The following is a 144,179-nucleotide window of genomic DNA, read 5'->3' on the forward strand; positions in this document are numbered from 1 at the left end:
TTTTTTTTTTGGACCGGAGCCAACTGATGCAACTTAATGAGAACTGTTAGATCAGAAGTTGAGTTCAAAAAAGTTAATCTTTCTACTAAGTCGTAGCGTTAAGTATATAATTATGCAGAGGAATTAGGAGGCCCTCTTTGGGGAATACAGGTGGAGTTTACCTTTATTTTATCAGGATAGTGTGATAGTAAGATTCAAAAACGCACGTACATTAGTTATAATGTATTTGATTTGGGGATAGTTAATATTTTATCTCTAATAAAAATGTTGTCAAACTTTAGTATATTGAACTTAAATTTATATAATTTAATTCTGTTTGTATTCTAGCCTCCTATTGGTTAATATCCAAAAAAGAACACCGTTAAATTTGTATAACCTGGTTTGGTATGGGGACTCACACCCCTGACTACCAGCTGAGTCATGTGTATCCATGCAATCCTCTCATTTCCAGTCCCCGTGATTCGTAGAAAATTCCACATTTAATAACTGTACCTTAAAACTTCAAACAATAACTCGATCTTTCCACATGTAAATAACAACATGGCTGCTAGGCCTATGTTTCAGTTTCTAGATCCCCTCACTTCCGTTGCTGCGGTTGTATTTTTGAGCGGTATAATTTAAACTTATAAAAAGTAATAAAATTCAACACCAAGAGCTGTTTAATGATTTTAAAATTAAATTAAAAACGAAATCTCTAACTAGGAGTCATTCTAAAATAATCTTTTAATATATCATTGAATAATTTCTAGCTCTCTGATTGGCAAAAGTCTTTCATTTCTGAAATCATGATGTTATGCTCAACTGGCCCTCAGTTTCCAATCCAAATTTACTCATTTAATTATCATTTTGAATTTTTTTTTTTATATTTCAAAGATTTCATCATAAAATGCTTTTACTTTCAAAGTGTTTAAAAATTTATTGTATTTTACTTTTGAAAGTTTAATTAATTAAAATTGTCTGATTTAAGTTTTTTTGGACCGGAGCCAACTGATGCAACTTAATGAGAACTGTTAGATCAGAAGTTGAGTTCAAAAAAGTTAATCTTTCTACTAAGTCGTAGCGTTAAGTATATAATTATCTCCGTTGTATTTTGTATAAACTCCATAGAAGGGATGATTTTTTTAGCTACATCATTCGGTTAGTCAAGTCTTCTTAAATCCAGACTTAAAGTTTTTGAGTATCAAATAACAGTTACTTAAAAAGTATCATTTATACGGCAAGTATGTTTTGTGTGAGTTTGGTGTGTTCCCTAAAAAGACTACTCGCCGAAAACCTGTAATTATGCAGAGGAATTAGGAGGCTCTCTTTGGGGAATACAGGTGGAGTTTACCTTTATTTTATCAGGATAGTGTGATAGTAAGATTCAAAAACGCACATTAGTTATAATGTATTTGATTTGGGGATAGTTAATATTTTATCTCTAATAAAAATGTTGTCAAACTTTAGTATATTGAACTTAAATTTATATAATTTAATTCTGTTTGTATTCTAGCCTCCGATTGGTTAATATCCAAAAAAGAACACCGTTAAATCTGTATAACCTGGTTTGGTATGGGGACACACACCCCTGAATACCAGCTGAGTCATGTGTATCCATGCAATCCTCTCATTTCCAGTCCCCGTGATTCGTAGAAAATTCCATATTTAATAACTGTACCTTAAAACTTCAAACAATAACTCGATCTTTCCACATGTAAATAACAACATGGCTGCTAGGCCTATGTTTCAGTTTCTAGATCCCCTCACTTCCGTTGCTACGGTTGTATTTTTGAGCGGTATAATTTAAACTTATAAAAAGTAATAAAATTCAACACCAAGAGCTGTTTAATGATTTTAAAATTAAATTAAAAACGATTCAGCCCTGCCTGAGGACGTTTGACAACGATGATTATGAAAGGTCTGAAACCAGCCGTGGGAATACTGTGATGCCTCAATTTCCACAAACAATTGGACCTGCGTACAAAATGATCAATAGCTAAAATGTCCATGCAAATGAATAACCAGATTCTTTCAAATCGTGCTTGTAAATGCATGGCAGTTGTGTGCGATGTTATGAATCAACTTCAACAAACTATGCAGCAAAAAATACATAGAATACATCACTAGCCTCATCCAAGCAATCCAAACCAGGATACCCTCAAAGTCCAACACAACAATTCAAACAAGCTTCTCCAACCCTCTGCCACAACAGATGTCAATTTTTACTAAAGGCCGTTAAGTCAAAACGTTAATGTAGACGTAATCATAACTTATGTCAATTTTGCGTCTTACTAAAGGTCGTATCTTACGATCTGGCTTAGATTTGTGTCAAAATCTACGTGTGCCCTCCAGCAGCCGTAGAAAAGCACATTAGCATAATCAAAAATGACGACATATGCAGCGTTCTTTAAAACGCCAGCGTGTTTTTCGCGACAGGAGTCAGCCACCAGACTCGCTAAATAACACAGATCTAATTTCCAGATACCGTTTTACCCGGAGGATCATTTTTAGTTTGATTAATGGTGTGGACGAACAAATACGATTCTCTACGGAAAGGTCCCATGCCATCCCTACTCAGCTACAGGTAATATTTATTAGGGATGGGTATCGGCAAAAATTTCGTATCCTGATATATCATGATTTTTTCCCAAAAATATCATGATAAATCGTAATATTTTTACTCATAATTTTTACTCTAATTTCAAATGAATTTCTATAATATTTCTTAAAAAATATCCTCTAAAAACATAACTTTACTTTCTAAATTTTTAATTATTTTATATAAAGCATATAAGGATGCCGCTGTTTGACTGTTTTCAACATTTTTTACACTTCCTATAATTGTCATTCAATAGCTGCAACAAATAGATGAATAATTTCCGGAATTTATAGTTATGTATCAAAAACCGGTAATTTAGTCTCCGTATCACGATACGTATCGCGCAATAAAAAATCATGATATACCGGTATACCGATAAAATCGTGCATCCCTAATATTTATAAACATTGAAACTGAAAGCATCCATTGGATGTTTGGATGCCACATCCTGTTGCAACGGGAGTTTCTAAAGGAAAAATCTATAGGTCAAGAAAACAAAATTCCGGCAAAAGTATAATATAGATATAGGACGATTACATAAATGCATCAACATTAAGGGATAAATTTATGTAAAGCAAATCAAAAAGAAAAAAAAAAAACCTTATGTCGATTAAAATTTAGAAATACACTAGATATCATTGAGATGGTGGCCATCTCAAATGGCCCGCTTTCAGTAACGAACATGAAAATGTAAGGTAGCTGAAAAGGGTTTACTTTGAAGAGGAACATTTGTGTACTATTAAGGGATGAGTTGTTTGAGTCTAAAGGGCTTCTATGTCATTCTTGTTATAATAAAAAGTGGCACACAAATCACGAGTGCTCCATACCCTCTATCAAAAAACGGCACAAAAATCACTAATGTTGCACATCCTCCATGGAAATCGTTGCATATCCTCTATCAAAATATGGAAGGAAAATCACAACTGTTCTGTACCCTAAGTCAATTGGTAAAGTTTGAGGCTGGTTGGACTTAAAGGTGCTTAGACACAGATTTGAAGTTAATATTTACTCAAATTTTCTGTATAATTTCATGACTTATATGTTGCTATAGCATTTCATACGAAAATTTGATAAAAATCTTATTTTATCTGGAAGTTATTGAAACTTCGAATTTCTGGACGCGTTTGATAGACACATCCTTGCACTTTCACAAATTTTAACTTTATCCTTATTACTTTATAAAAGTAGCAATTTTGTTTTTTATTAATGAAAAATATTAAAACTATAATGCAGAAATTCCATAGTAGAAATGTAGAAAGCAAAATCCTCTCACCAGTATCGTCAGTCCGTGCTCAGTGGTGTGTGCAGAGTTTAACAATTAAACACACCCGATGAAACATAAACATTAACTACAACAGAGCTTGTGCCCTGTTTACAAAAACAGTTTACGTTTCACGGGTGGATTCAATTTGTTAAACTGTACACAACTACACAACACTGAGCACGGGCTGATAATATTAAGCGAGTGGGTTTTGCTTTCGCACATTTTTACTCTGAATTTTCTGGATTATAGATGGGGCCATTCCAAGTTTTTTCTCTGTTTAGCGTCCACCCATCTTTCAGAAACCTACCTACCTATTCGCAAAAAACACACAAGTCAAAAAAATAAAACACAGACTTTATAGTCATAATAATGACGTCATTCAAAGAAGTTGATTTCATTTATATATTTTTCTCGTAGAAAAATCTATTCTTTAGCAAAATCAAGGTATTAAATGCTTAAAATATATCTAATGTGACATATTGTAGATAGATCACTAGAGTAAATGGCAGAATTCAAAGATTTCGACCAGAATAATCACTTTAAGGACTCCTGATTCTGTTTGTTTTTTTCTGATATTTGGTGTCAAAAACCAAGGCGCACGCGGACGCTTAACATAGAAAGAACTTGGAATGGCCTGGAATATTATTCATTAATACACAACAAAATTGCTACTTCTCTTAAGTATTGAGGATAAAGTTGAAAATTGTGAAAGTGCAAGGATGTGTTAATCAAACGCCTCCCGAAATTCGTAGTTTCAATAATTTCCAGATTAAATAAGTTTTTAATTTTATATTCGTGTGATATGCTATAGCAGCATATAAGTTGTGATATTATACAGAAAATTTGAGAAAATATAAACTTCAAATCTGTGTCTAAGCACCTTTAAGGGAAAGAGATTATGCACCGAATAAAGATTTTGAACAGAGAGGCTATTTTTGACCTTGACCTAGAAACTTCGTTCAAGGTCACTGCACATCCATTGACCAGTGGCACTCTGTGAGTGAAGTATGAGCCACACTGGACCAAGAGGAGAGAGGATATGCTCCAGACAAGGATTTTTCATACAATTCTGCTATGACCTTAACCTTAAACCTAGAAACATGGTTAAAAGTCACTGCACACACTTCAACCAAAGACACTCTGTGGGTGAAGAATGACCAAGATCGGGCCAAGGAGAGAGAAGATATGCTCCGGACAAGAGATCTCGGACGGACAGACTGATTACTATAAGACGCCCAAAGAGCGGGGCTCTAATAAATTCCATCATCTTCTAGTAGATATATTTATAGTTATTAGTACGTCTTCTTATATATACATGTACTTATATGTACGTTATTTAGTGTAGGCGTTTTTCAAAAAACAAGGTTTAATGACGTGTTATTTTTTTTAATACTAAAATATCCTTAAAATAACTTTAATGTTGATTCAATACTTGTATTTTTTCAATCTCCTATGCAGAGTTGTCGTTCGTTCCTCTCTCAGATACCTCTGCAATGGGCTCGATTTTTGACATAACGTAAAAAACATAAAAAACATAACATTTCAAGGATTATTTCAAATTAAACTAATAGTTTTATATCTATTAAGTAAATATCTATCTTTAAGGACTATCATTAGCTCAGACATTTAATTGCAATGAATTACATACAACAAATGCACTATTTCTCATGCTTATCACTGTGATATAGTATTTATAGTAGTTATATGTGTATGGGCCGATGGTAGAGAGTGGTATTTTTTATCTTTTATCATCCGGAAGAAGGCAACATCTTGAAGGGGGTTGGGGGTGCCAGTAAGAGCATTTAATATTATCATACGAGTAGTGGTTTTGTGGAGACTCACAATTGGGAAGAACCAATAAATTAGAGGTTTCAGACAATATTTCATTTGATCAACTAAAATCAGCAATACCTGACATTTTGGTTTTTTCTTCGAGTCCAGTGGTTCCGGATAAGATTTTTATAGAACAGAGCATTTATTTATTTCTAATTTATAGCCCAGAACAGACAATTATAAAATTATAACAATAACTAGATACTCGTTGCGAGCAACGAGAGGTCTTCCGTCCGAATAACCATCCTCATATATGATATTCTTTGCATGTAAACATTTACATTTATATATGCTCCAAGTAAAGAAGCCTTAAGGACATTGGCAAGGTTCCTGGTTATCGTATAGAATTTTTCAAGAACTCTTGAGTAAGTATAATTGTAATAAACAGGCTATATTCTGGATTGTTTAACCAGCCAAGCCAGTCTTCTTTTTTAGATTTTGTCAAATCAGTGTTTTTGCAATTCTCAATGCATTTCCTATGTAAAATGTTGATAAAAGGGACCTACATAAATTTTCACCTTAATATTTCTCCAACACCCAATTATTTCATATAGTTTTTTGTATTATATACATTATTATATTTTCATTTCCTATGATTTCCAGATGTTTTAGCTGAAAACGCAAATATAGAAACAAGACAAGGACATACCGGCACCGATCTTTATTTTTGAGTTACTTCCCTTAACAGCTATACTTACATATTATTCATAAGGTTCAAGAGAGTCAGACTGGTTGGTTGATTCTATCATGTAATTGACTGAATTGATTGAAAAACATTGTCATAAAAATATTGGCATGGATTTATTTCAATTTTCATTCGTAGTTACTAAATGCTGCTTCCTTCATACAACCTAGAAACTGATCTCTATGGAACGCCTCAGCTGTCTTAAGGGTACAAAATATGCATCACAATGTCAATTTTACATAACATTTAGTCTATCCTTTATATCATTAAGTCCACATTATATATTATGTAGTCTTTTCTTTATATCATTAAGTCCACTTTATATATTATGAAGTCTATTCATTATATCATTAAGTCCACTATATATATTATGAAGTCTATTCTTTATATCATTAAGTCCACTTTATATATTATGTAGTCTATCTCTTATATCAGTAAGACCACTTTCTATATTATGTCTATGGAACACAATATGCTGTCATAAGGATACAAAATATGCATCATATTGTCAATTTTACGTAACATTAAGTCTATCCTTTATATTATTAAGTCCACTATATATAATATGTAGCCTTTTCTTTATATCATTAAGTCCACTTTAAATAATATGAAGTCAATTCTTTATATCATTAAGTCCACTATATATAACATGAAGCCTATTCTTTATATCATTAAATCCACTTTATATAATATGAAGTGTATTCTTAATATCATTAAGTCCACTTTATTGAATATGTATTCTATTATTTATATCATTGAGTCCACTTTACATAATATGTAGTACAGAAGCTTTAATATGCTGTCAAATTAAAATACTACATAGTCGGTTGCCTATAACATTAAGTCTTCCCTTTATATCATTAAGTCCATTTTATATATTATGTAGTACAGAAGCTTTACTATGTATTATAAATTCGGATGCATATAACATGCAGTCAAAATACTAGAATGAAGTTGGCAGCCAACAACAGCAGCCACTAAGAAATTCATCAAAGGACTGAGAGTACTCGACGCAATAATGTTTTTATACTTATTTTAGACAATTAATAATTAATACTTAGACAATTAATGGATCACTTAATTACTTAATAAGACAAATACTCGAAGGCAGTTCAGCTCACATGCATTAGGAATATCATACGGTTTTGAAATAGAAAATTAAAAAAAAATCACCAATGTCAGTTATTAAAAGCATTTTTGTTAAGTGCATATGCATCATTAGAAGGGCATAGTAAGTGGCGCATCGCGCTATCGTTTACCGATCTTAGATTAGGACCTTAGGGGTAGATCGAGTCGTGTTTTGTTTGAGAGGCCGTTTTTAAGTATTTATTTCTTTGCAAACACCAGAACAAACCAACACAAGGGAATGATAAGGAATCATAGGGAGTATTCCTTTTCAGTTTTTGGAGGTAACTTTAAAACCAGACGGGGCCAATATTCTGATAGAAACTATTCTTTTTCTCATTCATTTTCCTAGAAAATTTAAATTTCGCTTATAACCCCTTTTCCTTGAAGTGCGCATGAAAACAATTATTGTGGCAGAGAGGGGGGGGGGGGGGCTATAGGGTTATCAATTTCCTCTCTTCAGTTAGAACTGTAGGGTTTCCACCAATTGTTGTTTCAAGCACATTTTTCTCCACCACTTTTGAATGATGTAACAAACCAACACTAAGTAAGGGTAAGGGATCATAGGAAGTATCCCTTGTCAAGTTTTAAGAGTCTTTGAGGCTGGAAGGGGACAACTGAACATTGTCACATTTTAACATTTGCATAGGGAGATGAGGTTGCTCATTTACTCAGGTGACCTATTGCTATCTGTTTTCGTCTGTTGTCGTCGTGTGTTGTATTTAAACACATTAAACTTCTTCTCTGTGACCTCTGTATCAGGTTTAATTAATTTGTTGTTTAGTATCTATGGGTAAAAGGAGAAAAAAAATATGAATTTCATGTTCTCGGCTCTTTGGAGCCTAAGGGGTGGGGTTCAAACCATCAAAATTAATGTAACTTTTAAAAGTCATCTTTATTCCTGGATATCAAGCAGTCATCCTTTTTGCATTTAGAAAAAAAAAGATAAAGAACAGTTATCACTCTCAAAGTCAAAGCACAATACAAATGTTAGCAGAGCCAACATGGACATCTGAAAACAGTGGTGGGATCAGGTGCCGTGGATGAGTGGCCATCCCCAGTCGACCGGTAACACCCGCCGTGTGCTCTTTGTCATGGTCAGGTAACCGGAGAAATCAGTAGGCAATACAGTGTGAAAATAATGGACTTAACGAGAGATTGTAGGTGCAAACAAAACCATTGTTTCAACCTTAGAATTTGCGAAATATTGTCTATTAACTAGATTCTTAATATCCTTGAATCATCAACTTATTTGTCAACAGCTTGCCTATTTTATGAATTCCAATACGCACTGATACCTCAAAAACAAATTGTGAAATTCGTGGCCCTTAGATAAGGAGTTTTAGTTTTTCTCACAGCTGTATATTTAGGAGACAAACGAAGTGCACAAAAATGATAAGCAAGCGCGTCTCTTCCAAAACTGTGAATTAAGGCCTCTTGTTTATGGGATTTTGTGTTAGGGTGGGGCTTTATTGGTCATACATGTACAGTGAATTGCTTAAATTCTTTGAAAATCTTCTTCTCTGCTCCTGGATATTAAGCAGACAAACTAAGTGCCTGGTTATAAAAGGAACTAGTTATAATTGTAACGGGGACCGTTACAGATGTTCCCCAAACGCTCCCCAACACCCTTTTGATGTCTTATTTCCTGTAAGCTTCATTAAATAAGGCAATGAAGTATATTGATCGTTTTTTGCATTTCACGCGCGCGCACGTGCATGCATGTGCAGGATGACCATGTCATCTCATCTATACTATTAATGCATCTTTATATTCTCAGTCTCAAAACATTTCATCAAAAAATAAATAAGTTCCGGCTATATCAAGTATATTGGTCATCTTAGCATTGCACGCATGCGCACCTGTATGTTCCTAATGACCATGCCATTTTGTCTACACTTATAATATGTCTGTTTAGTCTTAGTATCAAAGCTTTTCATAAAAAAATATAAAAGTTATGGCTATATTAAGTATATTGGTCATTTTACGCAATGCACGCGCGCGCATGTGCATTCATGAGCATGATGTCCACATCATCTTGTCTACACTTTTAATATATCTGTATATTCTTAATATCAAAGCTTTTCATAAAAAAATATAAAAATTACGGCTATATTAAGTATATTGGTCATTTAACACATTGCACGCACGCGAACGTGCATGCATATACATGCATGCTTGCATGTGCATGATGACCATGTCATCTTGTCCACACTTTTGATATATATAAATATTTTGAGTATCAAAGCATTTCATCAAAAAGAAAAAAGTTACGAGTATATCAAGTATATTTGTCATTTTACGCTTTGCGCGTGCGCACACGTGCATGCATGCGCATGTCATCTTGTTTACACTTTTAATATATCCTTATATTCTGAGTATCAAAGCATTTCATCAAAAAATATAAAAGTTACAGATATATCAAGTATATTGGTCATTTTACGCATTGCACGCGCATGCACGTGCGCGCAAAATGACCTTGATTCCGCAAATCTACATAACATGCCTATTAACCCTAAAAAGGTTTTACCTCAATCGTCGGAGTAGTTGACGAGATCACTCGCGGACAAAAAAGTACCCAGGAAGAAGAAGAAGAAGAAGAAAAACTAGAAACTCATTGCGAGCAATGAGAGGTCTTCCGTCCGATTTTGAAAATAAAAACGTAAATTCAAGCTGAAAAGGTGATAAAAGAAATTCAGATACTCTGGAGATTTAACACTGGTTGTCAGCGTGAAAATCCAGCGTGCTAACCATTAACCATTCACTTTTTTGCATCACTTCCTGTCACGACCGGAAGTAACGGCGATACAAGATTTCCTCGAGATTCAAATAAACTGATGACTGACTATCAGTTCTGAAAGTTTTAGACTTCAGTCGTTTACTGTTGCCGAGCAATATAGTGAGAACAAATTCTAATTCTGAGGACAGGTAAACACGCGACCGGAAGTGAATTTTATAAAAAAAAAATCTCTGACGTTTCTCTAGACATTTGCAGTATCTGCAAAATGCATAAAAACATTTCAAGTACTTTATCGATAACCAATATTTATGAGAAAGATTAATATCGAAATAACGTAGTTTTTCACTAAAACCGGAAGTTGACGTTTTTGTTTCCGGTGGAATCTAACATAATTCAAAACAGCGAAAGAGATGCAACAAAGTGATGCAAACTTTAATTTAAAAAAGAAAAGTTAAAATTTTTGATTTCTTTGATCACTTCCTGTGACGACCGGAAGTTACGACGGACGCGTTTAACCAAAATGGTTTTGCCTACTCCTCAAGGTCTGCTACTCATAAAAATTTGGTGTTTTAATCTTTTACCTGTTTTTGAGATCTCGCTCAGACAATATTTCATTTTGAGGACAGAAAAACACGCGACCGGAAATGAATTTTTGAAAGATATTTGAGGTTACTTTAGACCTTTTCAGTCTGAGTAACATATTTAAAATTCATTTCAAATACATTATCTATAAAGAATATTTATAGGAAAGTAAAATACTCAAATTTTGTAGTTTTTCTCTTATAACCAGAAGTTGTCGTTTTTGTTTCCGGTGGGACCAACATCTTTCGAATTTGCGAAAAAGATGCAATAAAGTGATGCAATTTTTAAATAAAAAAAGAAAAGATGAAATTTTCGATTACTTTGATCACTTCCTGTGACGACCGGAAGTGACGGCTGACGCTCTGATCCCAAGTGGTTTTGGCTACATCTTAAGGTCTGTTGCTCATATAAGTCTGGTGTCTTAATCTCTTACCGTTTCCGAGATCTTGCTCAGACAACTTCTCATTTTGAGGACAGAAAAACACGCGACCGGAAGTGAGTTTTTGAAAGATATTTGAGGTTACTCTAGACATTTGCTGTCTGAATAACATATTAAAAATTCATTCCATATACTTTATGTACAAAAGATATTAATGGGAAAGAAAAATACTCAAATTATGTAGTTTTTCTCTTATAACCGGAAGTTGACGTTTTTGTTTCCGGTGGGACCAACATATTTCAAAATTACAAAAGAGATGCAATAATGTGATGTAAGAATTGATTTAAAAAAAGAAAGTTGAAATTTAACAATTTCTTTGATCACTTCCGTAAGCGACCGGAAGTGCCGACGACGAACGAAAAGGTGCCCTCTCCAATCTAAAAATCATGTTCTATCATCTCTAACAAGTCTCCAGTTAATATCTTAAGCCATTCTTGAGAACACTCGCGGACAAAATTGCATTTTAAAATCAGAAAATTGTCCATAACTTGGCATTGGAACCGAATTTACCAAAAAACGAAATTTTATATAAAATTCATATAAAGACCTTTTATCCCTGAAAATTTCAAGGAAATTCATTGAATAGTTTTCGAGAAATCGCGTGCACAAAATTTTGTCTAAAAAAAAAAGAATAATAATAATAATAATAATAATAATAAGAAACAATAGAATCACTATAAGGTCTTCCGTGGAGACGGAAGACCTTAACTAGAAACTCATTGCGAGCAATGAGAGGTCTTCCGTCCGATTTTAAAAATAAAAACGTAAATTCAAGCTGAAAAAGTGATAAAAGAAATTCTGACACTCTGGAGATTTAACCCTGGTCGTCAGCGTGAAGGTCCAACGCGCTAACCATTAACCATTTACTTTTTTGCATCCCTTCCTGTCACGACCGGAAGTAACGGCGATACAAGATTTCCTCGTGATTCAAATAAACTGATGACTGACTATCAGTTCTGAAAGTTTTAGACTTCAGTCGTTTACTGTTGCCGAGCAATATTGTGAGAACAAATTATAATTCTGAGGACAGGTAAACACGCGACCGGAAGTGAATTTTATAAAAAATCTCTGACGTTTCTCTATACATTTGCAGTATCTACAAAATGCATAAAAACATTTCAAGTACTTTATCGATAAGCAATATTTATGAGAAAGCTAAATATCGAAATAACGTAGTTTATCGCCTAAAACCGGAAGTTGACGTTTTTGTTTCCAGTGGAAACTAACATATTTCAAAACAGCGAAAGAGATGCAATAAAGTGATGCAAACTTTAATTTAAAAAAGAAAAGTTAAAATTTTTGATTTCTTTGATCACTTCCTGTGACGACCGGAAGTTACGACGGACGCGTTTAACCAAATGGATTTTGCCTACTCCTCAAGGTCTGCTGCTCATATAAGTCTGGTGTTTTAATCTTTTACCTGTTTTTGAGATCTCGCTCAGACAATTTTTCATTTTGAGGACAGAAAAACACGCGACCGGAAGTGAATTTTTGAAAGATGTTTGAGGTTACTCTAGACCTTTGCAGTCTAAATAACATATTTCAAATTCATTTCAAATTCATTTCAAATACATTATCTATAAAAAATATTTTTAGGAAAGTAAAATACGAATTTTTTTTAGTTTTTCTCTTATAACCGGAAGTTGTCGTTTTTGTTTCCGGTGGGACCAACATCTTTCGAATCTGCGAAAACGATGCAATAAAGTGATGCAATTCTTAAATAAAAAAAGGAAAGTTGAAATTTTCGATTTCTTTGAACACTTCCTGTGACGACCGGAAGTGACGGCTGACGCTCTGAACCCAAGTGGTTTTGCCTACATGTTAAGGTCTGTTGCTCATATAAGTCTGGTGTCTTAATCTCTTACCGTTTCCGAGATCTTGCTCAGACAACTTCTCATTTTGAGGACAGAAAAACACGCGACCGGAAGTGAATTTTTGAAAGATATGTGAGGTTACTCTAGACATTTGCTGTCTGAATAACATATTAAAAATTCATTCCAAATACTTTATCTACAAAAGACATTAATGGGAAAGAAAAATACTCAAATTATGCAGTTTTTCTCTTATAACCGGAAGTTGACGTTTTTGTTTCCGGTGGGATCAACATATTTCAAAACTACAAAAGAGATGCAATAATGTGATGTAAGAATTGATTTAAAAATGGAAAGTTGAAATTTAACGATTTCTTTGATCACTTCCGTAAGCGACCGGAAGTGCTGACGACGAACGAAAAGGTGCCCTCTCCAATCTAAAAATCATGCTATCATCTCTAACAAGTCTCCAGTTAATATCTTAAGCCATTCTTGAGAACACTCGCGGACAAAATTGCATTTTAAAATCAGAAAATTGTCCATAACTTGGCATTGGAACCGAATTTACCAAAAAACGAAATTTTATATAAAATTCATATAAAGACCTTTTATCCCTGAAAATTTCAAGGAAATTCATTGAATAGTTTTCGAGAAATCGCGTGCACAAAATTTTGTCTAAAAAAAAAAGAATAATAATAATAATAATAATAATAAGAAACAATAGAATCACTATAAGGTCTTCCGTGGAGACGGAAGACCTTAACTAGAAACTCATTGCGAGCAATGAGAGGTCTTCCGTCCGATTTTAAAAATAAAAACGTAAATTCAAGCTGAAAAAGTGATAAAAGAAATTCTGACACTCTGGAGATTTAACCCTGGTCGTCAGCGTGAAGGTCCAACGCGCTAACCATTAACCATTTACTTTCTTGCATCCCTTCCTGTCACGACCGGAAGTAACGGCGATACAAGATTTCCTCGTGATTCAAATAAACTGATGACTGACTATCAGTTCTGAAAGTTTTAGACTTCAGTCGTTTACTGTTGCCGAGCAATATTGTGAGAACAAATTATAATTCTGAGGACAGGTAAACACGCGACCGGAAGTGAATTTTATAAAAAATCTCTGACGTTTCTCTATACATTTGTAGTATCTACAAAATGCATAAAAACATTTCAAGTACTTTATCGATAAGCAATATTTATGAGAAAGCTAAATATCGAAATAACGTAGTTTATCGCCTAAAACCGGAAGTTGACGTTTTTGTTTCCAGTGGAAACTAACATATTTCAAAACAGCGAAAGAGATGCAATAAAGTGATGCAAACTTTAATTTAAAAAAGAAAAGTTAAAATTTTTGATTTCTTTGATCACTTCCTGTGACGACCGGAAGTTACGACGGACGCGTTTAACCAAATGGATTTTGCCTACTCCTCAAGGTCTGCTGCTCATATAAGTCTGGTGTTTTAATCTTTTACCTGTTTTTGAGATCTCGCTCAGACAATTTTTCATTTTGAGGACAGAAAAACACGCGACCGGAAGTGAATTTTTGAAAGATGTTTGAGGTTACTCTAGACCTTTGCAGTCTAAATAACATATTTCAAATTCATTTCAAATTCATTTCAAATACATTATCTATAAAAAATATTTTTAGGAAAGTAAAATACGAATTTTTTTTAGTTTTTCTCTTATAACCGGAAGTTGTCGTTTTTGTTTCCGGTGGGACCAACATCTTTCGAATCTGCGAAAACGATGCAATAAAGTGATGCAATTCTTAAATAAAAAAAGGAAAGTTGAAATTTTCGATTTCTTTGAACACTTCCTGTGACGACCGGAAGTGACGGCTGACGCTCTGAACCCAAGTGGTTTTGCCTACATGTTAAGGTCTGTTGCTCATATAAGTCTGGTGTCTTAATCTCTTACCGTTTCCGAGATCTTGCTCAGACAACTTCTCATTTTGAGGACAGAAAAACACGCGACCGGAAGTGAATTTTTGAAAGATATGTGAGGTTACTCTAGACATTTGCTGTCTGAATAACATATTAAAAATTCATTCCAAATACTTTATCTACAAAAGACATTAATGGGAAAGAAAAATACTCAAATTATGCAGTTTTTCTCTTATAACCGGAAGTTGACGTTTTTGTTTCCGGTGGGATCAACATATTTCAAAACTACAAAAGAGATGCAATAATGTGATGTAAGAATTGATTTAAAAATGGAAAGTTGAAATTTAACGATTTCTTTGATCACTTCCGTAAGCGACCGGAAGTGCCGACGACGAACGAAAAGGTGCCCTCTCCAATCTACAAATAATGTTCTACCATCTCTAACAAGTCTCCAGTTAATATCTTAAGCCATTCTTGAGAACACTCGCGGACAAAATTTCATTTTAAAATCAGAAAATTGTCCATAACTTGGCACTGGAACTGAATTTACCATAAAACGGAATTTTATATAAAATTCATATAAAGACCTTTTATCCCTGAAAATTTCAAGGAAATTCATTGAGTAGTTTTCGAGAAATCGCGTGCACAAAATTTTGTCTAAAAAAAAAAAAGAATAATAATAATAATAACTAGAAACTCATTGCGAGCAATGAGAGGTCTTCCGTCCGATTCTGAAAATAAAACGAAAATTCAAGCTGAAAAAGTGATAAAAGAAATTCAGACACTCTGGAGATTTAACCCTAGTCGTCAGAGTGAAAATCCAACGTGTTAACCATTAACCATTCACTATTTTACTTCACTTCCTGTCACGACCGGAAGTAACGGCGATACAAGATTTTCTCACGATTCAAATAAACTGTTGACTGACTATCAGTCCAGAAAGTTTTAGACTTCAGTCGTTTACTGTTGCCGAGCAATATTGTGGAAACAAATTCTAATTTTGAGGACAGGTAAACACGCGACCGGAAGTGAATTTTATAAAAATCTCTGACTTTTCTCTAGACATTTGCATTATCTACAAAATGCATAAAAACATTTCAAGTACTTTATCGTTTAGCAATATTTATGAAAAAGTTAAATATCGAAATAAAGTAGTTTATCACCTAAAACCGGAAGTTGACGTTTTTGTTTCTGGTGGGATCTAACATATTTCAAAACAGCGAGAGAGATGCAATGAAGTGATGCAAACTTTGCTTTAAAAAAGAAAATTTATTTTTTAAAATTTCTTTGATCACTTCCTGTGACAACCGGAAGTTACGACTGACGCGTTTCACCTAAATGTTTTTGTCTACTCCTCAAGGTCTGTTACTTATAAAAGTTTGGTGTCTTAATCTCTTACCTGTTTTTGAGATCTGGCTCAGACAATTTCTCATTTTGAGGACAGAAAAACACGTGACCGGAAGTTAATTTTTGAAAGATATTTGAGGTTTCTCTAGACATTTGCAATCTGAATAACATATTTCAAATTCGTTTCAAATACTTTATCTTCAAAAGGTATTAATGGGAAAGAAAAATACTCAAATAATGTAGTTTTTCTCTTATAACCGGAAGTTGTCGTTTTTGTTTCTGGTAGGACCAAATCTTTCGAATCTACGAAGAAAATGCAATAAAGTGATGCAATTTTTGATTAAAAAAAGAAAAGTTGAAATTTTTTATTTATTTTATCACTTCCTGTGACGACCGGAAGTGACGACTGACGCTCTGAACCCAAATGTTTTTGCCTAGATCTTAAGGTATGTTGCTCATATAAGTTTGGTGTCTTAGTCTCTAACCGTTTCCGAGATCTTGCTCAGACAACTTCTCATTTTGAGGACAGAAAAACACGCGACCGGAAGTGAATTTTACAAAGATATTTGACCTTACTCTAGACATTTGCAGTCTGAATAACATATTTAAAATTCATTTCAAATACTTTATCAACAAAAGACATTAATGGGAAAGAAAAAGTACTCAAATTATGTAGTTTTTCTCTTATAACCGGAAGTTGACGTTTTTGTTTCCGGTGGGAACAACATATTTCGAAACTACACAAAAGATGCAATAATGTGATATAGGAATTAATTCAAAAAAGGAAAGTTGAAATTTTACGATTTCTTTGATTACTTCCGTACACGACCGGAAGTGCCGACGACGAACGAAAAGGCGATTCCACAAATTAAAATGTCACGTTCTATGCTCTCCAATAAGTCTCCAGTTCATATCTTTAACCGTTCTTGAGAACATTCGCGGACAACATTCCATTTAAAAATCAGGAAATTGCCCGTAACTTTGAACCAGAATGGAATTTTCCAAATTTTCCTTGTGATGAACAAACTTCATACAATGACTAATTTTTCCTGAAAGTTTCACGTAAAACCACTCAATAGTTTTCGAGAACACGCCTGCACAAAATTTGGTCAAAAAAATAATAAGAAGAAGAAGAAGAAGAAACAGTAGAATCACTATAAGGTCTTCCGTGAAAACGGAAGACCTTAATAATAAGAAACAATAGAATCACTATAAGGTCTTCCGTGGAGACGGAAGACCTTAATAATAATAATAACTAGACTCTTGTTGCCATGGCAACAAAAAAGTCTTCCGTTCTTCTAAATCTGTAAGAATTTGCTTTTTTTCTGTGTAAAAAAAAACATACATATCATATTTACTGTGAAAGAAAAAAATAACTGGAAAAAAGTCCTTTCAGTACTTAAGGTACTTTGATTTTCATGATCAATCTTGTATACTGCGTTTGGCACCTATAAGAGATATACGAATATCATAGAGCAAGGATAATTAGCAATTAAAAAAAAATGTTTGCAATCATTTCTAAGACAAACAAACAGACGAACAAACAAACTACTATCATAAACTTCACTGTGTATACGTTCTGGCATAATTGTGATGGTGTTATAAAAAAAAATATAATGAATTAAGTTTGTATCACATTAAACGTTAAGTCACTGAGTTTTGTAAAGTTATAATATCAAGATTTGAAAGCATACCTATAAGAAAGATTATTCAGTTACAGTAATTAATCAGCAATCGATCGATTGATTGATCATATGTTGTTTAACGTTCCTCGAGAGAATTTTTCACACACATGGAGACGCCACTACTCGCGGGTGGAGATTTAAAAATTTTGTCCTATACTTTGGCACTTTTCGCCATTGAGCAGTGAGGAATCTTTTTTGTGCCAGCACCTTCTGCGACACGGGACCTCGCTTTATTCGATCTCAAAGGACCGGTCTCCACGTCCCACAATCGAAGTTCATAATACCGAAATGTTTTATTTTTCATTTTATTTTATATTTTCACAAGTTTGTTGCATCAGATTTACTTAAAGATCATACTTCAAGATCATTTCGAACTCAGGCTACTTTATTGCAGTGCATAGAGCGTCAAGTGATTTTGATTGACAGGTCAACACAAGTGCACTTCGTGCGATACTTTTTAAGCAGAAAAATATACAGGATGTGACCATGACTGACTGTGAAATCAGAAAACATTTAATAATAAAAATGGGTGTGACTGATATAGAAATATATTTGGGTCTATGTAAATGGATAGGAGGATCGGGATTAATAGGGAATCTCTCTCTCTCTCTCTCTTTCTCTCTCTCTCACACACACAGACATGTAAATTGAACATTTCAGTATCATAATGTACCATTATAGAATATGAAATTCTGTACACATGACATGTAAATGGTAATTATAACCACGTTCCAGATTTAAATCTAAAACGAATATATAATTCAAATGCCTAGCTGCACGAACGTCTCCAAATATTAATCAAGACGAGGGGGGGGGGGGGGGGTCAAAGGAATTAGATAGTTTTATGTTTTATGAATTATAAGGAAAAGTAGGGACGTCAGTTGCATGTATATAATTATATATCATTGCATAAAATTGTGCTCATTCAGGTATAATTATCCCACATATCAACAGACCTGTGCAATTTTTTTATCATGTTTTTTTTTCAAAAGAAACAAATAGCGTAGCATTATTTCACACAGAATCGCGTTTTCACATATTTTTTTTTTTTTAACTCTTTGAGTATTTCACAAGAATCCAAGAATCGCCTTTTCACATCTTTTATAACTCCTTGAGTATACAGAGTATAGATCATGTGTCATAAATAATTAAACTTTTTGTCAAATATACATGTAATTAACAAATCTAATCTATAAATTGATTTTCTTTCTTTTAAGTGGCAGATATCAATTTATTTCCAAAGGCTTTAAAACAGTACTGTATTACGATTTTCTATCGCTCAGTTCCTTTTCGAGTGTATGTAATATTTTTTAATATTGAAAATAATACTCGGAAATCGGGATAAATTCGCATTCAAATAATAGAGAATAATAAAATCGTCTGATTATAGAAGGCTTAGTAACTATCTTATAAATATTCTGAACTTACTACTATACGAGATAAATAAAACTGCATGCCTGTCCATCACTATAAATGTATATTCAGTGCTTATAATATATTTATTTGAATTAGCTACCTAGCATATATAGTTTTTTTTTAGATATATACATGTGTAAATCAATTAACTGTCAATACAGACTTACACTACACTGGTAACTTTAAACTATACATGCACTGGAGGCGGTAACTAACGTACTCTTACATTTAGAAGAGTGAACATGGAACGTCTAAATATGTTGATATTGAGAGTGTATATGTTTCTAACGTCATCGATACTATTTTCGCCTTTATCTCGAAAGTTCTATTCTCACTTACAAGTCAGAGTTATCTTTCTTTGCCCACTAAATAAATAGGGAAAATGACGGTACCAAAAATCTACAAAATGTGGAATCTGATTTCAAAACAAATTATATATCTAGTATTTGTAGAATAACCTCTGTTATACATAATAATATCTTGAAAAAATATTAAAAAACAAAAAAGTTAAAAATTTACCGAAACACAAATTTACTTCCGGTTCGGACAGGAAGTACCGGAAACACACGAAAACAACTTCGAAACAAAGAGAATGTCATGATCTAATACTCCTGTAAATTTCACATCTTTATCTCAAACCGTTTCCGAGAAAAACGCCGGACAAAAGTCCATTTTAAAATTTAAAATTCGGCCATAACGTCGGACCGGAAGTGAATTCTTCAAAAAACGGAATTTTATATAAACTTCACATATCAACCTATTATGTTGTAAAAAATTGTGAAAATCTATCCAGCCATCTCTGAGTAATCGCGCTCACAAAATTTGGGAGGAATAATAATAATAACTAGACTCTTGTTGCCATGGCAACAAAAAAGTCTTCCGTTCTTCTAAATCTGTAAGAATTTGCTTTTTTCTGTCTAAAAAACATACATATCATATTTACTGTGAAAGAAAAAAATAACTGGAAAAAAGTCCTTTCAGTACTTAAGGTACTTTGATTTTCATTATCAATCTTGTATAATACATTTGGCACCTATAAGAGATATACGTATATCATTAGCAATTTAAAAAAAAATTGTTTGCAATCATTTCTAAGACAAACAAACAGACGAACGAACACCGTACTATCATGTATGTTTTGGCATAATTGTGTATGGTGTTATAAAAAAATATAATGAATTAAGTTAGTATCACATTAAACGTAAAGTCACTGAGTTTTGTAAAGTTGTAATATCAAGATTTGACAGCATACCTATAAGACAGATTATTCAATTACAGTAATTCTTCAGCAATCGATTGATTGATTATACGTATGTTGTTTAACGTCCCTCTCCAGAATTTTTCACTCACATGGAGACGACACCACTCGCCGGTGGAGACTGCAAATTTTTGTCTTATACTTTGGCACTTATCGCAATTGAGCAGAGGGGAATCTTTTTTATGCCAGCACCTTCTGCGACAAGGGACCTCGATTTATACGATCTCATCCAAAGGACCGGTCTCCACGTCCCACAATCGAAGTTCATAATACCGAGATATTTTATTTTTTATTTTATTCTATTTTTTCACAAGTTTGTTCCATCAGATTTACTTAAAGATCATACTTCAAGATCATTTCAAACTCAGGCTACTTAATTGCAGTGCATACAGCGTCAAGTGATTTTGATTGACAGGTCAACACACGTGCACTTCGTGTGATACTTTTTAAGCTGAAAAATATACAGGATGTGACCATGACTGACTATGAAATCAGAAAACATTTAATAAAGAATGGGTGTGACCGATATAGAACTAATTTTTGCTCTATGTAAATGGATAGGAGGATCGGGATTAAGAGGGAATCTCTCTCTCTCTCTCTCTCTCTCTCTCTCTCTCTCTCTCTCTCTCTCAGACGTAAATTGAACATTTCATAATGACAAATCTACCATTATAGAATATGAAATTCTGTATACATGTAAATGGTAATTATATTCACATGTTCCAGATTTAAATCTAAAACGAATATATAATTCAAATGCCTAGCTGCACGAATGTCTCCAAATATTAATCAAGACGCGGGGGGGGGGGGGAGGCTTCAAAGGAATTAGATAGTTTTATGTTTTATGAATTATAAGGAAAGGTACGAACATCAGTTGCATGTACATAATTATATATCATTGCATAAAATTGTGTTCATTCAGGTATACTTATCCCACATATCAAGAGACCTGTGCAATTTTTTTTATCATGGTTTTTTTTTTCAAAAGAAACATATAGCATAGCATTATTTCACACAGAATCGCGTTTTCACATATTTTTTTTTAACTCTTTGAGTATTTCACAAGAATCCAAGAATCGTCTTTTCACATCTTTTATAATTTCTTGGGTATATAGAGTATAGATCATGTGTCATAAATAATTTAACTTTTTTATCAAATATACATGTAATAACCAAATCTAATCTATAGATTGATTTTCTTTCTTTTAAGTGGCAGATATCAATTTATTTATAAAGGCTTAAAGCCTTTAAAACAGTACTGTATTACTGTAACAAATTTCTATCGCTCAATTCCTTTTTGAGTGTATGTAATATTTTTTAATATCGAAAATAAAACTCGGAAATCGGGATAATTTCGCATTCAAATCATAGAGAATGATAATTCGTCTACATTATAGAAGGCTTATAACTATCGTATTCTGAACTTACTATACGAGATAGATAAAATTGCATGCCTGTCCATCACTATAAATGTATATTCAGTGCTTATAATATATTTACTTGAATTAGGTACCTAGCATATATATTAATTTTTTTTTAGATATATTCATGTGTAAATCAATTAACTGTCAATACAGACTTACACTACACTGGCAACTTTAAACTATACATGCACTGGAAGCGGTAACCAACGTACTCTTACATTTAGAAGAGTGAATATGGAACGTCTAAATATTTTGATATGGAGAGTGTATATGTCTCTGACGTCATCGATACTATTTCCGCCTTTATCTCGAAAGTTCTATTCTCACTTACAAGTCAGAGTTATCTTTCTTTGCCCATTGTATACACACTAGGTAAATGGGGAAAATGACGGTACCTAATATCTAGAAAATGCGAAATCCAATTTTAAAACAAATTATATGTTTAGTATTTGTAGAATAACTTCTGTTATACATAATAATATCTTGAAAAAATATTAAAAAACAAAAAAGTTGAAAATTGACCAAACACAAGTTCACTTCCGGTTCGGACAGGAAGTACCGGAAACACACGAAAACAACTTCGAAACAAAGAGAATGTCATGATCTAATACTCCTGTAAATTTCACATCTTTACCTCAAACCGTTTCCGAGAAAAATTCCGGACAAAAGTCCATTTAAAAATTGGAAATTTGGCCGTAACTTCGGACCGGAAGTGAATTTTTCAAAAAACGGAATTTTATATAAACTTCATATATCAGCCTACTATCATGTGAAAAATTGTGAAAATCTATCCAACCGTCTCTGAGTAATCGAGCTCACAAAATTTGGGAGGAATAATAATAATAATAATAAAAAGAAACAATACAATCACTATAAGTCTTCCGTTGTGAACGGAAGACTTAACTAGACTCTTGTTGCCATGGCAACAAAAAAGTCTTCCGTTCCTATATGATACTGTTTGCAGTTATTTTTTTTATGTAGAGAAACGTGTATAATAATTTAAAAGTTGTAAAGAATCTAAAATTTATCCTTTCGGTACTGTCGGTCCATTGATTTTTACTGCAAAACTGAATGTATCTGTAGTCCTTATATATGATATTGTATGCATGGAGATTTTTCATTAAGAGAAGCATATTTAAACTATTTTAAATTTAAAAGTTAAAGGGGGAGTATCTAGAAAGCAACATGTCAGTTCTTACGGTACTTTGATTTTCACTACAGAAATGAAAGTATCCACAGTCCTTATATATAAACATGACAAATTATAATACATAAGTCTATGAATTGAATTTTGCATTTAGAGAAACGTCTATATATAAGTCAAATTTATAAAAAATAGTGAATATGCTTTCAGTCCTTGCAGTACTTTGATTTTTCTTGGCTTATGAAAATAGCTTCCATAGGTAACTTATTGTATGCATTGATGTTTATGTATAGAAAAACACGCCTTTTTATAATACACTGTAGTGAGAAAAAGGTGGGTATCTAAAGGTACTTTGATTTTTACTTCAATTAAATATAATCTTCATCCATATATATATGATACTGTATGTATTGATTTTTGTATGAAGAGAAACATGTAAACATAACCTTCATGTAATTAAAAGTAAAAAATGCCCCTTAAGTACTTTCAGTACTTTGATTTTTTAAATGCAAAACGAAAGTAGCTGAAATCTACAAAACGGGTGATCTGATTTCAAAATAAATTATATATTTGGCACTTGTGGACCTATCTCTATTACACCATAAAATATCTTGAAAATATATTGAAAAACAAAAAAGTCGAAAATTGACCGAAACAAAAATTCACTTCCGGTTCAGACAGGAAGAACCGGAAACAAACAAAAATCATGTAGAAACAAAGAGAATGTCATGATCTAATATTCCTGTAAATTTCACATCTTTATCTCAAACCGCTTCCAAGAAAAACACCAGACAAAAGTGCATTTAAAAATTTCAAATTCGGTCATAACTTCGGACCGGAAGTAAATTTTTCAAAAAACGGAATTTTATATAAACTTCATATATAAGCCTACCACTCTGTAGAAAATTGTGAAAATCTATCCAACCATCTCTGAGTAATCGCGCTCACAAAATTTGGGAGGAATAATAATAATAATAATAAAAAGAAACAATACAATCACTATAAGTCTTCCGTTGTGAACGGAAGACTTAATAATAATAATAATAAAAAGAAACAATACAAACACTATAAGTCTTTCGTTGTGAACGGAAGACTTAATAAGAAACAGAGTAAAAACAATATGTTCCCCAACTTCGTTTGGGGAACATAATAAGGAAGAGTGTCTTTTCCAGAATTTTGAAATTGGACAAATGGTTCAAGTGTTCTGATCTAAGCACTGTTGATCTTGTAAGAAGAAGTTAGTTTCTTTTGTTAATCACTTATGATAATTAATCCCTGAAAATACTGTAAATGATAGATCAATTTAAATTTTAAAAAATATATAAAAGAATTTCAAATTTATAGTTAAAAAAATTAAAGGGTCGTGGAATTCAGTCCACATTTATTTTTTTTAATACAAGAGTTTTGTTAGTATGTGGCTGACGTACATTCTGTTTTTTTATCTGCATAACTTACCAATTGCACGACTGACCAATTCCACGTGTACATTTACAATATCCCCCTCTAAAAATGAGAAACAACTGTCAAAGTTCAATGTTATAAAATTTTGTGTAAGACTTTAATATAAAAAAAATACTACAGGACTTTGCAATGGGGGAAGTTGCAACAAAAGAAATCGTTGTGGCAGACCAAAATGTGCGACAGCTCGTCAGGAGCATGAAATTTACTCTTGGCAAAACGCAATCGGCCATGTCTGCCGAAGTCTTGAATAGGAAATATAGGAATGATCATGGGTTTTAAATATCCACTCAGACTTGACCTTAAGAAATAGGATTCATGCAGCAAATTTGCATGTCTGTAAGCCAGCATATTCGTCCACATTTGACTGTAAAACATTGCAATGCTCGTTATTCAAAACCCCGAGAGGCCATTGTTAGAGGAAATGTGGTGGTTTACTACATGTGATCAAACACGACTGTGTGATGTATTTTGCAATTTCAAATTAGGCACTGGCAAGTACCAACAATTAAAGACATCTACTCCACAATTCGTAACTGAATACTACTCTTACCATTTTGTTGATCAATGGTCATTCTTTTTCTCTTGCTTTTGGGCATCGTCGCAAACCACGGCCAAAATGTATGATCCTCTCCTATTCTGGCCGTGGTTGAATATGAAGATAATATTTTGTATCTCATTAAAAATTTACCAATGCGAGTAAAGCATAGTCGGAAAATGAACTTTGACTCGACCTTTCAACGCCCAATCTCAGTTTACGAAACATTTCTTTTACTGTTGATGTCAATTGTTGATTCAATTGCGATGGAAACAAATACTGTAATTGGCTGAACATGACGTCACAACAAAGAGGTCTAAATATTCAAGATTACGACACTTTTTGTGGTCAAGCAGCCACGGGTAGAATAAAGCTGTGTGCGGACTCCGGACCGTGGCTTGAGACGATGGTTTTTTGGCAACATATCTTCATTTTTTCAGTTTATCTTGATTTATTTTACACTTCTATAGATGCTTCAAATTATTGAATTATACTCAAGCGACCGTTTAGGCCCTTGGACCTCTCGTCTTTGTAGTATGCATAAAGCATGACTGAAGTAGAGTTGAAGACCTATATGACTATCACTTCAGGATCTCAGACTGGGTCTTTAGAAAGTGTAGGTTTAGGTTACAGGCATATTTCATACTCCCTTATGTCCTTAACCCTTGTTCATGTGGCTAATGATGGATGAAAAATGCATGCTGGAAAATGTCCTCCACTTTTGGCACCACTTGGTTTTACCACTACAGCCCCATTCTGATAGCGGGAAATGATAGCACAAGGGACCATCTACCTTGTCCCAGTAATAATTAAAAACACACTTCAAAGATAATGGGTGTAATAGCTGCTTGAAATATCTACCCTGCCCTTGGCGGTACCACTACAGCGTAATATTGCCGTATATAATAGCCGTATAACCCCTTTACTTTGTACCAGTAATTTTTCGAAACACACTTCAACGAGAAGCTGGGTAATGGCTTACATTCAAACTCTATATCAATCTTCAATACTAAGAGTAAGCAAATTTCAGGTTAGCTAATTGGTCCTGTCCTGTTCCTGAGACCAGTCAAAGAGCGTAAAAGGGATTCTCCCGGAGGTACTTAACCTATTTACAACTGTTTGTTTTTAAGTGGTCAAAGATGATGCAAATTTTTTTTTTATTTTTCTGTTTTTAAATACCTGATTTTCCTAATGCAGGTGATCTTAACTGCCTTCGAGTATTTGTCTTATTAAGTAAGTAAGTGTTGCATTAATTGTCTAAGTATTAATTATCAATTGTCTAAAATAAGTATAAAAACAATATTGCGTCAGAGTACTCTAAGTCCTTTGATGAATTTCTTAGTGGCTGTTGTTATTGGATGCTATTTTTGACTGCATGTTATATGCATCTGACTTTGTAGTACATTGATTTGTCAGCATATTAAAGCTTCTGTACTACATAAAATATAAAGTGGACTTAATGATATAAAGAATAGACTTCATAATATATAAAGTGGACTTAATGATATAAAGAATAGACTACATAAAATATAAAGTGGACTTAATGATATAAAGAATAGACTACATGATATATAAGGCGGACTTAATGATATAAATAATAGACTACATTATATATAAAGTGTACTTAATGATTTAAAGAATAGACTTCATAATATATAAAGTGGACTTAATGATATAAAGAATAGACTTCATAATATAAAAATTGGACTTAATGATATAAAAAATAGACCTCATATTATACAAAGTGGACTTACTTATATAAAGAATAGACTACATTATATATAAAGTGTACTTAATGATTTAAATAATAGACTTCATAATATATAAAGTGGACTTAATGATATAAAGAATAGATTTCATAATATATAAAGTGGACTTAATGATATAAAGGATAGACTAAATGTTATGTAAAATTGACACTGTGATGCATATTTTGTACCCTTAAGACAGCTGTGGCGTTCCATAGATCTCAGTCGGTCTACCATTCAGCATATGTCACATCTTTGCCTCTCCCATCATACTGAGCATAACTATGGTAAATGAAAAATTAAAAAACCCAATGAATTTAACCTTTTTTTTCCGGAAAATTTTGACTTGCCAATGTCCTTAAAATATAACATGGCTCCTTCATAAATGCAACGATTTTTAAAAATTGAAAATAGCGCTAAATTCACACAGAAAAAACATCATTTATAAAGATGAAAACGTAAATCAAAGCTAAAAAATGAAAAAGAAAATTCAGACATAATCGGGATTAAACCCGAAATGGTAGAACACTGTTGAAGTTTGAGGTTAGTGTGCGAGGTACCAGCCACCCGAGGAGCTCCGAGTGCAGACCAGCTCATCGGAGTTTACGGAGACCGCCGCCATTTTGGAATGCGAATATCTAGAGTTTGGGTTTATCAATTTTTAAGCAAATTATATATTAAGCCTTTTTGGAAATGCTTCTATTAACCCTACTAATATCAATGAAAAATATTGAAAAACAAAAAAGTTAGAAAAATTGGCTTTTTAAATTTGCATCCGGTAACGAACGGAAGTACCGACGACGAACGAAAAGTCACGTCCCGGCTAGTATTTATCACGATCTATAATCCCTGAAATTTTCACATTGATATGTTTAACCGTTCTTGAGATTATCCGCGGACAAAATGTCTTTTTAAATTCAGAAAATGGTCTGTAACTTGGCACCGGAAGTGATTTTCCAAAAAATCTCTCTGATAAAATAACTTCAGATTATAACACATCGTTCCTGCAAATTTCATTAAATTCCATCCATTAGTCTCTGGAAAATTGCGTGCACAAAATTAGAAAGTCAAAAAAATAATAAGAACTAGACGAGCTTGTTGCAAAGCAACAAGGTCTTACGTCAGATTAGATGAAATATGATCATGACTGATAGTTTGACTTAAAAAAGGAAGAACAAATATAGATGAATGAAATAGGCACTTGAATTTATTCAAAATATGTTTAGAAACACATAAAATAGTGATATCTTTTAATTTCTAGCAATTTCCTGTTCTTTTTCAATCACTTCCGGTATGACCGGAAGTACTCAATACAACTTAAAACTCCATAATGAGTGTGTACAAATCAATCCAGAAAGTTTCGATGAAAAATACGCATTTCTGGACAACTTCCGGTGGAAATGAAATGACATGAAACACTGTATATGTCAATGTTATAAACATTTAAAAATTAAAAAAATTAAAAATTGCATATTTTTAAATTACTTCCGGTGGAAAACAGAAGTGACGCCAGAAAAAACGAAACACCGGAGACAAATTTACAGATCATGCTCCATTATCCCAGAAAGTTTCATGACTCTATCTTCAACCGTTTTTGAAAAGTGGCACAGACAAAATTTCAATTTAAAAAAAAGAAAATCTGGTATAACTCGCGACCGGAAGTGACATAATCAAAATTTTAAAACATGCCTTAAGTTCATGTAATTTGCCATCTTTGCTGAAAGTTTCATGAAAATCCATCCATGCATTTACGAGAAATCGCGTGCACAAAATCGGTAAAGAAACAACAGAATAATAAGAAGGTCTTCCGTTGAGACGAAAGACCTTAATAATGAAAAGATACACCAATGAGTAGTATAACAATTAGTAAATGACATAAGTGATTGCTCATTTCAATAATAATCTTGTACTATTTCAGTTAAAAGAAATACAATGTATTAAAGTCTATGACTACTATAACATGTTATCATTTATAAATTTGCCCACAAAATCAAGAGGTTCCTTGTCTTCAGTATTGAGTAACCAAAAAAGTTTTTATTAGTCCCCTCCCGGTGAAACCGAAGGGGACTATAGGTTTCCTCTGCGTCTGTCCGTCCGTCCGTCTGTCTGTCTGTCCACTTGGTTTTCCGCACTTACCCTAAACACTTGCAGATATTAAGCTGATTTTTGATATGCGAGTGCATCTTGATGAGGTACAGATCAAGTTTGCATTTCGTTCCGCTTCATTAATTTTTGACGGAATTACGACCTTTTCAATATTTAAGGGTTTTCCGCAAACGCCTGCAGATATTGAGCTGATTTTTGGTATGTGACTTTAACTTGATTAGTTATTGACCTAGTCTGCATTTTCGTTTCGCTTCAATGATTTTTGACGGAATTGCAAATATTTGTCAGTTCTTGTCCCTTACGATGATATAGGTGGCGCACGACACGTTTCAGTTCATAGTTACTTCCGGTTTCGCTTCGATTTCGATAACATTAGAGTAGTCATAATAAACATCAAATGCCCACTTGCTGTTGTGTGCCTGGTTGTTCCACCAGAGGAGGATTAAGCTTTCCAAAGGAAGAAAGGATAAGAAAGCTTTGGATTCGAGCCATTCGACGAAACGATGAGGATATTACATATAAACATTGGACGCCACAGCCATTCAGTGTTGTGTGTCACAAACACTTTCGTGAGGAAGACTTCACCTCCGAAACACAGCACGGTTAGTAAGATTATTTGGCTTCATTTTTAGTTGCTTAATTATATTTTGTCTTACAACATAATTTGTTTATAGTTCATAACAGCTGTGTAATAACGCGACGGATACACATGAAAATTTTACTTTTATATATATCTGCTATATATCAAAATCAAATACCAGTTTTAATACAGCGAAAAATCAAAGACTTCATTGAAACTTTTTTTTATTAAACGACAAATCATACTGAGAATTTGGCCATAGAGATGATGCTTTTATATAAGACGTAAACCTTTATAAATATAATGCATATATACATACAATAATATTTACTTCTATTACACATGTTCATAGTTGACATTGAAACAGCTGATATGACTTAAAGAATTTCAATGATTAACAGTTTATCATTTTAACATTTGCATGATTTGTTACGAATTATCTCCATTTATTTTTACATGTTGACAAGTGCTTTTCTTTTCCATTACCAGCGCAGTATCCTAATATTAAACAGTTTGATATTATCAAAATATGCAATGGAGTGGTCAAACTTGTGAAATATATTTTGAAAAATACCAAGTTTGCTATTTCATGGCTATTTTGTTATGTCATAATTCATCAAGATGTGGTGAGGAAATAGAATCATTCTGCAGTCATGCTCTTTTGGAAGTTCCTGACAAGTGGATTAGGAAGTCACCACTGGATACGATAAGCCTTATAATACATATATCTTTTCTTTTTTTTTTTTTTAGATTTTATACATTTTGGAGAATTTTTAAACATCTGATATATCATGTTTTTTTTTTCTCCAAAACATTTTCATTATGTAGTAAACAATAAAATATTTTTGATAACTTGATAGGCACTGAACCACTAAGAAGGCAGAGAAAACCTGATGCAGTCCCTTCCATCTTCCCTTGGACCAAGTCAAAGTGGAGTTATGGTGTTGATGAGAGGAGCAAGAGAGCACTTGCCCGTCGTGCCAAATTGGAGAAAGATGACCGAAAAAATTTGGAAATGGAAACAGAAATGGTTTCAGATGTTTGCAATGTATATGAAGTGGGCAACAGTGTAGAAGTTGAGGATGAAAAGTCTTGCTTCAGTGATAATGATATTGAGATAAGTGCCCCTGTTTATGTAGATTCATCATGTCAAACAGCAAAATCACCAATCACGTGTATTGAAAATTTCATGTATGATGATGAAGGCATCATGTTTTATACAGGGTTGAGTTCCTACACAGACTTTTTACATGTACTGTATAGTCTTGGTGAAGCAACCTTTCATCTCAATTATATTCATAATCAGGTTCAAAATATGTCCATTGAAAATCAGCTCTTTTTGACACTGATTAAGTTGAGGCAACATAAGCCCAATTTTGAATTAAGTAGACTATTTTCAATATCACAAACAACTGTTGAAAATATTTGGATTACCTGGGTGAATTTCATGTCAAGACAGTGGAGGGAACTGAATTTCTGGCCAGACAAAGATCTGGTCTCCTTTTTCTCCCCCTCTGATTTTTACAGTTAATTCCCCTCCACACGAGTTCTGCTTGATGGAACTGAGATTCCTGTAAAGAAACCTAAATCACCCATTGCCCAACAAGCAACCTTCTCTACATATAAAAATAGAAACACTGTCAAAGTACTTGTAGGCTCAACTCCAGGGGGTTTAATTTCATACGTGTCTTCTGCTTATTGAGGGTCTGCAAGTGACAGACAGCTTGTTGAACGGAATTCTTTGGTAAGTACTGACTTATTTGAACCTGGCGATTCTCTTATGGCAGACAAAGGATTCAATGTCCAAGATTTGTTTGCCCCTAAAGATGTAACTTTAAATATTCCTTCATTTTTAAAAAAAACAAAACAGAATGTCAGGAAAGACAGTTTTGCGTGATCGCAAAATATCCAGCAAAAGAGTTCATATTGAACGGCTGATAGGGTAGGGAAGACATACAAAATTCTTAAAACACCCTTAAATACAACCGAGACAAAATTAGCCAGTGAAATTTTATTTGTATGTTTCACACTTTGTAATTTCAAAAAATGTATTGTTCCCAAACATGCATGATTTTGTCTTCAACATGTTCAATGAAAGTGAATGAATTGAAGTTGGTTCACAGAGTCAATAACTATGATAGTTCATATTGAACGGCTGATAGGGTAGGGAAGACATACAAAATTCTTAAAACACCCTTAAATACAACCGAGACAAAATTAGCCAGTGAAATTTTATTTGTATGTTTCACACTTTGTAATTTCAAAAAATGTATTGTTCCCAAACATGCATGATTTTGTCTTCAACATGTTCAATGAAAGTGAATGAATTGAAGTTGGTTCACAGAGTCAATAACTATGATAGTTCATATTGAACGGCTGATAGGGTAGGGAAGACATACAAAATTCTTAAAACACCCTTAAATACAACCGAGACAAAATTAGCCAGTGAAATTTTATTTGTATGTTTCACACTTTGTAATTTCAAAAAATGTATTGTTCCCAAACATGCATGATTTTGTCTTCAACATGTTCAATGAAAGTGAATGAATTGAAGTTGGTTCACAGAGTCAATAACTATGATAGTTCATATTGAACGGCTGATAGGGTAGGGAAGACATACAAAATTCTTAAAACACCCTTAAATACAACCGAGACAAAATTAGCCAGTGAAATTTTATTTGTATGTTTCACACTTTGTAATTTCAAAAAATGTATTGTTCCCAAACATGCATGATTTTGTCTTCAACATGTTCAATGAAAGTGAATGAATTGAAGTTGGTTCACAGAGTCAATAACTATGATAGGACATGGTATATGTTAAAACATATTTAATGGAAAGTTTTTATACTTTGACAAAACATATTCAATTTGTGCAGTTTGGTTGAAAAAAGAATTCACATGCTTATCTAATGAACTTCTTTTATTGATAACAAGGTGGTAAAAATTATGATACATTTACTACTTTAATATTACCCTTATCTAACCAATGGATTGTCAGTTTATTTATTTATTTATTAATTCTCAATTAGTTGCAAGTATTTATACAACTTAGTCTCATTGCTAATTACATAGCCATGTGAATAGATTTTGAGGTACATGATCAATGTACACATAGAGAGTATAACTATAACTGAACATGTACCCAGTGTAAGTTTCTATTTACAACATATAAAGAAAAAAAACTCTTCATGTGTGGCATTGCCTATAGGTCCATAGATGTCATTGTTAACAACTTAAATTTTAGTTCATTTTGTGGTCATGGTAATAAAAGTTCTTCAGAACAGCAGTCTTGAAGTATGTGTCAAAAAATGAAATTAATTTCTGCAACATTCTGTCAATGAATACTTGGTCTCTTTGAGATAACTTTAAGATCTTTCAGTGTGTAAACAACTAAATAACAGCATGTTTTGTTTGAACAGAAAAGTTGCCCTTGAATTTGATAGAAATAGTCATGAGTATTGTCTAGCTCTAAACATCCATCAACATTTTTTAAATACGAGACAGTCTCCTCTGATATTTTATTGTATTTTGCATGGTAGGGGCATTTAACTTCAATAAGCGTACTTTGGTCAAAGACATTTGGCATCAGGTGAAGAAGCTATAAAAGGATGCAACTTTGAAACAAATATTCCACATTTTGAGGTTTTAGCATTAAATTTTTCCTCAAACTTTTTATTGCCACCGACTCATAACATCTACCATGCAAAATAGCAGGTAGACGAATTTCTGGCATATGCTTTGTTAAATTTTCAGCCAGCTTTAAAAAATCAGTTTTGTCAGTAGCCGTGCAAATTCTGCCAAAGTTGGAAGAATGAATTCTCTTTTGTCTCTCATCTCGCCAGATAGCACTTTTACTTTGACCGCGTGTTTGCTCTTCTAACTTAACAATATCCTCATCTGAAATATTTGTTATATTCATGTTTTGTAACCATATGTATGACAATGGATGACTTAAATAGTCATGGTCTTTTTCTAACCCATTTGTGTTGGCAAGTGGGAAGATTTGTGAGACTGCTAAATCACTAATATTGGGATGATTTAGCAAGACATTTCTGAAGGTATCTGGATATCCTGGCATATTGCGATATGCTCTTGGTCTTGGATCATAACTAACATCCACTTCACCAGCTAAAGGCAAGTCATTTGCCTTTATTGGACTGCCTTTGTACACTTTGGTTTGATGGAAAGTTTGAAGGTTCTGAGTGCATGTCTCCTCGGTTACAATGTCTCCACTTTTACAAAACATCTGTAAACTGAATAACACAACACATACATGCTTACATGCAGCAGTTGGGCCCCCGCCCACAGCACTGACTTTCCACGATACACCCATCCATATCAACACATACATCCACTTTATATGACACACTCTTCTTCATCTGTGCCTTGCATTCTGCCTTCACATAATAAAAGTTATTTTCAGCACAGAGTCTCACATACTTTAGAAACTTGCTCTCATATATGTACATCACACTGCTATCTACACTTTCATTCATTCTTTCTAGATATGCTTTCACTGCCTCTTCTCTCACTCCTCCTATCTGAGTATCTTTGTTGATATCTTTAAACTTGTCATAACCAGGCACTTGCATACAATACTCTCTCTCTACTCTTTCTGCAGAACCAAAATTTGAATTTCTGTCATATGCTTCAAGTCTGAAATATGTTGAAAGGGAAAGACTCATGAATGTATTTACAGATACAACTTAGTTTTTAAACAAAAAAAAATTGTTACATATTTTTATAGTTACTGCAATATTTTTTATGGTCTAAACAGAGAGGTTTCTTATCAATAATACTCTCTCCCTTTCTATTTATCTATCTATCTAAGCCTATCTATCTATATATATACTAGGCAAGTAATGCATTACCATTACATTTAGCATTACCCCAAGCCTGATACTGGCCTACTTGGTGCACAGGCTTCTGAATTTCTATCAATAAGCCGTTATATGATTGATTAGAGTAATATATATACCCCCTCTATATATAAATGTATATAAATATATAAATGTATTTATATATAGAGGGAGTATATATATGTTACTCTAATCAATCATATAACGGCTTACTGATAGAAATTCAGAGGCCTGTTCTAGGTGATAGGTAGTCGGGTCACAGTAAATGTTACGTGTATACAACAAGGCCATCTTTTATTTAAATTATTATACGCATTGTACAGATGATATAAGATGTATTTGACGTCAAAAACTGACTGGAATTTTAAAAAAAAATGTAGAAAGTACAAATTGTAATTAAACTCACAAAAATCTACAAAAAATATGCTTTTGGAGAACTTTTATTGAAATTACGAAGAATATCAGGTACCGATATCGTCTTAATCACGATTCCGTGTACGACAGAGAAAATTATGGCTAAGAAACTGCTCGCAAGTATACCTTTCAACCAACTCTCTTTTGCGACCAGAAATGCGAGCATTTCGTTTCCGTGGCTCTTTTCTAAGTGTGGGTAGATCCCACGATCCGTAATCAGCCATTATATCTATAAAATTGAAGCACACGAGCAAGGTCTACGAGGTAGAAATTACGTTGACACTCTCTAAAATTGAAGGTACGAATAGTCATGAAATTAAACGTGTTGTGCGCCACCTATAATTCAGGGAAGACAATGTGCAGTTTTATTTGCAATTATGTCATTTTCAATTTTTAACGGGAACCAGATTACATTTGCCGGTAGGGGATTAGTATTGCTCATGCAATACTCTCAGAATGCTTGTTCATTATCTAAAGCTGAGAAATTTGGAAATTCACTTTCAATTAACTGAAATATTTCTTTTCTTTGATGGTCATATTTTCTAAATGTTACCAAAAAATGAGTCTCATCATCTATACTGTTATAATTGCATCTATAGCATAATCGATCTTCTCTAGGTATGTTGGTAAATCTTCCCACTTTAATTTGCACCCCGTGACAGGAAATTCTTAATTTACATAGAGATTTTCTCTGATCAAAATTTTTAACTACTGATAAATAATTTTCATAACCCCAATTTTGTTTTAGTTTCAAATATATGCTTAATTTGCCATCAGTATAGCTTTGCTGACTTGTATACCAATTCTTAATAACCTATAATAATTCATAATAACCCAATAAAGTTTTATGACAGCCTGACTTAAATTTATGCTTTCCATAACAAATTACTTCGTCTGTTACCTCACAAGAATGTTGCCTTTTTTAAAAATTATCTCCCCCCATCCATCCAAGTTTGCTCTGTGGCAAGTTTGATCGAAATTGACTTAATGTTTCTTTAAAAAAAAAAAAACCAACATTTTCTTAAACAGGGCATAATTTCAAAACTACAGTCAAATATAGAGCTACTTGCATTGTATATTTTCCTCTTTCTTACATATTAAGTACTTTATTGTTTCCTGCAAAAGCTGACTTCTTCTCGTAGTAGGAGGCATCCATGGGATTTCGAAGTCATTAGTCTCCGTCCTAATACCAAGGGTGTGCCGAGTACTTTGTGATCACCTAGACAACATGAAGTTCCAAACTCTACAAACAAGCTAGGACAGACTGAGAAAAAGTTTTACAGCATCGGCCGATTGCCCAACATTGTGGAAGCCATTGACGAAACTCTTCTTCATATTTAGGGTATTACTAGTGATGGAGGACATTTGTATGTTTCTAGGAAGAACTTTCATGCACTGAACATACAGGAGTGGTGGACGCAGACATTGAGTTATTCCTCAGATGAACACAAATTTATTGATGTTAACATCGTTTTGCCATTTTTTTAAGATTACATCATTTTTGAAACTCTTTCCATTTATATTATTAATTTTGGATTGACAGATTCCTAAACATCAACTGCAGATTTGCAGGTAGTACCCATGATGCCTACATTATGATGAATTCAAGCATCCCCGAGATCATACAAAATCTTGCTGAAGTTGGATGGCTTCTTGGTTATTCGCTCAGAGATTACTTAATGACGCCATTCAATAAACCCTCTACTAAGAAGGTAAAATGGTACAACTATGCCCACTGCCAAACTAGAAATGTAGTGGAAAGTACCTTTGGAATGCTTAAGTCCAGATTTAGGTATTTCAGTCGGTAAAGCGTTCTCTCCGTGATCGGAAGATCGTGTGTTCGAATCACGGGCTCGACTGACTTAAATCGTTAAAAAATAGGTAGCAAAATATAAAAATTAGGTTTCAATAACAATCAAATTGAATCTCTGATTCTCTTCAGAATTGACTATCCCCTTCAAAAAGGTTTCCAATGAAATAAAGTTACCATTTCTCTTCAAAGTAATCACACCCGCTTTGTTACCAAATCCCGCTCAAGGTTATTAACTCAAACCAGTTACCAAATCCCGCACAAGTTACCATTTTACGCTTTACATTACAAACTAACGTTCTTAGTTACCCATTCACATTTTTGCCTTTGTTTTCCTAAACTACGAAAGCAAAGAGGGTAAACTTATTAGTCCCCTACCAGTGAAACCGGAGGGGACTATGGATTTCCTCTGCGTCTGTCCGTCCGTCTGTCTCACTTGGTTTTCCACACCTTTTCCCTAAACGCTTGTAGATATTGAGCTGATTTTTGGTATGTGAGTGTATCTTGATGTTTGCATTTCGTTCCGCTTCATTCATTTTTGACAGAATAACTACCTTTTCAATTTTTAAGGATTTTCCGCAATTTTCTTCTAAACGCTTGCAGATAATGAGCTACTTTTTAGTATGTGACTTTACCTTGATTAGTTATAGATCAAGTTTGCATTTCGTTCCGCATCATTGATTTTTGACGGAATTTTGGCATTTTCAATGTTTAACGGGAACCTTGCCGGTAGGGGACTAGTATTGCTAATGCAATTGTTTTATTTGATAAGCTTTAACGTTCTTGATCCAGTTATTTTTCTTAAAAAGATCGTAAGAAAAGTTTTTAATTAGTCCCAGTTACCATGTCTCGTTCTTTAAGTTTCCAAATACCTTGGAAAGGTTAGGGTTGACAGATCGCACATTTGCTTTGAATTTGCCTAGTAAATTATGTTTGTGCATTTGTGTTTTCTAGAAATCAACAACGAAAGCTCAAGTGCTAGCCTCTCTTTAATTCAATGGAGGGACAATCGCCTAAACGAATGGTTGGAAAACCAGTCCCAAACAGTTGAAAACCTTAAAGCGACTAAGGCACATAATAGGGAACTAAAAGTTGTGTCACTGCCTAAAGGGAGAAAATCTGACACTGTTGGTTCGAACATTTCCTCTATGGAGGGGAAACTTACGAAGAATTAGATATCATTGAGATGGTGGCCATCTCAAAGGGCCCCGCTTTCAGTAACGAACATGAAAATGTAAGGTAGCTGAAAAGGGTTTATTTTGAAGAGGAACATTTGTGTACTATTACGGGATGTGTTGTTTGAGTCTAAAGGGCTTCTATGTCATCCTTGTAATAATTAAAAAGATGGCACGAAAATCACGAGTGCTCCATACCCTCTATCAAAAAAGGCTCAAAAATCACGAATGTAAATTGTTGCATATCCTTTATGAAAATTGTTGCATATCCTCTATCAAAATATGGAAGGAAAATCACAAATGTTCCGTACCCTAAGTCAACTAGTAAAGTTTCAGGCAAATTGGACTTTAGAGAAAGAAATTATGCAACGAACCAAAAAATTTTAAACAGAGAGGTATTTTTGACCTTGATCTAGAAACTTCGTTCAAGGTCACTGAACATCATTGACCAGTGGCCAAGGAGAGAGAAGATATGCTCCGGACAAGAGACGGACAGACTGATCACTATAGGGCGCCCGCAGAGCGGGGCCCTAATTAAATGCAGCCCTTTGTAGCACGGATTCGAGTCTTTTCTCTGTGGAAGAGCCCCTTTAAGAAAAAGAGACAAAAAAAAGAACACACCGCCAGCCTCCAAGACAAAAAGGGTTAAAAGACTTAGAAGCAAACATGCTCGTCTCGTATGTAACATATGCGGCGCCACATGAGACAAGTTCACAATCAGGAGGTTTTTGAGACACTTGTCAAGGAAGGGGGATACATCGTACATGTACGAACCTGTATATTATGTGAGAAAAGAATGCATGAATTGGAGACCAGCTAAGGAGAACGCACCAAATTAGAGACAAAGAGAGTATCATAGATCTCCGCTTTCAGAGCCCCCAGGCTGTTGACCCTTGCACCAAGTAGGTTGAAATTTTTAGCATTACGCAGCACAGTTAAGGGTACCAAAAGAAGGCGGAGCCTAATTGTATGGGAAATGTTAACTATGACACCATACAAAACCAACAATTCTTTAAAAAACCTACAAAATGCAATAATTTGCTATTTTAAACTATAGGAAACCATCAAACTACATCTAAACTTACTAAAACATGCTGTTTTGTCTTTAGTTAAATTCCACATAGCAAGGTATAAACAAGTTACTGATCGCGATGCATTTGTCGATGTGACGTCATTTCGTAAAATCTGACGCAGTTTGTATGCAGTAAGTGGCGGATCAAGAAATATTTTCACAACAAAAAATGCATTCGATAATTAAATAAAATATTATTTAAAAATATTTAAGAGGCAATTAACTTGGAGGCAATGTCTTCTTTATGAATTTATTCGTATATATTTTGTATATTTCCTATTTAATTGAGACTGCCGTATATTTGTATGCAAGTACATCGGAGGGTAATGCAAGGATCTTAATAAATCGATCTAGTGCAAGGGCATACACTCAATGGATCCCAGTATGCTTTTACAAATAAACTCTAGAAGTATTAAGGTATCTGAAAAGTGCTGCGATCTTGGTGAAAATGAATTGATTATATCTATATTTAATGCCGTTGACCAGCAACAAATACAGAATGTGGTCATATAAATTTGATTTTAAGAATGAAATAGCAGAATCTATAGAGGATCGCAGCACTTTTCAGAAACTACGATGCGTGTTGAAAATATTTCTACTCTAAATTTAGAATTTTAACTTGATTGTGCCCTTGCACTAGTGAAATTTATAGGTGACTTCAATAATGCAAGTATATGTGCTATATCACATGTCTGCCGCATCACCTGACAAGTCTAAATATAAAATATTATCGTCCTCAATATGTAGTTATTAACCATAATTACATTTGTCGGATATCAATAAAGTACTGAAAAGAATCGCCATCCTGATTAAGAATATATTTTCAATCGCAAAATTTGCCGATATTTCCATTGCGCACTTTAACTGTACTGCGTATTTCAATCACACACGTTTTTTGTTGTTGTTTTTTTTTGAAATACATGCATACATATAGATATATATCTGACACATTACATGTATATTAGACTTCATTCTAGTGAGGAGTTTTTATCCACTCTGCGGCTTCAGACCTTACCAGACCCAGCTGAAGAGGAAAGGTTTGTAATCACTTGCATATTTCCCAGACGTTATAGTAGAAATGTTATACCTGCAGTCAAATACTGATTTTAATCCTTTTTAGGAGAACCAAAGGAAATATGTCCATCCTCGCCCTCTGAATCTTTGATTTGGGATGATTTAGAGGTGGATCGGTTCGTATCAACCTACTTCTTTTTATTATCTAATAATGATATGAACTAATTTTAACGAATTCGATATACATGGGACGCCTTGGATATTATTGATGTGATTTGCTTTTTTTTTTAAGAACAAGCAGACAGTTGAACCAGAGAGTGAAGCTATTGTTTATGGATTGGTAGCTTTGAAATTTTAAAAACTTCTTGCTTATACATTTTATCAATAAAATTAATTTTGACCAGATTATTAATGTCGTTTGTCGGAAAAATTTGGAAACGGTGGAAAAATCACCTAGCAGTAGGTTGGTGTCCTTTAAAAAAAAAAGAAGAAAAAAACTTTAAAAAATATGGTAGTGCTGATTTATAATTTCTACACTATATCAGTATTAAGAGGCTTAACTTTAATTACCCTTTATTTCAAATATTTCTTCTTTTTAAATTACCGTTCACGGTAGCTCAGTCGGTAGAGCGCTCGCTCTGTGATCGGGAGGTCGCGAGGTCGAATCTCGGCAGCGACTGACCCAAGTCCATAAAAAAATGGGTAGCAACTGTTCCTTCGCCATGCGCTCGGGACTTTGAAGTGAAAGTTGCGGGTCCTTCGAATGAGACCTTAGAAACCGAAGTCCCGTGTCACGGCAGGCGTTGGCACGATAAAGATCCCTCACTGCTCAATGGCGCTAAGTGCCGAGTAAAGGTCAAAATTTGAAGTCATTCACCGGTATATGGTGACGTCTCTATATGAGTGAAAAATTCTCGAATGGGCGTAAAACTACATACAATCAATCTTTCTAAATTACATTTTTATTTCTTTCGTTGCGTTTTGTAAGAAATCTATCATTGCATTTAGTGGCTCTGAAGATGCAGCTACAACAATCCGTTTTTTCCTTAAACTCCAATATGCCAATAAAATAATTGGTTATGGATATTGCAAATCATCGACTTTTTAAACCGCCAAGTTTTGCAGAAGAAAATGCAGCTACAACAACCCGTTTTTCCTTAAACTCCAATATGCCAATAAAGTAATTGACGCGGTTAATAGAAGTGATATTCTTAATCACAAAAGGGTCCAGTCTTGTATTCTACCATATTTCAAAGTGAAGAGTACACCTTGAATTTTTACAGATATACATCGACTATTGCTTCCAAACTTTTTAAATTACAAAAAAAACTTAACGGAGCCTAGATATCGAGTATCTGAAACTTAATCCTCCTTCGTGTTCATGTTCTTCACCCAACATCTATAGTCTTGATGGACACTGGTGACGTAAATATCGTTAATAATGAGGACCTTAAATCCATAATTTTAAAAGGGCCAAATTTAGGGAACCGTGATCTTTTTACTGGCGTCATAATTTCATAAATATCATGGATTCTGTGGAAGATTACGCCAGGCGATGGCCAGACATGAAAAAGAAGACCCGGATACGTCAGCAAGGATTGAATGTATCAGATCTATGTTAAAATCGCGCATCAAGTGATTGAGGGGCAAAATGAAAACCAAATAGCCTTCTGTATTCAATAATTCAGAAGTGAAAAAAGAATTTAATTGCATGATAAGTGTGTACTGGTCCTTGCTGACAAAGCCGGTAACAATGTTGTCTTTGTTTGATAGACTCATTATTTAAATTGTATTTTAGAGGAACTGGGATTTAATTGCGGTAATCCAATTTACTACCCATGCCTCCCTTTCCGAGGAGGATATTCTGCAAAATCTTATTTCATCTTCGGGCTTGTTTCTCTCATTGAGAAGCACCAATCAAACTGAAGGAGACAGATAATGTAAACAGGAAGGAATCAGTTGATACGTAAAATGCAAGTGTTACGCATAGTTTATCACCGAAAGTCTTAATTAGGTTGGTTGAGAGATAGGAAGAACAATCAAGATTTGTAATTTTCTCGAAAGACGTCGCTGTAGTCAGCCCACCAGATATCGAATGAAATTTGTCAGGAGTTGTGCTGATACAGATTTACACAGGGAAAAGCATGTTAATACATATAGTACAAAATTAAAATTGTTTTTTAATAAAGCAATAAACCATTGAGATTTCTTGGAATTTAATTGATATAAAAAAAAAACGTTTTGCATTAATCGTCATCGCAAGCAAAGGTTTTTATGTCCATTTTATTTTCCACAAATACATGTACCTGTTTCGTGGAAATGGAATTAACACAAAGCCTGTGACTTGCCACAATGTGTTTTAATGGGATTTGTTAGATGTTTATAGTAGCTAGATAGGGGTGTGAAAGTACAAAAATTCTTGAAATACAGAATACATGGAAAACATATTCCATCATCTATGTTGTTTATACCCCAAAAAATGAAGAAAAAAAAAGAATTTGTATGAGTCAAATCATTTGATATTCAAACTTTAAATTCAAATTTTAAAAGAATCAAGCACAAAGAAAACAAAACAAGCTCAAATGGAAATGTTGTCTAGTATATGAAGGCAAAGTTATATAATATTATTACATTTTAATTTTCTCACTTTTTTTCAGATTCAGATAATACATTATTACAGTACAGACCAGTGATGCTGGAAGCTAGTGGATAGTGGTTACCCTCAGGGAGCCAGAAAACAGATCCATAAATTGTATTAATGAAAGTGGATCAAATAAAAATGTACAATCCAAAAGTAGCATTCTTTGTTTGTCTGTTAGCATTTTTTGTTGATGTAAAACTACTAACTAATCAAGTCTTGGCATGCAGATTCATCATTAGATAGTAGATGAATTTGAAACACATCTTTATATTCTGCAGTTTGAAGTGTCATAGAACAAGGTCATTCAAGATCAAACAATTAATTTCAAATTTATTCAGTGCACATTCTCAATCATAAAAGCTGATGTTAAATTGGGAAGAAAGGGGGATGGGGCTGCCCCCCCCCCCCCAAACCTGATAACTACATGCTTGCTTGAAATGGTTTTTCTCAAATATTTAAGCTGCCATAATGACTCTATTTTTAAGTGTCAGTATACCAGTTTCAATCAAGGTTTGCATGTTTTGAAAGGCATTTTGTGATCATATTAAATGAAAGATATTTCACTGGTATTGGTCCTTGTGTCCATGTTCTTTGATTCTGTGACCTTGAGTACATCACACCTGAATGAACTAGAATTATTGTGAACAAGCTCATTAAACGATCCCCCAACTTCTGCAGTATATTCTTTCAAACTATTGCATGAAATGTTTATTACAAAAATATGGTCCAAACATAAACTTAACACCTTTTCTGCCAGTGCGAATATACATAACCAAATGAATATGTCATACACTCAAGTCTCATACGTAGTAAAACTTTTGTGCAAAGCGCAAACTTCCAATGTCTCTTCATTCGAAGTAATGTACCGAACTCAAATAGTGCACTTTTACTGCAGTGACCTTGAACATGCTAAATGTCCTTGAGTCAAGGTTAAACATCCCCAAATGATCTTGGGTCAACGTCAAGACAGACCCATAGCTCTTAGATAAACCTTGATCTTGTTCAAATGACATTGAGTCAAGTTCATGATAAGTATCCAGGTCATAAGCAATAATATCAAGTATGAACTTTCAATGGCGCTTCTTTCAAATGAAATGAACCAGATAAGATTGTACGGACAAGGTGATTCCTATTCCCCCTTCCAAGTTTCGTTTCTAGAGAATATAAAATATAAAATTCCTTTTAAAATGAATGAATATTTATTACTCAACAGAAGTAAATTTATAAGTAAGCTTTGATCAGAACCAATATAATGGACACTGTACATGTATTCAGTTTACACCCTCCCTTCAAAAAAGCTTATAAATGCCAGATTGACACACATTTTGACCTTGTATAACTTTTTTCTACTAAAGTTGCTTTCTAATTTTAGTTTATAGATATCACTGGCGGATTTAAGGGGGGGGAGCGTGGGGGCGCATGCCCCCCCCCCCCTTTTAAATTTTCAAAGTTTGACATGACTAATATTAATAATGCCATACTTTGGTTTTATAATTAATGGTCAATTAAAAAATGGTAATTTTATTTTATGACCAAGTATCGGTTTTCTTAAAAATCAAGTCTGCAAACCTTGCATTCCCTAGGCTATGAATATTATCTCATAATTATTCAAACCGGAAAACGTCTCCAGATTTCGTTTGAAGGATAGAATGCACAAAGGCTGGTCGAAGGTAAATAAATGAATTTAAAATCAGACGGTCTACGTTACAAACCCATCCACCGATTGATGTATTTATTTATCAAATGGTGTAACTATGCAGTAATTTACTTACATAGATACAAGACTTTTTTCATTACATACATCTCATAATCTTTCCATATAAATGGAATTGAACGTCAGGATATAGGTTAGGATGGTGTAACTTCGACCACCTGGTTAATTTCGACCGTTCATAAATTCCTTAAAATAATTTGTTTATAGCCCATTATAGTACACACACATCTATTTTATGCAGAAGGAAAATGCATTTTTCATTAACAAATCAATGTCGATAATAATAGGCTAAATATTTTTTTCTTCCCTGGGAAATTACATCCAAGAAGAAACTTTATCGACCGAAAAATTACGGACGGGTATTTTTAAACCATTGCGGGGAATTATCAGTTTATCACCTCTGAAAATATCTTGTATACATAGAAAGACACAGTAGATGTTCCTGGCGTGAAATTTATCAACTATGTTTAATTTTGCAACTTAAATTCATACCTTTTTAATTTATAGTATTTAGTTTTTACAAATAAAATGCAAATCAGCTGAACAGAAATCGGCCGAAGTTACCCATGCATGAATACGGCGTCAGCGGGTAACTCAGTTAGACCAATGAAAATGAAGCAATGTTATTTGTTACCATAAAAAAAAAATCGTGACCACCGTCCGTATAAAAAAATTAGATAGAATTTTTAGAATTGATTTTTATTGAAAAATATCAAAGGGAGATAACTCTTCAAGGACAGGACAAGGTCAAAAATTAAGGCACGTTCCGCTCTTACATACTGATTCTAAAACATGAAACTGATGTTTAAATATACTGAATACTCAGCCCATACATATCTGTTATACATTCAATTCCATTGAATCTGAGGCTTAATTGGGCCGGATACCTTAAGGATGCTGGGGGTCAAGAAATTAACCATCAGATATAACTTATTTTTTTATATCTTAAGCTGTCAACTATCACTTGGCAACCAAAAATTTAATACATTTTAGTTTTAAAATTTGATTATTTTTGTATATCTTTATATGCAGCTCTTCTTCTAAAGGAGATCAATATAGTCTGGAAATGGCCACAACCTCCCTGCCCTCTCAAGTAACAATGTACTTTGATTGATTGATTGTATGTTGTTTTTACGTCCGATTCGAAAATTTTTCACTCATATAGAGACGTCACCATATACCGGTGAAGGGCTTCAAATTTTGACCTTTACTCGGCACTCAGGGCCATTGAGCAGTGAGGGATCTTTATCGTGCCAACGCCTGCCGTGACACGGGGCCTCGGTTTTTAAGGTCTCATCCGAAGGACCCGCAACTTTCACTTCAAAGTACCGAGCGCATGGCAAAGGAACAATTGCTACCAATTTTTTTATCGACTTAGGTCAGTCGCGGCCAAGATTCGAACTAACGACCTCCCGATCACGGAGCGAGCGCTCTACCGACTGAGCTACCGTGAACGGTCAATGTACTTTGAAAAACATTTTAATTTTTGTGACTTCTTGTATATCTAGGTAAAATGCTACTTTTTAGAATCTGGTCTTGTTTGTTCGTTGTTTTTTGGATTGTTTGTGTGTGTGTGTTTCTATTAAAAAGTGAAATACCACAGTGTACATAACTAATCAATACCACTATTTTTTTGCCTGGTTTTACTCTTAAAATTCACGAAAACCTTGGAGATTACGGGGGTTTCGCCCCCTGGGCCCCCACCAGGGCTTCGCCCTGGACCCACTAGGGGCCGCCTTAAATCCTGCATCCGCCCATGGATATGACATATAGAGGACCCCCAAACAGGAGCACAGGATTCATTTTTCCAGCAGTGGTTGTATAATTTGTGTATGTAGTGATAAATATATGTAATTTTTCCAAAATTAATAAGTATTGACATCATATTCTTTTCCCGTTGTCATGGCAACAATATCAGTACAGAAATGTTTCGTTATTTTTGGAGAATAAGGTAATTCATTCTTTCAACAAATAAGGTAGTCAAAATACCTTATCGTATAACGTAAAGAAAACAAATGGCTTAAAATCATTGATTTTCATAAGGATTTATGTTTGTTTGTATGTTGTTTAACGTCCCTCTCGAGAATTTTTCACTCATAAGGAGACGCCACCACTTGCCGGTGGACAGCTGCAAATTTTTTCCTATACTCGGCACTTAAGGCCTTTGAGCAGCGAGGGATCTTTTTCGTGCCAGCACCTACTGCGACACGGGACCTCGGTTTATACGGTCATAAGGATTTATGAACCCGTTGCTAAGGAAATGGATTTCCTTGGATGACAGTCCCTAAATACGTCAAAAATAATTTTTAATTGTGTTTGAGCATTAGGTAGGACAACATCTATTACATACCAAAAGCTTTTGAAAAAAATAAATTTTTGACTTTCCATGAAATGCTCGATGCTTGCTGATTTTGACTCTTAATTTCATTCATAGGAAGGAGTACAGTCAAACCTGTATTAAGCAGTCACCTGCGGGAACCATTAAAAGTGACCTTTATAGAGAGGTGACCTTTGAAAAGAGGTTCATCTTTTTTCAAGATAATTCTTTTCCAATTTATGTAAGTTCTGTGTTTTGAAACACATCATAGAATATAAAAGAAAGATGTGCTTTGGACATCGATGGTCTCAGATTTATTTTTAATTTAAAAAGTCTCAAGATTAAGTTCAAGATAAATTTGATGACTCCAACAAAAAATATATTGAGTCTAATAGGGCACTGCCATTATCCTCCCTCCAAACAACAACAAAACTTTCTTTTATTATAAGATTACATTATCATGTTGTGCCATGAATAAAATGCAATATATTTTTTATCTACAGTGCAGGAAACTAATTTTGTTACAGCATCAATGCTGATTTGAATGCTTCCTTTACTTGCTGATTTGAATGCTTCCTTTGCTTGCTGATTTAATGCTAGTTATCCTTATCCTGATGCTGTTTTATAATTAGGTCAATGCTACCGGAAGTAGCATCATGCTACCGGAAGTAGATAATGAATTTCAGCATTGCCGTTTAAAGCAATAAAACTGCCTTTTACAATTATTTGATCATAATATTTCACTATGTATCAATAATGTGAATACTTTAACCAATATTCTTTCTTTCTTTTTTAATTTTTTACTGAATTAAAACTCATTGATTTTCTGATGCTAGTAGGATAATGCTGATTTTATGTAGGTCAATGCTGGTTTTATCCTTTGCTTGCTGATGCTGATCCTGGTACTGCCTCTAAAAAAACAAGTTTAGTTAGTCCTGATAATTGTATGTAAATAGTAGCGTAATAAACAGACAAGTCATAATCTCAGTTTATCAAAGCAGTGCACAATACAAATTGATATCAAATTCACAGACCAATGAAGCGTGACTAATCCTAACTGTCGTCTTACCTAGTTGAAAATCACATGATAATCAGGACACATTGAGTAAACAAAACAGTTAATTAGGGTTTCTACAAATACATGTAATACGTTTCCTATGTGTTAAAAACGGCCTGTCATGCATTTACGCAATTACACCTATAGGAGTTGGACATGCCAAAGGTGAACTAATAATTAGGAAACACCTAATTATTGTATCCATTAATAGATAAATATAAGGATGCCTTGTGTATCATTCAGAATTTTTTTTAACCACATTCCAATTCAATAAGATTAAGATTCTCGTAAGTCCGTTTTCCCGATAACCTTTTCGGCCACTAGCAACCTTGTTCAGCTTTGTTAAATGAATAAATAAATTATCCAATATTTTAAATGGGTTTAATAAGGCCAATTATTTTTTTCATGATCTTGCTACACACGACAAATTTACAGTAGTGATAAAAATTGGGAGTCACCGGACTTTAGATCTGGTCACGTGATCGGACAAAATGGCCGGTATATACGAGGGAAAATGGCGATTTTACATGAAATTTGATGACCGTTGGCCGCGTTACACAGGTGACCGCTTAATAGAGTTACATTATATAGGAAAATTCATTGGGAGGAAATAAAATGACCGCATAGGACAGGTGACCGCTGTGACAAGTTTGACTGTATTTGGATTGCATATGAATGACTGAATGTGACCAAGATTTTTTTTTCATAGCAGAATGCTGTTATTGACTATCACTTTTTTAAAAGTTTGTGCACTTTAAAATACTTACAGCCATTTCCCAAGGTTTCATTTGTGCCTCGGAGAAGGCCCATTCCCAGTTCTCATTGCCTCTCTCTTTCTGAAGGCTTCTTTCTTTTTAATTGATGACTGCACATCCCGAATTCTTTTTTTAGTCTCATCTGTTGTTCTTTTACAAGCTACTGACACAGAATTCACTCTTTGATGAAAATAAAAGGACTATGAAACACTACATTGTTTTGACACATAATTTTCAAGTTACCAGTATCATAACCCCCCCTTTTTTTTAATCATTTTTTTTGTAGATTTGAATTGTTATTCTTACCTATGTGTTTGGTAAAAAATAAACTCATGGATTTCAATAAAGACAACAATAAAAAAATCATAGGGTGTTATAATTTTAGTGAAAGTAGTCAACTTTAAAGCTATGAAAGGCGCAAAAAAAGTAGTGCAGTGAACCAAATAAACAAACACAGCACACTCTGTTGTCGTCTTTAATCAAGTTGAAAGTACATACACCATGTAAACATCATAATTAATTAAATCTTGATGTATTTTAATGATAAGTATTGTGCATTTGTATTTTCTTGAAATCAACGGCGAAATCTCAAGTGTTAACCTCTCTTTAATTCAATGGAGGGACAATCGCCTAAACGAATGGTTGAAAAACCAGTCCCAAACAGTTGAAAACCTTAAGGCGACTAAGGCACATAAGAGGGAACCAAAAGTTGTGTCACTGCCTAAAGGAAGAAAAATTGGTTCTGTAGGTTCGAACATTTCCTCCATGGAGGGGGAACTTAAGAGGAATTAAATGCAGCCATTTGTAGAACGGAATCGGAGGGTATTTTCTCTGTGGAAGAGCCCCCTTTAAGAAAAGAGAGAAAAAAGAAACACCGCCAGCCTTCAATTCCTCCAAGACAAAAAGGGTAAAAAGACTAAGAAGCAAACATGCTCGTCTCGTATGTAACATATGCGGCGCCACATGAGACAAGTTCACAATAAGGAGGTTTTTGAAAAACCCGTGAAGCAAGGGGATACATCGTACAAACCTGTATATTTTGTGACAAACGAATTGCAAGAATTGGGGACCAACTACGGAGTGCGCACCAAATTAGAGACAAACACCGTATCGTGGACCTCCGCTTTCAGAGCCTCCAGGTTGTTGACCCTTGCACCAAGTAGGTTGAATTTTTAGCATTATAACAACCACACGTTTTTTAAAAAAACATATATATATATATATATATATATATATATATATATATATATATATATATATATATATATTGTAGTGAGTAGTCTTTATCCCCTCTGCGGCTCGAGACCTTACAAGACCAACTGAAGAGAAAAGGTTTCTAATCACTTGCATATTTCTAAGACGTTATAGTAGAATTTAGAGGTTTTTGAAATGGATGGGTTTGTATCAACCTACTTCTAATTCGATCTACCTAGGACTCCTTGGAAATCGATGGTGTTTGCTATTTTTTGTAGGAACAAGCAGACAACTGAACCTGCTCACATAGGGAAGCTATTGTTTATGGGTTGGTATCTTTGAAATCTCAATATTTTTCAAAACTTTGTGCTTAAACATTTTATCAATAATATTAATTTTGACCATATGATTGTCATTTGTAGGAAAAATTTGGAATAAATGGTAAAATCACCTAGCAGTAGGTTGGTGTCCTTTTAAAAAAAAGTTTGAAAAATATAGTGCTGATTTATAATTTCTACACTATATCAATATTAAGAGACTTAACTTTAATTACCCTTATTTCAATATTTCTTCTTTCTAAATTACATTTTTATTTCTTTCGTTGCGTTTTGTAAGAAATCTATCATTGAATTTAGTGGCTCTGAAGACACCGTCCTGTACTGGCAAAACTCAGATGAGAAATATGCAAACATGCGTGGATGGTAAGCTATGCTTCAGAATTTTAATTCGTAGCTAGTTTGTTGATCTCATTGAAACAAAAACATTTTTGTATGTTTTGGAGTACACCGAGTAGCGATAATGACATTATTATTTCATAAATTTGATTTTGCCATCAGATAATCGTAACCCTTTACGTTTAAGTTCCTTTCCTAGCCCGATTCAAAGCTTGGCTTCGGGGGCCAATGTCAAATAGAGACGAGAAGACGGCTCATCAAACAATAACGCACGTATTTCTGATCTCGAAAGCCGTAAGTAAAACGCCAACCTTCTTTGTGGGTGACTTGCTAGATGAAGTAAAAAATTTTGAGGAATGGTTCAACCATTCCATGCGTATACGACAGGCTAGTATAGTGAAATCATATTTGACCAGTCTGGGAGACTCCTTAGCCTTTTGTATAAATTCCCACTTTCCTACTTGGAAAACAAGAGCATCTCTACAGATGATTCAAATGTTCAAGGATGCCTTTAAAAAAGGACTGCAATACGTGGACCATAGGCATGTGTTTCTAAACGAAATTCAAAGAAAATTTCTAGAATTAGTGATTTTACAAAGGTGTAATTAAATTTAACTTTTTTTTGTAATTTTCATCGTTATTTAAGTCTGCTTAATTAGGCTGTAATGATAAAAAAAATCATGACCTTGAAATGATATGAATTTAATATGTTGATCTAGGTATCTATCACAATTGTAATGTAGCCTTTAAAATTAACAACAGAATTAAAAGAGGCTTAAGCGTGCAGGTATCGTAATCTCCATTGGCGGATCCAGGGAGGGGGGTTCGGGTGTTGGAACCCCCTTAATTTTTACAGAAAGAGGAAGAGAGAGAATGTTTTTTCTGTAATATATATATTTTTACATCTAGTATTTTCAATAAAATAAGTACTTCAATCTCTGTCCGTTCTGCTCTCTAGATAGAGTTTTGCTTATTGCTTCCTCCGTGTACCATCAAAATCCCGGCCCCGGGCCTCGACTACCCACACGTAACATGAAAGATTTCAATAGCTTTGATATCATCGGAAGATTCCAGCGAACGTACGGCTATACCGTTTTGGACCATCTTCCAAAGTAACTAACTTTAAGAATTATGCATAAAAAGTAATGAAAGGGAGTATTCATAAGAGAATATTTATCTCCTTATACATGTATTATGGAGACATTTTAATCACTGAAGAGAAAGGTTCAAAATGTCCCCGTAGTATTTGGGGGAGGGGTGTCACTTTTTCCTAAAAACATCTTTTGTTATAATTTGAATAAATAAGTTTTAATTTGCATTGGAAGCTCCCCCGCACTTTTTGTTGTGGGAAGGTTCAAATTACAGAAAATCAAACATTTAAAAGAAATCAAAATGTAGCGAAAAGTTAGACGAAGTCCCCCCCCCCCCCCGAAAAAGGATTTTACAGGCTGGTGCACATTTTAATTTCTTTCTTTCTTTCTGCTTTTCAACTCTTTTTGGAGGTTGCCCCCTTTGACCGTTGCTATGGGCTTGAATGTAAGTGCCTGCGGTGTGACATAGACCCCCCCCCCATTTTTTTTCCCAAAAACTCTATACTGGAGCACTAGAGGGTCTCGGCACTAAAGGGTCTCGAGTTATCTAAAACGATGCTAGGTTATCGATTAACTCGATCACACAAAAAAGATTAATATTGTGTGTGTGTTTTTCCCCCCTGTCTCTAGATCTTTTCAAATAACGGAATGGTTAATATACAACACCTGCAATCGTAACTTCTCGGCAAAACAACGTGTTTTTCCGAGCTCGCCAGAAGGTCTGAGAAGATGCGATTGACAATTCCATTGCACTTGTGTAGACCTACATGTAGGCTATTTGGTCTTGCAAGCAGGTGTGTGCACTGTTTGCTAATGACGCTTAGACTGGTGACGGTATTTGCTACAGACATGAGGAACTATACACTATTTCATTACATGTGCAGTTTTTTTTCTTGTGAAAATTGGAGTAAATTAAAAGTCGAATATCTTGGGTATGGGGTAACCCATATCTATTCTTGTTACAACGACCGTCAATGCATCCATGGACGAGTTCATTGGTTACTCTGAAAGGTGGCACAGGTTTACCTTTCGTTAACACTTTCTACAATGATCTGCCTACTTTGAGTGATTGTACTTTCATAACAAGGTTGTTAAATTTTATTCCCGATTGGCCTATAGTTTTGTCATTTAAAGTGACAGTACGGCGCATCTCATCAAAAAACTGACTAGATAAAATTTTCCGACAAGATTTGGAAATTTTTTACTACTCATAAATGTATAAACTTTCAAAAAATTACAACTTTTACAATTAAATAATTTGGATTATCTCATTAAAATTAATAGTTATTTATGGGACGTAAATATATACATCGCAACGTGTTCGGGGTTCCACATTCCATGCTGTGCACGCATGCGTAGTTTTCATAAACAAAACAGCATGGTTAGAGAGGGAATCCCAGTAGGCCTGCTACATTGACAAAGTCGACTAAAAATAAAAAGAAACTGAAAATAGAACTTGAAAAAGCAACTTCCCTGACTAAAATTTAGTTTGGGGATTAATATAATCGCTGGGTAAGGAAGAAACGGGAACTCGGCGACACTCACGCAGGGCTCTCGAAGGTTCTATTCGACAGGTTTGTTTATACTTGTTATCATTTCTCATTTTTCCGTCGCTTTCAAAGAAAAAAATAGTGTAAACTCAACAACAAAAATACATCTTTGACTTATAAATATTGTTGCCATTTGAAATGCTAATTTTTTTTTACTGTGCAGAAAAATATTTTGTTTGAAATTTGCCGCGATAACGTATGATTAGTTGGTTTTTCCTTTCTCGGACCCCAATACACAAAACGTCAACATTTGTACTTTTAATTCTGTTAAATTCGCCTGAATGCAGACTAAAATCTTTACGATTATTATTTAAGATTATTTTATCAGGATGTTATGATAATTTGTGTTTTTGATAATTGCTTTCACCTAATACTCATTATAACTGTAAACTCTACAGTGTAGGCACGTGCCGTTTTAGAATTCACGTGGTACAAATAAACAGATCTAAGATTGCTCCAGTTCGTACGACCCTTGATTTTCCGGCAGATTCTAATTACGTTAATTTTGATTGAGTAGAGAATATTTCTGTTTCTCAAACTGCTTACATCAACTTTATACCTTATTTCTTAATGACATATTGGGTAAATTTGGATGAAAAAGCACACATTTTGCAGCCGTACTGTCGCTTTAAAAGAATCGGGCTATTTCGATATGTGTAATGCATAACGGCTGGGACATGACATTTGTACTAGATTTATACGGAAGATATCCTATCATTGGAAAGATAGATGTACATGTGTAGCACAGATCTGTAGTACGCAGAATCTTTTTTTTTTATGTTTCACCCTCTCCCCCACATGGAAATCATTGCTACGGGCCTTTATCACGCTATATTTGGATTGCTGTCTATCAAATTATTTTGCGAACTTTGATGCACAAAACTAATACGCCGGTAAACATGGTAAAGACTATCTTTTAAAACCTAGTTCAACATGTTTAAGCTGTTAAGCTATCTATAAAAGTTCTTCTTACTTATTAAAAATGTTTGAACCATAGAATTTAGTTTGTATATAAGGATATATGTATTAAAGAGACATTCAAATGTTGGTCACGCCAAAAAATACATAAATACGATGTGCAGATTTTAGAGCGAGGTTCCAATACTGTAGATTCCTAAATATACGCGAGGAATAAATTATCGCGTAATTACGCAAGAAGCACCGCTCGCGAAATAAAATTACTCGCTTTTATTTTTATGGTGCTTTAATGTATGTAAAATCTCTAGATAAATCAACCATTTGCGAATTATTATTCTCGCGATTTGACGCCCTTGGGTCATTTCGCGATAATAAGTACTCGCGTAAAATAAGGAATCTACAGTAATTGGCATATTCTAATTCGAAAAGGACGAATTGTTCTAATGGCAAGTTGTCTTAGAGGCGAACTCTCTAGCATTTTCGCGCATGCGTAGACTGACGTAAGCCCATGGCATCCAGTTTAACCCCACTTATATATTTTCTGCGTGGACCTCGGGGTCCACGCAATAAAATAAGTTCGTTTGTGACACTGAAAGATATATGTTTTCATTAAATTTCTTTTTACACATTATCTCATAACCCATGAAGATGCAAGTTAATTTCTGAAGCACGACTTTGTTGCAAAAAAAGATGACATTCGGAAAGCCTCACACCTTACCCTGACAATGGATTCCTTCATCACAATAAGAGACTATATCATATTTCGAATTCTCATCTCAAATGACCAGAGAGCTGGGGCAGTCCTTCGCAGCTAGGTTAAAGACTCCCATACTTACATCAGCCTATGCAGAGATTCGGGAAAACGATTATGACGTCACGTTAAAACTACACAAATGAACCTCGTCGAATTAATACTAATGTTCTTTTCATACACATTCAAATACAGTTTTTCTCATAAATTATGTAAACATAATTCGATGTGTAACTTATCCCGCAAAAATATCACTGTTCGAATGTAAAATTAAGCCACCTTGATCTCGCTGTAGTAAGTGAGATGACGTCACTGACTAGTTTGACACGCAGGGCCGACTTCATTTGTCACAGATCGGCGTACGCAGAATTGCGCCGGTCATATGATCGGCGTAAAACGGCTAGCTGGCAAATGAAGTAATCCGGCGAAAACAAAAAATAATTATGCTATATACATGTAACAACCAAATAATTAAGATCTATCACTTTTTACGTTATGTCCTAGCGAAAAAAAGGTTGGATAATTAGAAATTCAATGGTCAAAAAAAGTCATGTACCTCTTGAAAAAAATTATTTTTAGAAAATAAGAACGGATTTTAAATATATGATTGGAGATTTGTTCAAGAAATGCAAACAATTAAAGAATATGCTGAATTGGTAAAAAGTATCTGCATTTTATAAGTTGTTTTATCTTTCCGTCATATTTCTAAGACCGGCGAATTGCTCGCCGGTCATTTCAGACCATCGAGATCGGCGTACGCCGGCTAACCTTCCCCAGTCAAATGATTGATTGATTGATTGTATTTTGTCTAACGTCCCTCTAGAGAATTTTACACTCGTATGGAGACGCCACCACTTGCCGGTGGAAAGCTGCAAATTTTGTCCTATACTCGTGTACTGTCTCCATTAAAAGGCGTTTTAAAGCTTTTGGTTTTTATTTAATTCAGCAACACTGTTACAAAGCAACAGAGTAAAATTCTACAACAAAAACAATCGCAGCATGTAATCGTGGTACATGTAATAGCACAAATGGACTCCATAGAAAGATATTGTTTACCTTTTAAATTCAATGCAATGGTATCTGATCAACTTGGAAAATGACAATAAATCTGTAAACTATTTTATACAATATAAATCAACATTATACAATTACCCTATGGGCCTTATCAGCTCGAAAAGTTGGTACATAAAGTGTGTCGTCTTGTAAACATGTGCCTTTTTTAACTCATTTCCGGTCAGGCTAATAACTCAAACGTTCACAAACAAGACGGAAAAAAGGGTTGCACTAAAACCCGCAAAATACAAAAACATAAACAGAACAACTCGGCACTTACGGCTTTTGAGCAGTGAGGGATCTTTATCGTGCCAGCACCCACTGCGACACGGGACCTCGGTATATACGGTCTCATCCGAAGGACCGGTCTCCACGTCCCACAGTGGGATTCGAACCCGCGACGTAAGGATCAACTCCTTACTTCGCGACTCTAGAGCAGACGCTCTAACCACTGCGCCACACGGTCGGCCCGGTCAAATGAAGCAACAAGCCGGGTTTCCAAAGGTCAAGCGGCGCATTCGGCGTACGCCGGTTTGACAAAGTCCCACCGCAGTTTCTCTGTACTTGAGGCGTTGATCAAACTATTTTTGTAGCTTGTTTTGTTTGTTTGTGTGTTGTTTGACGTCCCTCTCGAGAATTTTTCACTCATACGGAGACGCCATCACTTTCCGGTGGGGAGCTGGAAATTTTGACCTTTACTCGCCACTCAGGGCCATTGAGCAGCGAGAGATCTTTTCCCTGCCAGCACCTACTGCGACACGGGACCTCGGTTTATACGGTCTCATCCGAAGGACCGGGCTCCACGTCCCACAATGGGATTCGAACCCGCGAAGTAAGGATCAGCTCCTTATTCCGCGACTCTAGAGCAGACGCTCTACCACTGCGCCACGCAGACGACTTTCCCGATCATGAAGAAGTTGCTCCCAGCACTTTTCACGCTAAGAAATTTGTGTCTAAGAAAACAATAAATTATATAGCGGAAAGATACCTGTATATCGTTGAACTTTTACGATCTTTGCAGTACATATATGTTCTAATTTTAAACCTGTCACTTGACAAACAGCTGATGTAATTGATGTCGCTTTGTCAGAACTCAGCAGAGACCCGATTTATACCAGTGCAAATACCACAATTCACATTCATCAAAACTAATGCTGTTTAAAAAAAAAATAAATTGTATTCATTTTCTCTGAATATCCCCGTTATTAGCAAACATATTTTGGGATTCATATGAAGCAGAATTTATTCTAAACTTCTACATGAAAAGAAGCCTCTTGCTGTCGCCTTGAAGCTTTAAATATATCGAAAAGATTTTATTACAATATTCATTTTCATGGGCCGTCACGGTAGCACGGTAGGTAGAGCGCTCGCTCCGTGATCGGAAGGCCGTGAGTTCGAATCTCGGCAGCGACTGACCTTAGTGGATAAAAAATAGGTAGCAACTGTTCCTTCGCCAGACGCACGGCACTTTGAAGTGAAATTTGCTGATCCTTCGGATGAGACCTTAAAAACCGAGGGTGTCACGGCAGGCCTTGGCACGATAAAGATCCCTCAATGCTCAATGGCCCTGAGTGCCGAGTAAAGGTCTAAATTTGAAGCACATCATTGGTATAAAGTGACGTCGCTATACAAGTGAAAAATTTTCGACATACAATCAATCAATCAATCAATTTTCATGTAAAAGTTTTTAACTCTAATAATTGAAGCTTAAAGGTCGAGTTGGGATATTCAAGGTCAATGACATTCGTTTGATTCCAAGACTGATGAAGCTACTGTTAATAAATATAGATAACCAATTCTACCTATTTTACTGTAAATTATGATAGCGTTGAAATTTTTGCTACTGAAAGTTTCCATTGTACCTGGAGATGTCTAAAATATTTTTAAAAAGAATGTGTCTACATTGTACCGTCACGGTACATGTAGCTAAGTCGGTAGAGCGCTCGCTCCGTGATCGGAAGGTCGTGTGTTCGAATTACGGCCGCTACTGACCTAAATCGATAAAAAAAAAAAATAGGTAGCAACTGTTCCTGCACCAAGCGCTAGGCTCTTTGAAGTGTCAGTTACGGGTCATTCGGATGAGGCCTTAAAATCCGAGGCGCCGTGTCACGGTAGGCGTTGGCACGATAAAGAACCCTCACTGCTCAATGGCCCTAAGAGTAAGGTTTAAATTTGAAGCCCTTCACCGGTATATAGTGACGTTTCTATATGAGTGAAAAATTCTCGAACGGGACGTAAAACAACAAACAATCGATCTTTACATTGTTTTCAGGAGATGAAAATATTGCCAAACAAAGTAGGTGCAATAGATGAAATACAAATTAGAATAAACGTCCATTGATTTGAAAACTGATGAATATTTATACGTAAATAGGAAAGATTTAGAGCATTTGATACTCGGTTAAAAAATTAACATTTTTGACTCACTTATGGTGACCAATTCATCTTGTAAGGTTTTTTTTCTCTTTGGAAATGGTGTGATTTCAGATGGATGACCATTTGGTGACTGTGCTTACCCAAAGTGCTTGTAATCCATTTCGTCCTAGCCTTCTTATACCTGCATCAGAGGACGGGTACAACACAAGAAATTCTTGAGAGAGAAGAACTGCGAACGAAAGTTTTGTTCTCCCGCCTACCTCCAAGTCAATTTTTCAAAAGTGAACACATTTGAATGATTTTTCATATTTATATAGATATTTATATGAATTTTCATAAACCATTACTTCTTTGGAAAAACAAAGAGAGATAACCCTATAATTTTAGTAAAATTATTTTGTTTTTCACTATAGAAATCAACGGAAAACGAAAAATATTTTTAAAACATCTCCCCCCCCCCTCCCGTGAAACAAAAGTTCCTTTTTACAGATAATATGGGCTGTCATTTCACAAATTCATTCCAAAGCTTTTTGTGTTTCACGGGGGAGGGGGGGGGCATATGTTTAGAGACAAAAAAACTACAAAAATTATTATTTTTTCACGAACTTCAAAGAGTTTTACAACTAAAACATTGTATTTTTTTTAATTATGTATGTTTAATTTTATATGCGTAAAACATAAGAAAAGATTTAAGGAACATTTATTCATATCCAAGAATATTTTAAAATGTGTTGATGCTTTAAAGCCTGATTTCAATGGAAAATATCGTCTAACCCCTTTTTTAAAGAGCTGGAATTAGGGGTAATTAACTATTTAACACTGGCATTAAAATTATCAGTCAATTACCATTGAAGTAACACTGTGCCAGATAAATCTGCCACTTCCAAAGTGGCAAATCGGCGCCCGCCAAACTCTTAGTTTACATAAAATCCATATATGCCATGAGGTAGACCATCACTTACAGAGTTCAAAACTACCTCTGTTACAAGTGAATCTGTCAGGTGAGATAATCACCTTTAAAAAGAAAATTCCTTTGGGAAAAATAAAGTTCCTGTAGGAAAATTAAAATTCCTGAGGGATATTATCAAAATCCTATGGGATTCGAACATTTCCTGTAGGATATTTCAGAATTCCTGCAGGAAATTAATTTAATAAGGGAGAATTTTATTTCCTAGGGGAATTTACCTTCCTATAGGAGAAAGAAAAATCCTGTAGGAGGAAAAAAGTCCTACAGGAAAAAAAATTTCTCGTAAGGGAATTTTTTTTTTCTCCCTTAGGAAAATAATTTCCCTTAGGATAAAAATTCTCTTAGGAATTTTTAAATTACTCCTATGGGATTTTTAATATGTGTTATTTTACTTCTCAGATTGATAATATTGAAAAAATTTACATTATTACTCCCTCTCCATATGATTTTCTTTTCTGTGCCTTCTTATACCCATTTTGATAATGTTGTATGAACTGTATTCTCTTCTCATGTGTGTGTATATGAATGTGTGTGTGATCATTCATATTTTAATTAGGAAAGTAAAACAAAAGTATCTTTCCACTATCTCGAAAACTGATTGATTTCACCATCACACGTTTTTCTGTAACTAAACCAAAAACTAAAAGAACATTTATGAATATTGAATTTCCATCATTGATGCTATTCTGAAGCATATAACCTTAATTCTCATAATCAAAGATGAATCGATGTAGTAAAATTTCAACAACAAAAAAAGACGAAGGAAATATCACTTTTTTCAGAGCAACAGCAGATGTACTTTACTAGATATATGACCTAGAGTAAGATTATTACATGTCTAATACTTCATGAAACCATTTACTCAAGTTTGAGACAATTTCAATCAAGGCTTCAAGGTTTTAAGTGTTATAGTCAATATAAATTTTATCTCAATGACCTTGACCTTTGTCTGAAATATGATGTTGGGTCAATATCAATGACACTACACAATTAAATGTATATATCATAATCAGCAACATAAGTACTACAATTTGACTTCATTCCTATCAAGGATTGGAGAGTTATGGCTGAAAAACAAGTCCTGACTGACAAACACACAGACAAAACTGGTGGAAAAATCAACAAACATGCCAAATCCAATGTCTCGACCTCCCTTGGGGAGAAAGAAAAATAAGAGGAATAAATTTCATTACATCTCCTTCCTTTCCATCCACCACATAACATTTTTAATTAGTATAATTACTTATAAAAGATTGAGTTTACATGTAATGTGTTGTCTTCTCTTCAAAAATTCAATCAACACTTGACAAGTACATGTACAAGCATAATGCATCAATTTATGAAGTTGGAATGTTCAAGGTCCACAAACTATAAACAATAGCCTGTAAATATCCTCCAAATATATATTGGTTTACTTGTACAATTGCAGAAATAAATCTTACAATTATCACTAGCAAAAATGCCCTCATTGACCGTTTCAGGTAATTTCTGTCTACTTTCTGTTTCAGCTTGCAAGCAATCAGCCGCATGCTATTACTTATATTTAAACAAAAGTCGCTTCAGTCTATAATGACAGCAGAATTGACATGCTGGTGATGTTAATGGAGTAATTCACACATGCTAAATCAAACAGAATGATTTAAAACTTGCATGAATTAACCCTTTTAAACCAAATTTCTTGCTTTCCATTCTGTCATCTCTGGTAGTTTTCGTCTCTAAGTTTAAAGCGCTCTACTGACTTGGATGAAAGTGTACACTAAAAGTTAAAACTCGGGCCTTTCCGGCAAGCTCGGAAAAACACTGGCCCCTAGAAATTGCGATTGCAAAAACTCTTTTTTGCAAAAATTTGGATATGAAAGAATTAATGCATTTAACTACGGAAGCCGGTTGGTGCCAGGTAGAAAAAATATTTTATCTGGCGGCCGCCAGATAACTTATCTGACGGCCGCCAGAAAGTTATCTGGCGGCCGCCACATAATTATTTGGCGGCCGCCAGATCTTTTTATCTGGCGGCCGCCAGGTAATTATTTGGCGGCCACCAGAAAGTTATCTGGCGGCCGCCAGATAAAATATTTTTCTACCTGGCACCTACCGGCTTCCGTATTTAACATTTAAAATGTATGTAAGATTTATTATGTAACAGAGCTAGAATAAAATATGCTTATATAAACAACTGGGATCAGGGGTAAAAGGGACTTGTGTCAATAGTTTTGTATAATGTTATACATGTAACTTTTTTTGGAGGTGTGTGTGTGGGAGGGGTGGGGGGGATACACCTGAGCGATTTTCTGAATCGCGCAATTGTCGGAATATTAAAAAAATAGTGACTTTCAGCGAACAGTAGTTACATATAATGACTAAAGGTATTAGTTCATGATTATTTATGTTTGTAATTCGTTTTGAAAACGAAATATATTTCTAGGGATTTTTGGTGCAAATTTGACAGTACTATGAATCTTAATTTGGGATCAAGTCAAGGCCGCGTCGGAAAGGAGGAGGCGATGTGTACGATCGCACCCCCTTTAAAAAAAAAAACAAACAAAAACAAAAAAACAAAAAAAAAAACCTTGAAAATATGTTTGGAAACAAATTCATTTTTTATCTGTTTAAAGAAATGCTGCTTCTGCTTTATTTTGTTTATTTGATAGGTAAAGAAATTATTAACCTATATTGCATCAGATCCCAGCAAAATGGTACCCATTCATAATTCTTTCTTCTGACTGAGAAGGGGATACCACTCCCAAACCCTCCCCCGCACCCATCGTTTCAGAAACTTGGCGACGGCCCTGCGAGTTGATGCACTTTCATCATTGTCTTTTTGATTCATCGTTTTTTTTTTTCAATTTGTTTTAGACCATCATAAGGTTTTTCTTGTCAACAATACCCATGGGTTACATGGGACACACACATTTCTACTAATTTTTTTTTCATAAACACGTTCATATTGCATATACTGTTTTATTCTCTGGAGAACGAAAATCTAGAATATACCTTGATGCTACTTAGTATCAGGGTATTGAGAAAAGGCTGCATTTCATTTTCGGAATTTGTTAAAATATCGAACTTTTCATTTCCGACATTTTGTAGTTTTCATTTCCGACATTTTAAAGTTTTCATCTCCGACATTTATCATATCGTACTTTTCAGGCAGTGAAAATTGAACTGAAGACTTCCCTCATATAAATTGTTAAAAAATAAATCAAGAATATATCATATAATCATTGATACACAAATAATCAGGAATGCTTGGCTTATAAAAAGCTTATTCGGGACGATGATTTTACGTGTTTACCCAGGGACACATGTAAGTGTTGTGAACTTTCGCTCATCTCCTTTTCAATTCAAGATACATGTATTCAGTTTGAGATCAGATAGATTAAGATGGAAATGATAAGACATGCAGAAACTAGTCGAGGGATAAAGCCAAAATCCTTGAGGGAATTCTGGTTTTCGGTGCAGTCCCTGACATATAATTCAGTGGGCATTAAATCTGGTGAACAAAAATTGCATGCTCGTTTAACTTATGCAAAACTTTTAACTAGACTTAGTGTTGCATGTATATACAGTGTATTGTATTGTTTTTATTCAGAAAATGTGGTTTGAAATAAATGTAATATTTATCCTGTTAAAATTCTATTTCCACCTACTTCGTTAACATTAAATGCCGCAAAAGTACCCTCCAAAAATTCCGGAAATGTAAAGTAATAGATATCGGAAATGAAAATTAAAAATGTCGGAAATGCAATGCGGCGTGAGAAACACGTAGAATTAATATGTCAGAAAAAAATCTCGAGAGGAAAAACGTTCTTTTTGTTACCCCCCCCCCCCCGCTTTTTTTTTGAATATATATGTACACATGTATTCCACTGTACATGTATTAAGCAAATGCTATTTGAATTCTTGTTTGTTTTATTTTCAATATCAGTTAAAAAACACTCTTTAATAATTCTTTAAAAAATCCATCTGATTTCATTTCAACGTCAGCATCAGATATCCATGCACATTTTTTATATCACAAACAGTCTACTTGCTTGACCTTTCAATAACTCTCGACGCTGCATGCGCGGATCTAGAGGGGGTCTGATGGTCCGGACCCCCCCCCCCCCCCCCCTGGAATTTGCAGAGTTATTAAAAGTATATACTGAAGCAAATAAAAAATGACTGGAAAAAACGTTGACCCCATTACTACGAAATACACATGTAGGTTTTTTTTTCACGTTTGAGAGATGGATTTAACGTTTGTTTGTTTTTTTTTTTTTTTTGTTTTTTTGAATGTCAAGAAATGTGTTAAATTGTAATTTTTAAGGTTAATTTTACAAAATATAAAACCCATATTTCAGAAAGATCCGGTTCTTAATTAGAACAAAATGAAATAGCAAACATAATTATACCAGGGGTATGTAATTAGAAACCTGAAGATTATTAAAAAAAAAATAAAAAGGGGAAAATTTATAAGAAGGAAAAAAAACAACAGTTTTAAGTAATCCAGCATTGCAGATGGCATCTAGTCCCCCCCTTCTCTCTCTCTCTCCCTCTCAATATCGATACAACGACTAGTACGTATACAGTGTATATACACGATATCTGCTGTTGACACCGATCATGTTTATCTATTAGGCAATTGTCGAAGTTCACACGAACTTGACCTGGTGACTGTGTGATACCCCCGACACCCCATCTCTTTTGTATCATTTTGAGACCAACGAAATCGGGAATTGAAATTTCTTGATATTGTGTTATAAAAGTTTTGAAAAATACATTGCTATTAAAACAGATTAATAAATGTACATTGCTATTAAAACAGATTAATAAATGTACACCTTCATTCATGCTGAAAATTCTTGATTTTCAGTTAAAAGTTTTAATTTTTTCAACACTGCTTTTTAAATGGATAATGTAAACTTAATTCTTGATATTCTGTAATAAAAGTTTTAAAAATTATACATTGCTATGAAAACAGATCATGTTAACTTTAATTCTTGATATTCTGTTATAAAAGTTTAAAAAAAATACTTTGCTATTAAAACAGATAGAGAAACTTTAATTCAATGACATGCTGTGAAATTTAATAATATTTGCAATAAATAATATAGTGAAATAGTTTTAAAAATATCTCTCCTTTTTTCAAGAATTATTTCTCGAAATCACCCGTCCTATCCAGCCTAGTCGATTCTCCACCGAAATTACATGCGGAGATGCAAGAATGTTCGGCAGAGGCGTGCTTTATGCATTTAATAGTCTCTATAATGTGTATATATCTGAAGGAGATGGGCGAACAAGGCGTGCAAAATGTCCATAGCTTCAAAAGTTTAAAAATCATATCTAATTTGTAAATTTAATATTAAGAGTAAAGTTCTTCTTATTGAAAGGTTTAAATTATGACAAACAAAACTTTTCTTTAAAACATCCTGAGTATCACCTCCTTTTTCATAGAGACTAACATGCTAACAACTTCGTTACACAGCTCATGACAAACAGTGGCATTTAAATCCCAAAAGTGAAATTACGCTTGACTAAATGGACTTCAAATATTTTTCGGAAAGATACGCATGTTTTGTCATAAAAGTGTACTTTTTTAGGCACAGTGTGTTTTTGCTCTATGTTTTTGTTTACCAAAGTATGAAATATAGTATTATGCATGCTTTGAGTATAATCTTTTTTTAAAAAAAATAATAATAAAAAAAAAAAGGAGAGAAAACCCACTCGTATGGAAAGTATGAAAAATGATCATTTTTGTCCTCTTTGTTGTGTATATGCCATTTCATAGACGAATAATTTCAATATTTGTGAGATTGTTGCTAATTGTGGGGATTTTACATAAAGTATACGTTAATGCTAAATGAAATATCAAAGAAAATTTTGTTATAATTGAAATTAAATTTTTCACTTTCTTGTTTGTCACACAATAGGCATTTTGCTCGCCTTTTTCGCCCATCTTCTTAAGTTCAATACTAATAACAAAATTTTAATACGAACTCATCCATCATTAGAAAATGATTGGCAAATATACACACATACATTCAATACCATATAGTTTCCTATTACTCAAACCATGTAAAGACTGATTTTCTCGAAATTAATAAAATATCTTAAAGAAATGATTAAGTTATTAAATATCTGATTATTCTAATATTTATCATAATAATTCTCCCAGTATACTCTTTATAGTTACCAGAAAATTAAAATACAGATTTTTTTTTAAAAATGTATCAAAATAATCAAACGCCTGCCAACTATTGAAGTCCGACTGGTAAGCGGAATAGTAGCATAGATAATACAACTTTAAACATGTTTTGTTATGGGGTGCAACCTACGGAGATAAATGTATTCAATTCTTGATAAATACTTTTCTATCCTATATATTGATAAGTGCAAAAACTTTGAAATCGTGTTAAATTGGATATTCTATAGAAGTTCTCCGAGTTCAATGGATTAAAAAATTAGGGGCATGTCCCACTATTCAAATCTCTGGCTGAAAATCAATTGGAAGATTCACCCCGCGGGGCTGTATTCACACTTTTTAGAGTTTCTGTCCTAGCGGTCACCGGAATATATTCAAGAATTCGGCTTCACATCTACTGATACCTGCCATTTCCTGTTAATTGGGAGATTGGGTAGTCCTGTATACATACAATATTAGTGTACGGCTGCAATTACAAAAAACTAAGGAAGGTTGCATTTTAAGAAAAGAAAAACAGTACATTAAAAGTTAAATAGGGATATATATTATTTTTAGATCTTGAAATTCAAATTCAATTTGTTCACTCAAATCACCTAGTGGTACACGAGGTTCTATATACAATACATACAAATAGAATATAAAAGATACACGTGAAATATCGGGGATACATACAAGTTAGATAAACATAGTTATATTAAATAATTATTGAACTCAAAATATTTACATTTCCAATGTCTTTGTCCGAGATAAAATTACAAATTGTAAAAATACTTTATTTCTACATAAATCTACTGGTTCATCGATAGGCGCGGTTAAAAAAAAATCACGTGCGGGGCGGGACACATAGAGACAGAAGCGGGGCTATTAGCACGGGAATTTGCAGAATCAGGAGCATGTAAATATAAGGAATAACTGTCAGATTTTTTGGATTCATGACGATGATCAATCGATTGGCTTGCGTGATAATTTTATGCATAAACGCCTTCGGCGTTTATGCAAATTATCACGCAAGCCACTCGATTGATCACATCATGAATCCAAAAAATTAGACAGTTATTCCTTAAATCAATGTTGTATAATTTCAGACTTTGAAAACCACAGTCATACTACATAAAAATAACCAACGATTAAATTTACACATAATTTATAATTAGTAATGATTATCCAAGCTTATCAATGGTTGGATTTAATTTTCTGAGTTCGAAGCATCTATTTGTCATTAAAATGCTCTTTTTTCTTTTTAAAACCTTTACGAACTCCTTAACATCAGAGACATATTAACATGATTAAAAAATGTCACTGCTAGCAGACATTCCAGACGTGAAAAAGAAGACAAGCCCTGAAGGGGGCGGGGCAGGGTGGCCATTGTCTTTTCGTATATGTCAAACTTCTACTTTTTTAAAGTTTAAAGATAGTAAATAATCTTCGGGTCCTTACTAATGTTTCTTTTTAAAACGAAAATCTGACCAACCAACCAACCCCCCCCCCCCTAAAATCCAAATCATATTGAAGGGGGGGGGGGGTGCTGGACATTACTCTTACTTCTTGGTACCTTGTTTTTCAAATCCTGAAAATTCGCCATTGTTTAACCTTACACAGCAAGAAGTGTGTGTGTGGGGGGGGGGGGGGGGGGCTAACCAGCATCTGAATGAAAATTTACTAAAACGAAAGACTATAATTGTGGGGGGGGGGTCAACATCTAATTATAGGTTACTCTTAATCATTTTATTAACATGATTAAAGCTTTAGCCAATAAAATTTAAATAATTGCATGATATTTGTGGTTTTCTTTGATTCAATGACCACTTGCATGTCTTCAAAGCGAGAGGGTTTTTTGTAAAATTATTTTTTCTTCATTATAAGATTATTGGCAGTGATCCCCGTTTGAGGTGTTCCCTAAATGACTTAACGCTTTTAAAATAACATATTAGTATCGTGTTGTTTTCACAGTAAATGGTAGGCCTTCTTTGAGCAGTTAGGACCAGGTGAACTACAAATTGTTCAGTTAATGATTACAAACTTGATTATTTATATCTATTTATCGATGAAATTTACAAGTAAATCTCTGAATAAATCAGTAATTACATGACTTCCTCATACATTTGACTTTTTAGTAATGTTAACAAATTCATGACGACAGTGTTTGAAAGGATACTTTACTTTTCATTACTTCATTCTAGAATTAGGATTTATCAAACTATCAATTAAAAGATATAATACACTGTCGCAACACTCTATATATTGTATATCAGTGTTTTCACTGTCAGCCTCGAGGTCATCGGGTCATTGTACAGCACAAAGGCCAAACTTCAAAATCATAAAAATGTTAGGTGTCAGTGGCATATACATGTAGGCTATTAAGCTAATATGTCCACTAAGTAACAGCGACAATTGTTAATTACACACATTTGTAAGTAATATACGCATAGCATAATTTTCATTCCTGTGTGATCGAATATTATTTTATTAATTTGTTAGGAATTGTTTTCAGATGTGACACGATGTAATGCTTGTGGTGATCATGGTGATAAAAATGTTGAAGTAGTAAAATTAACCAAAAAATGCATTGAGTAACAGTATGATGAATATTATGCCAATGGTTCAATAAGCTTTGTAGTCCAGTGATATTTTGATTATTTACGCATAAACATGGTAAAGGAAATAAAAATGTGTTGTATATTATAGTAATATAACTAATTTCAACTGTATTTTAAACAAGCATTGCACCTTTGCCCCCGTTAACTTATCAAAATTATTAGTCTCACTCAAATATGCTCATATAATTATATATATATGCAGTAGTAGATACTACTTTATATCTGTATGCTTTTTCATCAAATTAAAACATGTGAAAGTGTCTGTTTGAAAGAAAGAATGTGAGATTCAGTTCATGATTGCCCTTTTCTGTTTTGGCCGTAATGAATTGGACCGTGTATATACATCTTCAGACTACCCTCTATTGTTATCGATTGGAACTGTATACCGTGTATTTTCATACTAGTACAAACACACAGGAGTACTGTATCTAGCGGTTGCAGGTTCCCGAACAGAGGCGGATCCAGGGGTAAGGTGAAGGTCATTCGAAGCGGTAAGTCGTCTATCAAGAGGCTCCGACAAAAACATCAAAGTAACTTCATATTTTTGTGATTGAGAGGGCATAGTTATTGTGTTAATCCATAAGAGAGTCTATTTGATCTATCTGATCGCTTTGCATTGTATTTAATGCTCTGAAATGGTGATTTTTGATGATTATGTGGTGTTTTCCCGTAGAACGAGTGTAAGAATGCATGAGAACAACTCACGTTTCTTAATGACAATAGTTATGAACTGCTGATTTATTCTGCGTCGACATCTTATTACTCTTTTAATATTACATTAGAGTATTGGCCTACAGTATTATACTCATTATTTGCAATGTCTGCGACTGAAACTTCAGAGATCCTGGCACAGAGCCGTACTGTACTTTTTGGGCAATCTAATGAGTGCGAAATCTCACTGTCAACCATTCATACATTACTTACTCAGATGGATTCAAAACTATCGAATATTGAAGTAAAAAATGAAAGGTTTGAGACACGATTGTGTGAAATTGAAAAAAGAATGACCTCATTAGAGACTATACAGACATCAATAAGTGAACTTAAATCATCCTCTTCAAAGCTTGATACTGATGTGAAAAAGATTAGAAATGATTTTGGACAGCTTGAAACTAATGTGAGCGCATTAGGTAATGTGTTTGACTCGGTGAAAGAAACAGCAGACAAAAATAAAAAGACCGTTGATTATGTCAAGAAAAACCTGGACGAGTATACAGTTACTCAGAAAACATTAGAAGAAAAATTGACATCAGAAGTCCAAGCGTTAAAAGAAGCCAAGGAAAGACTAGAAGAATCTGTGACGGATCTCAAAGCCAGATCAATGCGGGATAACTTGGTATTCTCAGGGATCCCAGAGGACCAGGATGAGGATACAGAGGCTGTGATTCAGAACTTAATACGTCGGAGATTCAGGCTTGACTATGACATTCCTTTCGAGCGAGTGCACAGAATGGGCAGAGCAAATGAATTCAGCGAGTGGCCTAGAAATATAGTAGCCAAATTTACCTACTATAAGGATAGGGAGTACATCCGGCAAAATGCAGCCCGAAGATTACATGGAACGAATGTGTGGGCGAATGAACAATTTCCCCAAGAGATCGAGAATAGGAGAAAAAAACTGTATCCAGTCATGCGCCAAGCAAAACTCGACCACAAACGTGTAAAGCTAGTTCGAGACACTCTCTTCATAAATGGAGTTAAATACATCGCACCTCCTGAATCCGCCCCAGTGACTCAGAGTTACGCAAGAGTAGCACAACAAGAGCAAGGAGTTCCAACCCAGACGCCTAGACGGGATAACAAAAGAGCCCGGTATGGATCATCTCCGGATCAGAACAGACAATAGGATCGCGCGGAGGAACAGACCCAGCGCCGTAAGGCTCAATTTGCAAATAATGTAAAAATTTTGTCATTAAATGTATGTGGGATAAAAAACAGACTGAATTATAGGGAATTTGTTGATTTCATCTCAAAATATGATATAATTGGATTAACAGAAACTAAAACTGATAATTCTGATAAAATACAAATACTTGGATTTGTTACTTATATGAAAAATAGACGTAAACTTTCCAATACCCGATCTTGGGGGATTATTGTAGCTATTAAAGATACTGTTGTGAAATATGTTAGCATGATAAATACAGATTGTAAATATGTTATGTGGTTCAAGATAAACAAAATTTTATTTAATACTACCAAAGATATAATTTGCGGAGTTGTCTATATACCTCCAGAAGGAAGTAGATATGCTTCCCCTGATTGTTTCATAGAAATTGAACAAGAGTTCCTCAACTTTAATAAAGATTCAAATTATTTTTGTATGCTTGGTGACTTTAATGCCAGAGTAGGCAATATGAATGATTTTTTCACAGCTGATGAATTTGTATTGAACCAAAACAATTGTAACGAAAACATGTATACTGATATTTTAACAAGATCCACGATATTTGAAAAATGTAATATACCATTAGAAAGAACTGTTAAAGACACCACGGTAAATAACTATGGGCATAAATTGATTGATTTTTGTAGGAATAATGAAATGTATATTGTAAATAGTCGTGTAGGCAACGACAAACTTAAGGGAGATTTAACTTGTAAAAATAGTAGCACTGTAGATTATGTTTTAGCCAGTGTGCATATTTTTGATTTATTTAGTGATTTTGATGTTGTCGAATTTTGTAATCTATATTCTGATGTACATAATGCCTTATCAGTATTTTTATCTAGTTGTAAGACTGTTATTTCAAACGACACAGGTGTAAATCACTCAGGTGTAAAATTACGGTGTCCTAACAAATCAGTGGAGTTCTGTGGTAATATTGAAACACTTGCTGTAAATAACATTGAAAGTAAACTTGATGATTTAAGCGGTGATAATACTCATGTAACAAAGGAAAATATCAATCTTGTAACACGCGATATATTTGACGTGTTCTTTAGTGCGGCAAAAGAAACATTTGGGTACCATAAAGATAGAAGGGCTGGGGTTGAAAATAATTGTAATAAGCAATGGTTTAATCGGGACTGTAGAAACGCTAGAAAAAAGTTTCATCTCGCTAAACGTATGTATAATCGAAATAAATCGACCGAAAACAAGCGTAATTTGAATGCTATGAGTAAAATATATAAGAAAACAATGGATGAGAGCATAAAAAATAATAGAAAGAATATTGCCAAAAAACTCAAAGATTTGCATTCTACAAATCCCAAAGATTATTGGAAAATTTTGAATGCATCCGATAAAAATAAGAAATGTGCTGTTGATATAAATGACATGTATAATTTTTTGAAAGATGTGAATGAAGATAAAAATTGTAATGTTGTTCCTGATAACTTAGATGAACAGGAAGATGTAGCGAATTTTTCAAATGATTTTTCAGTTGATATCCTAAACTGTGCTATCAGTGATGAAGAAATACTGAACAGTGTCAAAAAGCTTAAAAATAACAAAGCATGTGGTTTTGACAAAGTGTTTAATGAACATACGAGGGTTGTTCGGAAAGTTCGTGGACTTCTGTCATATCTTTTTTATTTAACGTCATATGTTATCCAAATTTGGTAGAAATATTTTAACAATAAAATTAAATGATTTGTATTAAATTTTTCAAAAATATCATGATTTATTTAAAACTTATCCAGAATTAAAAACTTCAAAAATCGGATCGCGGCGCAGGTCAAAATTTAGTAATTTACAAACAATACACTAAATAATATCTGTAGTCATCTTCTCTGTAAAATGGAGCAAAAACGAAAAAATCCTAGACGGTTAAATCAAGAACTGTTACATCGATTCGTACTCCAAATTATGGCTTAATATTTTGCTTCGGTAAAAAGAAATCAATTTGAGAAGATAGGTAGTCCTCATTGAAAACGACAAAAACGATGACGTTGTAGAACGTCACGAAGCAGCAAATAAATATGCAGTTTTGTGTTATACTCGTTGAAAATCATGAATAAACGCTAAAAATGTTGGAGGAATCAGAAGATATGCCACAAGCGACTAGTGCATGTGTGTGTAAATGGTAGAGGCGGTATTTGAGTGACAGAGACTCTGTATCGGACGAGGAAAATCTGTGAAGAAACGGTTTAACTGTAAAAATCTGAACAAAAACTTTTAAAAGTTGGGACTTCATGGAAAGATGGAAAGGCGTAGCCGCTTCAGAGTTGCTGATTTTTTGAAAGCACAGTTAAGCGGTAAAAGAAATTGAACATTAACAAAGGAAATTATAAAACGAGAACAATTGTTAGAAAAATAAATGTCAAGTGATTGAAAAAGGTTTTTAATACTTGGGTATTGGACTATACTGTGTGATTGTATAGGGATAGAATATTTAAGAAACTCTTGACGCTATGTTTTTGACGTTACATTGCTTTTAAGTGTGCGCCGTGGTTATAAAACATGTTGATTTTAAAATGAAGTAAATTAATTTCTATCTAATCGAACGAAATGAAATTTCACAGATCAACAAAACAAATATTTTTACACATGATATTGTGCTTATTTTAAATTTCTTGGAAGTAGTATAACAAAGATTGACATCGTCCACGAACTTTTCGAACAACCCTCGTATTACTTCAACAATTACTATATTTTTACCCGTATATAGAAAACTGTTCAATTTAATATTTGATTCAGGTACCGTCCCGGATGAATGGTTAATTGGCATTGTTTAACCTATTTATAAAAATAAGGGTGATCCAACACAACCAGAAAATTATCGACCCATAACATTATTGAGCTGCTTAGGAAAATTATTTACAAGTATTTTTTGCACACGTTTGGAAACATTTGCTGAAGAAGTAAATTTAAGTAATGAGAGTCAAACAGGGTTTAGAAAAGGGTACTCAACTTTAGATCATATAGTTACCTTACAGCTTTTATGTCAGATTTTTTTTCAAAGAAAGAAAAAACTCTGCGCTTTCATTGACTTTAAACAAGCTTTTGATACGGTTTGGAGATTTGGATTGTGGCATAAGCTATTTAAGAGTGGGGTTAGTGGAAAATGTTTTAACTACATCAAAAATATGTATATAGGAATTAAATCTATGATAAATCTGAATGGCACAATCAAAGATTATTTTAACTGTAATGTTGGTGTTCGCCAAGGTGAAAATCTATCGCCTTTTTTATTTTCCTTATATATCAATGACCTGGAAGAGTTTCTCTCAGACAGAAATATTATTGGTTTACAAAGCATAACTGACGCTATTGAAGAAGAATTATATGTGTATCTTAAGCTTTTCATTTTGTTATATGCAGACGATACTGTTATCTTGGCTGAAACAGATGTAGATCTGCAAAAGGCTTTGGATGATTTTTATTTGTATTGTTCACAATGGAAACTTAATGTTAATAGTTAGTTTAAAATATATTTATTCATTACAAATGAAATGGATTGAACAGCAGGCATAATGCCTATAATCGTTCTCTCCATAGGTCAAGGTACATATAACAATTATTGGTACATTTAATATTGAAAACAGTATGTAAAATAGATCATTAATTGGTACATATATAAGGTGAATCCAGAGAAAGAGAGAGTAAAATTAAGAGAAAAAAAACATAACAAAGTACATTTAACATTGAAAAGCAGTATATAAAATAAACCATTAATTGGTACATGTATAAAGTGAATCCACAGAGGGTGAAAGAGAGAGAGAGAGAGAGTAAATAGAGACAGAGAAAGACCATAAAAAGAAAAAAAAACATAATAAAGTTGACTCAGAGTGGAAAAACTTCCTTAACATACCTAAAATGAGATATTATTCTTCCTAGCATATCATGATAAACTAAGATTTCAGTGAAAACCTCTTTGAGTTTCTTATAAAGGTATGTATATGATCAAAAAATGAAAAGTTGTCTTCTAAACATAAGGATTCAGCACCATATAGTATATTATCTATATTAACTGGTATGTCTTTCTCATTCATATATTTAATCAGCATCTGTCTTTGAAGAACATATTGTGGGCAATACATGAAAAAATGTATTGAATCTTCAATTTGGTGTCCACAATTTGTACATTTTTGTGAATCATTAAGGTGGTCTTTAAAAAGATCAGCATTAAGGTTACTACATTTATTTCTCAACTGGCAATGTAGTATATTTTCAATTCTATTCCCATAATTGTACAACCTGACTTTATTTTTCTGGTAGGGATTGGTGTAGGTTAATCTTTTTTTTGAAATTTTGCAATGTAGGGGAAGTTCTACAATCATCAGGTAAATTATTCCATAAGGATATTGTGGATGGTACAAAACTATTATGGTAAGACACTGTTCGAGTGATTGGGATACGATATGAGTTTTGGTTGCGTAAATTATAATTATGCTGAATTGGCATACATCCTTTGAGCATATTATACATGTAATCGGGGGTAAGGTTATTAAGAATTTTATACATCAGTGTGAGCTTATGCTTTTCCCTTCTTGAACTTAAGGTTTCCCATCCCAACTCATTATATAGGTTAGTTTTTGATGTATTGCACCTAATACCTGTAATTATTCTTGCAGCTTCCACCTGAACACTTTTCAGTAATTTGGATTGTTCTTCAGTGCAATTATCCCATACCACATCCCCATATTCTACAACTGGTCGAACAAATGAAAGATATATTTTGCTGGGCTGACTGTGTCAGCATCTACAATAACAAACAATGATGTGTCATCTGCAAACAGTCTTATTTGGTTTTGTATGTTTTCGGTTATGTCATTGATATAGATAAGAAAAAGAAATGGACCTAAAACTGACCCTTGCGGGACTCCAGCATTAACACTTTCCAATCCAGAGGAGTATCCTTCTAACACTACCTTCTGGACTCTATCACAGAGAAAATTCTCAATCCAACTTAAGATATCACCTGTGAAACCATACTGTTGTAATTTATATAACAGTCCTTTATGCAATACTTTATCAAAAGCCTTAGATATGTCACAAAAGACAAATCTAACATCTTTACCTTGATCAAGGTTTGATATAATTGTGTTATAAATTTCAACAAGTTGATTAACAGTGGAGTCACCTGGCTGGAAGCCTGACTGGTTCTTAGAGAGAAAATTGTGATTAAACATATAATTGTACAGATATTTAAATACAATTTTTTCCATGATTTTACACAGACTACTGGTAAGTGAAATTGGTCTGTAGTTTGCTGGGTCTTCTGGGCTCCCTTTATTTTTGAATACAGGTGTTATATCCGATTGCTTCCAAATATATGGTATTTTATTAATTTTTAAGGAGAGATTGAATAATTTAGTGAGAGGTCTGCTAATGGCAGGAATTATATTTTTTAATACTTGTGGTGCAATTCCATCAGGACCAGGAGGTTTTGATATGTTTAAATTTTCAAGTTGATCAATAACATCTTGAGTTGAAATACTTATGGAGTCTATAGAATATGGGGGACCAGGTCCTTGAGGGGGCAATTGGGGTTCTCTATAATGTTCAATATGAGAAATCTCTGCAAAATGTTTATTCAGTTGGGTAGCCTTATCAGTGGGATGGATGAAAATATTACCATTAGATTTCAGTGGTGGAGGTACTTTGTTTTTATTGGCAAATTTAGTTAATGATTTCACAATTCTCCACCATTTACCAGGAGGAATAGTTTTGTCTAAGATTTGTGATGTAATCTTTTGTTTGTAAGTATCCTTAGCCTGTCGTACCATAATTATAACTTCGTTCCTTAGACTCCGATATTTACTCCACTGATAATCACTATTAGTCTTTTTTGCTTTATAATGTACCCTATTTCTTTGTCTCATTTTACGTCTAATTGAACTTGTCATAAAAGGTTTATCAGATGGACGAATTACAACAACTTTTTTAGGTATATTTTTGTCAACATGGTAATTATATACTCTAGTAAAATTGGTATAGACTTCATTAATGTTCTGAGTATTAAAAACCTCTCCATCCCAATCCACGTCTGAGAGGTTTTTATTAAGTGATTTATAATCAGCCTTTGAGTAATTTCTAACTACTCTTTTATATGCACATTGTTTAAATGTTTTGAATTTTACATCAACACCCACTGGACTATGTGTGCTGCAAAATGGGGTTAGCACTACCACTGATTCAACTTTTTCAGTATTGTTTGTAAGTATAAGGTCAATGCATGTTCCCTTTTGTGAAGTAAAGTTAGTTGGCTGGTTTATTAAATTTGTTAAGGAAAATTTATTTAGTAAACTTTTAAATGCATTATTTCCCTTAGACATCATATCAATATTAAAGTCGCCTACTAGAAATACTGGCAAATTTGTGTTAACGTAGAACCTACGTCGTATGACGTCATACTGAGAAAATTAGTTTAGACTGTTTTCTTGGTGCTAGATCCATTATGACGTCATAATTTAATGTTACTTTTTTCCCGTACTTTCTTCAAGAATGTCTCATGTAATGAAGTTACACAACTGTGATAATGTGAATGATATGCAACTATTTTGAAGGAAAGCAAAAATCCTAAGAAATCTAAATAGTACAATATCTTGATGAAACGTGTCTGAGTCAAAGATCTGTTAAAAATTGTGTGTAAATTTTGTAATGTCTATCATGAAATGACGTGCATTCCCTTTCATAATTATTTGTTAATTATTCATAATGGTTGGTGTATAATAATAATGTTTCCCGAAAATATTATCTTTTTAAATAAAAAAAATACATTTTTTGATAAATATTCACATTGTAAATCTGAACGTAACCCCAAAACAGTAATTTAATAATTAAATCCTGTCTAAGTGCAAAAAGGTCAACAAAAGAAGTATGGATAAATAGAGTGTTCTCATTCGTTTGCGGGGAAAGGTATATGTTTTAATCACTTTTTGTAATTATTTGGGTATGTTCTTCATCATATTAAAGATTGAAAACATTCTGACAAAGACTTTTGAAAAATATTTACAAATTTAGGTGGTAAATTGACTCAAAAAATATTGAGCACATTTGCCTATATTCATTGAAATGTGGACTTAATCTTTTATGTCAATTGAATAAAAAGAATTTATTCTTGAATAATATTGCTTAATATGGTTCAGTTAATAAAGTCTATAAACGACGATGTTTGAAGAAGTATTTTAGTGATTTATTATATTCTCTTTATGACCAGTACCCTTAAAATGGCTGAAAATATATAGTCGCTGTGTAAAATTATCCTTCCAAGTTGCACAGACTGCACTACATTTAATAACAAAGAAACATACCATATATTTTTAACTGATTGATAAGCGAGAGCTAATTTATCATTTTGAAAAGTTTGAAAATCTTGTGACAAAGACTTTTCCGACATAGGTACTACCTTAAGGGCATTTTCTAGGGAAGATGCAATATAGTCAATAAAATCTGCCTTTGAGTTTGGTGGTCTATATAATACTCCTACTAGAAATTTATTTGTAGAATTTTGAATTTCAGCCCATAAAATTTCAATGTTTGGGTTAGAGAGATCTTTGATCTCAGATCTTTGAGTAAATTTAAGATTGTTTTTAACATATAGAACGACACCCCCTCCATATCTGTTACAATCTAACCTAATTGGTGTTTGAAATCCTTCAAATTCTATATCGTCGGTAGGTATTGTACTATCAAGATGACTTTCTGTAATTCCAATGATATCAAAGTCTGACAGTTCATTATAAACAATATCGACTTTTGGCAGGAGACTACAAACATTATTATGTACTATTTTTATATAAGTTGATGATGCATTGAACGTGGGACCTGGATTCAATTCAACGCCACCAATTAAAAGTAGATAGTACAAAACTAAAAAGCTGGGGAGCAATAACATACCTTTAGAAGTTTGAAATCTTTCGGAATAAATTGATGGCTGTGATATCAAATAACTTTCAATATTTTTAAGTTTAGTCATGAGTGTCAAAAATAATCATCTCGGCCAAATTCACCACAGCCATTCCAGGTTTTCTTACTTTCAGTTTTGACAGGAAGTAAACAATCAAAATTAGGTCAACTGAGTCAAAAAACAGGCGTATAACAAAATACGTGCAAAAAAAATTGGAAACACGAAAAATGCAGAAATAGGTGCAGGAATTGAAGTAGGCGAAAAATGTGAGAGCAAAATATGAACATAAACAATTTCAAGTCTAAGGCATTCTTAAGAATGAAGTGCATGGTCACAATCTTTATGTACAACTGTTGGATGTAACTGTGAATTATATTCCATACAACCAACCAACATATATACAAGATAAAGTTCAGTAGATATAACATACTGATAAACTGGCACGTATTGCAGTGCAGCTCCAAACAATAAATAATAAATACTAAAGGTAAGTAAAGAAAATGAACTGAGTATTATTTATAGAAATGGGAAAATCCCCTTAAGCGCCTGAGAGACTAAGATTTGAATAACCATGTGTTCATGTCAACACTTATGCAATGGAGTGGATGTCATTGTAGCTGTGGTTTTTCGGTATTGGCCACCATAATGTTGGAGTTTTTGTAAGTCGTCAAAACTTCTAATAGTTTGTTTTTTCCCGGCTAGTGTTTTAACGAGTATATTTCCATCATAGGTCCAAGCCTGGTCTATCACATTGTCTTTCACGAGCTTTCTGGCATGAAAGAGAAGTTCTGAGCGTTTCCTTGTTAATGCTTCGTTTATAAAGATTTTGTAAGTGTTCTGTTCATTTTCGTTGAATGACTTTAAATTACTTTTCTTTGCATAAATGACTGCCCGATCTCTATATGAAACGAATTTAACAATAATATCACGGGGACGTTGAGTATTGCCCTGGACTCCACGATTGTTATCGTTTTTGAGTGGTCTGCCCACCCTGTGGGATCTGCTGATGCGATCGAGACCTATTTTTGCATCTTGTGTATCAAGGACATACTTGTTAACTACATTCAAGATAATTTGGTCGGTATTTTCTTCTGGGTTCTCGGGGATTCCCGTAAACTTCAGACAGTTACGCCTGGAATATTGTTCCATATCGTCCATCCGTAGGGTAAGATTTTCAACCTGTGACTCAAGTTGAGTCACCTTTTCTACAAGGGCCTCTGATATTGTATTTTTGAAGTTTTCCTTACTGAGTATAACTTCTACAGCCTTCTTTGTAGCTATTTCATCTTTAGAGATACTGTCCAAGAGAGAGTTAAGTTTATTTATTTCTTCATTGTGATCATGGCTGGTCGCGTCGCTAGTTGCCATTAGGGAAGTGTCACTTTGACTACTATAACTAGATTCTATTTCAGACCGTGATCTTTTTTGAGCAGGTTTAATAAGAAATTCACTGGAGTATTTATTCGAGGTAGAATAAGAGGGTTTTTTTATTCCTAGGCATACTGGAGCATTAAACATGCAACCATAATGTTACTGAATGGCCGATGATTACTACTCACAGAGCAAAGCTACCGAGCCAGCTATATATTTCTCAATGATTAACTGGACAGATTACATTTCTTTTGATTACTCACTGTACTGTATCCTCAGTAAACATCCTAGAAACATTTCAGTCACATATGATTCTTTATTTTTCGTCGAATTTCAATAATAAAGTATAAATTTCCGGAGCTGCCCAAAACACGTCTGGCTTACATTGTAGCGACCTTTGATGTTAATGTTAGTAAGACAGAAATTCTAGTGTTTTCTAAAGGACCAATGTCAAAAAAGGTATTTTATTATAATAATAATGCAATTGAAAATGTAAAAGAATTTAAGTATCTTGGGATAATATTTTCACGCTCAGGTTCATTTTGTAAGGCCAAAAAACATTTATGTGAACAAGCACAGAAAGCAATGTATGGTGTTATAAGGAAGATAAGACAATTTAACTTACCAATTGAATGTCAGTTAGATTTTTTTGATAAAGTTGTTGTAACAGTTCCAATTTTGACTTATGGCTGTGAAATTTGGGGTTATGAAAATCTCGACATCATTGAACGTGTACATTTAAAATTTTTAAAACATATTTTCCATTTAAAGAGTAGTACGGCCTCGTATATGGTGTATGGGGAGACTGGGCGATTCCCATTGTATATTAATATTTATACAAGAATGATCTCCTACTGGTTAAAATTACTTACCCCGAATTCTTTAGAAAACAAAATAGTTTGTGTTTTGTATAAATATCTATGTTCTCAATATTTTCAAGGAGGTCCAAAAAACCTATGGGTAGATTTCATTTATAAAATTTTAACCTCTTGTGGGTTCTCCAACATTTGGTATGAACAAAGTCCCATTGACAGGAATTGGGTACTTGCAGCAGTGAAGCAAAGATTAAGCGACCAATTTATTCAAAAATGGCATAGTGATATAAATAATTCATCAAAAGGTCAAATTTACAAAATTTTTAAGAGTGATTTTGGATTTGAAAAATATCTAAGTATTTTACCTAGTAAACTCCAAAAAATACTAATAAAATTTAGAACTTCAAACCACCACCTCCCAATTGAAACTGGTAGATGGTCAAATATTCCACTGGATGAAAGAGTTTGTAAATTGTGTAATACAGGGCAAATAGCAGACGAATTTCATTTCATCCTAGAATGTAAAACATTGAACAGCATCAGAAAGAATCTTTTACATCCCAGATTTTGTAAAACGCCAAATACACTTAAGTTTTCTGAAATTATGTCAACGACAAACTTAAAAACTTTAAAAAAACCTTTGTATATTTATATCTAAAATAAACGACACCGTCTGTCCTCCATATTTTAAATGTTATCATACCATTTTTTTCTTCTCTTCTTCTTTCATTGTATATTTATTGCTATACTATGTACATGTGTATATGCCCCTCATTTATGCTATTGTATCATAATTATATTTATTATGTTCCCCAAACGAAGTTTGGGAACATATTGTTTTTACTCTGTTTCTTATTATTATTATTATTATTTTTCTTCCTGGGTACTTTTTTGTCCGTGAGTGATCTCCGAAACTACACATCCGATTGAGGTGAAACCTTTTTAGGGTTACTAGGCATGTTATGTAGATTTGCGGAACGAAGGTCATTTTGCGCGCACGCGCATGCACGTGCGTGCGCGTGCAATGCGTAAAATGACCAATATACTTGATATAGCTGTAACTTTTATATTTTTTGATAAAATGCTTTGATACTCAGAATATAAGGATATATTAAAAGTATGAACAAGATGACATGGTCAACATGCACATGCATGCACGTGCGCGCACGCGCAAAGCGTAAAATGACCAATTTACTTGATATAGTCGTAACTTTGAAATTTTTTGATGAAATGCTTTGATACTCAAAATATTTATATGTATTTAAAGTGTAGACAAGACGACATGATCATCATGCACATGCATGCATATGCATGCACGTGCGCGCGCGTGCAATGTGTTAAATGACCAATTTACTTAATATAGCCGTACTTTTTATATTTTTTGATGAAAAGCTTTGATATTTAGAATATACAGATATATTAAAAGTGTAGACAGGATGATGTGGCCATCATGCACATGCGCGCGCGTGCAATGTGTTTAATGACCAATATACTTAATATAGCCGTAACTTTTATATTTTTTGATGAAAAGCTTTGATACTAAGAATAAACAGACATACTAGTTATTTTTGTCACAATTATGACGACTAATTTATTGTACCTCATGTACCACTGATGTTGGTGTGAGTGAATGAAAATGAAATGAAATGAAATGAAAATGAACATATTCGAAATACATTTACAAGGAGGTGAATCCGAAAAAAAATCTTATGATAGGCCTAATGCACTCCCAAAATGCCCTTAATCATGTTAATCAGTTCTCTATTATATGATACATGTAATAAGCATAATGTATTGTCATATTCACCACTTATTTGAAGTAATTAGATACCTGACAGGCATACAAAACTCTCATTCAGTCGAATTAAAATTAGCCCCTCCGTTTTATTTTTTTGTTATGGCATAACAGTACGTACACGTATAGGGGCTAATTTAAATTAGACCGTGGCATAAAAAAAACGTAGGGGCTAATTTTAATTACTATAATACTGAAATCTTATTTTACAAAAAAATAAAATAAAATAAAAGGAGGGAAGTTGACTTTAAAAAAAAAATAATCCAGCAATCAATTACCTGCAAACAACGTCAAGGATGTAAAATTTATAATTATGCAGTTTGCCATCGCAGACCTAAACGATATATATTGTATATCAGTGTTTTCACTGTCAGCCTCGAGGTCATCGGGTCATTGTTCATGCCCTTAATCATGTTAATCAGTTCGCTATTATATGATACATGTAATAAGCATAATGTATTGTCATATTCACCACTTATTTGAAGTAATTAGATACCTGACAGGCATACAAAACTCTCATTCAGTCGAATTAAAATTAGCCCCTCCGTGTTATTTTTTTGTTATGGCATAACAGTACGTACACGTATAGGGGCTAATTTAAATTAGACCGTGGCATAAGAATTAAAATGTTAAATAAATAAAAAAAAAAACAACAAAAAAAAAAAAAAAAAAAAAAAAAAAACGTAGGGGCTAACTTTAATTACTATAATACTGAAATCTTATTTTACAAAAAAATAAAATAAAATAAAAGGAGGGAAGTTGACTTAAAAAAAAAATAATCCAGCACGTTCAATTACCTGCAAACAACGTCAAGGATGTAAAATTTATAATTATGCAGTTTGCCATCGCAGACTTAAACGACGGGGGAAAGGGGGGAGGTAAGGAAATGTTGAAACCCCAGTCTAATTAAACTGTTGGATACCCCCTCCTTATAGAAAACACAGACCCCATGTGAAATAGTTGTTTGCTTGACAAAATAATTTCTCAGTTCGATATTGTATCTGATCCTGCGGAAAATTTCCTGGATCCGCGCATGATATAGTTGTATATTCAGGCCCATAGGAAGCAGTTTTAATTTGGAAAGGGGGGGGGGGGCATCCAAACATTTCAAGGGCACTACCGACCAAAAATACCTTGTCGAGAAGCAAAATGAATATATATAATAAATAAATAATATATGTAATATTATTGTCATATAATGAGGGGCATATCCATAAAGTAGCTTTGTTTTCTAGTATACAATAAATCCTATAGATCTGGTCAGTATTTTTGGAACAGTCATCAAACAGTATGAAGTCTACAGTAACATGACTGTATTCATAAATCGTTCATTCAAAATGTGATCTTACAATTGCATTAAATCAAACGCACCCGGGAATCTGACAATTAAAAGCACGTGCACCGACTACCAAGATCGGCGACTAAGCATGCAAAATGTAGACTGCTTAGTGTTTTCTCAGTGGATTAAATACGAAGCTGCAACTTGTGATTTATGTGAAATATGTGATTAAGAACTTTTTATTGGTTGGTATAGGGAACTAAATCCTAACTTCGACGCCGTCATAGGCGACTGTTCAGTGATCAGCTGTTCCATTACAAGATGCATTTCGGGTGCGCATTCACCAGCTGTCCACGATGTTAGTATCAGTGAGTATATACACATAAACAAACTTTAACTGTTACATGTAAGCTTAGAACTGTACACGCGGTCCTCATTCACAAATATATGTACATGTAGTACATTGTCACGCACAACCTATTAAACATGTTAAATGTAAATATTTATAAAATACAAAAAAATCTATACTATAAAATTAGTTTATTCATTTACCAATTAAACATGCATGTTGCTTTAAACGAACACAGGCGTGGATTCCTCTACTTTTAAAGAAAGCCAAGGGTCCGTTTAAGAGAGAGAGGATGTACAAATCAGACATGATTTTAGACACATGGTCATTTGACTGCTCCTACTGACAGTACATGTAATGTAGGGGCCTACCTATAAAAAATATATTTTTAAAGGCAGTTATATAGTGCAGATTATTAAACATGATTAAATGGTCTATAATTAATAATATCATGGTGAAATTGTACCAATACATGGGGCAAGACAATGTGATTTATGTGACATTCACTGTCATTTTCATTGGTAAGAGGCTTAGGGTTGTTGACGAAATTCGTCTACTGAAATAAAAGCAAATTTCATACTTATCAAATAATTTCATAGATATAAAAACAATTATTTCAAAGAAAAGTCCATCTATAAGGAAAGATTTGTGTGTCCTTTAGCTAACACATAATGTCGCACATGGATTAAGCCTTATAATTCTGTATCAAAAGTTAAAAAGTTATTTAAAAAAATATATTATTGACTGCTTAACCCAACAACTCTAATTAACCTGTTACTAAAATAATTGATGAGTAAGAAGAAAAATAAGTGAAAGTAAACATGGTAAATTGAAATAAGGAGAAGAAACAGTGTCTAGATGGCTAATACAGTTGATCTTCAATATCCTGAACACCAATATCTTGAATACCAGTGATATGTCAAAGCGAGTTGTCTGTCCCAACCATATGTTCTTAATGTTTTTTTTACATTTAATTATCTCAAATCTTTGGATACTTTTAGGTTTGATTTTAATTTGGTCCCATCGAGTTCGAGATAACAAGGTTTGACTGCAGGTATATCAAGTAGCTCAACAGCTCAGTCTGCTACATGCAAGACAATTTCCTTGATTGGATATTGCTATACCGTGGTATCTACATTAACTAAGAACTGCATGTTGATCTAATTTTAGCAAGATTTAATTGACCATTTTTAGTACAAATTAAATCCTATACCATTTCAATTAGAATTTTAGATTCAAAAAGTTAAAAATAGAGAAATATTGACATCTTGTGCAAGTTGCATTCTACTGCAAAGTAAAGACTCTAAAAATAGATTGAAAGTTTATCCTAATTTTTAATATTCACATCTCAGTTTATAAATTAAGTACACTGTATTACAATCCAAAAATTTAGATTTCTGATGAATTAAACAGTGCTTGTCAGTGAATTTTCATCTTGATTTTTGGGTAATTTTAAAAGGATTTGTTTGGGACTGGGTCCTAGCTGGCTTCTAATGGACCTACATGCATCAGATATATACACATGTATACATAGCAATAGATACATGCAATCTCTATAATACAATGAAATTAATGGTATTTACTAGTTTGGTCAACTGTCATTAGGTGTGTTGGGTTTCATGTTTTTGTTTTTGTTTTTGGGTGTACCGGTACAAAGATTGCTGTTGAGGTTTGGTCAGTTAAAAAAAATGTAATATACAAGGGATATTTTAAAGTGATTAATACATATAATTTTTGGAATTAAAAATATGATTGTCATCTTCATTATCTCAAACCCTCAAAAGTTTCAGAAATCAAGCAACAGCTATACTTTTTAACTGCATTCAGTCAATATGCCTTAATTTCTTTGAAGTAGTATACTTATTATTTTGTGATATTTAGGACCTTGCATGGAATGCGGGAGCACAATTAGAATTGCATTGTCCATCCATTTGTCCATCAACACTTTGTTTTTACATGATAAGTCAAACAATTTTTAAATTTTGTACAGAAGTTAATTCTTTACAATGAAAGGAATTCCTATATCATACAATCAGATTACTTGTGAACAGTGGGTAATTGGGAGTGATCCAATTGTTGATAGCAGATATACTTTTATTTATTTATTTTTTAATAATATAAATCATTTGAAAGTTAGCATTAATAAAATATTATCAGCTGGAGATGTAAATGGAAGGATTATTAGAAGGTTATGTATGAACATGTCAACTGACACAAACAGAAATTAACTGACACAAACAGAAATTAATTTTTAAGCTAACCTACCTGGTAATTTTTTTTTATTAGTATACTGCTCTCATATTTTATGCTATTGTCAGTGCATAACGAACAAGTGTAGATGCTGGAATTAATGGGAAGTGATAATGAAATCTTTCATCTGCCTTTTTTAATTTCTAATTTGATTTCCTTATAATATTTAAAATCAAAAATGCATTACATGTGTTAACAATTTAATAACAGGTATTAGCCTAAGGGATAAAAATATTAAGTTGTGGATCCAAAGGAAGAGGAACTTTTTTCTAATCACATACAATGTATGTATTGATTTAATTTTAAGAAAAAATATTCAAATATAGATCCAGAGAATTTTGTGGTGGATCCAAGGGTCTAATCTTTTGAGAGGGGGATCCAAAGGGAGTGGGAAATATTTTATGAATTAAAAAGTTTGAGATATTAAAAGTATTTTATATTTAAAAGTAAATGATTTTGATAAATATGTTAAACCTATGAATAACTGAGAACATCAGGCATGTCTAATGTTCATGGCTGTTGATCGAAAGGGAGAGGAATTTAGCTTTATCTGATAATATAAAGTATTGTTTTAAACATAACTAGTATTAATTGTAACGGGGACCGTTACAGATGTTCCCCAAACACTCCCCAACTTCCTTTTGGTGTCTTATTCCCTGTAAGCTTCATTAAAAAAGGCAATCAAGTATATTGTTTTTTTTACGCATTACACGCGGGCGCACGGGCATGCATGTAAAAAATGACCATGTCAACTTGTCTACACTTTTAATACATCTTTATATTCAAATTTCATCAAAAGATAAAAAAAATTCGGCTATATTAAGTATATCTGTCATTTTACGCATTGCAAGCGCGCGCACGTGTATGCATGTCCATGATGACCGTGTCATCTTGTCAACACTTATTAATATATCTACATATTTGAGTATCAAAGCATTTCATCAAAAAGTGTAAAATTTACAGCTACATCAAGTAAATTGGTCATTTTAGCATTGCATGCGCGCGCATGTGCATGTTGACAATGTCGTCTTGTCTACATTTATAAAGGGTCTATATATTCTGAGTATCAAAGCATTACATCAAAAAATGTAAAAGTTATGGTTATATCAAGTATATTGGTCATTTTACTCATTGCACACGTACGCACGTGCATGCATGTGCATGCCGACCATGTCATCTTGTCTACACATTAATATATCCTTAAATTCTGAGTATTAAAGTATTTCATCAAAAGATATGAAAGTTTTGGCTATATCAAGTATATTTGTCATTCTACTCATTGCACGCGCACGCACGTGCTTGCAAGTGCATGCATGTGTGCGCTGATCATGTCATCTTGTGTACACTTCTAATATATATTTATATTCTGAGTTTCAAAGCAATTCATCAAAAAATGTACAAGTTAAGTCTATATCATTTGCATTGTTTATTTCAATCATTGCGCATGCGCACACGTGTATGCATGTGCATTCTGACCATGTTATCTTGTCTACACTTTTAATATATCCTGATATCCTAAGTATCAAAGCATTTCATCAAAGGATATGAAAGTTAAAGCTATATCAAGTATATCTGTCATTTTACTCATTGCACGCGCGCGCACGTGCACGCACGTGCATGCATGTGTGCGCTGATCAAGTCTTCTTGTGTACACTTCTAATATATATTTATATTCTGAGTTTCAAAGCAATTCATCAAAAAATGTACAAGTTAAGTCTATATCATTTGCATTGGTTATTTCAATCATTGCGCATGCGCGCACGTGCATGCATGCGCATTCTGACCATGTCATCTTGTATACACTATTAATACATCCTTATATTCTGAGTATCAAAGCATTTCATCAAAAAATATAAAAGTTACAACTATAACAAGTATATTGGTCATTTTACGCATTGCACGCGCACGCACGTGCATGCGCGTGCGCGCAAAATGACCTTCGTTCCGCAAATCTACATAACATTCCTATTAACCCTAAAAAGGTTTCACCTCAATCGGATGTGTAGTTTCGGAGATCACTCACGGACAAAAAAGTACCCAGGAAGAAAAATAATAATAATAATAATAACTAGAAACTCATTGCGAGCAATGAGAGGTCTTCCGTCCGATTTTGAAAATAAAAACGTAAATTCAAGCTGAAAAGGTGATAAAAGAAATTCAGACACTCTGGAGATTTAACCCTGGTTGTCAGCGTCAAAATCCAACGTGCTAACCATTAACCATTCACTTTTTTGCATCACTTCCTGTCACGACCGGAAGTAACGGCGATATGATTTCCTCGCGATTCAAATAAACTGATGACTGACTATCAGTTCTGAAAGTTTTAGACTTCAGTTATTTACTGTTGCCGAGCAATATTGTGAGAACAAATTATAGTTCTGAGGACAGGTAAACACGCGACCGGAAGTGAATTTTATAAAAAAAAAAAAATCTATGACATTTCTCTATACATTTGCAGTATCTACAAAATGCATAAAAACATTTCAAGTAATTTATCGATAAGCAATAGTTATGAGAAAGTTAAATATCGAAATAACGTAGTTTATCATCTAAAACCGGAAGTTGACGTTTTTGTTTCCGGTGGAATCTAACATATTTCAAAACAGCAAAAGAGATGCAATTAAGTGATGCAAACTTTAATTTAAAAAAGAAAAGTTAAAATTTTTGATTTCTTTGATCACTTCCTGTGACGACCGGAAGTTACGACGGACGCGTTTAACCAAAATGGTTTTGCCTACTCCTCAAGGTCTGCTTCTCATAAAATTTGGTGTTTTAATCTTTTACCTGTTTTTGAGATCTCGCTCAGACAATTTTTCATTTTGAGGACAGAAAAATACGCGACCGGAAGTGAATTTTTGATAGATATTTGAGGTTACTCTAGACCTTTGCAGTCTGAATAACATATTTAAAATTCATTTCAAATACATTATCTATAAAGAATATTTATAGGAAAGTAAAATACTCAAATTTTGTAGTTTTTCTCTTATAACCGGAAGTTGTCGTTTTTCTTTCCGGTTGGACCAACATCTTTCGAATCTGCGAAAAAGATGCAATAAAGTGATGCAATTTTTAAATAAAAAAAGAAAAGTTGAAATTTTCGATTTCTTTGATCACTTCCTGTGAAGGCCGGAAGTGACGGCTGACGCTCTGAACCCAAATGTTTTTGCCTATATCTTAAGCTCTGTTGCTCATATAAGTTTGGTGTCTTAATCTCTCACCGTTTCTGAGATCTTGCTCAGACAACTTTTCATTTTGAGGACAGGAAATCACGCGACCGGAAGTGAATTTTTCAAAGATATTTGACATTACTCTAGATATTTGCAGTCTAAATAACATATTTAAAATTCATTTCAAATACTTTATCTACAAAGGATATTAATGGGAAAGAAAAATACTCAAATTATGTAGTTTTTCTCTTATAACCGGAAGTTGACGTTTTTGTTTCCGGTGGGACCAACATATTTCGAAACTACAAAAGAGGTGCAATAATGTGATGTAAGTATTGATTTAAAAAAAGAAAGTTGAAATTTTACGATATCTTTGATCACTTCCGTAAACGACCGGAAGTGCCGACGACGAACGAAAATGCGATTCTGCAAATTTGAAAGTCACGTTCTATGCTCTCCAATAAGTCTCCAGTTCATATCTTTAGCCATTCTTGAAAAAAAGGGGCGACAAAATCTCATTTTAAAATCAGGAAATTGCCCGTAACTTGGAACCAAAATGGAATTTTCCAAATTTTTCTTGTGATGAAACAAGTTCATACAATGACCAATTTTTTCTGAAAGTTTCACGGAGAACCAATGAATAGTTTTCGAGAAAACGCCTGCACAAAATTTGGTCAAAAAAAAAATAATAATAATAATAAGAATAATAATAATAAGAAACAGTAGAATCACTATAAGGTCTTCCGTGAAAACGGAAGACCTTAATAAGAAACAGAGTAAAAACAATATGTTCCCAAACTTCGTTTGGGGAACATAATAATGTCAAAGTTACATAACTTTAAGCTCAATATGAGTGAGTTATATAGCTCCAAAGGATTAAGTGATGGATCAAAGGATCCAGGTTTTGAATAAGGGATCCAAGGGGAGTGGGGAATAATTTATCAATTTAAAAAAAAAATTAGATATTCATGAAAGAAAATTTGAAATATAGCTATGTAACTCTTCTGTATTGGAGATAAGAATTTATTCTTTATATGAATGAGTCATATATTATATATCATGTATATAGGTTTGAATTATATATAGATTCAAAGAATTTAGTGGTAGATCCAGGGGTCTATTCTTTTGAGTGAGGAATCCAAGGGGAGTGGGACATAATTTATTAATTAATTAATAAACAGCATTTGCATTTCCTTATATTTGAAAACAAAGATATTACATGTGTTAACAATTTGATAACAGATAATAGCTAGGGATCAATTAAATTTTAAGTTGTGGATCCAAAGGAAGAAGAACTTCATTCAATCACATATATATGGATTTAATTTGAAGAAAAAAATATTCAAACATAGATCCAGAGAATTTTGTGGTGGATCCAGGGGTCTAATCTTTTGAGAGGGGGATCCAAGGGGAGTGGGAAATATTTCATGAATTTAAAAAGTTTGAGATATTAAAAGTATTTTTATTTTAAAGTAAATGATTTTAATATGTTAATCAGGTCTCAAGAATATAAATGTCTTATGTTCAGGCTGTTGATTGAAAGTGAGAGGAACGTACCTTTATCTGATAACATAAATTATTTTTTGATTGATATCAACTACATATCTTAAGCTTAGCATGAATGAGTAAAATAGCTCCATAGAATTAAGTGATGGATCCAAGAATCCAGTTTATTTGGGGATCCAAGGGGAAATTTGAAGAAAAAAAAAGAAATCTGAAATAAATATTGAAATATATATAGCAATGGTACTCTTCTGTATGGGACATGGCCGTAGGAACCGGGGGGGGGGATGCCCCCCCCCCCCCCAATAATTTTGCCGATATATAGTTTACTATAGAAAACACAGCTATTATATGTTTGTGTCCCCTTAATAAAAATGTCTGATGACCTTTTTTCCCCTTTTTTTCTTTTTGCTTGTCAAAGAATTTTTGGCAGTTGATAGTGCCCCCTCAACTATAAATGTATAGCTGTGCCGCCCCAAACTGAAATTGCTTCCTACGGGCCTGTGGGAGATAAGAAAGTTTATTCTTTATATGAATAAGTCATATAGAAAATATATCTATGTTACATGAATCATACATAGATTCAAAGAATTTATTGGTGGATCCAAGGGTCTCTTCTTATAAGTGGGGGATCCAAGGGAAGTGGGACATACCGAGGTAATTTATGAATTAATTAATAAACAGTATTTGTTATCTCTAAGAATAAATGATTTTGCTAACTAACAAGGTTTCAAAAATATTGAAAAAAAAATGAGAAAAAAAGTTTAATGACCCTTATTAGTGATTTTCAAGTCAAAGTTCAGCAGGTTTTCTGCTACATTAGCAATTCCATATGATGCCCCAGTAGCTAGTATAATATCTCAAGAACCTCTTGCTTGATAGTATTTTGCAGAGGCAGGTTTTGACTAATATTGAATACACTTTATTCAATAAACGTCTAAGGTTCTAGCATTTTTTTTCAGCATTTTAGAGTAACATATGCCCCACAGCAAGTATTTTTATAAAGTTAATCAACCTATTTATCAATCTATTCAAAATTAGGATGCAAATTTTGACATAAAATTGTCTTGCAGTAGTATGTAGCAGTAGAAATGGTCAACTGTGAAATAATATTGTTTTGTACATAATATTATACATATTTTTACCATTGTGTTCAAACTAATTCCCCACAGATAACCTTTTAAATTGCCTTTAAGCGTCAGGAAGGAATTATTTTAAGATACATGACTGTATAGTATGTTTTTCAATCACATTAATGATGTTTCTTTATGATTCTTTCTCTGATACAAAATATTTTATACTGGTAAGAATTTGCTACAGTCGAACAAATAGATGAAACAAATTCCTCTAGGAGAAGAAAAAGTCCTATAGGAATTTAAAATTTCCTACAGGATATTTTTCTCCCTTAGGAGCAAGCAAAAATTTCAAAAGGTATGAAATATTCCTATAGGAATTTCTCACTGAAAAAGAAACCCTATAGGAATTTAGGAAATCCTAAGGGAAACATCTTTCCTAAGGGATTTTTTCTTTCTCCTATAGGAAATAACATTCCTACAGGAGATTAAATTCTCCCATAGTAAATTAATTTCCTGCAGGAATTCTGAAATATCCTGCAGGAAATGATCGAATCCTGTAGGATTTTGATAATACCCTCAGGAATTTTAATTTTCCTATAGGAACTTTATTTTTCCCATGGGAATTTTCTTTTCAAAGGTGATTATCTCACCTGACAGGTGAGATTCACCTGTAATAAAGATAGTTTTGAACTCTGTAAGTGATGGTCTACCTTATGGTATATATGGATTTTATGTAAACTAAGACTTTGGCGGGTGCCGATTTGCCACTTTGGAAGTGGCAGATTTATCCGGCACAGTGTTAACTGTTCTTTGCATTCAACAAAGATTTTACGGTCAAATTGTCATTAGTATTGAATTAAATGGGTGTAAAATGTAGGCGGGAATCGAAAGTTAGCGTGCGTAGTTCTTTGGAGCCTTGAGGTTAGGATGTGATGATTTAAATGGGTACTCTTCTTTACACATGTACTAAGGCATAAAGAATTGCACTTTTTTTTTTACATATGTGTTTGGACAATCATGCGTCTTTACCAGAAGGGTGTAACCCAGTTGAATATGGACACTAGGAGGGGAAAATATGTTAAAAGCTCTCGCATTGCATTAGTAGGAACCAGGGGCTTATAAAAGAAGTCTTATCTCACTGGTTTTCATATATATGATCCAACTAGAATCAATTAAGAAAACTCTTTCGTGTATCTTGAATCAAGTAAAAGTATACATATTATATCTTACCAAATGATTTTTTTAAACAAAGATTACTTTTCTCTGTTTTATTTCTGTTCCAGAGGAATATGGACCTAGTAAGGAACGTTTTCAGGAGCTTCAAATGTCACTCGCTCCCATTTGTGCAAGGTAAATTTTGTGCCTCTGCTACTTGTACTATTGGTCTCGTTAACTCTTTCGTGTATCTTGACTTAAGTAAAAGTATACATATTATATCTAACCACATGTTTTTTTTTAAACAAAGATTACTTTTCTCTGTTTTATTTCTGTTCCAGAGGAATATGGACCTAGTAAGGAACGTTTTCAGTAGCTTCAAATGTCACTCCCATCTGCGCAAGGCAAACTTATGTGCCTCTGCTACTTGTACTATTGGTCTCGTTTCAATATTACTTGGCACACGGAGTAGACCTCACTAAGATACATAATTCTGTATATTTTTGATTTGCTTGAACAGATTGTGTCATTGTTATTAAAAATAGAAAGTTCTGTGAAATACTTTCAAAACGCTTCTACTCCTCCACTTTTAGTCTGATTTTAATACAACTTGGCACAAAAGTAGACTACACTAAGCTACATAAATTCTTTTATTAATTTTTGATTTTAATGAATGGTGGTGCTATAGTAACTAGAAATAGAAATTTATGTGAAATACTCTCGAAACGCTTCTCCTCCTACAGTTTTAGTCTGATTGCAAAATCTTGCAACAAAAACATACTTAACCATTCTTTTTATTGCTCTGTTGCAAAGTTCAACCCCAAGTGGTACTTTTCTCTTCCTTTGTTATCAGTACAAACAAGTAGAACTACAATATTGTCAGATATTTCTGGTTTAGCTTTGAGTGTTGTGGAATGATATTTCTTTTTAATTGTTAGATTCTATCGCACTTACTATCCGTGGATGTTTTTCTTTGCAGACAAATGTGAGAACTTCAGTGCTTATAGTTAACCTCTCCTAACTGACCACTTCAGTTTTATTTACGTCGTTAATGAGCCATAATGCAGGCAACGCATGCGTTCCTTGGAACACTGGTCTTATCTGTGCAACAATCCACTTTCACCTGCATGTGGTGTTATGTCTCCCAACTTATTTGATACTCAAGAACATGATCTCTGATTACGATCAATTTTAAACTGAGGTATGCTCCTGACAAATAAGTTTAATGTCGCAGGGACTTCAACAACTGTCTTTAAAGTTTCAACGTTTCATAAATTCTGTGGTCTTTATAATGACAAATACAACCTATATGTATCATAAGATAGTATTTTGGCTGACATTTTCCATACCACTTGATAAGTTTTTGTTTTTATACAAAACTTGACAACGGAATACTCCGTCTTCCTGATCAGTACATAGGCTCACGGTGGTGGTCGACGGAGAAAGCTTACTCCTATGAGGCACCTACCTGTGAAATATCAAAGGGTCCTTGTTTTTTTCCCTATTCACAGATTGTATTTTTTAAAAAGACCAATCACAGTTTATCACTTACTTCCTTAACATAGCTATGCGTCACATATTTCATTTAGTCTCGCTTATCTGTACAGTGAGGGATGAGTGGTTTCCACACGCTCGGGCAGTGTTCTTTCTGTCGACATCGGTGACTTCAATTTTCAAAGGCTTTGTAAGCTTGAAAAAAGATATTTGTAGACACCCCCCACCCCAAATAAAAGCTGTAACATTTGAGCAAATCCCTCAAATATTTACTTGATCAGTTTCTCTCTGAACTATTATGCCTTCAAGGGATTTTAACAAAAAGATGTTAGGGGAAGACTCATACCCTTCGAGATTTGTTATTTTATATTATGAAGATTCACCAACATCTTTATCTAACTGCGTTCTGAAACGATAGATCTTTGTTTTGTTTTAATCTAAGGGAATCATCTGATACAAATGAAAGTCAAATTGTTTGTGAAACACTAATGCCCCCGTTAGGCAACTTAAACCAAATGTTAAATTTCTCTAATCAAATATGTTGGTACCCAAAGTAAGGTCAAACTCGAAGGTTAAGGTCAAAGTTTATGGTATCCGAAGAAAGGTCTTGCCACAAGGATTACATGTGAAGTATGAAAGCCCTAGCACCAACCGTTCAAAAGTTATGGCTAAGTTTAAAGTTTTCCAAACATAGGTCAAACTCCAAGGTCAAAGTTGTGTGTATCCAAAGAAAAGTATTGTCACAATGATTACATATGTGAAGTATGAAAGCCCTAGCACCAACCGTACAAAAGTTATGGCCAATGTTAAAGTTTTCCGAAAGTAGGTCAAATACCAAGGTTAAAAGGGTCAAAGTTGTTGGTATCCAAAGAAAGGTCTTTCCACATGGATTACATATGTGAAGTATGAAATCCCTAGCACCTACCGTTCAAAATTAATGGTCAAGGTTAAAGTTTTCCAAAAGTAGGTCAAACTCCAAGGTCAAAGTTCTGTGTATCCAAAGAAAAGTCTTGTCACAAAGATTACATATGTGAAGTATGAAAGCCCTAGCACCAACCGTTCAAAAGTAATGGCCAAGGTTAAAGTTTTCCGAAAGTAGGTCAAACTCCAAGGTCAAGGTGAAAGTTGTTGGTATTCAAAGGAAGGTCTTGTCACAAGGATTACACATGTGATGTATGAAAGCCCTAGCACCAATTGTTCAAAAATTATTGCCAAGGTTAAAGTTTTCCAAATGAAGTCAAGGTCAAAGGGTCAAAGTTTTGTGGTATCCAAAGAAAGGTCTTGTCACAAGGATTACATATGTGAAGTATGAATCTTTTTCAGACTGAATTTTTTTTCTTCAGATTTTAACCTTGGTCATAACATTTGAATAGTTGGTGCTAGGGCTTTCAAACTTCACATGTGTATACCTTGTGACAAGATGTTCCTTCAGATACCAACAGCTTTGACCTAGACCTTGGAGTTCCTTGGCCATAACTTTTGAACCGTTGAGGCTAGGGCTTTCATACCTCACATGTGTATACCTTGTGACAAGACCTTCCTTTGGATACGACAAAACTTTAAACTTGACCTTAGAGTTTGACCCTGTTTTGAAAAATTTTAACCTTGGCCATAACTTTTGAACGGTTAGTGCTAGGACATTCATCCTTCACATATGTAATCCTTGTGACAAGGTCTTTCTTCGTATACCAACAACTTTGACCTTGGAGTTTGACCTACTTTTGCAAAACTTTAACCTTGGCCATCACTTTTGAACGGTTGGTGCTAGGGCTTTCATACTTCACATATATAATTGTTGTAACAAGACCTTCCTTTGGATACCAACAACTTTGATCTTGACCTTTGAGTTTGACCTACTTTTGCAAAACTTTAACTTTGGCCAACACTTTTTAACGGTCAGTGCTAGGGCTTTCACACTTTACATATGTAATCATTGTGATAAGACCTTCCCTTGAATATCAACAACTTTGACCTTGGAGTTTGACCTACTTTTGCAAAACTTTTACCTTGGCCATAAATTTTGAACGGTTGATGCTAGGGTTTTCATACTGCACATATGTAATCGTAGTGACAAGACTTTCCTTTTGATACCAACAACTTTGACCCTTTCACCTTGCAGTTTGACCTACTTTTGAAAGATTTAACTTTGGCCATAACGTTTGAATGCTTGGTGCCAGGGCTGTCATATTTCACGTGTATTTCTTGTTAGAAGGCCTTTCCTTGGGCATCATTACATTTGACCATTTGAACTTGACCTTGATGTTTGACTTAGTTTTGAAAAACTTTAACCTTTTTCCATTTCTATTCAATGGTTGCTAATAGGGTTTTCATATTTCAAAGGTATATTCCTCGAGACAAGACCTTACTTTGGATACCAACATATTTGATTTTCATTTGAGAAAAGTTTAACCTTTGATATGAGTTCCCATACGGGGGCATCAGTGTTTCACAAACACATCTTGTCCCGTGTCGCAGTAGGTGCTGGCACGAAAAAGATCCCTCACTGCTCAATGGCCGTAAGTGCCGAGTATAGGACGAAATTTGCAGCTCTCCACCGGCAAGTGGTGGCGTCTCCATATGAGTGAAAATTTCTCGAAAGGGACGTAAAACAACATACAAACAAACAATGTATACTTTCTCACAATTGCATACAGCTTACATTAAGGACATTTTTTATGAAGGGCAGCGCATATTTTTATTGTTAGTTTCCCTTTCGTGACAAGTAAGTTAGTTTCGGTTCGAATTTATGCAATGCTTCCAGCAATTAATCCTAAATGTTTAAATAGGGTATTTTTTGGTAGCTAAATTTTGTTAATTGATAAACAGTGAAAGTGTAAGCTACCCTTTTGTTGAAAACTCAGTCATTATTGTCGAATATAATAAGAAATGAGAATATTAACCAATGTTAAATCCTTGGAACTGCCTACTGTTGTCATCAAAGAATAAATTTTGTCGGTTTTGAATTACTGGTCGATTAAAGAGGGAGAAAGGATTTACAAGAGGCCCATGGGCCACATCGCTCACCTGAGCACATTGGCTAGGCAAAAGCACAAATCTGTTCAGTATTGAATTGATTACTGGGGGGGGGGGGGGTTGAATTTTAAACTACCAGATGATGCTTCCATGTCCTTATAACAAATGGCTTTGTTGTACTTGAGAAGATTTTTTAAAAAATTCCCATTTATTCCTTCGTAAAAATTTTATCCCCCATTGTGGCTCCTCCCTATCCCAGGGGTCATCATTTGAACAAACTTGAATCTACACTACCAGAGGATGCTTCCATATCAATGTGACTAAACATAGCTTTTCTGTTCTTGAGAAGAAGATTTTTAAGGATTTTTCCTATATATTTCTATGTAAAACTTTGATCCTCCATTGTGGCCCCCGCCCTACCCCCGGAGGTCATGATTTGAACAAACTTGAATTTACACTACCTGAGGATGCTTCCATATAAATATGACTCATCATGGCCTTGCTGTTCTTAAGAAGAAGATTTTTAAAGATTTTTCCTTTATATTTCTCTGTAAAACTTTGATCCTTCATTGTGGCCCCGTCCTTCCCCCGGGGGTCATGATTTGAACAAATTTGAATCTACACTACCTGAGGAAGCTTCCATATAAATATGACTTATCATGGCTTTGCTGTTCTTGAGAAGAAGATTTTTTAAGGATTTTTCCTATATATTTCTACGTAAAACTTTGATTCTCCATTTAGGCCCCGCCCTACCCCCGGGGGTGATGATTTGAACAAACTTGACTCTACACTACCTGAGGATGCTTCCATATAATTATGACTCATCATAGCTTTGTTGTTCTTGAGAAGAAGATTTTTATAGATTTTTCCTATATATTTCTATGTAAACCTTTGATCCTCCATTGTGGCCCCGCCCTACCCCCGGGGGTCATGATTTGAACAAATTTGAATCTACACTACCTGAGGATGCTTCCACATGTGTTTCATCTTTCCTGGCCCTGTGGTTCTTAAGAAGAAGATTTTTAAAAGATGCTATTAATTTTTCACTAATTCTTTTTTTATCTCCCCTTGAAAGAGGGCTATGCCCTTCATTTCAACAAACTTGAATCCCTTCACCCAAGGATACTTTGTGGCACGTTTGGTTGAAATTGGCCCAGTGGTTCTTAAGAAGAAGTCGAAAATGTTAAAAGTTTACAGACAGACAGACGGACGCCGGACAAAAAGTGATCAGAAAAGCTCACTTGAGCCTTCGGCTCAGGTGAGCTAATAAACATTAAGGTTTTAAAATTATGATAAAGAAAAATAAACCAAGAAGACCTTAAATGAGAAATGGAAACTACGGAATGCAGACTTTAAGCACGGGTATTAATTTATATTACCAGTAATATTTCTAAACGAGAGAAAAAAAACTATTTCAGTTTTTTACCTCCTTATCCGACTATAATCTAACCATGATAAAGCCATGTCAAGATAAAGGTTAACAATCACAGGAGGCACGTAACAACAGTTTGGAAAAAGTGGAGGGGCAACCGAATAGACGAGAAAGAATACACAGAGTGTCGGGAAAAGAGGAAGGGGGTTCCCCTTTTCACCTCCTCCCACCCCCACTGCATACATACTTTCTTTGGTCTACCTATTTTAACAGTCCAACCGGTTAAATTGAATATTTAGAGGCTAACCGCCACATAGTATTGTAATGTGTAAATTTAGATAAAGAACTAATTTTTATGCTTAAATTAATGTGTCGGTTGACAGGAACATACCTAACCATACCTGCATACACGTATCCTCGTATTATGTATGTGGCTGCACGTTGGTACTGAGTAATAACGGTTAAGAATATGGAGAAACAACTTCGCGAAATCGGAGAAATACCTTTAAGGAATGAGAGAAATACTTTTGAGGAATCGTGGAAATAGTTTTAAGGAATTGGAGAAATAATTATCAAGAGACTTGCAAAACATTCAGTTTAGGAATAGAATCAAACATCACTGGTACTATTGAAAACTCCTAATGTAGTGTACTTACCAAAACCTGTAAATATATGTTTTATGTATATCTAAATGGAAACAACATAAATATGAGAAAAAAGAAAGTTTTTTTTTTCTTTTGAATTAATGAAGTAGAACAATCATTTTAACTTGTCGAATGTAACAGGTTATAGGAATATCTGGGAAAAAGAACAATGGTACATGGTAATGTATAGCTAATTTATAGTAATTCAGGCATTTCTTTTTCTCATCAAGTACACGGTCAAGTGGTAATTATGTCTTTTATATAAGTAAGGAGGAATGCCACACCAGAACTTATTAAACAGATTTTTAAGACATCCATTTCAAACTATGGTTTCAGCATTGACCGATGTAAGCTCTTAATTATTTTGTACGATTTCTTTTGCATTTTTTTTTTTAGAGAAAATGAAAAAAATGTTTTATTTGGAAAAAAGACGCTTTATGGTTTAAAATTTGCTGTAAATAAATGCATAATATGAATGTCTAATAAAATATGTAAAGAAAGGCTGGATAGACATTTTAAGTTTTAAACGTAAAGGCCGAGTCTAATTACTTCTACCCTAGATATTTTGATAAAATTTCTTGAATGAATTTTTACTATTATACTAATTAAGACAAAAAAAATCAAATGTTTACCTTCCCGATTTCTTAGAGGGCCATCTCAAAAGTTGTCAAATTTTACTATTGGACTGTATGGGAATTTGTTGGAAAAGTGCCGAATTATCACATTTTCCCTATATTTTTTGTATTTTTGTCCTAGGGATTTCCTTCTCAGACAAATACATGAAAGTTATTGTAAAAAGGCACCAGATTGTGAAAATTCAAAAAAGTTTACCATCTGGTTTGGTCTAGGAATAATTACAAAGTTTATTTTTTTCCCCAATGCCCAATACCTCTAAATTTGCCATATTACGGCATACATTTCGTATATATCGGCGCAGTTGAATTATTATTTTGGTAAAAAATAACATGTTTAGATTGTTAGTGTGTTTCTTCTGAGGTTCTGTAGACAGATTTTTTTTTTTATAAAATGTCCATGGACGTCTTGAATACTTAAGCTAGTTATGCATCATTCTTCAGCGTCATGCAACCGTTCACGGTAGCTCAGTCGGTAGAGCGCTCGCTCCGTGATTGGGAGGTCGTGAGTTCGAATCATGGGCGCGACTGACCTAAGTCGATAAAAAAAAAAAATGGGTAGCAATTGTTCCTTTGCCATGCACTCGGCACTTTGAAGTGAAAATTGCGGGTTCTTCGGATGAGACCTTAAAAACCGAGGTCCCGTGTCACGGCAGGCGTTGGCACGATAAAGATCCCTCACTGCTCAATGGCCCTGAGTGCCGAGTAAAGGTCAAAATTTGAAGCCCTTCACCGGTATATGGTGATCTCTCTATTTGAGTGAAAAATTCTTGAATGGGACGTAAAACAACATACAATCAATCAATCAGCGTCATACATTGCTTACAGAACCAGAAAACAGTGACGTCGTGGAAGCCATTACAACGTTTATTCTTAATTATTGTCTTAAAAGCACATTTTAAGACCTATAAAAGTCACAGATAATATAATATAATGTTAGTTTTGTATTAAAATTACAATACTTAGGATAGGTGTTATATGTTGCACCTACGACTGCATGAAACTAGAAAGTTGCGCAAAGACATGCGCACTCGAATTAGACTCGGCCTCTTTAAATTAAAAATTATTTATGAAAATAAAATACATTATTTGTGAATATTTTTTTAACCCAGATATAAAATCTAAATAAATCTAGTCACAACTAGGGGGAACATGTTAGTCAATCATATTTTTAAAAGAAACTTAAAACGAAATCGCGAAATTTTAGGGAAAATAGTTATTTTAACAATTGAACCAATCCCGATCAAAATTAATCTGATCCCGATCAAAATTACCACAAAATAAATAAAAAAATAATTTGTTGCCTTCTTTTTGTATTTACCACTAAGAAATTTGATTCTCAAGTTCAATTACTTTTTAACTTGTATTACACCTGAACAAATTAGTATTCTTATGAAAATGTTATCTATTTCTAATTATTATAAAATTCTGGTTGGGATCAGTTTAGTTTCGATCGGGATTGGCCAAAATTTAAAAAAATTATTTCTCAAAAATTTCGCAATTTCATTTGAATTTCTTTTTTAAATATGATTGTCTAACATATCCTTTATAGCTGTGACTTTTTTGCGTGGACCCTGAGGTTCACGCAGAAAATATATTAGCGGAGTTAAACCGGATGCCATGGGCTTACGTCAGGCTACGATGCTAGAGAGTTCGCCTCTAAGACAACTTGCCCGTAGAACAATTCACCCTTTTCGAATTAGAATATGCCAATCATTGGCAAACCTCGCTCTAAAATCTGCACGTCGTATTTATGTATTCTTTGGCGTAACCAAGATCTGAATTTCTCTTTAATAACATATATCCTTATATACAAACTAAATTCTATGGTACAAGTATTTTAAATAAGTAGGAAGAACTTATATAGATAGCTTAACAGCTTGAACATGTTGAATTAAAACCACTAGGTTTTAAAAGATAGTCTTTACCATGTTTACCGGCATTAGTTTTGTGCATCAAGGTTTGCAAAATAATTTGATAGACAGCAATCCGAATATAGCTTGATAAAGGCCTGTAGCAATGTTTTTTTCATATGGGGGAGAGGGAGAAACATAAAGAAAAATTCTGCATACTACAAATCTGTGCTACACGTGTACCAGATGCCAAGTCCCAGCCGTTAAGCATTACATGTATCGAAATAGCCCGATTTTTTAAATGACAAAACTATAGGCTAATCGGGAATAAAATTTAACAACTTTGCTATGAAAGTACAATCACTCAAAGTAGGCAGATCATTGTAGAAAATGTTAACGAAAGGTAAACCTGTGCCACCTTTCAGAGTAACCAATGAACTCGTCCATGGATGCATTGACGGTCTTTGTAACAAGAATAGATATGGGTTACCCCATATCCAAAATATTCGACTTTTAATTTACTCCAATTTTCACTAGAAAAAAAACTGTACATGATATGAAACTGGTGTATAGTTCTTCATCTCTGTAGCAAATACCGTCACCAGTCTAAGCGTCACTAGCAAACAGTACACACACCTGTGCTTGCAAGACCAAACAACCTAGGTCTACACACGTGCGATGAGATTGTCAATCGCATCTTCTCAGACCTTCTGCCGAGAAGTTACGATTGCAGTTGTTGTATATTAACCATTCCGTTATTTAAAAGAGACAGAGAAACACACACACACACACAAAATTGATCTTTTTTGTGTTTTTAAATTGATCAAGTTAAACGATAACTTAGCATCGTTTTAGATGACTCGAGACCCTGTAGTAAAGGGGGGTGATGGTTCTAAGTCACACCACAGGCACTTACATTCAAGCCCGTACCAACAGTTTTCAAAGGGGACAACCTCCAAAAAGAGTTGACAAGCAGAAATAAATAAATAAATTAATCTGTGCACCACCCTGTAAGATCCTATTTTGGAGGGGGGGGGGACTTCGTCTAACTTTTCGGTACATTTTGATTTCTTTTAAATGTTTGATTTTCTGTATTTTGAACCTTTCCGCAACAAAAAGTGCGGGGAGCTTCCAATGCAAATTAAAACTTATATATTCAAATTCTAACAAAAGATTTTTTAAAGAAAAAGTGAGCCCCCCTCCCCCACGTACTACGGGACATTTTGAACCTTTCTCTTCATTGATTAAAATATCCCCATAATATAAGGAGATAAATATTGTCCTTTACAATATAGGTTATATTGATATTTTGATATTTCTTATGCAAAATTTATACATGACAATTAATTGTCATGTACAAATTTTGCATAAGAAATATCAAATTTTTGTAAAGGATAATATTCTCTTATGGATACTCCCTTTCATGACTTTTTATGCATAATTCTTAACGTTAGTTACTTTAGAAGATGGTCCAAAAATGGCATAGCCGTACGTTCGTTCGCTGGAATCTTCCGATGATATCAAAGTGAAATCTTTCATGTTACATGTGGGTGGTCGAGGCCGCGGGCCGGTATTGTGAATGTACACGGAGGAAGAAATAAGTAAAACTCTATCTAGAGAATTGAAAGGGCAGAGATTGAAGTACTAAATATTTTATTGAAAATAATAGATGTAATATATATATATATATATATATATATATATATATATATATATATATATATATATATATATATCACAGAATAAACATTCTCTCTCTCTTCCTCTTTCTGCAAAAATAAAGTGGGTTCCAACACCCGACCCCTCCCCCCTCCCTGGATACGCCAATGGAGATTACGATACCTGCACGCTTTAAAAGCCTCTTTTAATTCTGATGTTAATTTTAAAGGCTAAATTACAATTGTGACAGATACCTAGATCAACATTTCATATTCATATAATTTTAAGGTCATGATTTTTTTTTTATCATTACAGCCTAATTAAGCAGACTTAAAAACGATGAAAATTAGAGGAAAAAAAAGATTAAATGTAGATACACCTTTTTAAAATTACTAAATCTAGAAATTTTCTTTGAATTTCGTTTCGAAACACATGCATATGGTCCACGTATTGCAGTCCTGTTTTAAAGGACAGCAACTTGTTTAATATATTTTCCATAGGTTTTGAAGATATTCACAAATAATGTTTTTTATTTTCATAAATAATTTTTTTAGTAAAAAAATTAAAATGTCTACCTGGCTTTTCTTTACATATTATATTAAATATTCATATTATGCATCAATTAACAGCAAATTTTAACGCTTAACGATCTTATTTGCAAATAAAACATAATTTCTATTTTCTATGAAAAATTGTTAAAAAATTCGTATAAAATAATTAAGAGCTAATATACACGTATCGGCCTTTCAATGCTGAAATCATATAATCATAACATGTAACAGGGATGTGTTAAAGATCTATGAAATAAAATTTTGGTGTGGCATTCCTCCTGAAAGAAAAATGTCAGTGGGTTATACTTTATCTAATTCTTTTTAAGGATAGGCTTGAGACAAAGTTAAAAACTTGTAATTTTTTAACATTTCAATGCATATTACATATATATCACGTTATATCTTAAATTTTATGTATTTTTTGTGTGTATCTAGTATCATTACATGGGGAATGCCCCGGTAAATATCACGTTTTACAACCTCGCCTTGTATTTACATTAAACAATCATTGTAGTAACTGACTTTTGATGTTAACAAGGAAAGTACGTAATGTTTTGTTTACAAACTATATAAATATACACGTCATATTTTCCTTAGCTTCATAACTGTTTCCTAAATATAAACTTGTGGAATGTAACGGAATTAACCGCAATACCTACAACATGCTAGTATATCATGTCATTTAGCGCCTCCTCTTTCCGAGTGCACGAAGTGCACGGTGAATTAATAGTTAACATGTCTGTAAGAAAAAAAAAGTCAATGAGCTATAGATAAAAACCAGTTTATAATAGGTTTGAAACAACGATGGAAAACCTTCTGTTCATTTTATTTAAATTGCATATCACAATCGACCGAAGTATTTACATTGAACAATCGTTATATTAACTCAAGCTTCTATCACTGAGGAATGTTGACCTTGTTACTGTCAGTTTAAAAAAAAATATACACCGAAATCGAAAGTACTTTCGTGTTCTTATATAAAAAATACACGTCACAAAAACTTAAGCTTTATATAACTGTTTTTCTTCAATGAAACTGTGTTAAGTGCACGGCAGGCTTGTAAATACGTCCTTTGTAATATCTTTAAATTACATGCAAGGTCCAATATATACATTTGTGGTATCTCTCTATTATATAAACATGCAGAGAGCAAATATCTTCATACCTGTATGAAGTTTTTCGAAGGTCATAGGTCATTACGTGACCTAATCACACAGCGCAGTAATATCTACATTAAAAAGACTTACTCACCTAAGCAATATAGCATGATTTTCATGCATAAAAATGTACAAAATACGCAAGTAAAATAATAATCATTTTATTTACAATGTAAACAAGTATTTAATACAGTTCTTGATCGATTTTACATAGAGAATAGAAAACTACGTGTTATAAGTTTCATGTCTGAGCTGCATAGTCTCAACGTTTACCCTTATTTTTCTCGCAGACCTCTGAATGCTATAATTTTTTTTTTCATTAAACTTTACTCACAATAAATTTGAAAATCTGTTGAAAAATATCGATGTAATGCAATCACGCCACAAACAGCTGACAAACACTGCACTTTGGAAGTTCGGTAGGCACACCTCCATCATCAAGATCGTTGTGACGTTGTCTTAACAATGTAAGCTGTCGCCAGTGTCTCCATGTCAATATCATAAATTAATAAATATGCCTTACTGAAATCGTAGATTTTATGTTTTTGATCAAATTTTGTACTTGATTTCAAGTTATCTGGTCCGGACAAGTGTCTCCATCCATCCCTTCATCCGAAATTCCTCCAACTTTTTAGTATCAAACATCGGACGTGTTTCTTGTGTTTTTTAACATCGAATATGGGTTCTCATGAATACAAAAATTCCCAGACACCAACATGCTCACTATAATTGATCTCAAGTAGCCTTTCACAGAATATTCCCTTCACAATAATCCTTTGCCAGATGAATTTGAAGCGTAACCGCTGTTCAAGCCGATTTACACCTAGCGTAATTTGTCAAAATCTACGACGTACAGTTAGTGCAATATTTATATTCGATTACATTCGATTGTCCGTCTCAAATGTATATATAAGTAATAAATAACAAGTTTAAAAACTTCAATGGGAATTGAAGTGGGTCGGTACGTGATCAAATCTTCTGAGAAGGCCGAAGGCCTTCACAGGATTTGATCACGTGACCGACCCACTTCAATTCCCATTAAAGTTTTTAAACTTATTTATTTCTTAATTGAATATATTTATCTGATAAATTTGGCGAGGTATGACCACTAATAACACTATCTAACTCTGCAGAAAATCAATTATACATACGAAATATCGGTTTAATTAATTTTCGGTCATGCAATTAGTTGACAAATATATACTCTATATTCAAATATACAACACGCCTTCATTTTATTTCATGCTACTATTTAGAAATATCATTTTTCATATATTGTCTTTCCAATGATCGCGTCGTTTTCTGGTTTTGTTTTTAATGAGACTAATTAATCAATATTTAAAAAAAAAAAGAACCGATATTTGGTTATATTATGAAAGATTTCGAAATTTAAGAACATATCTATTGCAAGTGTCTTCAAGGACATTCCTTATTGCTGAGGTATACAAATATTAGACACATTTAACTTCATCTCGCATTTTTGCTATTCTTCGTAAGATTAAATGCACGAATACACATTATTTGTATTATTGTTATCAGGTATTTTAAGCTTAGATGTCATGTCATAACAATTATATTTTTTGGGGTTTATCACTATTCACAACTAGATCATAGATGGGAAAATCCATTATCGCCGAAACCGAGAAAAGAAAAAAAAGTCATTAGACCAAGAATTTCTAAGAACAGAATATTTATAAAGGCAAGTAAGACAAACTATCCTGCATTTGTAGGATATAAGAGTGGTTTGATCCTGTAAAAAATTCATAACTTTTTGCGTACGGATTTCTTTGTAAACCATTAAATCTACTACTTTATTCAACGATACACAAATAATGGAGAAATACGATCTGAAAGCTCTGCAATCTGATCTGAGAAGTGAGTTGGTGAATGGATTAAGTGAGGAGTCCGTGGAAATGGTTAGAGAGCTTATGTGTCGCTACAAAAGTTGTCCCAAGGACTGGGATGGAAAGGAAACCTGGAGTGATAAAAAGTATGTAATAAATCTGTTCTTCATTTACATAGTTCTGTGTGGTTTCTTTATTAAATAAATAATTAAAGGGGCAGTGACAATTAGCCACGCTTACTTAAATTGCCCTATTTATTTTTAAATTTAATGTAACAATTAAATTCCCAGTTACATCGAGAAGCTGTGTTTGCACACACGAACTTATTCTCTTTTCTTATGTTTTACCGGTTTATTTGATTTACTCTCACTGACACATCACTGAACACAAGCAGAAAACACTGCAGCCTAGGATTAACTTCATGTTTCTATTCTAAATTTTCTAAGTATACTTTTTATATTTTTATTACTTCAACACAGAATTTCCAATTTTCTCAAATATTACAGATAAATTTTGGTACACGAAAGTTCAACGATGTATTAATATCCCCCCCTCCCCACTTCGTAGTTTTAAATTTAAGATAAAAAGTTTATAAAAATGCTATTATAATTTAGTCTGGAACTTAACTCATTACATTATACAGAAAGTTTTGAAGAGTACGAGGTTTAACATCATGTGTAAATATTCATATGTATATGCTTTATGACGTATATATGCCTTATGACAAGTTTGACCACTTTGTGTAGACAGTTATATAGGGCCGTCATGGACAGTTTAACCATTTGTATTGTATTTGTTCGTTAATTACTCAACATTAAAATGTTTCAAATCGTGAAATTACTGATGTAAAGTTTGATATCAAATTGTTTTATAGGTTTAGGATTGAATGACCTGTTAAGAAATGTACATGTCTTTTCTTTAATATTGGAACAAATTAAGTAGAATAATAAACTTTCTTGTATGTTTGTAATTTAAAGTATAGTCACAAAAATTCTTCGATACAGTTCCGGCGTCTTAAATAATGCCAGTATTATATATTTCTGCACAGATATTCTCGGACCTTGTTGGACAAAGGAAATGGACATTATAATCTGATGATATTGTGTTGGAATACCAGTCAGGAAAGCCCTATACATAATCATCCTAACTCCCACTGCTTCATGAAGACCCTAAAGGGAGAAGTGTTCGAGGAGTTGTATAAGAATCCGGAAATGGCGTCATGCGACAGCTGTTCTGATTGTAAAATGGAAAAGATAGAGGACAGAGTATACAAATTAAACGATGTGGCTCATATCACTGGTATGTTTTCAACTATACTCTACGAATAAATGTTCCAAAAATGTGAAATGACAAAATTGACAGACATTCAATGAACGATGCAATGTAAACATCAGGTTACAGGAAACAAAATGTAACCCGAAAAAAAGAAAAAAACAAACAAGAAACAAAAAGAGATTAAAAATTGCAAAATGTAATTCTATGTCTTCAACTCCTACTTGACCCCGCCCTCAACTTGTTCTTATTCGTTAGTTCGTCCATTTATTCATGTTTGTAAAACTGATATATCTCTTTGTATGTAATGTATTTAGATGCAGACGGTCTTCATAGAGTTGGGAACAAAAGTCACGTTGATGGCGCTGTCACTTTACACCTTTATTCCCCGCCTTTTTCCTCATGTCTGAAGTATGATGACGACACAGGTAGATCGACAGAGGTCCCTATGGGGTTCGACCAGGACTTCAGCGAACAGTCTTGCCCACGTTCTTGTTGTGTAAAGTAATCGACTTTAAGAGTCTATACCGCTATACAAAGACTTTATATTCATATTAGACATAGGCATGTGCTAGCATTTCACTTTAATTTGTTTGTAAAATTGTGTTTTACTAATAATTTCTTTCAAATTAGTGTACTTGAAATATGATTTACAATGAATAGCATACTAGTTCTAATGCTTGATGCCAGTTATATATCATGACTCAAAGCTTTGGAAAGCACTTCAAATTGAAAGTCTTAAATGCACGCCCAATCCTGTACCAACGCCCCATTTCTGGATCCGGCAATGTCTACAACTTATGTAATATTCTGTTAACATAGTTTTTACCCCCCCCCCCTCCAAAAAAAGTGATTGAAATTAAGTGTATTTACATGTCACTTAACATGACAAGTGTTTCATAATGCTTATATTTACTAGGAGGGTAACGTGATTGTTCTTCTTATTACTCTTTTTTGTCTTAAATCTGGTTTTATAATTTATTTGTTTTTTTTTATTTATTGATTTATTAATTGCAAACAAACAATAACATACATAACATATAAACAGTATATAATATGACAATTTTGATTAAATATTACATTTGAAGAAAGAAATACATGTATTTTAATGATTTAAACAAAGAAAATAATTAATAACATCTACAAACTTTTTAAAACACTTTTTGAATTTGTACATTATCATAAGACAATCCTGAAATATATTGTTATGTATTTAATGCAGATTTAACAAAATTATTCAAAGAATCTCTGGTACAATGTGAATTCGTAAGTCTACACTTCATCTTGCATTTGAACATTTTCAGTGCAATGTAAGAAAGTAATATATTCATGCCCATAACAAAATCTGAGTTTTCATAAAAGCCTATTACAACATGTTTCCAACTAATATTAAACCCGACAATTAAACTTAACTTAATCCATATATAACTTGAGTCATTACAGTTATATAAAAGATGCATAATATTTTCTATTTCTCCACAATTAGCACAAAATTTTTGTACATTAGGATTCCATTTGCTCACACTCAAATTATTGTTTAATAAATTATGCAATAACTTAAAGTTGAATTCTGCTATGTGTTTATCAGACATTCTAGAAATTTTCATACAGTAGATAGAAGCCCATAAATATTTGGGTATATTAAACAATGCACTCCAATAATTTTCTGTTAGTGGTCTTAAGAATATTTTCTCAATGAATATGTTATAGAAAATAACTGATTTTACATTACTTATAAGAACATATCTATTTCCTTTTAAGAGTATATACAGGTTATTTCATATATTGATATATGGCGGCTTTTCACATATATATATATCTTTGAAGGTTTGTTAAAAATTGTCTTCAGGATAAAATATTCACATAAGATATTGTTTTTGTATAAAACCTTATCACAGAAGTGTCTTATATCATAGAATGAGCCATTTACATCATACAAGTCTTTTGTGTACAGAATTCCCGCTTTAATCCAATTTTCAAAATAAATTGGTTTATTTTTATACATGAAGAGTTTAGTTTTCCATTTAGGCAAAGATAAAAACTCGTAAGTGGATAAATTTGTTAAATCTTTTGTAATTTTACATGCATTGAATGCACAAATTGATTCTTTGTAGAATTTAGGAGATATTTTATTTCTTTATAGTCATCTACATGTGTTACATTAGTTTTTAAAATGTATTCAAGTGATAATGCCTCTTTATAAAATAAATGATTTAAAAAAAGATGCAAGACTAGATTTTGTATTTAGTAATCTTGAAATCCAAGATGCTTTGGATGCCTGAAATTTAGATTCAACATCAATAATGTCAATTCCGCCTTCTTTTTCCTTTCCTGTAAGTGTGTTTCTTTTTATACGGTCTTTACTATTCTAAACAAAGTTAAAAATTAATCTACTTATTTGTTTAATAATTTTTTCAGGTGGATTAGGCAGAATAGTTGCATTATATTGTAGTTTTGAAATACATAATGTGTTAATTATTTCTTTTCTCCCAAAAATGGTCAACTTTTTCTTTTCCTATGAATCTGATGTTTTAGAAATTTTATCAATTTTATCTTGCCATTTTTTTTTTCTAAACATATATACAGGGTGTCCCAGAATATATGAGACCATTTCAAGATTCTGTATTGCTTAATGTAATGAATATTGAATTATAACTAATGCATTATAAACATTGCATATACTGTCAAATTTTATTCACATGATGATTTGACAGTTATTAAAAAGAAAACAACAAAAATGCGTTGACATTGAGAAATGCTATGGTTTTTAAATGATGCTAACTAAATGACGTTCTATCTGTGTAATGATAATGTCTTGACATTGTACAAAGTTCCTTAACTTGAGACAACAGTGCCTGTCTCGGTAGTAACTTCTGGATTTTCATAAGAGGTAAACCTTTTATATATGTTAAGGATTCTGGTTTGGGTTTAGCAGCAGTAACCTAAGACTGGGATTGATAATTACAGTTTCAAAATGAGTGTAGCTAGCTCATTTGATAATCCATTTTGATTGAAATTGAAGTTTTTTTTGCAAAAAATGATATAAATTTAATACGTTGCAGTTTCATGCATTTAGAATATTTTGTTGCTAAAAAATTGTGCCTATTCAAATATTTTAGAGACATATATCAAAGAAATTTGCCAAGGGATGTGTTTGTGGCAGGTATTTCAAATGGTATCATATATTTTGTGACACCCTGTACCTAAAGATTTTACTGGTCCATCTGTTACTTTTATATTATCTATTCTGTTACATGAATTTTTAAGGGCCCTAGTAACATACATTCCGATTTATCAATGTTCAGATTTGGCCCAGCTACTTTAGAAAATTTATTTATTACTTGAACAAGATGTTTTACAGATTCTATGTTTTGAAGTGGATTCTTGAATCGTCTGCATGTTGTAACATTTTGATCTCATTGTTATTACTTATTTTGAAACCGTGTATATCTTCTGAAGACTTAACACGTATAGCTAGTATTTCAACTGTAATTATAAATAATAAGCGGATATTGGACAGCCTTGTCGTATACCTCTAGTCATGTTACATGTTCTGGATACAAAACCGTTATTTTTAACTCTGAATTTTGAATTGTTATACAGTATTTTAATCCATTTGATAAAATTTGGTCCAAAATTTAGAGCTTTCAATGTCTCAAACATAAAGGACCATTCTACAGTATCAAACGCCTTTTCAAAGTCCAGAAATAGAAGAATTCCATTTTCGTTTTGGTCTTCACAATAATGAAAAATATCCTGAATCAATCTGGCAATACATCCAATATATCTACCTTTTATATATGCGGATTGGTCGTTGTTAATAAGTTTTGAAATAATTTTTGTGGTCGTTTGGCTAAAACAAATGCTAAAATTTTGTAGTCGCAGTTAGTAACACTAATAGGTCTGTAGTTTTTAACATTAGATTTATCGCCTTTTTGTGTATAAGACTAATTATTGACAACTTTTGTGTCGCTGTTAGCTCTTCAGTTTCAAATGACTTTAGTAACGCATCATAAAGTACGCTTTTATGTCGTTCCAGGAGAGTTTATAAAACTCCACAGGTATCGGTGATTTATTATTTTTCATATTTTTGATAGCTTCTTCACATTTCTTCATTGTGGGTATATTATCAAAATAATTTTTTTCATAATCTGTTAATTTTGAAGAAACTTCAGTTTCTGAAATATAGCTTTTAATTTCTTCATCATGTGGGCTTTTAGACGTATACAAATTTTCATAAAAATTACATAACGTTCCTAAAATTTCTTTACTACTATATACAGAATTTTCACATTGTTATTTTTTCTATAACATTATTTTGCTGGCGTTTTCGTTCTAAATTCAAGAAGTACGATGTGCATTTTTCTCCATAATTATTTAATCCAGTTAGCTTTAGATCTTATATATGCACCTTTTGATTTTTTCTCATAAATTTCTTTTAGTTCTTTTTCAAGCTTCTGCTTTCCATTTTTTTTTTTGTTTTTATTTATTTCATTTCATGAGAAGGTCGATTTTCAATATTTCTAATTTGTTGTTCTATAGTTTTAACTTTGCGTTTCAGGCAGCTACTTTTTTGTTTAGAAAAATCTATTAAGAATTCTTTTATGAAATATTTTACGGTCTCCCACCGTTCATGTGGACAATTTATTTCTTTTATTTCTGAGTCCTTTTCCTTCAGCATTTTTTAAAGTTGAAAATTGTATTCTTTATCTAATAAATGGGACTTGTTCATTTTCCAATATCCTGACTCTCTTTTATTTATATTTAAAATTAAATCTAATCTTAGTCCAAGATGATCACTCATTCTATTTTGTTTGACTTGTGAACAATTTGTGAGAGTCATTGAATCAATTGAGAGAAGAAAGTTATCTAAAATTAAAATATAATCTATTCGACTACTAGGCTTATTTTGTGCATTGCACCATGTGGATCCTGGTTTATTTTCATTTAGATTTCTCCATGTGTCAATCAAGTGTAATTGTTTAATTAAAGAGGAAAGTTGATTTATACTCGTGTCAAAACATTGATTTTTTTCATCTAGTTTACAATTGAAATCTCCGCCAATAAATAAATTATCCGTATTGAGAGCAAATTTCCTTACCCACGAATTTGTTGTTATATAGAATCCCTTTCTATCTAGCACCCTATTTGGGGCATAAAGATTCACAAAACAATATACTTCGTCCTTAATTCTAATATTAAGTATAATCTTGCGACCATCAGCTGATTTATGACAATTAATGAATTCAAAAGGAAAACCATTTCTAATGAGAATAGAAACTCCTCGACTAGAGGATGAATTTGAAAAACAATGAAAACTATGCCTACGCCATCTAGCATTATAAACATATTCTTTTGATTCAACAATATGAGTTTCTTGAAGTAGAACAATATCAATATCAAGATCTTGGAGCCAATCATATAAAATTGTACATTTATTGTGATCATTTACACCCATTAAGGGAAAATACTTTCAGCAAGTCAGAGCTCATATATCAGTTTTGTTGTTACAGTGTTCAAGGAGATACCTTACTCACTGTCAGGATGCTGGCTGTCATCATCCTGTCTCGTGAGCGTTTTGTAGTCCCATCTTTAAGCTGACTGACAAAAGTGGTTATCTCTTGTTGTGTATTTTTAGAAGCTTTTCGCGCAGGTTGTCTTGGTACCGAGAAGCTTCGATTGGGCCGAGTTTTCTGGCGGTGTTTCTGTGCTACAGAGCTAATTAACTGTTACAATTTATTTAGCCCAGGCCAAGCTTTGGGTTTGGTATTTAGAGTTGCTTGTTCATTGAGGCCGCTACCCAGAAGTCATAGGTCGCTTCGACAATAATGCCTTTTGGATGGCATTTTGAATTTTTTTCTCTGAACGGTGCAACTTGACTGAACTTAGCCTCAACTATGCCCGTCATGACGTCAACCATTTCTGTTTGCCAGGTGGAATTTGTTGCCACAGTATCCCCAATACGTTTCGCTTCAAGAGCAGTAGTTGCGGTTCTTATTCGCTCAGCGGCATTGACATCACCATTACGCAGCGCTTTTACTAGCTGGAACGCATGTTCCGCAGATCTACGGGTCTCCCCTTTACTTTTATATCTGATGTAAAAAAGTTAGAAAGAACATTTTTATTGCTGTGGAAAGCCACGACACTACCATTCTGCTTTTCATGATATTCGCAGAGCTCCGAGCCAGGATCATGACCTGCTTGCTTGCACACTTTGCATCGTTGATCATTTTTACAACTGCGCGCATGATGACCTGTTTCCCAGCAGTTTTTACATTGTATTTCCTGCTTTGACTTGTTTTGGCCAAAATGATAAATTCGGCATTTTCGGCTGGCGCAGTATGCAAACCTTGGCAGAGTTCTATCAGGTAAGGGGACGATGTAAACGAACCGGTTCCCATTGAGAACACTGGTCATTTTACCCGTAACCGGATTTCTAATGTTTTTGTAACGCAATTCACTTTTTAACTCTACATTAAAGTCCTGTAGCATTTTTATTATTTCTGTGTCTTGTACTGACAGAGGTATGCCAGAGATTGTTACTTTCAACACAGGATCATTTGGATTCTTAGCTCCAGAAGAATGGGTTTGAATCATATACTGAAACTATCTGATTTTTAAACTGGAATCCCTCACGAAGTAATTTTTGTCTGCAGTCCTTGTTTTTCAGGTAAATGCACCAGAGATCTCTGTCTAGTTGTAGACATTTTACATTGTCTCCAACGGATTTTGTGATTGATTGAAGAATATCGTAGTTTTCAATGTTTTGGTTATCAGCGAGTAATTCACTGTTTTTGAAATAAACCGGTTTATCTGTCCTGTTATCCATTGTCTGGTGATCACAGCTATGAGAGATCGGGTGTACAGGTCAACACAGGTCGTGAGTAAATAAATACTCACGATGTAGACAACGCGATGAAAACAGAATATATACAAAAGAAAAAGTAAATAGAGCATCCAAAACTTGAGAATATTAATCCAACACATATACACAATATACAGAAGCACTTGCGAGTGCAAAAAGCAAGATAAATTCAGATTTTTTGGTCAAAAATACAGAGCTCACATAGACACGTCCATCTTGTAGCCCGTCACGTGATCTTCTATAATTTATTTGTTAATAGTTTTATGCAACTGTTTGATTATGAATGACTTTTTAGAATACGATTTATTTTCAGGTCTAGTTGTAAGAATAAGGTATGTAGCAGTTATATTGTGTGAAATACATCTTGTAAGAGGGGCATTTCAAAAGTTCTGGCAACTGGTGTGCGGTAAATTAATGAGCGTCATTATCATAAATTATATCAATTCCTCAAAATAGTCTCCGTTGACCTGGACACACTTTTTCAGTCTTGAAATCCACGTGGAAAATGCTGCCTATAGTCCTCTTTCGGTATACGCTTCATATACTGGAATACGGCACTTCCGACTGCATGACGACTTTCAAATCGCCGTCCTCGGAGGGCTTCTTTGATAACGGCATTCAACCAAAAATCGCATAGAGCTAGGTCAGGACTATAGGGTGGATGTGGTAAAACGGCAATACCATTTTCCTTTAAATATTTGGTTACTACCTCTGATCTATGGGCAGGTGCGTTGTCATGGAGTAGCTTTATTCCTCTAGTACTGGTTGTTGGTCGGGTCGTTTTATAGTGCTCTACAACCTGAGACAAGACATTCTCTGCATAAAATTGACCAGTAACACTGCTTTGTTCTGGAACCGGAACTTGAGCAACAGGGCCTTTAGAATAAAAAAATAAGGCGTACATTACTCTCCGGACAGACCGGTTTCTGCGTGCAATTTGAGACCTTGTACCATTTTCACCGATCCAAACTTTATTATTGAGCTTAGTTTCCGGCTCAAAAAATATATCCATGTTTCATCACCAGTTACAATCGCATTTATTCGCCTTTGGTCACAATCTTCATAAATTGTTAGTAACTGTGAAGCCATTTCTACCCGGATGCGCTTTTGCTCTTCCGAAAGAAGATGCGGAACACATCTAGCACAGCCTTTCCTAAGCTTTAAGTTTTCCTTTAAAATACGAAAAACTGCTGACGAATTAATGTTAGTTAAGTCTGCTATTTCCTCAACTGTATATCTAGCATCATCAGCTATCGTATTTTGAACAGCAACGATTTCTTTTTCGCCATATGCACAAACTGCACGCCCCGAACGGGGGTCATCTTCGATTTATTTTCTACCCTCTTTAAATTGAACTACCCATCTTGCTATTGCTCGATATGAAAGAGCATGCTCTCTTTATACTACATCTAAATCGGCTTTTATTTCTGTTGCCGTAAAGCCAAGCAATGAGCGAAATACGCTCTTTGCTCAACAAAAAAATTGTTCTCCTTATCAGTCATTTTTACGCCCAGTATGCAGAGTATATCTAATTATGACGTCATTTTAGCAGACCTATACGTCATTTTGAATGTAAGATGACGTCACTACTAATGCATATTTGCCTAAGCTTTACAGTAGTATCAGAGTCATTTTAATCCGTAACTTAGTTAAAATTTTATATACCAGTTGCCAGAACTTTTGAAATGCCCCTCGTATTTATTTCTGTTGGTTAATATGATAGCTTTTAAGTTTTATATACGTTTTCATCAAATTGTATGTTGAAATTTCTATTGGATTTTTATACCTTGGTTTTTTTCTTCGCTAATGCTTAGAATGCTTTTTATTAAGGATATGATGTTTTTCAATTTTTTAGAGATGTATTTTTTTTTATTATTGTTAATTGTTATGAAAATAAAAAGAAATTGATTTTTAAAGAAGAAATGTTTTGTTTTTTTTAAAAAACAAAATCCTTCCCGTTTGAATGTTGACTGACTTCTTTCATACAAAAAGTACGGACATTATTTTCAGACTGAATTGACTACGGATTTCTCCGTAGACCCGATCATAATAAAGAGCAAACGGCAGGCGTGACCGGTCAACAGGGGATGCTTACTCCCAATAGCACCTGATCCCACGTATGATGTGCCAGCTCTGGTCACAATTTATACCTTGAAAAAAATCTAACATTATAGATGCTTTACTAAGCGGTCCAAAGAAACGATGTTTAACTGCAGAGCGAGATTTTGGACCTGTCGATGAGTTATTGGACCGCTTAGGTCACACTGGACGTGATCTGCCAAATCTTATTTGCATTCGTTAGTGTTCGACAGTGACGGAATTCATCGAGTTTAACTCCAATATTGGTAAAGGAAATTTAACATGGAAGCCAGCACAAGATATATGTACGTCAAAAAAAAAATAAATAAATGAAAGGTACATCAAAACATTTATTGGCTGTAACCTCGGCCAAAATGCGTTTTATCGACCCTTCGAACCAAAATGTTTGCCCTCTGTCTAACGGCCTCAGGCAAATAGTTTGGTTCTTATATCCGACAAAACGCATGTTGCCCTCGAACACATTCAATAAATGTATATTGTTTCAATGTACTTTTGAGCATGATTACTATTCATTTTAATCCGGGTTTTCCGTAGGAAAAAATCAGTAAGTGTAATATTGAAAATAGCGGACTGGCTGGCGGGCGGCTGCCGGATAACTCCTTTTACAGTTTTGAAGATAGAAACTTTTTAGGTCACCTGAGTCACTCAGGTGACCTATTGCTATCCGTTCTCGTCCGTCGGCGTGCGTCGTGCGTTAACATTTGAACATTTTTAGCTTCTTCTCTGAAACCGCTTAACCAATTTCAACCAAATTTGGCATATAGCATCTATGGGTGAAGGGGAACAAAAATTGTGAATTTCATGGTCCCTGCTCCCCTGGGGCCTGAGGGGTGGGGCTAAAACCACCAAAAATAATGCAATCTTTAAAAATCTTCTTTACTCCTGGACATCAAGCAGTCAAACTGTTGGCATCATTGTAATAAGCATTGAGCCCTCTACCAAAATTGTGAAATTCATGGCCCCAGGGTCAGGGGTTCTGGCCCCAGGGTGGGGCTATATAGATCATATAGTGAAAGTGCATTATTTCTTTGAAAATCTTCTTCTCTGCTCCTGGGTATTAAATAAGGTAATTAAGTACATAGTTATGAAGAGCAAGAGTGCCTCTTCCAAAATTGTGAATTTCATGGCCCCAGGGTCAGGGGTTCTGGTGTTAGGGCGGGGCTCTATAGATTATATAGTGAAAATGCATTTATTCTTTGAAAATCTTCTTCTCTGCTCCTGGGTATTAAATAAAGTAACTAAGTACATAGTTATGATGAGGAAGAGTGCCTCTTCCAAAATTGTGAAATTCATGGCCCCAGGGTCAGGGGTTCTGGCCCCAGGGTGGGGCTATATAGATCATATAGTGAAAGTGCATTATTTCTTTGAAAATCTTCTTCTCTGCTCCTGGGTATTAAATAAGGTAATTAAGTACATAGTTATGAAGAGCAAGAGTGCCTCTTCCAAAATTGTGAATTTCATGGCCCCAGGGTCAGGGGTTCTGGTGTTAGGGCGGGGCTCTATAGATTATATAGTGAAAATGCATTTATTCTTTGAAAATCTTCTTCTCTGCTCCTGGGTATTAAATAAAGTAACTAAGTACATAGTTATGATGAGGAAGAGTGCCTCTTCCAAAATTGTGAAATTCATGGCCCCAGGGTCAGGGGTTCTGGCCTCAGGGTGGGGCTTTATAGATCATATAGTGAAAGTGCATTATTTCTTTGAAAATCTTCTTCTCTGCTCCTGGGTATTAAATAAGGTAATTAAGCACATAGTTATGAAGAGCAAGAGTGCCTCTTCCAAAATTGTGAATTTCATGGCCCCAGGGTCAGGGGTTCTGGTGTTAGGGCGGGACTCTATAGATTATATAGTGAAAATGCATTTATTCTTTGAAAATCTTCTTCTCTGCTCCTGGGTATTAAATAAAGTAACTAAGTACATAGTTATGATGAGCAAGAGTGCCTCTTCCAAAATTGTGAAATTCATGGCCCCAGGGTCAGGGGTTCTGGCCCCAGGGTGGGGCTCTATAGATCATATAGTGAAAGTGCATTATTTCTTTGAAAATCTTCTTCTCTGCTCCTGGGTATTAAATTAAGTAACTAAGTACATAGTTATGATGAGCAAGAGAGCCTCTTTCAAAATTGTGAAATTCATGGCCCCAGGGTCAGGGGTTCTGGTGTTAGGGCGGGGCTCTATTGATTATATAATGAAAATGCATTAATTCTTTGAAAATCTTCTTCTCTGCTCCTGGGTATTAAATAAAGTAACTAAGTACATAGTTATGATGAGCAAGAGTGCCTCTTCCAAAATTGTGAAATTCATGGCCCCAGGGTCAGGGGTTCTGGCCCCAGGGTGGGGCTCTATAGATCATATAGTGAAAGTGCATTATTTCTTTGAAAATCTTCTTCTCTGCTCCTGGGTATTAAATAAGGTAACTAAGTACATAGTTATGATGAGCAAGAGTGCCTCTTCCAAAATTGTGAAATTCATGGCCCTGGGGTTAGGGGTTCTGGTGTAAGGGCGGGGGTCTATCAACTATCTAAAGAAAATGCATTAATTCTTTGAAAATCTTCTCTGCTCCTGGGTATTAAATAAAGTAACTAAGTACATATTTATGATGAGGAAGAGTGCCTCTTAGTAGTATAAGGCGCCTAGCTAGCCGGGTCAACTGAGTGCACTTTTGGGCCCTGGGGGGATGGCCGGGTCAACTCAGTGCACCCCCGAGGTCAAGGTCAGAGATCTGGAAAAACCCGCACGCGCTCAGTACTCACCTGGAAAAACCTAGCCATTATGACGTCATACACTGTATAAGTATTGCATGTGTCTGACTTGAAGCTCATTCTGTTGTCAGTTCCATCAGCTGTCGACATGGATTCTGCTATGAAAAAACTGTTACATGCCCAGCAACTGATGAGATGGAGAAGACGGGCCAAAGAGTTAGAAAGAATTATTTACAACAATAAACATAGAGAATTAGCGCTCAGAAAAAGAAATGCGAGAATATTAGAGAGAACGCAGAGAGCCCAAGTCCAGCAAGAACAACAAAGGACTGTGTCGGATGAAGAACCACACTCATCAACCCATTCACCACCCCAGAAGCCAAAGGCCATTTCCCAATACTATCAAGTGAGACTGAAACAAGCCAAGCATTCCAGAAAATTTAAAGCGCATGAAGATGTCTACAGTGTGAATTTTAAGGAATTTCCAGAGGAGGAAAACAGAGGCTTTGTTCGGCGATTATTTAGAGACATGCTGCAAAATGTCAAATATGAAATGCAGTGTAATCCTAACGATTACCTACGCCTGAACATACGCCATCCTTCTCTGGATTCCGACATTTGGTACGAGTTTACGCAATGTAAACATTTGAACGAGGACGTCATTTTAGACAAAATAGAAGCCGTGCAACAATCCAAGAAGGATTTTAAACTGGGAGACGGGGCCATGGAATTCGACATGTTTCGGGTCAAGTATCCGGAAGGGAGTGGTGGAGACAAAACCAAACATCTGATGGTCAACAAGGAGAGTTTTAAGAAGAGGAAACAATCCATCGTTCAGATCGACAATCCCTGGGATCAATTTTGTTTAGCTCGAGCCATCGTAGTCACCCGGTTACACAGTCAAAAACCGGAACATCTAGAGAGTTTAGTTGAATGGGAAAAACGATGGAAACGCATGAGGTTAAGGGATGTAAGAGCTAATGACCAGAAAAACGAAGCCCTAGCTCTCATGGAACAAGCCGGGTGTGATATCCATCGGCCTTGTGGACCCGAAGAATGGGGGAAATTACAACAAGTGTTAGCCCCATGCTATCGACTGAAAATATTCCAGTTCAAGTCCACCTCCTCTAAACTCACCTTAGAACCCATTTACAAAGGCTACGGAGAGGGAACTTATTTGAATGTCCTGTTAGACGACCAGCATTACGATGCCATCATATCTATGCCTGGTGTGACGGGCAATCAATACTACTGTGATCATTGCGACGTGGGCTACAGTCATATTGAACACCATCGTACCCAGTGTCCTCACCGATGTTCCTTTTGTTTAACAGACACTCCCTGCCCTCCAGACCGGAGCCGCATTCAATGTAGCCAGTGCCAGGGATTTTTTCAGAGTAGGACTTGCTACGAAAACCATCTACAGCCTCACAGTATGAATACGGCCACCACGGTATGCAGTTTAATGGGACGATGTAGGCACTGTCAGAAATGGATGCCTAAAAAATTACTCCCTCATCATTATTGCGGAGGACAGAAACAGTGTAAGATCTGTAAGAAAACCGTAGACACGGATCATCAGTGCTACGTTCAACTCAAGCCCGAGAAAAAGAAAAAGAAGGGCAAAGAGACCTTACAGTTCTACATCTATTTCGATTTCGAATGTACGCAGGAAACCGGCATCCACGTCCCTAACCTGTGTGTGGCACACCGCGTATGTCAACATTGCGGTCACTTACCCATAGAAGATCCCTGTCCTCACTGTCGACACATGGGACCCCGTCAACACGTGTTCCGAGGGCCAGAGACCTTAAGGCAGTTCATGGACTGGTTATTACAACCCACTACAGGAAATAAGAATTCCGCCTTATTACACGACGAGGCCATCATCATCGCCCACAATTTCAAAGGATACGACGGACAGTTCATTTTAAATTACCTGGTTCATTCCGCCTGCCTGAAACCTACCGTCATCATGAACGGCAGTAAAATCTTACCCATGCAAATCTGCGGACTGAAATTCATCGATTCCTATAATTTTTTACCTTTTGCCCTGTCCAAGATGCCCTCTGCTTTCGGATTCACCGAACTGAAGAAAGGATATTTTCCACACTTTTTTAATACGGAACACAACCAGAATTACGTGGGGCCTTATCCAACAGGCAGCTTACTACAATCCCGACGACATGTGTATAAGTGGACGACAGACTTTTTACCGATGGTACGAACAACAAGCCGGAAAAGTGTTTGACTTCCAGAAGGAATTTTTAGAGTACTGTGTCTCGGACGTCGATATTTTACGACGATGCTGTGCTCAGTTTAGAGCCACCCTCAAGAGCTTGGTCCATGTAGACCCCTTCCAGGAATCCATCACTTTTGCCAGTGCGGCCAATTTAGCCTACCGTCGAGGATTCATGCCCAAAGAGACCATTGCCATCATTCCCAACCTGGGGTATCAGCCTGCGCGTCGATATTCCGCCAAAGCCTGTCGGTGGTTAAGCTGGATGAGTCACCAGACCGGATCTCACATCCAACATGCTAGAAACGGGGGAGAAGTCAAGATCGGAAGTTATACCGTCGACGGATACCAGGAAGCCACTCGCACCGTCTACGAATTTTACGGATGCTATTGGCACGGATGCCCCACCTGCTATCCGAATTTACAGACCGAAAGTCATCCTCACCGGACCCAATTTACCTATGAACAATTACACGAGGAAACTTTAAGACGGAGTTCTGTTTTAGAGGAAATGGGGTACTCCCTCCGTAGCATCTGGGAGCACGAATTCGATCAACAGGTACAAAGAGAGGTAACTCTACAGAATTATGTACGAGACCTGGACATTCCAGATCCTTTGAACCCCCGAGACGCCCTGTACGGAGGTCGGACTAATGCCACTAAATTATATTGTGAGGAGGGGGACATGAGATACGTGGACGTCTGTTCCTTATACCCTTACGTATTAAAACACAGACCTTTTCCCCTAGGCCATCCTCAGATCATAACAGACCAATTCCAGGACGTGAGAACTTATTTCGGCCTCATTCACTGTCGGGTCTTACCACCCCGAGGCCTCTATCACCCCGTTTTACCTTATCGCACGGGAGGCAAGTTATTGTTTCCCTTATGTCGAACGTGTGCGGAACGACAGGACTCTACCTCTAAACATCGATGTCAACACGCAGACCAGGAACGCAGTCTTACGGGTACCTGGGTGACTACAGAATTACATAAAGCCCTGGACATGGGATATACCCTAGAGCGGATTTACGAAGTTTGGCATTTTTCACAAAGCAGTCGAGATTTATTCAGATCTTACATCGATACCTTCTTAAAGATCAAACAGGAAGCTTCTGGATTCCCACCTGATTGTCAAACGGAGGAACAGAAACTAGATTACATTCGTAAAGTCTTAGACAGAGAAGGGATCAGGATGGACCTGTTAAGTATAGAAAAAAATCCGGTGCTAAGAACGATAGCCAAACTCTTTTTAAATTGCTTGTGGGGAAAATTCGCTCAACGCCTGTTATTACCTAAAACTCGATACTTGACCGAAGAAGAGGAATTACAACAACTCTTACAAGATTCGACCATTGACATCAAAGGGATAGAACTCTTAGAAAATAAATAGCAGGCCGAATCGGACAATTATCAAGAGAAACAGGAATTCGTGGAAGACTGTCCCTTCGGAAACGTGGTACTGGCCTGTTTCACTACCGCCCATGCCCGATTACACCTCTACGAGACTTTACAACCTTTGGGAGATCGGGTCCTTTATTTCGACACGGACAGTATCATATACCAACATAAGGAGGGACAATTTAATCCTACCCTTGGCAACAGTTTAGGAGAATGGACAGACGAATTAGACGGGGACCACATTATCAAATTCATGTCAGGAGGCCCCAAAAATTATGCTTACCTCACAGCCAAGGGAAAATCCATGTGTAAAGTCAAAGGATTGACTCTCAATTATCGGGCCTCTCAGATCGTGTCACCAGAGACTTTAGAAAAAATGCTCCAGAAAGAAATTGATGAAATCCAAGTCTCGTATCCCTACAAAATACAGAGGACTCGTCAACATGAAGTCAAGACAATACCTTTAGAAAAACAATATAGAATTGTCTATGATAAGAGACAATTGATGGAAAATTATAACACTTTACCTTATGGTTATTAAAAAAAAACAAACTGTATTTTAAATGTTGTTGTTATTTTATGGGGAAAACCCCAAAAAATGAGGGGTTATAAAAAAGGGGGGGGGAATAATATAACACTTCAGTCATGGCTGGTGTTGATAAGGAGCCAGACTACCTTCCTGTTTACCCTAAATATGCTCTGCTCTTAAAGAGAGAAGCTACCTTTGATGATCGATGGCCCGATTCTTTAAAAGGATTAATACCCGACCTAGCCAAAGCCGGATTTTATTACAGAGGAGTGAGTGATAAGACCATCTGTTTTCATTGTGGTATGACTTTAAACCTCTGGGAACCTACAGACGATCCTTATGCAGAACATGCTTATTGGAACCCTAATTGTCCCTACATCAATACCTATGAAGGACGTGAGTGGGTGATGAATGTATTCATTAACCATTTACTCCGGGCGGGATACAAACCTTCACCTGAAATCAAACCTCTACTAGACCAAACCTCTACAGAGATCCAGGCCACAGGAAAATGTCACATTTGTTTAGAGAGAGAATTACAAATGGCTTTACTCCCTTGCGGACACGTATGTTGCTGTTCATTATGTGCTCCCACCTTCCGGTATTGCCCCATCTGTCGAGCCGATGTGAAGAGAACCCAGCGTATATTTCTGTGTTGACTATGAATAAAAAGGATTGAAACCCTATTTTTCTCTTCATTTGTCATCATGCAACCTGAGGAGACACTCCCGTCTTTTCAATTGAAACACGAATTTACCATGGTGGTAGCAGGACCTTCTAAATCGGGAAAAACGGAATTTGTCAAGAAATTGGTGGAAAATTTACATTGGATTACCCCCATGCCACAAAAAATTGTCTGGTGTTATCGGGAATGGCAACCTGCTTACACTTCTTTAACAGATCGGGTCTCCTTCATTCGAAATATTCCAGAAGACGATGAGAAATTAGTGGCCAATTTAACTATTCCTCACTTACTCATTTTTGACGACATGATGGGAGGAAAAGCCATCGAATCGATCGTGGATTGGTTTACCCGTAAAGCGCATCATCGGAATACCAGTGTGATTTACATCACTCAGAACTTATTTGATCGGGCACCACAGCATCGCACCATTAGTTTGAATGCTCATTATTTAGTGTTGTTTAAAAATCCCAGAGACAAATCTCAAATCAGTGTCTTGAGTCGACAGTTAGCCTTACCACATTTGATGTCGGCCTATCAAGAAGCCACCAGTGTTCCTCACGGGTATCTCCTGGTGGACTTGAATCCACAGACCCCAGACGAATACAGATTGAGAAGATTGTTTGAATGGTTGACTGTACACATGCCACAAGAGTATAAATAAAAATGTACCAACATTACACTTGTCATTCATCATTATACAGTCGTCATGGGTCGACCTCTCTCGGCCAAGAGTAAATTAGTGAAAACGTTACGACGTTTACAGCGGGAACGAGATCCTGCCAAGCGAGCCCATTTAATCGAATTAGGGCGTAAAGCCTTATTGAATTGGTTTGCTATGGGAGCTCGAAATTTGATACGTGGGGTCTTACCCATCAATAAACAGACTCAAAAGTTTATTAATAATCATCTTCAAGATTTAAGCATCATAGCCGATAAGTCGGCGAGTGATCAAGACAGAAAAAATGCCATTTTAAAACGCGGAGGAGCCGGATTTCTAGGCGGAGTCATCATTCGTCATTTATTTAAATGGAATGCACCTAAGAAACGACGTGTCCGTCGTTTGAAAAGTGTGGTAGTCAGAGTCGATAATAAGAAACAAAGAGTGTTTCCCGATTGGATGGTGCGAGTAGGAGGAGCAGCTCAAAAGACCAGAAAGAAGAGAAAACCTCAAAAGAGAAAACCTACTCAAAGAAAAGCCCCTGGTGGTAGAAAGAAAAAAAAACCGACTCCCAAGACTCCAGCTCAACGAAAAGCCATGCCCGAAAGTCTGAAAAACGAAATCAATCAGTATTATAAGGAACAAAGACAAAAAACTATTGGGGAGTTATTAAAGAAACAAGCTGAAATGAGAATGGATCGTCCTATGGGGCCCATAGGCAGTCAAAGAGCTACCGATTTAGAAGTGTTTCCTCGAGTCAATGTGGGAATTCCCTCTCCTAGAATTAAAGTCCCCATTCACACTCCTAAAATAGCACGCTTTCAACCTCTGACCGCCTCTACACCTACACTTCCTAAAGGAATGAGATATAAATGTCGATATTGTTCCAAAATCTACGTCACCCAGAAAAATAGAGACAAACACGAGAAGGACAAACACGACATGTATGCTCCTCCTCCTTGAGAGTATAAAAAGGAGAGAAACCTGGGACATGTCCTCATTTTAACCCCAGGATGGCTAAGAAGAAGAAAAGAAGGACTTGCTGTTCTACACGATTAAAACCTCACTGGCCTCTTTTAAGAGTGTTATCTGACCCTCACTATTCCTCTCCATTAAAGACGGGTATTTTAAAACATTGTTCTGGAGATTGTATTCTCAAAATCTGCGAGATCGTGTACAACCTATTAAAAGGAGTGTTACCTCTCAGTTCGGCTCATAAACGAAAACTAGCTCCTAAGAAACACATCTTCAGGAGACTGGTCAAACCTCAATCTGTCCATAAACGACGAGCTTTATTACTTCAACAAAAAGGAGGAAACATTTTACCCCTTTTAATCTCAGCAGCACCTTTACTGTTGGGTGCCGGTCAGTCCGTCTATAAAGTCATCAAGAAGAAGAAGAAAAAAAAAATGAGTCGTAAAATGGTGTTAGTTCCCGAAGTCTTATTGAATGATCTCAAGGCAAAATTACCCAAACCTCCGGAATTTCAATCTACCATCAGTTTAGGTCAGGAATTGGACGAGATTACAAGACGTGAAGATTTAACCCCAGAAGAAAAAGTCGCTTTATATGGCCAGGAACTTCACCGATATAGGAATTATTTACAACAAGCTAGACAGGAACCTATTTCTAAAACTAAAATTTCAGCAGCAGCTCCAGCAGCAGGAGCAGCTCCAGCCCCAGCAGCAGCAGCATCACCAGCAGCCCCAGCTGAGATTGAAGATGAAATCCTTGAAACAGTGAATAAAAACATGAAAAGAAAAGCTGGATTATTATTAAATCATTTAAAGAAAACCAAGGTGTTGAGTTGGAATAAGGAAGGTGAAATTAGTTATCGAGGTCAAAAAGTTCCCGATTCTAACATTGTGGATTTAATGGCTGATAGTATGAGATCTCGTTCTCGTAAAAACCATCCCCTTCCTAAAGGATTAGATGAATTTGCTCAAGCTTTAAAAGAGACGCGTACTCCTCTGGAATACGTGAGCAATGGAAACCTTATAAAAGCCATGCAGAGACCTGGAAAAATCAGTACTCCTAAAAGTATCCTCAGTGATAGTGAGGAGGAGGGCGATAGTGGATTTAAAGATGCTTCTTCATTTTTGACCCCTATTAGTAGACCTGTAGGAGATAGAGGAATAAAAAAATCCACTCCTAGACCACTGTTAAATTTAGCGAAGGCCATCAAAAAATCTAAATTCAGTCCAAGTTTACCGAAAAAGAGATTAGAACAGATCGACGAAAATTGGCTTTCATTACTTAAGATATGAAAAAGAAACCAGTGGAAGACATTTTAAAAGAGATTTATTATGATCCTAAAAGAGGGTACGGAGGACTACAAGCTTTGTATCGTCAGGTCAGAAGTCTGGGACATAAGATTTCCTTGAAAAAGATTCGAGAATGGTTAAAAGAGCAAGATACGTATACCTTACATAAACCCATTCAAAGAAAATTCCGGAGACAACAGACTAGAGTGACGGATATAGACGAACAATGGCAATTAGATTTAGCAGATGTGTCCAGTTTAAAGAAACACAATGACGGATATACGTTTTTATTGTGTGCCATTGACGTCTTATCTAAATATATGCCTGGGTGGTGCCTTTAAAACAGAAAACGGGAAAGGAAATGATTCGAGGATTACGAGAGATTTTTCAACAAGACGGTCGACGTCCCGTCCGCATTCAATCGGATCAAGGAAAAGAATTTACCAATCGAGAATTCTTACAAGCTTTTAAATCCATTCATTTTTTTACCACTCGTAATACGGACACCAAAGCCAGTATCGTGGAACGATTTCAGCGTACTCTCAAAGCACGCATGTGGCGTTATTTCACCCGTCATAAAACCAGACGGTATTTAGAGATCTTACCGGATTCAGTGTATGCTTACAATCACACTTATCATCGCAGTATCCAAAGAACACCAGCTCAAGTGAATGCTTCTAATGTGTTAAAAGTCTGGAAAACTTTATATGGGAAATCCAATCGGAAACAGTTTCCTAAACCTCAGTTTAAAGAAGGAGATCGGGTACGCATCAGTAAAGCCAAGCGCACATTTGAAAAAGGATATTTACCTAACTGGACCACAGAACTGTTTACCATTTCAAAAAGAGTTCCTGGAAGGTATCCTTACGTGTATAGAGTGCAAGATTATAACGGAGAGGAATTAGAAGGGACTTTTTACGAGAAAGAATTACAAAAGATCATTAAAAAAGACGACCTGTACGAAGTGGAGGAAATCTTGGGGTATAAAAAGCGACGCCTAGGAAAAAAAATCATTCAAGAAGTCAAAGTTCGGTGGAAAGGATATCCCCCTAGTTTCGATTCATGGATTCCCCAAACGGATCTCATCCAATAACTCCTCACTGGAAATTTTGTGGAGAGAATGTTCCCCAAGAAGAAATCGTTTATTTCGCACAATTATTGATCTGTGTATCTCTCATCGTCACCAGTGTGGTCATGTTAGCTTTACACGATCCTAATCGAGAATATTGGATGGTATGTGTGAGTTCTTCAGTGGGTTATATCATGCCTAGTCCTACGATGATACATCATACACCTACCCCTAAGAAGACCACGAATGCACAGAGTTAATGTCTTTTAAAAAAAATAGATACACCACAGAGTATATATAAAATGGGGAAACAACAAAGATTTTTTTCATTTCTGATCTGACTGAGGACAGAGCACAACATGGAATTTTTAAGCTCCGAGTATCGTTGGAAAATGCAAGAGCATACAGGTTCCACTAAAAAAGGAGAATGGATGAAAAACAAAGAGGAATGCATCCAAGATTTCATGGATAAGAATCCGGGAGAAACAGGACTCAATGATGTGTACCTGTATAAGAGATTCAAATTACCGGACCATGAATGTGCACCACTCATAGTATTATTATTAGGGTCATGGCGACCCCAGTATCAGGAATTCAAATGGAAAGTCAAATACGTTTTGGCTCACAAAACAGAGGCACCAGTAAGGACCTGGATTCAAGGAAAATGGATGGAAGAAGTCCGAGATTGTATCAAAGATTATGTAAACAAAGTGCTCAGAGAAGGATACGACATCATGGACTGTGCTTGTGAAACAGAATATTTGTACATGAGGAGAACTTTTCCTATTCAAAAAGAACTATGCAAAAGTATTCCATGTTTGTTAATTTAATGTTGTTGTTGTTGTTGTGAATTAAAAACCTAAGAAAAAAAAAAATTCTGGTGTTGTTGGTTTTTCCGCATCGACTAAAAATAGATATCCCAAGGTATATATAAATCTTAGCTTTGAGTTCACTGTGCTCATTTTTTTCAATCATGCCTTCTGTGTGGAGAATGTCGTATTTTCTTCACCAAGAAAATAGTGCCTGTCCTCATTGCCATAGGCAGTTGAGAGAGATCAGCAGATTACCTGAGTATGACAGTGACGACGACGACCTTATTGGTTGGTATTGGGGATGTAATGAATGTGGAGAACGTATACCTCACTGGGAAGTAGACGATCCCCCTAGTTTGTGGTATTGTCGCTGTGATTGGTGCCTGAAATATTACCTGTGGAAATATGGGGTTGATTTTATGATGCCACGTTGGGCTAAGCGCATGAGAAGAAATACCAAGATCGAGAGATGCCCCTCCTGCTGGGAAGAAAACACCCAAGGAAAATGGAAATGTCAACAGTGTATGAAATATCCCTGCTGTGAAAAGTGTTACAAGTCCATTATACGGCTTTCTTACAGAAATTGTCCCTTGTGTCGATTTGAACAATAATAATAAATAATAAAAAAAAACTATAAAACCAAACCAGGTCTTATTTTTCTCAGCTGAATACATGTGATGACGTTACAATAGGCAGCTTGATGACTTGAATCGGTGCCAAGTTTATGCCCTAAGTAAAAACCTGGTTTTTTTTTTTTTTTGGTTTTTTTTTTTTTTAAATTTATTTTTAGACTTTGGAAAAACCAATAGACTTAATTTTTTTTTTTTTAAATTTATTTTTTGACTTTGGAAAAACCAATAGACTTAAATAGAGTAAGAACGTGTGAAGCACGTGTGGGTTTTTTCAAAGCGACTATAAATAGTCAGATCCAAAGGTATTTAAAGCTGAGCTTTTTTGGAAAAAAAAAAATTTCACCACTACCACCACATTTCATCATGATTTTTATGTGGAGACTGAAGTATTTCTTTGAGGTAGAAAAGTATTACTGTCATTACTGTGATAGGGAGATGATCCATGAGCGTACATTTACGGTGTATGACCATCCCGGATGGCATCACAGAACTTATCAATTTTGCGAGCATTGTGAAATGGCTTTTCCTCACTGGTTTGTGGATGATCCCCCTTCCATGGAGACCTGTGGATGTAGTTGGTGCGTGAAATATTTCACATGGAAGTACGGGACAGAGAATATGGTGCCCCTATGGGTCAAAGTCACCAGGAAGAGAGCCTTAAAGAAATGCCTGACCTGCTGGGAGGAAAATACGGAGGGGAGATGGAAGTGCCAACAATGCCGACAGTATCCATGCTGTGTGAAATGTGTCGAGAACTTCGTCAAGATTTGCTACAGACTTTGTCCATTATGTAGATATGAAGGAAATAAATCATAAAATCAAAAAAAAAAACTGTTGTTTGGTTTTTCCTGAGATGCTAAAAATAGATTGGATAAGGTTATATAAAGAGGTATGACCCCAAAAAAAATCATTCATTCTGAAAAAGTTCATTGTCCAAGTCAGACGTGTTTTAAAAAGATGCAGTATCGTTGGTATTGTGAGAGCCCCGTCACTCGGTTTATTTACATGGAAGGAGGGTGGATGAAAACTAAAGTAGGAGCGATCCTGGATTTCTTTGAAAATCATCCAGGACATTCCCTGGAAAACGTGTGGCTGGAAAAAAGAGTCAAAATCCCGCATCCTAAAGGAACTAGAGTGAGGGTGAAATTCAACCAGCATTACGAGCAATATAAATGGGTCAGCTGTACTCATCCTATGAATCGTTCGACACCGATGACTCTGGTTCTGAACGAAAGTCTCTGGTACTCCGACATAGCAGAGTGTGTGAGACATTTTTTCAAGATGAAGAAAAGAGAACTGACATTTTCAGATTATCACGACGTTAAACAGTATGTGTATTGTCGCATCCCCCTTTCCCAGATCAAAGACAATATGGAGAAGGAAGGACTTGGTGTTTTAGACAGAGTGATTGATTACAGATCAGAAGAAGAAGAAGAAGAAGAAAAAGTGTAAAAAAAAAAAAAAAAACTCAATAAATTTTTTTAAAAAACAAAAAAAAAGTGTTGTTATAAATAGAAGGGTCCTAAGTTATTTTGTCTCAGTATCTCACTGAACATGGCCGAGAGCAGTGGCTTTTACATGACTTTACCCAGTGATGGGTCCATGCAATCTTTTCCGAGTAATACGACTGCTCAATTTAAAACCTTATTACCACAAACAGTAGATTTAACAGATGGACAATGGGAAGTGGCTTTAACAGAATTGATGTATCCCATTTCATTGAAAAACATCACAGAAGAGGAAGCTTATTTTGACATCCTGCTTCCTCAGCTTTATGTTCCAAAACTCCAAGAACCTAGTGCCTTTAAATGGGGCAGATTTAAAATGAAAACCATAGAGGCGCTGCCATTAAGGCAATGTCCTGTACTGTTAGATTGGGACCATACTGAATTTGCTAATCTCATAACGGAAGACCAGAAGATGGAAATTAAACGAATTCACTTTAGACCGGGGCCTTACATTCATCCCATGGCTTTAACAAATGAAATCAGTCTTGGACTGGAAAGAACTTTGAATAAATTATGGAAGTTTTTGGGTGATCCTAGACAAGAGAATGTCATGAAATTAGTCTATCATGACAAATATGATAAAGTGATGTATCAGTTTACGGGGAAAGAACTTAGAAAAAATCCCTTATGCATTCGTTTTCCCACAGCCTTAGCTTATAAGTTAGGAATAGAAAGTAAGAAGGTGATGCTTCAGAACCATACAGAAACCAAATGGATCAACGTGAGTTACATGGGCAACCATAACGTCGATTTATATGGAAATCTGAATTCCATGTACGTGTATTGTGACTTGATTGAACCCCAGACGGTAGGATCCAATGCCTTGAAATTATTAAGAGTGGTTCCTTGTACACTCAATCTGGAAGATAAAAAACAAGCTAAATGGGAACCTGTTAGAGCGGAATATTTGAAACTGAGTAAAAAACATTTCGATAGCATTGAGATTCATATCATGACTCCTTTAGGGACTCCCATGCCTTTTTTAAATGGAAAATCGGTCGTGAAACTTCATTTCAGAAAAGTGTACTGAGATGAGTGTACATCTTTTTTGTTACATCCTATTGGGAGTGATGACTTGTCTGATATGCTGTCTGTATTGTATTCAACCTTAAGACAGGAAGGGGTATAAAAAGGAGTCCCCGGAGTGCATTTAGGTCAGTCTGACACGAGTCATGAAAACATGCAGTATCATCCAGGATTATTGAGACAAAGAGGACACGGACAGTTTGTCTATCATAGAGGTTTATTACGTCAAAAAGGACACGGTGTAGGTGGAATTATCTCTGGATTGGTGGGAGCCCTTCCCTTTGATTCTACCGGACAACCACCCTGGTTTAATCCATTCAATTTAAAGAAATTTGGTAGGTTTGTGGATCGAATTAAATCTCAAAGAGGAGGAAATTTTATAGACTTCCTGTCGGGAATGGTACCGAACCTACCTATAGGGATGACTTTAAAAGAAGCTGTCCAATTAGGCTCAGGCCGGCGGCGACAAAGAGGTCGAGGATTTCTTAAAGATCTAGTCAAAATGGGTCGTAATCAAGCCTTGATTGCCGGAGCTAAAATAGGAGCGGATGTGATTAAAAAAAGGAAAAATATCAAAAATGCTCTTTTAACTCATGGACTCAATGCCGTTAAAAATACGGGCTTATTTGCTCTCAATAGAGGAGGAAGTCTAGCTTTTAAAAAGATGAATAAGAAAGGTCAAAAAGGTAAAGGGAGAAGAAAAACAAGAAGACGGCAGAGAGGGAGAGGAGTTGTGAGAAATTTACTGAAAACGGGAGCCAAACATGCCTTGACTGCTGCCGCTAGAACGGGGTTAGATGTGTTAGAAAATAAGAGTTCTTTAAAAGACGCTGTCAAAACTCACGGAGTACAAGCCCTGAAACAAAGATTGAATCTCGGTAAGAAAAGAAGAAGAAGAAAAAAAGCACCTGTGTTAGCCCGAGGAGGTCCTAAGAAGAGAAAAAGGGGTTTAGATATCTTTGATTGAGAGACACTATTAATAGGAAAGTCGAGTGAGATTGACCTTCATTTGTGAAAAATCCATCTTAGTAGACAGACATCATGTTGCAACCAGATTCCTGTGCGTGTGGGATGAACAATTTACAATTGTTCCAAGTCCCCCCGACCAATATTGCTTTAGAAGACTCCAAATGGGAAGAATATTACCCCATTTCTAGTACTTTAAATTCGGATACGGCTCCCATTGAATTTGAAATTAAAGGACAAGGAGATCAATATCTGGATTTATCTCAAACGTATGTTCAAATGGTGTGTAAATTCACCAAAGAGGATGGTGGTGATCTGACTGGAGCTAACACCACTTGCGCCCCGGTGAATAATATCCTTCATTCCTTGTTTACGGAAATCGATCTCAGTGTCAATGGAAAAATAGTGTCTCCAGGAACCGATACTTATCCTTACAAAGCTTATCTGGAGAAATTACTTTCTTACAAACCCAGAACTTTAATGACCCAGATGAGAGCCTGTAGTCTGTGGGAAAAAGATACGGCAGGACACATGGACGAAGTGGGGGTAGCAGACCTTGGAGTGGCTCAAAATAAGACATTTGATGTAACCCCAGGTTCAGGGGGTGGTGCCGATACTGTCACCATTGACGAACCCATCGTCCTAGAGTTACCGGCCAATTCTAGAAACGAAGGATTTAGAAAACGTCACCAGGCCATCAAAGATAGTAAGAAAATAGCCTTGTTTGATCGTTTACATCTGGATCTATTTCAACAAGACCGATTTCTACCCAATGGAGTAGACGTCCGTTTGAGATTTAATCGAGCTAGACCTCAGTTCTATATGATGATCAAAGCACTAAGTACGGGAAAAGTGAAAATATTGAACATGGTCTTGTGGGTGAGAAAAGTCAAACCCACGGCCGTCATGATGAATGGCATTAATCAAAGTTTGAACACTCATAGAGCCAAATATCCTTTGAGAAGAGTCGAAGTGAAAACCTTTACCATACTGACAGGAACTCAATCTAAGATTACGGATCATCTGTTTCAAGGACAGATGCCTAAACGTCTCATTTTAGGCTTTGTGGAAAATGCGGCTTTTAACGGAGATAAAACTAAAAATCCGTTTCATTTTCAAAACTTTGGAATTAAGAAATTAGATGTCAGTATCAACGGAGAGACCATGAGTACTCGTTGTTTTGAGCCCAATTTCAATGAAGATTTATATCTGAGATCTTATCTGAGTCTATATCAAGCCTTGGGAAAATTAGGAGAAGATTGGGCTCCGGACATCACCCTAGAAGAGTATAAAAACGGATACACTCTGTGGGGCTGGGATTTCACCAAAGATCAAGAAGCGCAATCGGACAAATTCCACATCATAGAAACCGGAAATCTGAGAATAGAAGTCCAATTTACGAACAATACGGTGAACACCTTAAATTGTGTGGTGTATGCAGAATTCGATAACCTGTTAGAAATTAACAAACAGAGAGAAGTGAGTATTGATTACTAATGGATACGGGACAGTTGAGAGAAGTCTTATCCAGAGAATTAAAGAGTTCTTTTGGTGGAGTGTATCCTTTGGATATATTACCGGATCAATTAAGACTTGGAGAAAAAGCCATCGTGGTGAATACGGATCCTCAAGATCAACCTGGAGAACACTGGGTGTGTCTGTACGTGAGCAGTCCAGTGGTGGAATATTTTGACTCTTATGGATTTCCTCCCTTACAGAAAGAAATTCAAGACTTTATCCAGCGTCATGCTCACCAATGGATTTATAATCCGTATCGATATCAAGATTGGAAGACCGATGTGTGTGGACAATATTGTGTGTATTATTTACATCAAAGACACAAGTTGAGAAAGAAAGCAGACGAGTGGTTATTCCCCTTTGACCATATTACAGCTTTACAAAGAGATCATTATGTAGCTCAATGGTTTAAAGACACTTATCATAAAAGACCTACGGGTCATGGACAAACTTGTCAATGTTTCTATCAAAATGTCATGTAATTAATTGTTGTTGTTATCAATAAAAAGAATTGAAAAAAAAAATGTGTTCTTGTTGTTTTTTTTTTTTTAAAAAAGGGGGTTTTCCCCATGATACTAAATATAGATAGAAAAAAAAAAGGTATATAAAAAGAAAAAGAAAAAAATAGCCTCATTTGATCATGAGTCTCCAGGAGATACAGGGTGATTTATTAAACATTCCTGTAGAAGCTATCGTACATCAATGTAACTGTTTAACAGTCAGAGCTCATGGATTGAGTCAAAGTATAGCAGATAAATATCCTCAAGCGAATTTGTATGCCACCCGCAGACCTTTAGGGTCTAGAAATTTAGCCTTAGAAGAGGACAGGGATAAGCCAGGAACCATTAGGGTGTTTTCCTCACAAACACCTGTGGTCATTTGTTTATTAGCTCAATGGGATTATGGCAGAGCAAGTCACAGACCTAAAAGAATCTCCACTTATCAGGACAACCCACAAAATAGAGAGCAATGGTTTCAAGCCTGTTTACAAGAATTGGGAAATTTACCTTATAAAACTTTTGCTTTTCCTCACAAGATTGGATGTGGCTTAGCTGGAGGAAATTGGACTCATTATAGACATTATATTGAACAATTTGTACACACTTATGACAAACATGTGTATATTCTTCATAAACATTAACTGTGTGTGTGTGTGTGTTTTTTATGTGATATAAAATAAATCTTTTTTTGAAATATATGGGTAGGCGTGATGCTATTGAAAGTACCTTTTTAGGAATGAAGTGCCATGCTCCAGCCTCCACAAAAGTAGATATATTTTAAAAACAGGTGAGAAGGTCCACAGCAGTCTGATGCACTCATAAGCAGATCCTTGTGGGGGGGGGGGGGGGCAGTAGAAACACTAGGAATTTGTTATAATTCCATGCAATCATCCAGTTTGGCTCACAGTACAGTTTTTTTTTCTTTTCCCCCTGTAATATATTGTCAATATTAAAAATGGAAAAATTCAGAAAATCATCAGCACTTGGAGATATAAAAAACCTTGCTATCTTTAACAACTATGGTATTATAATTTACATTATCAATTATCTTTGACTTATCCATTTTTTAAAATATATATATATATATATATATATATATATAAACATGTATAGTAAAAACAGAATTAAATTTTGTATCTCATTGAAAACTTCAAAGTTTTGTTTGTTTCTATATGTTGGATGATTAACTGTGTGTGTTTTTCCAAAAGGAAGAGTACAACCCAGGCTTCACTTCATAGAGACTTGATTATAGATGGTTAGGAACCTAAAAAAACATATCTTCCATGTTGAGGACTGTAGAAATAAATCCATTTTTTGTTATGATGACAAAATACTACATGAAACAATGCATGTTTAAATGTAATGGAATAAAAAAGAGTAATATATATATCAAGACCTAACTTATACTGGAATCAATGAAATTTCATTCATAAAAATATATTTTTTTAAAAAAGATAAAATTCAAACTTTATTTAATATGGACCATAAATGATGACATGAATAGCAGGCCATACTTTAAGCACATGACAAACCATTATCTCAAAATCATGCAGAACTGGGTTCATTAGCATAGCTGACATTAAAACATACAGGTGAGGGATAACATAATCACAACAATAAACAATGTGTAAAAAACTTTAAACTACTTACAGCGTGGATTACACGCCTTGAACAGGAGGAATAAAAACCTTGCCGCGAGAGTATCATGGCGGCATAAACACAGAAAATTAAGTCGTACTTAAACACATTCCCTAATGATTTGAGAAAATCACTGTATTTCATGTGTGTATTTTTACTTTTTATTGGACATGGGGGGAGAGAGAAAGTCTATAGATTTTTTTTGTTGTTGTTGTTAGGATCGAATAATAAATAAATAAATAATATGAGTTGACAAGAAAAAAAATAATAATAATTTTATTTTAAGTGTTTATGAGTTTAGCAAAAAAAAAAAAAAAACAAAACAAAAAAAAAAAACAGTGACCTCTGGTGTTATTATAGGTTTCTTTTATAACCGTGTATCAAAAAGGTATCTTTTCGTAAAATTTGGGTTGGCCCTTAAAAGGGCCGTTGTTTTTTCTTCTTCAGGGTTTACTCCCTGGGATTTGGTCCTTAAAAGGACCGTTGTTTTTTTTTTTTTTTCTTCAGGGTTTACTCCCTGGGACGTCGCCCTCGTCCACGGCCCGTAACTATCCCATTCTCTGTTCTTCTCTCAATCCGGACGCCGCGGCCTCGCCCCGCAAACTCTCTCCTCTCGGAGAGAGGTCTCCTGGGTGTCGGCGGCGGAGGAGGAGGAGGTGGTGTGGTGGTGGTGGGGGGCTGAGGGGGCTCATCTTCCTCTTCCTCTTCCTCGGTCCCGTATCGGCAGAGGGGGCAGCCTTCTCTGCGGTCGATCAGGCGGGCACTGCATAGGTAGCAGGCCGGTCTCTGATGACATCGCTGACAGATGAAGTTCGACTCCTCCTCTTCACAAAGACATAGGGGGCAGTATCCCTCCCTAACTGGGGCTGGAAGGCCCCACCAGGGGACGCAGGCGTGATAATGCGCACGGTCCTGCTGCTCCGGTGTTGCTGGAGGGTCGAGGAGGTGCTGGACTGTGACCCCCGAGGGCGAAGAAGGGGGGGAATCCGGGAGATGGAAGTTTCTCCCCTCCTCCTCCGGCCTCGGGTGGTACACGGGACGATGGTGTCTGACGTCCTCCGGTACTGCCGCCTCTCGTCTTCTTCTCCTCCTTCTACGGCGGGTGAAGTGGGTCAGATCGGAGACCCTCACTCTCCCCATGTTCAACACCCCGTACTCTTCCCCGGTCCTCTGGTTCCGCACGATGAGTTGCATAAGCACCTCCACCCCGGGCTCGATAAAAATGTTCTCGTAAAAACTCATCTCTCGTCGCCTGTCGTTTGGTGTCGCTGAAACAGCTCGCTAAGGAATGACAGTTAACAGCTGATCAGCGTCGGTATTTATACACACAGCGCGAGCCGAAAAGAGAGCACCCTAAAAGCCCGGATGACGAAGAGCTCAGAAAATCATGGAAAAATCAAAATTGTGTTATTTGTGTTTGTGAATACCTCTATTGGAGTAAATAACATATTATGGAATTATATATACATTCAAACCTTCTAGTAAAAGAATGAAGGTAAGTTTTGAGAATGATTTCACAGTATTTTTCATACATGACATTGTTCCCTTGTTTAGAACAGGCTCATTCATGCCGAAGCGAAGGGCTAACCTTGACTGACCTGAATACATAAAATAAGTCGTTTTAGACTTTTGAGAGTGTAACACAAAGAAAACTTATGGCACGCAATAAGATTGAACTTAGGGAAGAGTGTCTATATAGTTTTCAGATCAAAAGAATCGTTACAAGTGTAAAAATAAACTTAGCGTCGGTTTCGGGATAAACACAAGGGAGGTCAAAGGTCAGCCATTTTCAGAAAATCAATGTATAAGACTTGTATAGGGAATATAAGAATCTTTTCAATCCCGACCTTTTCAGATAAAAATTTTGAGATGAATAGAATCAGATTGGTTTAAAAACAAATTGTATACACTTTATTTGCAGTGGGAAAGTTTAGATTTTTTTAAATAAGAACAAAACATCTCAGCGTCTAAATGTATAGACTTGTATAGGGAATATAAGAATCTTTTCGATCCCGACCTTTTCAGATAAAAATTTTGAGATGAATAGAATCAGATTGATTTAAAAACAAATTGTATACACTTTATTTGCAGTGGGAAGGCTTAGATTTTTAAATAAACCAGGATTTTATAGACTCAGCGTCTAACGGATACATGATGACGTCACATTTGTATAGAAATAATAACAAACAAACAAAAAGCTTAGTGTCTTTTCATTCTTTTATTTCTTTTGGTTTAACAATTGTTCCAAATGTTGAATTCTGCGTTGAAATCTCATTCGATCGGCTACTAGAGCCATCCATTCACTTTTCCGATCTTCGGGTGGTAAATAATGAATTTCATTCAAGTCTGTATTAAAAGTCACACATTTCTTAGTCTCTCTGAAATTTCCAGATATTTCATCCCGTATTGAATGCATATTTTCTCCATCGATTCTATTTCCTGGCAGAGTAAATTTACTTTCCTTGCTTGGGGATGGCATAAAAAAGTGTAAGGCTTTCCGAGATAGTGGGTCAGGCTTAACCCATACCATTTCTGGGGCAGAGTTTCTTTCATGCGTTGACATAGAAAATGCAGTGTAGCTAGTCTCCCCAAATTGGGACGATGTAACAGGGCCAGGCATTGTAACCATAAGTCTTGAATGGTTTCTATGATGGTAGTGGCTCTCTGAAACACTTGTTCTGCCTCGGGAGGAAGAGGTTGTTCGTGTTGTTCTATCCATTGCATTAACAAATCATAGCCTTCTAAAATCAAAGAGTGGTATTGCTTCGACATGACAATTGATTATGAACAGAAGACATGATATTTTATCTTATTTATACCCCTGTTTTTTTAATTTATTTTTAGACTTTGGAAAAACCAATAGACTTAATTTTTTTTTAAATTTATTTTTAGACTTTGAAAAAACCAATAGACTTAATTTTTTTTTTTTAATTTATTTTTAGACTTTGGAAAAACCAATAGACTTAAATAGAATAGGAAGGTGTGGGTTTTTCCCAGATCTCACATCTCAGGAATTTCCAGATCTCAGAACGTGCTGAGCGCGTGTGGGTTTTTCCAGGACCCCTTCCTTTAAAAAAAGTATAAAAACCAGCGCAGAGAGTGTATGGGTCATCATTTTCAGTCAGAAGTCAGAGGTGTATACCATGGCACAAGCAATGATGAATACCAAAGACAACCCTAATTATGCGACACCTGAAGGCTATGTCATAGCCCCCATGCCAGAGACTCAGGATCCTGTAGGACTGGACTTGGGATTGTATAATTTCCCAGAGGCCATGACCAAAGAGGACTTTGGTATTTTAACCAACACGTTAGAGGGGATCGTCAACATGCTAAACCAGATGCAAGTGAATGCAAATAAGTTTGAAGAGAAAGTCATGAGTGAATTCGTTGACCTGAGAGACAAAATGGCCCAACTGGAGGATAAAGTGTGGAAAATAGAAGAAGAAAAAGGCAAAGGTAGAGAACCCACAGACACAGAAGCTCCAAAGAAAACCAGAGAGACCAACCCCTGTTTCATCTGCAAAGAGTTAGGACACTGGGCCCCTGAATGTCCCAAGAAAGACCTATGCTACAAATGTGGAAAATTTGGACATTGGGCCGATAAGTGTGACCAAAACAAACTGTCTGAGAAGAAGAGACCACCCAAGCCCAAGGAAAAAAAAAGACGCAGGAAAACATGAGTCTCGGGGACAAACAGGGTAATTTATTAAACATTCCTGTAGAAGCTATTGTACATCAGGAGAACAAAGAAAATCTGATTCCACTGGACCAGCCTAAGAAAAGAAAACACAAGGAAGAGGTCAAGAAGTCCCTGAAACTTCAAAAGAAGAAGAATTGACTTTGTATCATACTTAAATAAAAAGAGTTTTTAAACTTTAACATTGACTTGTTTTTCTTTTTTTTTTTTTTTAGAATAACAGCTGGAGATCAGCTGTGTTTTTAAAGTGTCAAAATTAAGCAGCCAGAGAGGCGATGAAGGACTAGAATGACGTCATAATCAAGATTTGAATCGCTGCCAAGTTTAGGGCTAGGTAGGATCTCACATGGATTTTTGTTTTTCAGGCACTTTAAGGGCCTAGAAGTGCACTTAGTTGACCCGGCCATCCCCCCAGGGGCCCCAAAAGTGCACTGAGTTGACCCCCCATCCCCCCAGGGCCCAAAAGTGCACTCAGTTGACCCGGCTAGCTAGGCGCCTTATACTACTCCTCTTTCAAAATTGTGAAATTCATGGCCCCAGGGTCAGGGGTTCTGGTGTTAGGGCGGGGCTCTATCAACTATCTAAAGAAAATGCATTAATTCTTTGAAAATCTTCTCTGCTCCTGGGTATTAAATTAAGTAACTAAGTACATAGTTATGATGAGCAAGAGAGCCTCTTCCAAAATTGTGAAATTCATGGCCCCAGGGTCAGGGGTTCTGGTGTTAGGGCGGGGCTCTATCTATTATATAGTGAAAATGCATTAATTCTTTGAAAATCTTCTTCTCTGCTCCTGGGCATTAAGGTGATAAACTAAGTACATAGTTATGATGATGAGGTGGGCCCCTTCCAGAATTGTGAAAGCCATGGCCCCTGGGTCAGGGGTTCTGGTGTTAGGGCAGGGCTTTATTGATTATATAGTGAAAATGCATTAATTCTTTGAAAATCTTCTCTGCTCCTGTGTATTAATTAAACAAACTAAGTGCATGGTTATGATGCATAAGGATGCCTTTTTAAAATTGTGAAACTCATGGCCCCAGGGTCAGGGGTTCTGGTGTTAGGGTGGGGCTCTATTGATTATATAGTGAAAATGCATTGATTCTTTGAAAATCTTCTTCTCTGCTACTGGAGATTATTTAAACAAAGTGCATGGTTATGATGCATAAGGATGCCTTTTTAAAAATTGTGAATTTCTTGGCCCCAGGGTCAGGGGTTCCGGTGTTAGGGCGGGGCTCTATTGATTATATAGTGAAAATGCATTGATTCTATGAAAATCTTCTTCTTTGCTACTGGAGATTATTTAAACAAACTAAGTGCATGATTATGATAGGCAAGGATGCCTCTTCCAAAATTTTAAATACATGGCCTCAGTTTTTGGGGTTCTTGAGGAGGGGGGGGGGGAGGGGGGCTCTATTGATTATATAGTGAAAATGCATTAATTCTATTAATTAATCATTAACTAATCCTGTATGCTCCCTAGTGTTGAGCTGATAAATAAATTGCTTAGCTATGATGAAGATGGGAGCTTCGAACTGAATTTTTAAATCTTGTGGTCCTAGGGTCAGGGGTTCTGGCATAACGAGGAAGGGGGGGGGGGGGGCTTTTGATAATATAGTGGAAAAGTGTTAATTCTTTGAAGTCCATAGTTATGATGATGAGGGTGACTCTTCCAAATTTGTAAATTTCTTGACCTTTGGTCTTGGGTTCTGGTGTTAGGGTAAGGCTTTGTTGAATCTGTAGTGAAAATGCATTGTACCTGTGAAATTCTTCTCTGCTTCTGGGCATATCGAAAGCAAACTGAGTAAAAGTTTAAATGATATAAGTAAGCGTATTTCTACCAGATTTTTGAACATCTGGACAATTCGTCTAAGCATTCTGGTCCTGGGCAGGGCTCTATTAATTTGTATTCTACTGAGAGAAGTTATTCCCCTTTTCCATTCATCTTTGATAATTAATCACTATAAATAATGTTTTTGAAAAGTTAATAGAATAAGATAATTATGCAAGAATGTTTATTGTATAATTCAAAAAGTACTTTCTTAGTTTTAATAATCAGGTAGACCTGTAAGTAATAGATAAATAAAAACGAGACAAAAATAACTTATCTTATTAAAAGTTCTTCAAAGACCATAAGAGAGGTCAATGCTAGAGGTCTTAATATGGGTTTAAAAATAGTACAGAAGGACTAATAGTTTGTTAATAGTCTGCATGGTGATAATATTAAGTGGGGGACAGATTAGAACTTAAGTTATGAGTTGATACTGAATACTAGACTAATTATTTTGTTGATCCTGATCTTCCTACTTCTCTTGCTTTAGGGCAACAAAGCTTCATCTGTCAGTGTATTTAACTTCTAAATTGTTGTATTATACTTAGGTGACCGTTAAGGACCTTGGGCCTCTTGTTTATTTTTCAGATCAATTATACATATATTAGAGATGTGCATATAACTTGGATTTTAATTTTTATAATTCATGAGAAAAAATTAGCTGTTAAACTTTATTTTGCAAAATATTGCATATAAGGTGCTCCATTCGTCCGGGAAAATCCTACAGTGTTCAAGAGAGGAAATTCTTATCTAACAGATCAGTTGCACATATATTAAATTAAAAGTCTACTTTCATTTTCTATAAGCAGCCATGGAATAGCGAAAACGTAAGTATGGTGGCGGTTTCGATTGGCGGATCTAAATTACTGACAATTTTTTAATGAAACTGACAACAAGCAATCGTTTATTTATTTCATAAAACGCCATCACTGAATTGTTCAGTCAAAACTTGATTTAAATGATATAAAAGAAATAAGTTCTAATAACCGATTCAGAAGGGAAATGTGCAAAATATTTCGTCATTCGCCGATCTTAACAGTGACAGAAACTTCTAGAACATCATATAGCATGTTCAAATAATGGTAAATCATTTATAACAGTGTAAGTTGTGAATATATTTGTATATCAAAAGACTATTAGTATGTTTTCCTAATAAATTTATCGGTAAAATTTGTCTCACTGAGAGTATAATGGCAACACACCCGAAGTACAATTTGTACCTCGTAATAAATTTGCTTACATGAAAAGAGAAAATTAATGAATAAGGTACGTTCAAAAACAATTAGAGTTGTTAAAATTTTGTGCTTTAGTCAATACATTTCAGGGTTTTTTTTCTGAATACAGTTTTTGTATCAAATTCTCTGCCTATTCATAAGGGTTATGTTTACAAAAAATATCAATTTATCATTAAAATGTGCATATTCGCTGCTTTTATCCTTGACGGAAATGAAAAAAGAGCAAATGAAGCATAATATCCATAACATAGTATAACAGGTTTCACAATAAACGTCAACAAATAAAATTGATATTTTTCAAATTTTTACAAAGGGGTAGGGTGGGCAGGGGGTTTGTGACGTTACATCTACTTCTACAGGGGGTTTGTGACGTTACATCTACTTCGGTAGTGGTAATAAATTCAAGTCCCCGCGCTTGTGCGGGATTTCATCTAGTTTATATGAAAAATACCAGCTTTTGAACTTAAGTTTTTTT

The 144,179-nt window shown here is 34.8% G+C and overlaps 4 protein-coding genes and 1 pseudogene across 4 annotated transcripts; all 5 read left to right on the forward strand.

Moving 5' to 3' along the window:
* The first annotated feature begins 2,374 nt into the window (after positions 1 to 2,374).
* Positions 2,375 to 36,261, forward strand: LOC133176127 (uncharacterized; annotated as a pseudogene).
* A 36,502-nt stretch (positions 36,262 to 72,763) lies between these two features.
* Positions 72,764 to 80,478, forward strand: LOC133176104 (uncharacterized). The gene is made up of 2 exons (XM_061311272.1): positions 72,764 to 73,189; positions 79,417 to 80,478. Exons 1-2 carry the CDS (start codon positions 72,859 to 72,861, stop codon positions 80,466 to 80,468), a joined length of 1,383 nt encoding a protein of 460 aa, XP_061167256.1. The 5' UTR covers positions 72,764 to 72,858; the 3' UTR covers positions 80,469 to 80,478.
* Positions 80,479 to 106,551: 26,073 nt separating this feature from the next.
* Positions 106,552 to 108,343, forward strand: LOC133176128 (cysteine dioxygenase-like). The gene is made up of 3 exons (XM_061311290.1): positions 106,552 to 106,709; positions 107,612 to 107,862; positions 108,153 to 108,343. Exons 1-3 carry the CDS (start codon positions 106,552 to 106,554, stop codon positions 108,341 to 108,343), a joined length of 600 nt encoding a protein of 199 aa, XP_061167274.1.
* A 15,441-nt stretch (positions 108,344 to 123,784) lies between these two features.
* LOC133176129 (putative inhibitor of apoptosis) lies at positions 123,785 to 125,014 on the forward strand. Its single transcript, XM_061311291.1, has 2 exons — positions 123,785 to 124,181; positions 124,569 to 125,014. The coding sequence occupies exons 1-2, from the start codon at positions 123,785 to 123,787 to the stop codon at positions 125,012 to 125,014; spliced, it is 843 nt and encodes a 280-aa protein (XP_061167275.1).
* Positions 125,015 to 133,363: 8,349 nt separating this feature from the next.
* On the forward strand, positions 133,364 to 134,785 carry LOC133176130 (uncharacterized protein F54H12.2-like). Its single transcript, XM_061311293.1, has one exon. It carries the CDS (start codon positions 133,364 to 133,366, stop codon positions 134,783 to 134,785), a length of 1,422 nt encoding a protein of 473 aa, XP_061167277.1.
* The last annotated feature ends 9,394 nt before the right edge of the window (positions 134,786 to 144,179 follow it).

Source organism: Saccostrea echinata, unplaced genomic scaffold (assembly GCF_033153115.1).
Source record: "Saccostrea echinata isolate AGI-Se365-2 ecotype Australia unplaced genomic scaffold, CSIRO_AGI_Sech_v1 ptg000066l, whole genome shotgun sequence".
NCBI classification, from domain to species: domain Eukaryota; kingdom Metazoa; phylum Mollusca; class Bivalvia; order Ostreida; family Ostreidae; genus Saccostrea; species Saccostrea echinata.

Excerpts from the sequence above, each read along its gene's own strand:
- LOC133176104 (XM_061311272.1), top strand. The coding sequence starts at position 72,859 with ATGTATATAGGAATTAAATCTATGATAAATCTGAATGGCACAATCAAA. Across the intron at positions 73,190-79,416 it reads ATGGAAACTTAATGTTAATA|AAATTCTAGTGTTTTCTAAA; the intron begins GTTAGTTTAAAA and ends TTAGTAAGACAG.
- LOC133176129 (XM_061311291.1), top strand. The coding sequence starts at position 123,785 with ATGGCTGGTGTTGATAAGGAGCCAGACTACCTTCCTGTTTACCCTAAA. Across the intron at positions 124,182-124,568 it reads GATCCAGGCCACAGGAAAAT|ATCGGGTCTCCTTCATTCGA; the intron begins GTCACATTTGTT and ends CTTCTTTAACAG.
- LOC133176130 (XM_061311293.1), top strand. The coding sequence starts at position 133,364 with ATGTTGCAACCAGATTCCTGTGCGTGTGGGATGAACAATTTACAATTG.
- LOC133176128 (XM_061311290.1), top strand. The coding sequence starts at position 106,552 with ATGGAGAAATACGATCTGAAAGCTCTGCAATCTGATCTGAGAAGTGAG. Across the intron at positions 106,710-107,611 it reads GAAACCTGGAGTGATAAAAA|ATATTCTCGGACCTTGTTGG; the intron begins GTATGTAATAAA and ends ATTTCTGCACAG. Across the intron at positions 107,863-108,152 it reads CGATGTGGCTCATATCACTG|ATGCAGACGGTCTTCATAGA; the intron begins GTATGTTTTCAA and ends TAATGTATTTAG.